General features: G+C 37.5%; 9 protein-coding genes and 3 long non-coding RNA genes across 15 annotated transcripts in view; 8 read left to right on the top strand and 4 right to left on the bottom strand.

Annotated features, from left to right (window-relative positions):
* The window catches only part of LOC145218869 (uncharacterized), a 16906-nt gene extending 12944 nt beyond the window's left edge, over positions 1–3962 (top strand). The window contains exons 16-17 of the mRNA XM_080086267.1: positions 2663–2718; positions 3601–3962. Of these exons, the coding sequence (XP_079942393.1) occupies positions 2663–2718; positions 3601–3739 (195 nt within the window). The 3' untranslated portion in view covers positions 3740–3962. The remainder of the gene's footprint in view (positions 1–2662; positions 2719–3600) is intronic.
* An 8686-nt stretch (positions 3963–12648) lies between these two features.
* LOC145217966 (uncharacterized) lies at positions 12649–27647 on the top strand. Its single transcript, XM_080085354.1, has 20 exons — positions 12649–12876; positions 15478–15574; positions 16349–16570; positions 18367–18565; positions 19529–19697; positions 20147–20231; positions 20611–20718; positions 21862–22005; positions 22124–22155; positions 22285–22452; positions 22705–22884; positions 23618–23826; positions 24080–24220; positions 24440–24551; positions 24745–24911; positions 25289–25425; positions 25618–25772; positions 26013–26141; positions 26419–26570; positions 26859–27647. The coding sequence occupies exons 1-20, from the start codon at positions 12669–12671 to the stop codon at positions 27036–27038; spliced, it is 2994 nt and encodes a 997-aa protein (XP_079941480.1). The 5' UTR covers positions 12649–12668; the 3' UTR covers positions 27039–27647.
* Positions 27648–31851: 4204 nt separating this feature from the next.
* On the top strand, positions 31852–45309 carry LOC145217967 (uncharacterized). Of its 3 annotated transcripts, none has more exons than XM_080085356.1 (19): positions 31852–31997; positions 32062–33171; positions 33379–33643; positions 33981–34072; positions 36921–37032; positions 38073–38148; positions 38219–38311; positions 38704–38856; positions 39255–39313; positions 39706–39879; positions 40450–40676; positions 41011–41151; positions 41595–41709; positions 42286–42440; positions 42699–42838; positions 43279–43421; positions 43825–43953; positions 44283–44455; positions 44700–45309. In XM_080085356.1, exons 3-19 carry the CDS (start codon positions 33502–33504, stop codon positions 44880–44882), a joined length of 2307 nt encoding a protein of 768 aa, XP_079941482.1. In that variant the 5' UTR covers positions 31852–31997; positions 32062–33171; positions 33379–33501; the 3' UTR covers positions 44883–45309. The 3 variants fall into 3 exon arrangements, with proteins under 3 accessions (XP_079941482.1, XP_079941481.1, XP_079941483.1); XM_080085355.1 differs by having other exon boundaries at positions 43279–43436; XM_080085357.1 differs by lacking the exon at positions 39706–39879 and having other exon boundaries at positions 43279–43436.
* A 3098-nt stretch (positions 45310–48407) lies between these two features.
* Positions 48408–50773, top strand: LOC145220190 (uncharacterized). Its single transcript, XM_080087470.1, has 5 exons — positions 48408–48493; positions 48735–48795; positions 49093–49184; positions 50006–50143; positions 50517–50773. Exons 2-5 carry the CDS (start codon positions 48738–48740, stop codon positions 50634–50636), a joined length of 408 nt encoding a protein of 135 aa, XP_079943596.1. The 5' UTR covers positions 48408–48493; positions 48735–48737; the 3' UTR covers positions 50637–50773.
* A 15159-nt stretch (positions 50774–65932) lies between these two features.
* LOC145219068 (adhesion G-protein coupled receptor G2-like) lies at positions 65933–69191 on the top strand. The gene is made up of 12 exons (XM_080086442.1): positions 65933–66117; positions 66177–66259; positions 66521–66638; positions 66699–66950; positions 67111–67230; positions 67290–67430; positions 67508–67617; positions 67679–67886; positions 67950–68079; positions 68217–68377; positions 68763–68933; positions 68994–69191. The coding sequence occupies exons 2-12, from the start codon at positions 66207–66209 to the stop codon at positions 69189–69191; spliced, it is 1662 nt and encodes a 553-aa protein (XP_079942568.1). The 5' UTR covers positions 65933–66117; positions 66177–66206.
* Positions 66312–69710, bottom strand: LOC145219069 (uncharacterized). The gene is made up of 3 exons (XR_013857845.1): positions 69634–69710; positions 68243–69258; positions 66312–68060 (listed from the first exon to the last, which is right to left on the bottom strand). It is a non-coding gene; the product is annotated as an uncharacterized LOC145219069 (long non-coding RNA).
* A 16375-nt stretch (positions 69711–86085) lies between these two features.
* LOC145218623 (uncharacterized) lies at positions 86086–87446 on the bottom strand. Its single transcript, XR_013857674.1, has 2 exons — positions 86516–87446; positions 86086–86391 (listed from the first exon to the last, which is right to left on the bottom strand). It is a non-coding gene; the product is annotated as an uncharacterized LOC145218623 (long non-coding RNA).
* A 2814-nt stretch (positions 87447–90260) lies between these two features.
* Positions 90261–91918, top strand: LOC145218622 (adhesion G-protein coupled receptor G2-like). The gene is made up of 6 exons (XM_080086029.1): positions 90261–90525; positions 90584–90833; positions 90998–91117; positions 91192–91332; positions 91406–91515; positions 91584–91918. The coding sequence occupies exons 2-6, from the start codon at positions 90660–90662 to the stop codon at positions 91666–91668; spliced, it is 630 nt and encodes a 209-aa protein (XP_079942155.1). The 5' UTR covers positions 90261–90525; positions 90584–90659; the 3' UTR covers positions 91669–91918.
* Positions 91919–94126: 2208 nt separating this feature from the next.
* On the top strand, positions 94127–97691 carry LOC145218298 (uncharacterized). Its single transcript, XM_080085711.1, has 4 exons — positions 94127–94442; positions 94653–95590; positions 95843–96068; positions 96273–97691. Exons 1-4 carry the CDS (start codon positions 94339–94341, stop codon positions 96922–96924), a joined length of 1920 nt encoding a protein of 639 aa, XP_079941837.1. The 5' UTR covers positions 94127–94338; the 3' UTR covers positions 96925–97691.
* Positions 97692–99119: 1428 nt separating this feature from the next.
* LOC145218304 (uncharacterized) lies at positions 99120–103121 on the bottom strand. Its single transcript, XR_013857564.1, has 3 exons — positions 103055–103121; positions 101531–101842; positions 99120–101420 (listed from the first exon to the last, which is right to left on the bottom strand). It is a non-coding gene; the product is annotated as an uncharacterized LOC145218304 (long non-coding RNA).
* Positions 103122–104852: 1731 nt separating this feature from the next.
* On the top strand, positions 104853–108623 carry LOC145218299 (uncharacterized). The gene is made up of 4 exons (XM_080085712.1): positions 104853–105383; positions 105589–106325; positions 107163–107388; positions 107599–108623. The coding sequence occupies exons 1-4, from the start codon at positions 105280–105282 to the stop codon at positions 108227–108229; spliced, it is 1698 nt and encodes a 565-aa protein (XP_079941838.1). The 5' UTR covers positions 104853–105279; the 3' UTR covers positions 108230–108623.
* Positions 108619–133754, bottom strand: part of LOC145218297 (uncharacterized) — a 43239-nt gene continuing 18103 nt past the window's right edge. For both annotated transcript variants that reach the window (XM_080085709.1, XM_080085710.1), the window contains 14 exons: positions 124098–124178; positions 123781–123989; positions 120459–120540; positions 117734–117911; positions 115826–115947; positions 115463–115569; positions 115247–115386; positions 114455–114555; positions 114118–114242; positions 111457–111533; positions 110438–110726; positions 109678–109793; positions 109509–109603; positions 108619–109378 (listed from right to left, as the gene is read on the bottom strand). In XM_080085709.1, coding sequence (XP_079941835.1) covers positions 109220–109378; positions 109509–109603; positions 109678–109793; positions 110438–110726; positions 111457–111533; positions 114118–114242; positions 114455–114555; positions 115247–115386; positions 115463–115569; positions 115826–115947; positions 117734–117911; positions 120459–120540; positions 123781–123989; positions 124098–124178 — 1881 coding nt within the window. In that variant the 3' untranslated portion in view covers positions 108619–109219. The remainder of the gene's footprint in view (positions 109379–109508; positions 109604–109677; positions 109794–110437; positions 110727–111456; positions 111534–114117; positions 114243–114454; positions 114556–115246; positions 115387–115462; positions 115570–115825; positions 115948–117733; positions 117912–120458; positions 120541–123780; positions 123990–124097; positions 124179–133754) is intronic.

Below are 133754 nucleotides of genomic sequence, written 5' to 3'. Positions count from 1 at the left end.
ACTTTCACAAAACAGTGTGGTGCAATTAGAGAAACCTGCGAATGTTACGCAAAAGAACTCTACACTGAAGCTGAGATATCAGAAGAAATACTCCTGTGTGCTGTTGGTGTGAAGGTTATTGGGCACAACTACCATAGAGTTTCGGGTGCTCGCGCGAAATACTTTGACAACCGAAACCTAGCTTATGCTTATCCACTTCTAAAAACGCACAAGCTAACACAAAGCGAGCTTAAAACTGTTTTAGCCCGCGACATTCCAGTACGACTGGTGCAAGCGGCTGGTCATACAATGACGTCGCGAGTTACAGCGATGATCCAATACATCCTGCAACCCATTGCAGTGAGATACTGTCAATCGGGAATAAACGAATACAGTCAGGACAGCACGCAATACGTGGATGCCGTGAAAAAGTGGAAAGAAGCAAACCTAAAAAGAGCTGAACAAATAGGACGTCGCATTATCATAACGGCTGCAGACGTCGTTGCACTGTACCCAAGCCTTCCGAGGTCACTGATCAAAGATGCAGTTTCCGAAGGCTTCAGAACAGGCTAAATTCAGCAGTAAGTGACAGACTCAACTACTGCACCTAACACTGTTTACCATCGACAATGTCGTAACGAAGTATGATGGAAAATATTACAAGCAAACCGAGGGAATAATAACCGGAGACAATCATTCGGTTGCCATAGCTAACATAGCCCTTCACTATATCATAAAGAGCTTAAAAGGCACTTTGCAGCAAGCACTAATTTTTAAAAGGTTTATTGACGACATCATTTGGGTTGCAAGCGGGCCTGCTTCAAACCGACAAATACAAGCGGCGCTCACTATGGGACTAGAAAAATACAATCTTGAGCTAACGTTTCGCAGCCTGTGCACTGCAAAGAAAGATGAGCAGGTAGAATTTCTGGACGTAATGCATAACTGTTTTTCCCAAAATCCTTTCGGATTTATTTTGACTGATTTTGTGAAGCCAACTGCAATCAATCGGCTTTTTTTACACGGAACGTCCCATCATCCGCTTAACATATTTAAGTCCATTGTTGTTGGGGAGGCGAGGAGATTGCGAAGACTGAACGAAAATGACGGGCTCTATAATACCAGCTTGGAAAGACTGCAGCAGAAATGTATTCGGTCGCACTTTCCGAAAAATCTTGTAACAAACAACCTCAAAATTGCCAAAACCTGGACTTGGGACATGACAAAGGCAACAAAGTCACAAACAAACAAGACCATAAGACTTGTATGGCCAACTGTTTTCCCTAAGTCCCTAAAGGTGTCTGGAAAGGAAAGAAACCTACAACCAAATGCTTGCGTGGTTTACAAACGGCCAGCTACACTTGGACGAATATTAACCAACTACAGGCGCATTGCTTTGGAAGAGAGAGACTCGAAGACAGCAGGGAGGTCCCATCCATGCAAACACTTCGGCCTTTGTGGGCATTGTGGGCATTACAGCAAGTTCAAATCAATGGTGCCCGATACCATGCACCACAATCAACACACCCGCTGGTGAAGTCCGTCTCATACAAAACCTCAGTTGTCGCGACTACGGTATTTATGTAGCTAATTGCAATGAATGCAATGCTTGCTACGTTGGCCAGACCAAGAACCCGTTTTCTGTACGATGGCGCGGACACAGAGCGACTTGGAAAACTTTTAATTACACAGAAAAGAATAACAAAGCAGCATTACTGCGACATTATGCAAGCAAACACATTCATATTTTAAAAAGGAAACCGGACATCGCCACTTGTTTCTGCATTACCTTTGTGGAAAGCCCTAAAAAAGAAAATTTAGACATGTGCGAGGCCAAATGGCAAAGGATATTAGACGCCAAAATAAATATTCAGGAAATGGTCCTGCCTCGAGTACGATAAAAACTCCATCGGCACTCACCGCTGTTGTTATCTCCCTGCACGCGCGTACCTGTTCTACGTTTTGCTTCTTATCTTTATTTATTTTTCTCTCTCGCTTGATTCGGTGCCCAGCGCTAGTTTTGTTTTGAGGTTGGTTCAGTGAGTTTGGTAATTAGTAACAGCATCCCCTGTGTGTCTTTGTTATACTGTTTTACTGCTTTTAGTTTAATTTATTCATTTTAGCGTGTTTGTTTTAGCACTCATTTTCGTATCGATTACAGGAACTGATGATGCCACATATAGGCGAAATATATATTCCTTTATTAAACCGACTGATTCTGTTTTACCAAGTATTTTATCGTCCATTGGTTTTACTGTATTTCGGTAACAGCATGTTACACAATTTAAACTACAACTGAAATTTATCGTAGAATTTCAGGTACGTTATTGGGTCTAGAGGTTTAGTGCACTGCTTTATTTCAAATTTTATTCTAATGTAAAAAACCTGCGCCAGTTAATTATAAAAGTAATGACTAACAATAAAGCATGTCTACCAAAGAATAAAGTTGGCAAGATTTTAAAATTATCATAAGACTAGGGTCATCTTAATGTCAAAAGCAAAAGTCAAACCTGCACAAAAATTGATCGATCTTTAAGTTATCTGTTTTGCACTATTTGCAACGGAGGAATGTGTTTTCACTGAATCCGGACAAAATGTTTTAAAAACCCTATCGCAACTTCATTCTTTCATTGAGCGTTTAAGCTTATCATCCGGTCGAAATAACATTGGCTGTTTTTTCTAGTCTGACGCCCACAAGCGTTTACACGAAGATCTGCCAGAGACTGCACCGGATTATAGGTGAGTTTTTTAACCTTAAAAAAATAGCGTAAACCGAATACCTGGCCAATATTTGTGGCCTATCACAACAGAAGCTTTGAATCGCTGCACGGCGCAATCGGCACAAACACGGCACGATGGGTATTCGTGGGTTTATATTCATAACAGCTGTCAGGGGTCAAAGTCAAGTCACAAAATTCTTAAAATCTACTATTATGGGTCTTTTCAAGCACATTTTCACACAATTATTTAAATTGCAATTTGTATCAGTAAACAATAGTCAATCGATGGTATAGTGCAAAACGTGCAACTAAGCTTGGTTTGATACAAAGTTGCAAGTTTCAGATACACACTTAGAGGTTTGGCGCGCATATAGCATTAAATTACCGAAATAAACTGAAACCATCAAAAAAATAAATAGAACGAAAGGCCAGGCGCACTTGCTTTATCTCGATTATATAAACCTAAGAACTTGTGGGTGAGTTGCGTTTTCTTTGTTTTCAAATTGATCTTATCCTTTGACCTTTGGAAGTATACCATACTCCAGTTCAGCGGTCTCAAAGCCACAATTTGCAAATTTTTTATGTTTGTTTTGAAATATTTGTAACCTTCAATCGCTGTACAAATTTGATACACCAATGTTTTCTCAAGCTTCAGTGTAAATCCGGGTTAGAGTTGTAAACGGGTCCATATTTCGACACCGAACCCGAAAGGACAAACCCGTAACCCGTAACCCGGACCGAACTCGTGTTTATCAACATAAGCCCAAATCAGGCCCTAAAGTGAAACTAAACAACGAAAAATTACTACACATATCTGAAGTCAACCCCGTTTTTTAAACCTAAAACCAAACCGACGCAAAAAGCCCGGTTTAAATTATAACCCTTGATTCCGCTTTTACAGGGACAACACAAGACATTATGAGTTTGCTGACAAGTCCGCTGATCTCAGATTTCACCACTCAATCAAGCACAAAGAAAAGAGGCATCAGTTCTACGGCTTTAACAGCTATCACTTCTACAACGGAAACCCAATACTTTGAAATGAAGTGCCCAAATGTGTATTTATATTGGCTTTACTTGTCTTGGTTCGTTACGTTTCGTTTCTTTTCGCATATGTTTATTGTGTATTTCTGTGCTTTTGGATGAGGTAACATGGTTAAGTTAGAGATTCTTCAAACGCTGCCTGTTTTTTTGCAACATATAAAATTGGTTGTGTAGTTTTTGTTTATTGTACGTAAAGTAAGAATAAACGTTTATAAATTACGTTCATATTGCATTCAATGATTTACGCCCATTTTACCCATAATATTTCCCATAAAAGTTTAATAATATTACTTAATTACAGTCAGTCGCATTTTCAAAGTTAAACATTTCCTACGTTCTTACTAGATTACATTTCCTACGCGAATAAGGATTATGTTCGCATATTTACGACTCGTCCGTATAAAAAATATCAGTTTCACGCAGTGCCAACGTAAAAAGGAAACAAGCAACAGAACATGGAAAACACTTGCCAAATTCGTCAACAGTCGCCTTAACCGTGGAAATGTGCATTGAATGGTCGATTACATCAACGGGACCCACCCACAATGAGCATCCAGTTCGTGCAATGTGGTCGTGCAGTCATCATCAACAAGTTCTTTGTTCACACGCTATTCGCAAATTGGACTTTCCCATTCAGACGTCTTTGACATGTCAATTATGCCAAGTCATAGAAAATGACTCTTATGACGTCCGGTAAACATCCGATTGACCTACTTCTCGTGACAAGAATACAGTTGTTTTTAAGCTTGCAAAACACGTATAATAAACATGCGAAATTTTCCAAGATAGTTAAATGGATTTCATATACACCAGGAAGATTTTAAATCCTTTAAATTTAGAAACTGGTATTTATCCATGATGATATTCTGCATTTTAATCATAAACATTACTGTGTACACGATGTATTCTATATACACCACTACCTTGGCAGTAATGTTTATGATTAAACTACTTTTCAAGTCCGTGCATAGTGTTCCTAAATATTCTGCATTCTTCCTGAATATTGCAGCTGTGTCAAATGTTTGTGAAGCTTTTTGTTATTTTCGGTTTTGTTTAAAGATGTCGTGTTTTCTACGCCACAACAGGTGTACCATTTATATGTAGGTAAAGAAAGGCGAGTTCTGTTTTCCTAACGATATTCAAACTCTTCCTCCCAAACAAGGAACAGTTCTAAAACATAAAAGGAAACCCACACTTGAATACATTATCAAATAACAACACGGTTTTGACATATTTTGATTTGTTTCAATGCAAGAAGCTGTTTTCTTGCTTATTTAAAAAATTCGTATTTAAAAAAAGTAACAATCACTGATATAACTGGAAACAAAAACGTATTTGAGCTTTTCCCGCACATCTAAAACTAATTAACTTCAAACAATATCGTAAACTGCAAAATAAAGCTTTAAATGTCAACGCAAACAGATGCCTCCGTTCTATCACAGTACACACTAATTGTCAACGCTATTATCGCAGAAGTGCATTAGACCAATTATCATTAAATTAAAGATTTTTCCTACACGCGTGACCTTTCCAAAAACACAGTATTAACACTAATAAGCGCGTGTTTATCAGCTTTAAGTGTTGACTTATGGCGGATATTGCAAAGAGCTGTGACGCACTTTTAATGTCGTCGGTTACAACCTCTAAGAAGGTGGCAATTACAACGAAACAAACCACTTTAAATCACGCAGATCTCACTTATTGATGGCAGCTAAAAGGGTCGAGTAGCTATGAAACCACGCTGTCTATATGTGGACCGTTTTGAATCAAAGGGGTAAACATAACATCATTAAAAAGTCCCGTAGTGTTTGTACTTGAGCCAGAAAAGCATATTAAACGATGATTGCTGTCACCACTCTTGACATCAATCAACAGTTCTGCCACCAAAAGGAATCAAGCACAATTAACGGCGCAATTATGTGAAACATATTTGGGTAAAATTCTTAATTTTCTGTGGCACCCTACATTGTCTGCATCGACGAATTAGGGTGATCTGCAGAAATCTCGTTTGAGCAATGTGATTTCTGGGTACTTTTTAACAATTAAAAGAGTAGTTTTTCAAAGAAACGTTTGAAAATGTGAACAATTTGGCCAGGAACTCATGGCCAGAATAATAATATGAAATTTTTAATGTCACGCCAAGGCAATGACTTGGCATGCACCGAAAATTTTCTTGAAACGTGTTATTTTGATTCCATTAAAACTAGCAATAAAAGATTCTAATCTGTCTGTGCTTTAAACCAATTAAAAAAAGTCTTATTTGTAATTTCCCGCAAATAAAGGACAATATTTTTTATATGTTTATATAATATATTTATTTGTCAGAGAATTTACGATCAAAGTGATGAGACTAAATTTAAAAATAGGTTTAAATCATGTAACTAAACACTAAACAAGTTTTGCGGCTTATATTTTTTGGTGATTCACCAGATCAAAAAATGACGGCAGCTTTCATGTACAGACGTCGGGTATTGATTAATGGCAATTTGTCGTTTTGCACCTTTAGCACGGTCGGTGTCACAAATGTTCTAGACCGCCTTCCGATAGTCAGTCCCAATCTTTTGCGTACCCGTGAAAACGGGAACGTGACAGTCGGGTAATGTTAAAGTCACGTTCCCCGTTTGTCACGTCTGGTCGACGTTTGATGTGCTTGAGATTTTGTCATTAAATGAATATTACAACTTACGAAGTGCTGGTTTTTCACTGATGTTTGTACAAGCATAATAAGTTTGGGTTATCAGGATCGCTCGTGTCATGCATTTTTGCTGAGATTGCATAAACCCATCATCAAAATCCATCAAAAAATACACATCCCTTTCTTTAATCTTATCTTCTCGCGCGGTGAAACCAGTGGAGAACGGCCATGGTTTACTTCGGGGCTTGGCTGTAAACATGGCGAGGTGGATTTAATCTGCTGTCCGGAATAACTGTAAACGTTAAACCGAAAAGAGTACCTAGACATACAGATGTCTAAATGCCGGTTATGAGTTGCTTGGCATCAAAAGACAGCAGTTGAGTTGATACCGAAGTTTTTTGTCGTCTGATGCAAAGACAAGTCGTGTCCACTATTTCCGCGGTCAAGCGCCACGCCACTGAGCCATGGTTCTTACTTTGTCCGTATTTCAACTTTTCCGTGAAGAGGCGTAGACCTAACGTCGTGAAAGGCATGTTTTCGAACGCTCGCAATAGCGTGACTTTGTGTCAGGGGGCGTGAACACGAGGGGAATTCAGAAATGTAGGGCAAAGTCAGATTCAGCTCGAGAGTACAGGCCAAGTAACGAGTACGTAGGGGATAGAGTTTAAGAATACAGTTGTATCAGATACCTTGCAAACTGTTTAGTTTATTTGCATAAAACTGAGTTTATTTGTGGGGGACAAAATGAGCTCGACAAAAAGCCAGGCATAATCAGGATTTTCCGGTTTGGGCAATCATCCTGTCGCTGAATGTTTGTTGCGAGGCAACTGTGGCAGACACAGGAACAGTATGGTTGAAAGTACACTATTTTTTTTGCATCTGCGGGTATGGCGAAACTAGTCTTAAATACAATAATCTACTTTTCAAAAGGAGCGAATGTAACGTTTAGAAAATATCGAGTGAAACCTGGAAATGTAGGTTTCCTGTAGTTGGCGAAAAAAATAAAATAAATAATACCTATTTCATCTTTAAATATTACTTAGTCAGAATAATTGCCAATGCGCATGTACAGTAAAACATTTGTTGAAAACTTTTGTTGTTGGCACTATGTTCTCCCTGAACAATTAAGTTGATATATCGAAAGCGCTGGGAAAACCTAATGAGATCATGTTGCATCATGTTTCAAAAACGTGACACCTACGTTACCGCAATACACGATGAGCACGTGTGAAAATTTTCAAATCTGATTTAAACACTTCGACATCACGAGTTTACGTTACGTTGGTCGATATCTCTTCTTAGAAGCAACGTCAATGGCAAATAAACTACAAAACGACCAACCAAACATGGACCGTGTTCGAAAACGAAGTTTGAAAGATCCTGGTTTGAAAACACAAGTTGCGTGCCGCTAAAGTTCGTGGAACTTTAATGGTCAATGTCGCATTCGTGTTAAATTAAGTGGTGGCAAATGTTCGAATTCGGGATTTTTTGTTTTGTTCTTTCGTGGCCGGCACGAGATGGCATAAGGCTGACCTTAATAGTGTGAAAATGGGTTTCAAAGAGCAATACAAAGCGTTGTAATTGGCAGATGCCTTTCCAGAGAGTTTGTTGCCGGAATGCGAAGATTATTTCAACGGTACAAGGCACTTGTTGTCGAAACCAAATGCATGTTTTGTCAGTTTACAAAATTACTGAGGCAAAAAGTTCCGCAAATCAACGAAACCTGCAATCACTTCAAATATCAGTGATTGGTATTTCGGTATTTTAGTGAAAAAATGCGATAAGACTTGCCCTGCGACGTTGCAGCAATGCACAGCTCGGTACGACCGAAAACAGCACAGCGAAAAACAAAGAACAAAACATTAAACGTGAATTTTGCTAAACTTTTTTAAGTTCACCACGCGTCAAAAAGAAAAATCACACATTCCGAACTGTATTTCTCTTGGCCTTCGTTGAATTTTGTTGCAAGAAATGTTGCATTTAAGAATGAACAGGTAAAAAGGTATTTTGGTAAAAGAGGAAATGTTTTGTTTGTTTAAATAACAAACCAACTACGGTGCTCTGATCTAAAGGTGTTTAATTTTTAGGTTTATATACGAGGCATTTGGAAATGAAAGTGATATAAAAAACAATATTGTTTTTCTTTTCAAGTTTCTTCAATTAGTATTTGACGAAAGCAAAACCTCTTTTGTTCATGATTTTAGGTGGTTAGCGGAAGTTTATTTCGCGATTAGATCAAAGGCATTGTTCACAGTCTCGATGGAATATTTAACGTGCAAATTGGCTGTGAAAAATAGTAACCAAAGGTCAATACACAGTTCACACGAGCTAGCATCAGCGATTAAGTTTGCAATCAACGTGTAATTAACATTGGGTAAACGTCATTAGTTGACATGATTCACTGTAAATTTAAATACAACACTGTAAATTTATAGGTGGTAATTACCACCAAAAACGGTGGTCCCTAAAAAGTGGAACTGACCACCCTAAAACATAGCGTGGAAAAAACCACCCTATAGCATTCCACCCCTAGAGTGAGGTGGATTTCCCTGAGGTGGATTATTACAACCTCTAAATTTTACAGTGTTGAAAACATCGTGAAGCACCAGTGTGGCCATCGTGTATTTATTGAACAAAATTGATTGTTGGGCTTTCATGTGTAATGAACAATAAGGCAATGTTAGACAAACAACCTTGCCTAGTTGCAGATTTTGGGCAAATTTGCGTCGTCACGTTTTCACCGGCTTCCCCGTAACAAAACAGTTTCTGCACTTAATCGAAGCATGTTAATGACGCTGCAACATGATTTAAGGGCTGAAACTAGACATTACATGAGGCTAGACGTCTTTCCATTATGGGTTGGACAAATAAGATGCATGGTGATCTCATGTGATTTAATTTGAACGAGTACATACACTCTTTGTACCACACAGAAGAAATTACAATTTAATTTGGATAACCACATTTCGACTTTGTACAACACAGAAGTTGCAATTATGTGTTTTTCGCAAAGGTTGCCTTGTGCAATAACACAGAAGATATAGGGCCTGTAAAATGTAGATTTAAAATTGCGTTCGCGAAAAAAAGGGGAGGCATTGAACTTTAGGTTTGTGGGGCCCGGCTTGTAATACTAACAAAGAACACAAAACCGCTATGCAGAAAACTTGCTAACAACGTGATTATAACACTGCTTAACATTGCGAAAACAAACATCCTCCGTCGAGTTAAGTAAAACACTTTTGCGGCGAACAATTAGATGACTCGCAAAGCAGGCACGCGAATACTGGAGCTGGCACGCGCCGAACCCACCCTATTAATTTTCCTAGAAAACCTGCAATAAAATCATCTTTACCTGTTTCGCGCCTGACACAACCGTTCGCGGTGCATTGAGAAAGCAGTAGCGGTTGCTGCAGTGTTAAATCTCCGCGGTTTGATCGGTTATCTTAAGCCACTTGGCTGCGCCACCTACTCTAATGACTTCATGATTTGATAGACCGCCAAGAGAGGAACGCTAATTAATGCCTTAATGCTAAGTTTTAAGAAACATTCGGAAACGTGAGGTGTAGATTTCGTTGGTATTAGATCGGAAGTTTTCGCCGAAGTGCGGGCATACGATTGTTGTGTTGCCAACTGCGGTTCTAAATTCCAGACTGTTTGACCGCAATGTAAACCTTCTCCAAACCCTCTCACTTAAATAATAGTGGGGCTTTATTTGCTTTAAATGTTAAATACATCGGATAAATAATATACATGTATCTGTCCATCACACATTTTGGAAATGTAATGGCCCAACTGGATGTTAAAAGCTAAAGCCTTTTGCATCGATCTAATTGGCCGGTGCATTTCTTATGACAAATAAAAAAGAAATATAAATCCGGTAAAATCCCTGTTTTTAATATCTTTTGGTGCGTATCTAAATCTCAAATTTTCATCATGCTACACTAGGCTCATTGAAGACGTTATACCGAATCAAGCCGATCTCCCAAGCATATTAGAATTAGTTTAAACATATCTGATACTTCAGGAAAACCTATAGTGACGCAAAGGGACAAACTTGTAATCAAAAGTTTTCTCTAAAGCGGTGTTTTCTAAACGTTTTTTTGGGTTGTCCCCTTCCTACCAAACCAAATTTAAAAAAAATTCTCTAAGCCAAAATTCTCTAACGATTCTTAATATTGTTATTTAGACCAACGTGTGGGTAACGGTAAAAAAAGCTCTGTTTTATAAATGCTTTTACAAAAATATTATTGTTTTGGTAACAACTCGTCGTTCACATATGAGATGATTACTTGTCGTACACGAAAAGTTCGCCATTACAAAATGAGGTTGAGTTGACGAATCACGAAATTCTGCTATCGCTTTGCAAACATGGAAATATTGGGATACTTGTTGCATGAATGCAAATACCACATCCAGGATAATCTTCTCAATATAGCTCAATATATTGTTGACACTAACGTTTTTCAGAACTTTCTGGAGAAACATGGTGTGCAGTAAGGCCACGCTGGAAAACAAGGAGTCATGCTGTTGCGTATGCTAATTCTTGCACGCCTATGCCCTCAGCGACGTAATTTATAGGCACTGCATGCAAATTACCAGCTAAAATCACTAAAGCTAAAAACAGATAAAACCTGTCGAGTTTTGACATGAGTTAATTGCAAAATATGCATATTTCGCGAGATAAGGAACACTACCCCTACATGATACGTCCATATTCATTAGGCTGCGTTGAACAAGTGACGTAAATGACGTTAAAATCGGACAAAATTGAAGGAAACGTGAAACGTTTTTTCGGTAGCAACTATTTGGTTTCTGCATTGTCCAAATTTGTCTTCGGTAATCGATAAATTAGATTGCGCATATATTGGATGACATTTTTACACCGTATATATGCATTCAAAGACGACTTTTTTAGTCCGTCTAACAACGTAATATCCTAATTCATTAGCAACATCCAAAGTATTTTGGGCTATATCCTTTCACGGTTTGTCTAAAAACAGAATCAATTCCATTCGTGTATAAACTTAATCTATGTATGGCTATTCATAAAAGCCAAAACTAAAAACACATAATAAAATATTAGTATAATATCATGACACAAAGTTTAACACGTGAATTTTGTCAACTGAACAGCCTTCGTGAAATATATATTTCAGTTCGCGCTAAACATAAATCGAAGCAATACTTGGTATGTTTTATAAGAGCAAGGTATATTATCTTCAGCAACAAATGACCTTATATACGTTTATCTCGATAAGAGGAAAATGCCAATAAAAAGGTCGTACAAAACATTTGGAAGAGTTGTGTTCAATACAAAAATAGTCCCTTGCAGAACTGGTTTCGTGCCAAAAATATCACGACCAGACACTAAACAATTTTAACACGAAATGTGATTTGCGTTGTTTCGAAATAATTTAGATTAAAGCCCTAAGTTAACAGAATTCGTGATCTCTTCAATAGAATTTAAAATAAATCGAACACCGCTGATTTATTGGTGTCAACAATCTAACAAAGTAATGTTATTTTAAATAACAGAAACTAAACAAAATTTTAGGCCTTTCTGACAGCAAACACAACATTGTGTAGTATAAATTCTTCATCGCTGTAATTTTCGCTATAAATTTAAATTATAGTGCAGGATATCGAAATGCAAAAAAATCAACATTCAATGTTGAAGTGATTTGTTGTTGGCCCAAAAATTCCTGATGACCGATGTCATACTTTGGTTTCATTAAAGTTTTCGTTTTAAGAGGCAACCGCGTGGTTTGAAGAGAGAAGTGTTAAATCGCAATATCGCGTCATTCAGAAAAATTTTGTCCCGAGAAAAACATTGCGACGCTAATAAAACGTGCGCGAGGCAGACGCGAACAGAAAACTGTGCAGATGCGACTCGAGAGATAAGACGAGTAGCTGTTATAGGAACTGCCGGGAAAGGAATACACACAATGCTCTGTGTTGTACATGGTCTGACATTAAGTAATGTTTATGCGGTAAAAGTCCAACAGAGAATTTTAGTGAGAAAACTGTTAGTTGTTGTTGTTTATCCTAGATTTTTTGTTTTTGTACGAAGTCTGTAATCAGTCTTAAGAGTCATGTTAACTAAAGCGTATTGGCATGCAGAGTGGCAAGTTTGCGTTCTTTATTGACACCTTTATCTAGAATGTATTTGTTTATTGGATAATATACTTAATCACACAAACTGAAGCTGGTCCAACAGGTTTGCACCTTTGTATTAAGTCTAACCCTGTCTATTTTTGCGTTTTAGGATTCCGATAGCAATTCAACAAAATATGAATCCTTTTGTCGGGTTTACCTTGTGTTTATTTATCTGTGCGTCAGCAACTCCTTCGCCGCATCAAACAGATATTCAATCCTTTGGCGCTGATCTGATGGAATCCACATATTCGAGGGAGAAGAACATCGCTACCGCCACAAATTTGCATTCCGGTGAATTTCGGATTTGGCTTAAAGAATACGGGATGGAAAGTCAAAAGAAAGGTTCGTAATAATGTTTAGCAAGTTTTATATGTTACGGAGAAAGATTTTTTTCGGAAAACAGATTTTTGTCTTTGGGTAGTTTTGGCAGTTTGACAATTAAAAAAATGAACACACAAATAATTGAAAATTAAAAATAATATGGTAAGTTTTTAATGGTGTTTAGCATCTAACCTCTTTGAAACTCAAAAGTTTAAATTTATTCTAGATGATAGAGAAAAAGTCTTTAAAATCTTGAGGATCAATGAAACGAGCTAAACGTTATAGGCAACACATTTTTGACCGCAAACAGGAATGTACAGCGCATCGCCGTTTTACCGCCGGGACCTCCCGATTGAATTCTTTCATGCTTTTTAATGTGCAACGCCCAAAACTTCCACATATATTTACCGCGAAACAAGGAGTAACTGGACAGGTTTCGGCGGTGACACGTTTTAATACTCGTGTCATTATTCCTGGAAATGACCAACACTTGAAACTTTTCAAGTCGGATTATCTAATGACGTGGGTTTAGGTCAAAAACCAGCGTTTGACGGGTTTCGTAAGCAAGCGATTAAAAACCACAAGCCATATTATAAACAGGCCGCGAACAGAAATTTTACCTATGACCTGTGTAGCCGTGTTACTGGTGTTGTAAAGTCAAGTATTTCACCAAGGTTTATCAATGTTAATAACTTTAAACGAGTTAATGTTTCTGCTCGACGCATACCTTCCACCTGACCCTTGGTCAATCTGTACAATAAAGGTCACGCCGGACCGGGTAATTAAACCACCGAGGTGTTTATCTACGTTTTAAGTCCCGATCAAAATCGTCGGAAGGTGGTCATCAACCGCTTTCGACAGCAAATTACTTCGCGCCGATGGTGAATGATTTGGCGCCAGTAAATGCTAATCAATAGCATTTGCCACTCGCAAGTATAAATCACCACACCTCGACCTAAAAGAAGCAAGCAAAAATTGCCAACTTGTTTCCGCTGGCCGTGGGAAAAATTCCGCGACTCTAATCCCAATAATAACACGTCCCTAATGGATTGCCAAACAAGATCAGACTGTCGGCGTTCATTTGTGATCATTTTGCTCTCGCTCTAAGGCATTTTTAAAGCTTGTTAACGCAATGTTAAATTGATCAAGACAAGATAAACTCCTATCCGTGCCCCTAATCTGTGTCAGTCATGACAAAAAAGGCTTTTTACGAATCGAAAGTCTCTTAACACAAAGCCACAACAATAATTTGAAGAAAAAAACATTTTAAAAAGAAAAACGAAATATTGGTGCAGTGAAAATTTTTATCAAACATCGAGGACTTAACAAAAATAGACCGATATCTTCGCAATAAAAAACAACATGTATATAATTGTGTATAAGTTCAAAAACAAAATCTTTTGTTCTACGCACGTTTTACGCAAGTAAATACAAAGTGCAGTTCGGTACGATAGCGTTGAAAGTTGATAAACAGATCAATTTTCTTTTCCGGTGACTGTCCACGACAAAAGCGTCGTGAATAAGTATTTGTGTTGCATACAAGCGATGTTCAATATCACTGATATACAATGTCTCCAAGACTTTGCTTGGTTTCAAGCCTAATAAAACGCCCGTTTGATCAGTAAGACATCCATATTTATTACCATATCACTAAGTGACAATGCAAATATTCAATAACTTGCAAATTTATGCATATCTCGAATAAAAATACAATTTTGCCTGTACAGCGAGTTTCGTAAAACGTTACAAATTCAGAATTGGCAAAAGTCATTATGGCAGTTTGACAAGCACCACCAACCCGCTGATTTTGGGACCGCAAATGAACGCTCTGAAAAGATAGAAGCAGTATGTATTCTTATAGCGCCATTGAAAAGCATTATTCAATTTCCCAATCTAAGTTCAGCCTAATGATCATCACACTGCCGTGTTCATGAACGACACCGATCGTCCGTGCGTCATATGACCAGCTTTTTGAAGGTGTGGCAAAAATTACCTTCAAAACACACCGCAACAAATAAAAGTGAACCATAGCACCGCTGTTTCCAGGAAAAGATTTTGGCCGAATTCCGGAAAACGAATATTTTTTCACAGCTACTTGTGCGGGGTTGGCCGGTTAAATGACATGGTTAACGGATCTCAATGTTCGCTTACCAACAATTACACAGTGGGTGCAGTTCCACGATCCTCCCAAAATACACGTGTTTCGCTAAAGCGGCCTTGTAAAATCAAGCGGTCCAACGCCAAAAATCGGACAAAGTATGCGAAATGCATTGCAATTATTCCGTGAACGGCCGAATAACAACTTGGTACCTACAGACGAGTATATGTAGATTAGGTAAACTGGGTCAACGCTATCGGCGTAATGAACATTTTCAATTCCTTGCAAAAATGCATCAACCATAAACATTCTGATGCATGAGCTCGTTACGTAAATAGTTATACTCCTAAAAGTTAAAAAATATTGATCAATACAAATAGCCAAGTGCCGTTGCTATTACGATATATGAGCTAGTTATGTGGCATGTTACACCCCTAAAATTAAAAAAGTTATCAATACAAAAACTGGCCAAGTACCGTGGGTCAACTGTTCCATCTGTCATTTTTTCTGTTTTTTTTTCACAGAACGACGAAAAAGAGCTTTAAGATTTTTTGGAATGCCCAGAAGAAGACCGTTTGGAGTTCCTATCATCAGTTGCAGAACACCACCTTGTGCGAAATGGTAACATATCTTATGCGTACATCCTTTTCATTTCATCGAGGCCCACCATTTTTATTGGAAAGTTGTTTTCGAGATTAGCACCGCGCTTTTAGATTTCGCCATTTCATTTTCGTATTCCAGAATATTGCGCATTTTTAAGTGGGAACAATGTGGCATTGGTTCAGATTTTCCTCCAAAACTTTTAGCATGACAAGATAACTTTTGTGTTTTTTTGATACGTGGACGGAAAAAGTTTATTTGGCATCTAAGTAGCACAACAGCACCGTTGGTAACCGGTAAATGTTGTTTAACTGATAACGAATTAACCTGGCACGTGGATTGGTGGGTAAACAAGGTACCGACTTTAACAGAGGGCAATGATGATCTTTGAGTAAATAGTAATTGTTACTACGCGTGGATGCTAATAAGCCTTGGTTTTCAGTGGGCTGTGAAGTTCAAATACATTCTATTGTTTGTATTGCGGAGACACAAGACGGCTTGAGAGATATCTAAGAAATTTGCAAAATATTGCAACAAGCGCGCTCCGGCAGAATTGCTAAAACTTTTACCAACCAATCCCCTTTACGCTCAAACCATTGGTAATAAAATGTTCACGACACTGTTATATTGTAGCATACACAAGTAGTTCTTAATTTTTAACGCCGACCAGATTTAGAAAAAGGGTTAAATAATCTATAAGACGCAAAAACTTCCGTCATACATAATATCTTCAAACATTCAATGTTGACAGAAATACTCTTTAATTTCATCTAATCACCACCTAACGTTACACAGGACGAAATGGTTTGATGGAAATGGAACCTGTAGTGCAACATGTGGCATGGGTGGACGTGTGCTAAGACGCTATTGTCAACACCAAAGCCGAACATCAAGGTGCTACGGAAAGTCTGTCAAGTGGGAAATTTGCAACGTTCAACCATGCCCGCAATGGTCGTCGTGGATTTTGGCATCTAATTGTTCAAGGACGTGTGGCGATGACAGACAACGACGTACAAGGTACAAAATTATTTGTTTAAAGAACCGGACCACTTTAAAATTTAAAATCTCGATTGGTAAAAGGAGGTGCATTTAACACGAGATAACCACAACCAATGCTATTTACTGTTAAAACAAAGCATCCAAATATTTGCATAGCCAAGATGCAGCAAAATCACATTGCAATTCACAATATAAAGTTTTGGAAACAAACATGATAATCCTACGGTTCTGCGTAAGTGTCAAAAAATTCGTTGAGATATTCAAAAGAAAAATAAATTTCCATGTAAGGAACCAGATAGGTTAAAACTAGGAAAAGTCAATTCACGTAACTGCGAACACGTTTGGTTAAAACGAACAGTTAAAAGCACTTAAATTTACATACAAACGTGGTTGGATGATGGAATACAGGAAAAACGCGCTGATGTTGAAATGACTTTTCTCAGAAAATCGCCTGACAACGCCCTCAAAGCTATTCACCTCTGTTTGCTTACAAATTCATAGACAGTGACTCGGCGAATTTGCCTTTGGGACCAATGCTTTCGGTTACATCCGAAAGGGCGTAATTAAAACATTTCGGCGGCAGTTGTTGTTCTTAATGGCCGTGCCCATGTTCGGTTGCTGTTACCATTGCACACTGTCGGCCAATAATGGCCAGGTTTCCCTGTTTTCGCGAAACAAGACGATTAAAGCTAACGAAATATTGATTAAACACGCGCTAACACTCACGACGTCGGCTTATAAGTTCCGCAACCCAAGCACCGTGTTACGCATCGTGATGGAAATGCGAGAGCCGGCTTGCCCAACGTAAACATCTGCACAGTGGTTAAGTTAAGTGCGCATCACATCTCAGGCGAAAACGTGTTTACATATCTCGAGGTAGATTAATATTACCGCATAGGCGTCAGCGATTTTTGTCTTGTATGCATATTTAATTAAATCCTTCCCATCAAGCCAAAGCTACCGACAGAACTTATTGGATCATATCATGTGCACAGGACACGAATCTGAACCCAAGCTTAGTTGGCTCATGCCATTTTGCTCAATTAACTTTATTGGAGTGGACTTTATGAGGCCTGTTGGGAGCAAGCACGTTTCATCACCATATACTGGGTGAACTATTGATGACACCGCATTTGCACAACGAAAGTATGACTGTGCGTCAGGATAAATTTGCAAATTAGAACCATTTCTGATCTAGAAGAGGAACGTGTAGGCAAAACCGGATATAAATTTACGATGCCAGAAGCGATGACAAACAACAAAAATGGCCGCGCCTGAACTGGTTTCAACCTAATAGTTTAATTCCGGTCCCACTCGCCACAACATGTTAAATGGTGGTAAAATTACAGTCAATGCGCAAAATGTGAAGTGTAGTGCAAAGCCGGGTCAGACACCAACCTTGGCAAAGCATATTTCGACCGCATTTGCACCAATTAAGATTAAATACCACAGCCCACGGTCTCAGACATCGCTACCTAGGAGGTCCAGATAAAACAAATAGACAAGTGTTCAATTTTGCTTGCGCCATCCTACGCTGAATATACGCTATTGCTTTCAGATTAAACAGGTGTGTTGAATACTCACTGAGAGCGTTGTATTTATACCCCTAGTTTCCTATCACTCTAGTACCACAAACTATGCAATTTCAAAAAAAAAACAATACACAAGACATGATAGGCGATAGCTCGTTGACTCGCGCACATGAACTACCAAAACCGCAAATAGCAAAACGGATAAACAGTTTACGTCAATACTACTTTGGGCAATACATGGAATATATACAAATCCCTTGGTAACAATACTGCTCTCGAAAGGTTCTGTATGCTCGGGGAAGAGAAGCGAAAACACGGGGAATGCTCCGGTGGACACAACGATGCGAAACCGTGCCCAGGTCGTGCCCACTGCGACGCGGGTTGGGGAGAATGGTCGGAATATTCGAAATGCACACGAACCTGCGGCGAGGAAGGAACTCAACTGAGAACAAGATTCTGCCAAATGCCTGCCGCATCGCAGGTGAAACTTTGGGGCGACTTTAAACAAAATCTGGCGCCCGGGCTGTGGTTTCCATCACGTAAACGTCTGGAAGTTTTCAGCACGCTAACCGGTTTAGTGTGCTGGCAAATACCAAATAAGATCCCTGCTTAACATTGACCACAGTTTTGAGCTATATGGAGCTAATTCCAACAGGATTTTTGTCATCAAATAAGGAAAGGTTAGGAATAATTATTAATTCGGGGAAATTTGTTCTTGCAGGTTGTTGCTTTAAACTTGCAGCAATTGTTTGTTTTTTTTTAAATCGAAGAGTGTTTTTTTTGCCAAAAGCTTGAGTAAAACAGTTCTATTTTCGTAAAACAAATATCAGGAAAATAGCACTTAAGGGTATGCGTGGTTTTGTATACGATGTGGGCGAACTTTCAGTTTACTGTTTAAATGCAAAACTGATAAAGATCTTCGAAAATAAACTTCAGCTACCGCCACCAGCGTCAGTAAAACGATACATGTTAGTTTGTCTAGCTTGCAACGCTAATGCAAATTGAGTCATAACAGCCGCGTGTAATTAAGATTTTAAGGTTCGTCGGCCCATGAGCAAATTTGCAAATAGCGATTGTATTTGCAATTTATGACATAAAATGTATTTACCTATTTGCACAAACCATTTTGCAGCAAAACATTTCTGTGTGATAAAAAAAGGACGCAACCGACACCTGTAATCTATGAAAATATGACACTATAACTCCCACATCAAGACAAGTTTCTCTGAAATCAAACACCTAACAATTATTTTGCCAACTAGGGTGTATATTTTAATGCAATTATCGGGCCATCATAAGATCAAACACCAGGACATTGCGACACTTTTCCGAACTCCTACCGCACAGAGGTGGCACACAACTGTCATAACAAATTCAAATAAGTTTCAATCAAGCTCCCCAATTACATCTTGTAGTAAAAACCGGTTTGTAATTTTTGCTACAGCTTGGAACGTGTGAGGGGCGTGCGGTTGAATTCCAACGATGTAAAACAGATACTCCGTGTCCTACAAAACACAGCGAATGGTCTGCTTGGCCCCAATGCGATTTGCGATGCGGAAAATGGACTGAGTTGACTAGGCGGCGCAGATGTCTCGTAGGAGCTTGCAAACAAGGTGAACTAAATGTATTTGTACTTTAACACAACTCTGTTGGTGATTGGATAAGTAAATAAGTCATTTACATGCCCTAAATACACAAGTTATTTGTGTTTTGTTTCGTACTTTTAACAAGTTGATAAAACGTTGCAAATCTATTTCCGGATTGGTGATTGTTTTAGTGCAATTGTGTCGCTATGTGTTATTCACCAAGCCAAATCAACTCAACTCATAAGAATCCAAAAGTACAATTCCACAAAAAGGCATTAAGCCGTAACGTTTCCGTTTTCGTTGACAATAATTTATATGAGTCACTTTTGATTGTAACTGGCCGAAGTGTAAAACATACGCTTTAACCACAAAATAAAACGCGAGAATACACAAAATGGACTCGGTAACAACCAATTAAGAATACCTGTGGTTAAATGCACCGCTTTTGACTGGCATTTTTACACGTTTTCAAACAGATGCTCCGGTCGAAAAGCGTCTGTGCAAGGCTACGAGATGCGCCAACGTCACCGAACGAATCAGGATTGACCGTCAAAATCACAGGTACGATCAGACACATGCAAGTAGAAACGCTAGACTTTATTACATCCGATTTCAAATGCATGGGTGGTATGTGCACCATGATAAGGAAAATGTTGATTTGAAAATAAGCTGTATCACGACGCCAACGCAAATTTAAATTATTTTGCCTTAAACTAGGATTCGGTGTTTAATTTTCGCACGGCATTTGTGAGAGTTTTGCAAATTGCAGAGTTTTTATAGTCTTTGACCTAAACTGTTTATAGCAAAATCTTCAAAGATTTTATTTTCATTTTCGATGACTTTATTGAGGTATAACATTGGTATACTTATATAATGTAAGAACCCACTTTCATCATAATATCATCGGCATCGGTTTGTTCAACCAAATTTGTTTTTGCAGCGATATTATATTGTCAACGTGGACGTCATGGGGCGCCTGTTCCGAAACCTGTGGTGAAGGAGTTCAAATCCGAGGTCGGAAATGCTTTCGACTTTCTTCACATAAAACGTTAGTATTCAATTTGCTACCGAGATTGAATAGCCTTGTGTGTCATGTGGTTGTAACAATTGAGGTCGTTTGGCAAATCAACTGCCCCATTATACAATTTGAACATGCGCAATATACTGATGAGTGGATAAAACGTGGTAAGGCATGTCAAAGATAAGATCAAGCAAAAAAATAACAACATTTCGGTCGACTTTAAGACGCCACGCTCAGTCGGTAAAAGTTTTAGGTGTAAGTCACTTAACGTTTGACAAGTGTTTTCTAAATAAAGAAAAGAGGAAGAGGTTTTTTCCTACGAGAAACAGGGGAATAATTTAGCTTTTCGGATCGATATTAAGTTCTACATCAACAATTACAATTGCAATGATTTTGTCGGATGGATCAATCCACAATTCCCACACATACACTGCGATTACATTCATCAAATTTGCGAATAACGTCAGGCGATACGAACTATATAAACATTACATAAAACTGCGTGACGCGGCAGTAGCTATGACAAAATGTTTCCAAATATATGCTTGTGGAAATTTTACGCCGCACAAATTAGCGTAAAATCGCCCACGGGGTACAAATAAACAATTCTGCTTTTAAAAATACCACTAAAGCAGACAAAATCCGACGAAGCTAGTTTAAATATGGCGGCACAGTTAGCCACGGACCCAGACACCTAAATTGCATGTAAAAACGGAGTAGGATACCGGGTAGTGCCACCGGCGGATGCTTTAATCACGTTGCAACTAACCGGAGATGTACAATAGCTGCCAATGGGTATTTCGTGATCTGTTCTTGGGTTTGTATCAACTTACCCACATATTTTAATGTTACGGCTTGTCAATTGACCCTTGTGCGGGGTTATAATCGTAGCACGTTTCAAAAGCGTATGCATGTATGTACAATATCAAGGTGTTTTGGGCCTCAGTTTTATATTAGAGCCACCAAGTTTTTTAAGTCTAAGAGCAACAAATCAAGTATTTTCGTATCATTTTATTTTAAAACAAATATCACGAAAGGGTTACTCGCGTCTGTACACGGCTAAACACATAAAAGAAATTACTCTGGACATTATACCAAGAAAGAAAAACTGAAACATTTCTAATTTCACTTGGGATTCAAAATTTCATAAAGTATTGAATCTATTTGTAGAGTCTGTGATGACCGTTTTACTGAAACTCGCGCATGCACACATTCAAATTTGTGCCCGACATGGGCGCCATGGTCTGGATGTGATGCTTCTTGTGACAAAAAGAAAGGAATCTGTATGAGATCTCGACATTGCATCGTTACAAGGTAAGCTTAGTAATTTAGCGTGCGCAAGGTTTACAGTCTGAAATACAACATAAACTCTGCGTTATGTACCACTTATCTTTTTTCAAAAGAAACTAAACAACCATTTTGTATTTTTCAGAAGAGAACGGGAAGGCACCAAATCTACACCCGGTGAGTTGTTATTTGGTTCCTAATTCACCAAAAAGTTGAAGTTAAACGTCCAGTCACAACCACAAACCTTCATTTATATTATTATGTTAATGCATTTTTGTTAAAAAATATTGTTTAAAAATATTTAAGAAAACTCAACGACAAAGCCAATGACAGCGGTAAAGCCTTTACCAAGGGGAATAACTGCAACACTAGATGAGTTTTGGACAACTCTACGATCCGGGTTCACACCGCACGCCGGAGTTGCTTACAAAAAGATTGCAATGACCACTGCACCAGCAACTGACCACATACAGGGTGGGTAACAATGTTTGTTTTGTTTTTTTATCTGGGTCGGGTTGATATTGCAATGCTAACAATATTACGAGTTTGATTTAACTGAAAGCAAAAACGCCATGTATATTTTCTCTAAATGCCATGTATATTTTCTCAAATACGAGTATTTTTTGTCTGGTTTAGCTATTTTGTACAAATGAGGTCATTTTTACCTTCATTTTAAGTACGGTTCATTAAAAAATCGCAAGGTATTTAATATATATCTGCCAATAGAAATCGTCAGCCATGATGATTGCGAAGGGGGGCTATCCGCATCGCGTGAGATAAGGAAATGTGCCTCAAGTGCTTGTGCACCGGAATGGAGCAGCTGGTTTTCGTGGTCTGGTTGCTCGTCAACCTGCGGCTCTGGTGTCAGGAAAGCATCGCGATTATGCAACAGGACATTAAACAATGGTAAGGCAAATACTTCTGATCGCAAACGTTTTTGTGATTAAAAACAATAAAGTGTAAAATGTTTATTTCTGTTTTTTTTTGTCATACCCTCATGAGATACAGAAAATTCAATGCGCAAAATTGGCAAATAGTTTGTAAGGAACAAATACCCAATAAAGACTAGACTTTTATGTTGGTATTTACCGATAACCTTTAATAAAACTAATTAAATAATATTACCCATAGAAACGTTTCGTAACTCTTGCGGACTGGGCCGAACAACTTTCCAACCAAAATTCACTCGCAGTGTAACATTAATTTAAAAAGGTTTGAGGTAAATGGGTTGACGATGGCAGTTTTATGAACGCCGAAGCCAAATATTTAATGGGTCTACAATGTGTGAGGCGCAGATTCAAGGTCAAGTGCTGTCACATACAGAAGAACAAATGCCGCAAAATTCAATATTTTTACTAGATAAGTTCATCTTGGTTTTGCCTGGCTCTGCGGCGAGCAAAAAAATACCTCAAAATCCACGCCTCCTACGCAACAGCCAAAACTGACAAAAAATCATGTATCATGGCTTTACTAATCTTGCAAACTACAATAAAACAGGTGAAAAATGGGAAACACCTTTTTTCTTTCGAGGCAAAAATACCTTTTTATTGCCAAACCTGTACATACGCATCAAGCTCAACCCAGTCAAATACATATTTGGAAGTAATAGCAGACGTTGCATGCAGATATTTGTTTTCAGCTGAATGTACTGGGTCGTCCAGAAAGTACGAGGTGTGCCATGCTCCACCCTGTTGGAGCCAGTGGTCAGGCTACAGCCCTTGTACGACCTCTTGCGGTAGCTCCGGTAGGAAAACAAGGTGGAGAGAATGTAGAGGCACGACAGAAGATATAGAAGAATACACAAAATGCAACGGAAATGACTTGGACATTGCAAATTGCAACTTGACAGTAAGAAACCATGTCAAAAGCAGCAAGTTATAAATCTACACATGACTAGAGTAAAAATTGTACGTGGCTTGAGTCCTTTTTTAACTTTATGTTTAACGGCGGCCTATTTCGCTCCAAATCCCCCCGTTTTGAAGCGTCTGCACTCGATAAAAAAGGAATATATCATACAACTAAATTCATCTCTTTTTAGAATGAGTATTATTTGTAAAGCACTTTGTATGCTAAATCACGCAACAGATTTATTCTTGAACAGGATTGTCCGTTGTGGAGTGCTTGGACCCCGTTTAAGCCTTGTTCATTAACTTGTGGGGGAGGACAAAAATCTAGAACGAGAAAATGTATACAAGGAGATTGCAAGGGAAAAGCTGAAGATACGCGAGGTTGCAACGATTTTGTAAGTACCGAACCGATACTAGATGATTTCATACAATATCTTTTTGTACATGTTTGAACTTTAAACCCACAAAGTTTAAAAGTTTTTCGATGAAACGTTTTAGTACAAGACCATTTTAGTTTGGTTAAGTTATATAATATATGTAATTTGGTTATGTAGGACAACAGTTTTTAAGCTAAAGCATTTGGCACTAAAAGTTGAAATCAACATGTATTTTAGAGATGTCCATTCTGGGGAGAATGGACGGGATTTTCATGCTGCAGCGTCACATGTGGTTTGGGACACAAGACCAGAAAACGAAAATGTATTCTTGGCGGCACTGATGGCGAAGGTATGTGGCGTAACTAGGCGATACTAGCTGTTCATTTCTCAAAAAATTCACCTGCGAATATTTTATGAACCGAATAAGTACGAACCAAAGATGCAACCAAAAGAAATACGTATTTTATCGCTTTGTGTGTCGGATGCAAAATAACAGTTTAGTTTTTGTGTGACAAGAATGAAAGACTTTTTTTTTATATTAGGTTGTGAAGGTTCAAGCACGGAGCTGGAAGAGTGTGATGTGGGGGTCTGTTTGAACGTTACACCCACCTCACCCACCCTAAACGCTGAATGCGGTATCAGGGCTATTAAAGGAGGTTTACGCAAGATAGCAAGAAAACCGAACATAACAAGAATTGCTCATGGAAGGGTACGGACTGTTTATAGCAGTGGTTCCTAACGTTTATCGACAAATTCCCTCCCTTAACGACTCAAAACAATAATATTCCTTTACAATAAATTACATAGTAGATGCTACGCAATAAAAAAATCATTTAAGATTGGACCTTTTATCCACTTCTCTAGTTATAAATTTCCAAAGCTGAAGTGTCTGTTTATACACCACAATAACAAATTAAAGTGAATTTCTGCCCTAAAGTTTCAAAAATTCATCCTTTGGGAGACATTTTTCGCCGGCTGGAAACTAATAGTTTTTTAGTGTCACTGAAACATGAGTGGAAAAACGACCTGTGGGATTATGACTAGTATATAACTTTCTTCCGTTATTTACTTTCTGCTTTTTTGTAGATAGCAAAAGATGCGTGGCCATGGCAAGTCAGTCTTCAGCAATACTATGACTCTACTAATCAATGGGTACACTTTTGCGGAGGAACGCTCTTGAGCGCCACCTGGGTGCTATCGGCAGCACATTGCACTTTGACCAAGTACGTGTTTGGTATATGTGCACTTATGTAACAGCAAACTTTAAGATAAAGAACTTCTCACTTGACTAGCAAGGCGGTTATTGGGTACAAGGCATTGCCTCAATGTCTAACTTTACAAGATGAAAGTTATTGCGTAGGGCAAGCGTCGTTTAAAAGTTTAGATTGTTTTTTTAAAAATGTATAATGTTTTAGGCGAAACCTCCAGCATGATAACGTAGACTCGAGATGGTCCGTACTAATGGGAACAAACAAGCTGATAGACGATAATACAACAAGTCAAAGAATTGGAATCCAGCGCATTTTTGTACATGATGAATTTTTCTACAACCGATACTCTGGCATGAAAAGTGAGTTGTTGCTTTGTTTATTTAAATGATGTAAAATGGTGTTTTGAATGTTTTCAGTTAACAACACAAAACTACCAGATGACATGCGTCTAGTGAATACATTGTTTTAAAAATTCTTTGGCCTTCGCTGTTTACATTTTCATTTGTAGTACTATTTTACTGTTAACAATGCTTTTTGTCCAACTACCAATTTAACCCTGATGATTTTCCCCGGCTAAATATTTGTTTTGTGTGTTCTAGATGACATCGAACTGATTATGCTTCGCGAGGATGCTAAAATTACAAGAAATGTGGCACCAGCATGTTTGCCAAACGCTGAAATTCCTTCTCCAAACCACACCTGCTTCGTAACGGGATGGGGTCACACAGGTAGAGATTATTAAGTACACAAAAGTATAACTTTTTTCTGCCCGTAAAATGACCAGAATGATACCAAAAAAAGCTCAATGAGCACTATGCAATAAAAAAAAAGCAATCAATACCCCAGCAAAAGTGTACGTTAAATCGACACGTCGTATAACGGAAAGAGTTTCGTTTATATGTAAACACACACAAAATACAAACGCGAAATTGGCCTGTACTAAACACCGAGCTTCAAGCTTCTTTTCACTACTTTATCTTTAAACATTAACTGCTTTTTATATAGAGAATAACACAGAATTAACTGAAAATATGATGGAGGCCAAAGTACCGATCATAGACTTCGAAGACTGCCAGAATGAACAAAAGGGGAACAAAATCCATTCAACGTGGCATATGTGTGCAGGGGGGAATGGTACCTTTATGGATACTTGTGAGGTAAGAAACACAAAATATATTCACCAAGATTTTGTATGGCTCATGTCCAAATAAGTCCCTGACGTTCATTTTGATTCAAACCACACCAAACCACGAGTTTCAAGATGGAAAAACATTCTAAATAATTAACAATAGTGCTACGCCTGGAGTTTCCGAAAATAAAACATAATTTAGTCTTTTCTAACCCTAATCCTGAATACAAGCCTGGAAAAAACTCTTATCCAATTTTACTTGAACTCTCAGTATAAAAAGGACGTTAGGAAATTAAACGCGTACGTGTTATTTCAGGGAGATTCCGGAGGGCCGCTGGTGTGTATAGGCAGCACAAGTCAATGGTTCATCGGCGGTATTACATCGTATGCTTTCACCGATTGTGGGCTTGGCGTTCCCGGTATATATGTACCCGTAACGAATTATGAGGTTTGGATTCGCGACACCATGGCTAACAAAGTGCGTGCGGCCTGCTGAAACAAACTGAATACTTTATGTATCAACCCAAAGCAGCGTGTTCGCAATAAGGACAAGGCGGGCGGCATTCCGTTGGTGATGAACTGATGCGACCATTGGCTGAAGCAAGATGTGTTTTTACCTTACATGCCTAGTGAAAACCGCCAGTTAATGAAAATCAAACTAGGAGAAGAGCGAAATCCTAACAAGATAACAAACTCGGATTTTGGCTTTAGATGTTGTAAGTTTATTTACATGATAATATTTGAACGTTTTCCGACGCCCATACCCTACAGTGACCTTACCACCAAAGATGTGTAAATGTGGTCCTCGTTTTACGCAAACCGTCTTTTTCTTGTATTTATTGCTTTTTAACACCAAAGTCCTACAAATCATCACATCACGTAGCTATATAAAAACTTTGGTGCTATAACCTCGTTTATATTGCTAGGTTCGTGCGTTTGTGTTTTTGCGTTGACTCAATTATTTGTCCTGTTTTTAACTACTTTTCGATATCCCGACTCTTCACAACTTTTTTGTCGTAATTTATGAATTTTGTTAGAGTTTTTTCAATGCGTTTTTTTGTACGTTTGAATGATGTAATGTCGATTAAAACGTTTTGTTACAGTAGTGAATTATTGTATCGAAGGCATTTTATGTTAGATAGATCAAGACGAATTGTCATCCGTCAGCATTCAAAGTTACAATCAAAGGGTATGAAACTTGCTCAAAAGACGTAGGTGTATTGCAAATAGGCGATAATTAACAGTGAATCACACAATTTCCGGAAACTTTAAAGAGGCCATCCACTTGTTGTATAACAAATCATATCATTTTTACCGTAATTGCTAGTTTCTACAAAACAATGACGTGCTTCGGAGAAACAGGCTTTGTTCAATTACGTCTTTGAGGTTAACAGACCCACTAGATTAACTAACGATCCGGAAACTAATAAAGTGAACGGAAAGGTTGTCGGGAAATTTCAAATGGATTCTTTATATCCGATTTCCAATTACAATTTGTGGTCGCTTTGCCTATGATATTCTTCAAGCTATGAACGTTCTACCTTCAGTGGTTTGCGCTTCTCCATATAAGCTATGCTAATGATATTTTATAAGCACATGGGCCTATCCCAGTCACTTTTGATCTTTTGAGTTCAAGGTGATTTTTTATTAGCATTTAGAAGTTTTATTGTACACACACATGTTTATTAGCAGTCTTCTTATCGCTCAGATCAGGTCGGGATATTTTGATGGTCAAATACTAAAGATTTTGGTCAAATACTACAGATTTTGGCCAAAAAACGCAATGTACGGTTTAATTGCCTTCACATTCAAGTAGACAAAACGGATGCCATGCGCAAAAACATGTAAATTAAGAGATTAAACATCCAAACACTTTTAGTGATTCCAGGTAGATCAAACGTTCCACAGTTCAAACGTTCCGCATATTACTGATATTACGCATTAAATGGACGGTCGATGTTTATTGCATGCAGACACTTGATCGACAAAAATTACTAGCCTAAAGGCGAACACTAAATCATAACCGGGAATTTCCGTGGAAAACAAATGCAAAGATTTCTGATGAAAGCGGAAAATGGTTACTTTACCAATACGATAAAACAACCGTCGAAGATATGTAAAGTGTTTTGCGGCTTATAAGAAAAACTAAACGAGGTTTTGAGGAATCTAGCACATAAATCCTAACCAGATTTTTTTAATGCCATAAAAGAATGTAATTTTTGTAAATAGAACCGATATAAGATGTACCAGACATGTAAACGAAATTCAAGCAGACGAGCGTTAAACGAATAGCACAAATTCTAATCATTGAATTGGTGCTTTGTTAAAATTTACAAACCTCTTTCTCCCAACTTTCACGAAGCCTAAATGTAGTACACATATCTTCTTTTTCTTTATAGGTGCAAGTATAAAAGTTGGAAACTAAGGTTTTTAATTTAATGGTTTTTACCAACAGCGGTCGGTAAGTGTCCCCGTGACTTAATGCGGGCAATTTTCGGCGAACTGCGAGAAAAGGTGACTTCGGGCAATAACGCACGTTCATTTCGCGAGCTATCGCGAAGGGGAACGGGTGAGCATTCGGTTAGCAGAATTCAAGTTGTCGTCAGATATAGCAGTGTATAATTATTATTATTCAGACAACGACCCTCTTAAGGAAAGCCTTAATATGGCAAAGTGGTGTCAGAAAAGTGACAGAAGATTGAGCAAAAAAGTCCCACGTGCAGACCTTTCAGCAGTGGTCATGGTGGTGTTGGTAGATTTGCATACAAACTGATTATAACCCTAAAGAGCTCATGACACATAGTGGTAAAGCGTTAAGTCCATTAGGCGGCAAACGTATTCCATAACATTTAAGGTCATGTGGAAGCGGTTTCCAAGCCGACGAAAAGAAAAAATGTCATTGTTTCGTCTTTAACCAGATAGTGTTGCCATTACCAGAAAGTCCTCTGTAAACAAAAATTTCGATTCAGTACAATCTAATTCAAAAACTTTAGTTCTTGATTGACGCGAAGCTCTAAATGAAATGAGTAGGGTAGCCGTTTCATCTTGGTTAAACGATCAATGACATTTCAAGAACATTCACCCCAAAACGGTCCTGCCTTTAGTCATAGACAAAGTGCTTCCATTTATCATGCTGGTGATTGCAAAAATATTGCCTGTTCAGGTGCTTCTCACGACAAGATTACAGATCTATCAGATAAAGTCTGAGTCGTAAGGCGGGAAATATCGTTGTGAAGTTCAAACACTACAAAGGTGCTCAAATTGATTCTATTTGAATAAGGAACTGCAGATACCAGTTATGCGAAATATATTTTCCATGTAAATTCATTGACTGATTCTGTTACTTCTCTGCACTAGAAAATATTTTCCATTCTCTGTGCCCAAACATGTTTTGGAAAAGTATTAGCCATTTTTTCCGTCAAAATTTACTTTAGTCAGGAAAAGTGTGAATTGATATTACGTTGTGTCTTAAAAAGTACAATTTTATACGAACATCATTTTCAGCGGCATCGGGATATTTCAACAGAATAACTACCCGCAAAACTGTGAACTTACACGTGTCTTTAATCGGCGGAATCGTTCAAGCTTTTCAAAAACGTTTTTCACAAAAGCAATAAAACCAAAATGTCGGTTCCCAGGAAAAAAGGTAATTGGGCATATAGTATGGCGAAAACATAATCGGCAACGCAAATTTTGCGAGACGAGTACACAGTGCGGACAAAACTTAAATTTTGTTAAAATTGGTCACATATATTATTTGTTCCTTTTTTTATTTTTGATGTCTTGAGCTATGATCGCTACTAATAGCTACTAGACATCTATGCTATTAGAGATCTCTATTAAAAATAGTGAAAATTGTGGTTTCTGTGGAGAAATTTAGGATGTTAGTACCATTGCTCACAGGTACACAAATCTTGTTTTCTGAGTTGTCGTGGAAGGAATAGTATTCATCCCACACGTGTCAGTTTAATCGGTTGCGTGCGAGATTTCAAGAAAATGGCATTTTGAGGCAGCGATTGCACGGAAGCTAACGCGACGTGCAAGTCAAAACCAAAACAAAAGCGAAGGGATTACAACATACCTCCCGGCTTTGCATTAGGCGTGTACGTGCTGCTCCGCCCTACACAAATAACCAGTGGTGAAAGCAGATGACAAAGGAACACTGTAGTCGCGTGGGCGAGACAAAGGTGAAAACCATTGCAACCCGCCATTAGGTCATAGACCGTAAGATAGCCTGTGGCATTGAAAGTTAAAGGGGTCAAACAATTCTACCCACCAAGAAGCTTACCACGGGCATGTCCAGAATTATGTAACAGTCGTAGGGCAAAGACGTTTTTGGGAAGGCGCGCTTGTGCAAGAAATATATGCAGTTTGAACAAGATATCGCACAGATAAAGTAATTATAGATCAAATTAATTGTGCGTTGCAAATTGATTTTAGCTGTGTACGATTAGAAACAAGTTTTTTTTACTGGAAACATGGGCAAGGCGCTTCTATTTCACATTCGAAAATTTTATGTTTGGGCATCATTGGCATGTTTACAAACAGATTATTTTATGACAAACTTGCAGTGTAATTGTGCAAAGCAGCATCAAAACCGTTCTTTCATATGCTTAAATCAAATTGATAGTGGCAAAAGTGAACAAAGAGGCATTAGCTTCAATTATATGCGACGTATGCTTGACAATTTTTCGGTATGTGTTGTCCTATTTCTGCATTTTTTACAAGTATTTATTTTTATTAAGAACACGGTTTAAGAAACTCGCGGTGATTGGCAATTGTTTAGCTCTTGGCACGCAAGTCATACCCACAGTGACAGGTATGGATTAACGAAAAAGGGTGCGTTCATTTATCACAGGAATCTTCAGGAAATTCCAGGAATCGGTCCGAAAATATACCATCTTTACTTTAATTAGCATGTTAAGTCATGGAAAAAATAAAATATAAAGTCACAGAGCTTAGTTTTTAGCCAAAAGTTTGTTTGATTTGTGCAGTATGACCTATCGAGTCATGTTACCTTATTAGAATTGGCAAAAGTGAAGCGCCGAAGCGTACGATAAACCGAAGGCATGTCGCTTTGGATGCAATTTGGGCCAGTCTAGTCATCATAAGGTTATTGAACGGACCCGTATATAGTGTTTCCAGGTGTAATTCTTCCTGGATTATAAAATTTATAGTGCGGTCGTTTGACTTGCGTAGACGATTATCTTGAAATGTCAAGTTTTATGTAAATTGCATAAAACCGAAAGCGGATTGATCGAACCAATAGCAAGCGGGAATTTTTCTTGAGCTATTCGCAATTCTAAAGCAGATTTTCTGGTTCAAGCTCTTAGAATTTTGTTTACTGGAAGGACATTAACATCTGCCCATAACGACATTGAACATAAAACGTGACACCCTGTGCTGAATTTCGCAGCGACTGATCTGGTGTAAATCCTAACATTTTTTAGGCGGCGTAAGTAATTCTTAACATTCCCCTTTTAAATCGCTAATTCTCACAGCTTTTCTATATTTCGCAGAATCAATCAATCAATGGTTTATTTGTCACGATTTCATGTAACAGTAACAAAGAAAATTGCACAACAAGTAGCTACGTGACAGGTCAACAAAAGGCCAATCATTGGCCGCCAAGTCGTTGACCCATTATCGTCTATGTAGAATAACGTTAAAAAAAACGAAGAAGGTAGGCCTTAAATCAGCGGTCGGTAATCGCCGGACCGAGGCCCAGTGCCGGTCCGGGAGGAGTTTGTTACCGGGCCGCATAATTTTTCAGGTTAAAAACTTTGAAACATTTTGCCCAAATATCCGGGGATGATAATCTAATTTGTACGTTTTTATTGCAAAATATTTGTAGTTTTTTTAAGGCCAGTCCGCTGTCAAATTTCAGGTTCAGAAGCAGTGCAAAAAAGGATTCCGACCCCTGCCTTAAGTTATCGTTGCCAAATTATAATAATAATGATTTAGTTTCATTATACCCAATAGAAGCGGTTCCTGCACCCCTGGGTAAGACCTTGCTCTCAATCCTTTTCGATTGCCGCAAATTATAACCTAGCTAAGGATACTGAAAGGCCTATAGCATCATTGCCTAACTGTGTTGATTCGGTTTCATTTTACACAATAGAAACGGTTCTTGCACGCCTGGAGACGACTACTATAGAAACCTAGTTATAGATACCAAAAGAATAATAAATCCGCAGTATTGAACAATAACAAACGAAGCAGTTGTTACTTTGTGCTGACATTTGGTGCGAAAGTTGACGCATTTAGATTTCGCACTAGACAATATTTTGTTGGGTGACGCCCTTTCGTGGAAGGCAGGCGCTTATGACGCACCGCGTACGTGGAACTTCTCACAACTCGTCTATACATTATTTGATAAGTACTATAACCAGGGTTGCCATACCGTCCTTATTTTGAAGGGTAATGTCTTAAAAAAATAATGTCCTTATTGCTAGGAAATGTCCTTGTTTTTGACTTGTGTCCTTATTTTGTCTTATTTTCAACAATTGCATGTCACATCTCTGCTACAAGAAAAAGTAAACCTAGACCTGAGCTGTGGTGAGATGAACAATGATGTTCTACGAACAAGAAGTTGCTGAAACGGATTGTTTCTGGCAATAAAATAGCAAGTAATATGTCATGACTAGTATAAATGCAAAGATTTGTTTAAAAATGTTTGTTTCGACATGCCAAAAATGCAGTATTTCGATTGTCCTTATTTTGGGATCCATATCGATGGTAACTATGCCTATAACATTGATCGGCAAAGTAGGAGACACCAGATGCACGGTTTTGCAAGTGCAAATAACCTTGACTCATATTATTTTCGTGTTTAGGGAAAAAGGGCTTTAAGAAAGGTTGTTATTGAATTTGTTGGGTCTGTACCAGCGAAGTGGCAATAGACATCAAGTACTGCAAATCAACAAAAACAATCAAAAACTCCACTGCTTTGGATTATCATGATGTTTGTTTATATTATCACACTTGCATTGGTCAGCGTAACGCAATCACACACTGTCGAAACAACTTTTTTGGAAACAACGAAGGCGCAACGGGAGTTTAACGATGTGCGTTCTATGGAAAAAGGAAATACACCGCCAGGTAAGTTTACATAACATCGGCTGAAATTTTACCGTTCAACCAAACAACCAAACATAAGCAAATAAACACGTGTACCGAAGTCAAAGTAATCACAGAACGGTTCACAGGGTCATGATTGTATTTTGATGCCTCATTATTGTATTTTGATGCAATACATTACGTGGGTAATTTTATGACCTAAGATAAAGTGCAATAAACCTCAACCATCTGATATTGAACAAAAAATTTTATTTCGCTAATAGGTTATATAATTTAAACTGGTTGCACAGATATTGTATGTATCCAGTATCCAAATGTTATCTATCAAATCGCAAGACGCCGACTAATATCTTTTCAGGTATGGCTGTGATCTCTGAAGCAGTGATCGGAAATACGAACAAAGTCCAACAGAGGTTTCGGCGGGAGATAGAGGTCATAACAATATCAAACGTAAGCCACTAAAGGTTATGTTCAGTATTTACAAAATTGACCGCGTTATTACATCAGTCACGCTTTTTTTCAATTTGATGTGAAGATTAGATTTGTTTAGTTCATTGAGTCGTCGGTAAACGTTAAACTTCTGCAATGTGTTTTCTCATTAGGCATGACCTTTTTACGGTTCCGGTGAATCATTTTTATTTCAATGTTTTAAAGTCTATGTTTGGTTAAACGTGATTTAAGAAAGGACGTCAAACATTATTCCTCCAAATAAAAAATAAGCAAAAGAAGATGGTTTAAAAGCTGGGCAAAGCAAGCACGAGAAGTATACAGTAAAACACTAGGCCTTCCGGGCTGTTTGGCTATACCAAAAACTTGGTACCGGATTTTAGAAAGAAATTGGAAGCGCATATTTTGACGTTCAAAAATCTAACAGTTTTTGACCCGAATCGACTAGCCGAACGTGTTAATATAATATTGACAAAAGGCATTTTGTGTTTGTTTCACCACAAACAAAGTACTTTAAGGTGGAAGACTCGTTTCAAAAGCCGAAACCGCCAGACGTCTGATGAAAATTTCAGACGGCTTTAGCATCACATTTCGTGGAATTAGGCATAGAATTGGTAACGTCTGTAAACTAACCCAAACTTTAAGCTGCATCATTAATATGAACATGAAAAAATACGAAATAATAAAGAACATATGTCAACTTTCCAGTTATCTTAAGGATTGAGAACCACTGGTCAAGCGTTGACATTTACTTTACAAATGTTGCACACCTTGTATAAAATTGAATAAAATCATTGAACTAATCATGAAGCTTTTATCACCAGAAACCCGATGCAGTGATGCACCCGCATTTCCAACGATAACAAATTACATTAGTACTTAATCGTAAACGCGCAACAATGGTGCAAGGCAGATAACGTGGATTGAAATGTGCCAAAGGCAATCATTCTACGCAAAGTTTAGCTAGACTGTCTACCCTACGTACGAGATACACCACTGTGACGAAGCGGAACCAAACATAATAACAACATCGGCCGCAAGTGATTAAAGCAGTGGTTCCCAACCTTTTTTGTTACATTCCTCCCTTTGCCCATTTTCGAACTATTTATTCCTCCCCATAAGACGAAAAACAAATATAACAAATTATAATGGACATCCCTAATGAAAAAAAAAACATATTCTGCAACATTTCCAATGTAATTTTTTTGCAGTTTTATGAAATTCCTCCCCTGAACTAATAAAATTCCTCCCTAGGGAGGAATTCCTCCCTGGTTGGGAACCACTGGATTAAAGTGAATGTGATAATGTTTAACTGGAGATGATTATATCACTTTCCTGGCAAGATAATGCAAGCGCGGTATTGTACCCCTGCACAGTAAATGTTGCGTCAGTTGTGTACCATGTTTACTCACGTTGAATCATGCCTATTAACGAAGGCATTGTCGAACGGCATTCTAGGAAGACGGCACCCTAAACGCTGATTGTAATCACAACACTCGCGCCTGATAACATTTATTAATCCCCTGTGCGGGCAAAGTGACGCTACATCACCCTAAACAAACCAAGTATGTATCACACACTGATATGACAGTAATGCCACAACATACAGAATAGTAATGCCACACTGTAGAGAATTTACCACCCATACTGTTACAAGAAGAGCAACATACTGCAATATATCATGTTCACACACAGTCTACAGCAGGGGTTCCCAACCGGTGGTACGCGTACCACTAGTGGTACGCGAAGGGTTTTCAGGTGGTACGCGAGTGGCTTTTGTTTTGTTCACAAAAACCTCAATTTGCAACTTTATATTTTGTTTGTCTGGTTTTGTTTACAAAAAAAACAGTCCCCAGGCCTATTGTCATTGTTACGTAACTATTCCTGTTGTTTCGTATCATTACGATCTTCAAAATACAGGTCATGTCAATTCTCAACAAAAAGCATAGTTGCTTCTTGCTATGAAAAGCCGAACAACGCTGCGGCACAGTGGGCGTTAATTATGTCTAATGATTGCTCTTGATAGATATATCTACTGTTTTGGTGCTTAAGATAGCGTTGAATGAAATATGATTCAAACAAATTAGTTGTTCTGCAAGAAGTGGTACCATAGAGCAGGGGTCCGCAAATACTTTTTGGCGCGACCCTAAAAAAATTGCTCTAAATTCTCGCGACCCAAGTATTATGCAAAATTGCTCTAAATTCTCGCGACCCAAGCATTTTCGCATGTACGGTTGTGGAAAATACTAATCAACTAAATATCAATATTAAGACTGCTATTATGCTATTGTCAGTTGCTATTTTCACATAAAACAGCAGGTAAACGAACGTATTTATTCTAACAAATGAGAACTGTGGGCTCTGTGTTGAGAATACAGCTAATCAGAAAACGCATGCTTGCATATAGGTGCGCTTAACTTTTTGCATTATTACATGTACTTTATGTCATAGTTACGTAGTCATACGTAACAATGCAATAATAATGAAAAAGTTAAAAAAGCCGAAATTCATTAATACTGTAGGTGCGATGCTTATATTCATGGGAAATTTAATATATTTCGCGACCCAGACTGGAAGGTCTCACTATTTGCGGACCCCTGCCATAGAGCACTGTAGAGCACATTAGTGCTCTATGGTGGTACGCGTGGCAGTGCAGAGCGTCCAGGTGGTACGGGATCGTAAAAAGGTTGGGAACCCCTGGTCTACAGGAACAATTAGATGGTTTAAAGTGTAAATTTAGGTCATGGAAGAGGCTAATTTTACATTAGGCTGTAAAAAACCAAAGGGGTGTAAAGTAGAGTCTAAATTCCTAGAAGCAAATTTCTAACTCATATCTGTTTGATGTTTCAAGGAGATTAAAAACATTACATGGCAAGATTGGAGTCCATGCTCTACTACAGTCTGTGGAATTACTGGACAACAACAAAGATCATCAATATGTTCAGATCGACCTTGCCAAAATGGTAAATATTATGAACTTGCCATAAACTTACCAAACAAACACCAAAACCTCATTAAACAACAAGCGCATGTTATACCCTTTAAGTAAAGTAGTAAACTCTAGGTTTACTTGGCCATGCAAAAACAATCATCATGCATGGATACAAAATTAACAACTGACCTAGTAATGTAAACAAATTGGATTCTAAAAACACTGCATGATTGTCAAGTGTCAAGTCTTGTTTAAACTTGTATAATCTTTTAAATATAAGGTAACAGTTAACATAGTTCACAAAATTAAACTTGACAGCTGTTTAGTGTATAGTACTGATGCAATCTTAGTTATAATGCATAAATGTTACACCAAAGGAAATGCACAGCACTCAAGTTCTTATCATTTACAAAACCTGTCATATTGCATACATATTTGTATTTTATCACTGGTAGCAACAGTAGGTAGTATCTTTCTATCCAAGGTTAAAAAATGCTAACCTGTGATTGGATATAGTGGTTTCTGCTTTAATTCCATCAGTGTTCTATTCTCTGGAGCTGAATGTGGTGTTTGTTTAGGTATGTTTGTATAATGTGTACAAAATCTATGAATAATCAAAATAAATAGAGTTTGTTTTTACTAGTTAACATGTCCAGTGTTTTTTTAAGGTGTTTTGGGGGACCGTCAAATTTCTCCAGCGGTTTCCCAAAATTTGCCAGTAGCCTAATAAATAATTCGTTTAAGCAAATATGGCTATTTTTTGGTATTTAAATGAAACACTTGCGGTCTCTTAAAACTACTTAGCGGTCACCCAAACCAAACCTTAAAAAAACCTGAACATGTCACAAACAAACTGAACAAATTTCTTAACATACTTTTGTTAAATGTTGATTGTTGGTTGTTCTTCAATGGCCCAAAATGTCTTGCCAATTTCTGGTTTGTAGCACTACCATAAAACACAAACAAGAAATTACTTACTGATCCCCTATACACAATGAGACTAATTAGGTCATTTCGATTTTTGGTTTACAAGTTATGTTGTTATGGTAACAAGTTTTTTATTTGCTTTAGTTGTAGTTCAAGTGCGAAAATGTGGGAAACCTTGCATTGAAATAAGTGGAAGTGGATTTTTCCCCAGCAATGCCAGGTAAGTACAACTGAAAGAAGATTTCATTGCTAGGTTTTCTATTATTAATTTTTCACCAAATTTATAATAGCTGGACAACATGGGATGCTTGGTCTTCCTGTAATGTTTCCTGTGGCAAAGGAACACGCACACGCCGTCGTCGGTGCATTAGTGAAGAAGCACAGTAAGTGATTGTTGACCTACTGTGACTATATTGTACTAAAATTTTACATTGCATTCAGGTCGCTTCGGCTATGACATTTAAGTAAAGCAAGTATATATAACGCACTGAAAATAGCACAAACAAATATATTCTCTGAAAGATTTATCTGCCAGTACCTCCCTTTACACCTGTAATCTTAATGTTTTGCAAGTTTTGACTTAACTGCGTTCGACAATGTAGCCTATGCAACCACCACATTCTCCCGCCAAAAGTTGGCGCTAGACCAAAAAATAAATATTTAGTCAGGCAAAACCTGTTAATCAGGTAAATTAACGAAATGCAAATATCCTCAGAAAAACTACTGTCAATTCTTTACTTTTTAAGTAGGTCAGGTAATCGTTTTTTTTTTGCAGAACGTGCAATGGGCATCATGAAGAACAAAGAACATGCGTGGCTGCAAGAACGTGTCCCAACTGGTCTTCGTGGTCTCATTGGTCGCAGTGCTCACATTCCTGCGGAAAAGATGGGATTCGAAGCCGAACACGGAATTGTTCGAGAATAAACACGTTAGTATAAATTGCGGAAGAACGTTTCTATAATGGGGATTTTATAACTTAGTGATTTTACGAAATCCAAAACTAGTACATTACGCAACCTTCCTCCACACACCACAGAATAATAGAAGAAAATCGTTGCATTAGATTTGGAAATGATTCCCAGAATCAATTTACTGGGATTTACAACCTTAGAAAGTACACAGGGATTTTGGTACAGAATGTCTTCTGCTTTATCATCATATTTTGACAATGATTCAGCCGACACAAAATTGTCCTAAAACGATTCATATGACACCCTTATTAACAGTATCGGTCTCTTATTTAAATAGACTATTTGCTTGTTTGTGTTTTTTGGGGGAAAGGGGTTGTTTTTTCCGATTTATAATAAGTAATTCCTTTTAATGCAGATATTCGCCAGGACAAGAAGTCGCAAATTTCACATCAGATAACAACAACACCAAAGAAGGTGGGATGTGTTGTACATCATAAGACAAGTTTAGCGCAAATCTAGAGCATTTAAGCAATAACAACTCTGAAGTGACCTGACCGTTTAAAGTGCAAAAGTCACTTGAGTTGTGGCTAAACAAGCCGTTCGACAATGTGTGTTTTCCCCAACAACAAGTTGCAAAAAAGACGAAATGCAAACCACACAGTTTGTTTTTACATGCGAAGATTATGAAGATATTTGTAACTTTCAGCTAATCATATCCACAGTTTGCGGGTTTTTCATTCGACTTTTGAAATATCGATACTTTTTTGCTTGTGCTATTGAAGTATACACTTTTGCGTAAATCTCATCTAAATTTATTGATGAAAGATTTTTTCTCAGCTGTAACAACACCGTTTGTCCAATTCCAGTTGTAAATTCTTCAAGTTGTCACGGTGGAATTGCTGTGGCGACACATATAGCAAACTGCACCACGCCTTTTCCGTGTAACGCAAGTACGTGGTCGGATTGGTCCTCCTGGAGTGCATGTACAGCTTCATGTGGAAAAGGCACCACAGCGTCATTACGATTCTGTGTTGGCTCGGGTAAAGTGCAAAATGAAATGTATAAAAAATTTACAATCGGACAAGTAGCAGCTTTCCCTAACGAACTGTTTCAACTAAACACCCGCATTGCTTAAAGTTACAATTTGTGTATTATGGTATTTTACAGGCAACAAGGTCTAAAGTTCGGATTAATTGCCTCTTATGGTAGAAATCAAAGTAAATCTCCCCTCGTCCACATAAACACACCATGAAAACTGAAAGCCTTGTAAACCCAAACAGAACAGTTTTTGCTTAAATCGTCAAATCACATTACTGCTGCAATTGTTATTAGCATTTCCGTCTCATAGTAGTGACCAGCATTAAAAGTTTTTTCACAAGACTTGCGCTCAAAATAGACTTAAAGCACAGATCATAGCGCCAAAAATATGGACGTTTAACTGATGTTATCTATAGCGGTGCACGCAGGTGAAAAGCAAACTTGCTTCACCTTAATGTGCATACACTGATGTCGATCGCATCTTTAATGACAGTTTTTACTGGGACCATTGCCAGGAACATCTTTATCTACAAACAAAGCTCCAATAAATCAACCGCCAATTTTACGTTTAGATTCCGCGAAACCGTGCGTGGGAAAGGCTATGAGAAGACGAACGTGTTACGGCGCCCCCTGCTGGTCGCGTTGGAGCTCTTGGGGAAGTTGCTCAAAGACATGCGGGACTGAGCAAGGCTTTAGGTCCAGAGTTCGGGCTTGTCGATACTTGGTGTATTCTCAGGTTTCGCAACAGCGCTGTAAAGGCAGAAGAGTGGAACGAGAAAGCTGCCAAAGTCCCTCCCAGGTATAAAAACCTTTCCTTTGAACATTTTAAGGCAACAGAATTAAATGCAAGAGCAAAAATTAACCACGATTGCAATAGGACGAGTACTGACACCGAGACGCATTAAAATGAAACAGACAATTCTTTAGAATTAAACTATGAAAAATATTTTAACTTAAATCTGTTTATTGGTCTTATTTAAATAGGACAATTGTCCTGTCATGTTTTTCAAAATGCATACTATTTTGCACCTTTTTTGTATATCTGCATATCGTTTTGGCATGAACCCTTTTCAAAGGCTATGGAATTTGTTATTTGTTACGTTGTGCTCAAAACAATTCTGTACTCTTGTTAGATTTGTCACGAATGGGGACCGTGGGGCGAATATACTACGTGTACCCGTTCCTGTGATGGGGGTTTTCAAATCCGCTACCGAACATGCCCAACCGGTCTATGTCCTGGAAGCAACGTTGATCACACTACATGCAATTACGAGGTAGGTGTTTTTAACGTGGTGAGCTGGTTTAGGTAGGGCGTCAGCAACTTAGCAAAATAGGTGGTCTAAAATCATATGAAACATAAAGAAACACGACAGTATATATAAAGCTTTGTTGTTATAAATATTCAGGATAGAGCTGAAAACGATTGGCAAGGTATTGCACACTCGTGCATCTTAAAGTCACTCACAGCCTCATCGTTGTGCCCCTATAAGGACTAACCTGCAAATAGGTTTTGCCAGCGAGGCTGAATCTGCACCTTACTCGGAATTTTTAAATGTCAGCGGACAATTTTACTAAAGATATCCCCAGGCAAAGCAATAATATTTGTTGTCTGAATTCTAGCTTTTAAACATTATAACGAGTATGGTAGCAAGAAGTGATTAGTCAACCAGGTTTTATGACCAAAATCTTATGTTCTCCCAAACTTTTCTTTATTAAGCCATGTCCCTATTGGACCACATGGACGTCTTACTCCTGTTGCAGCGCCTCTTGTGGTGAAGGAGGGCGTAGAGAGCGAACGAGGATGTGTAGGCATGGTGTACAAGGAGAACCAGGTAAGAGTGTATAAGAAAAAAGGGTGGTAAAGTCGCAACATCAAATTTAGCCTCGAACGTAATATCTTGGTTAAGACAGACCCAAGGATTTTTCTCGTTTCAGTCAAACTAAAACTTGATACTTGAAAAAATAATAAAAATACATACGCTTTAAACATGTTTCAAGAATATTCATTTAGGGTATCCTTTGGGTACTTAAAGGGTGTTTTTCACATTTGTTTATTCCGTGGGCTAAATATTGAGTCGAATAGGTTTGTGGCTGATCACATGCGGCCAAGTATGCCGGGAAATATTACAATTGTACTATTCGAAGCGATTACGGTAGCTTATTTTGTCATATTATTCTACAAGTTTAAACAGCTCTGTGGCCCACTGAAAAACAGTCAGGTCAACAGTTTGGTCACCACTGACTTAGGATAATAATATATTCCGGTTCCTACATTCCCAATGTAGGCAAACGGATGAATGGAAACAAACAGGGCTGTGACACGGTTTAAGCTTGAATATACCAAAAAAGTTTTTTCATCACAATGGTCTCAATAAAGCGCAATCCAATGTCTTTTTTATTGAAACAAGGTTGCGAAGGAGATCCCATAGAAGAAATACCATGTTACCTTCGCGCCTGCAACGCAACTCTTATATCCGTATTTAAAACGTTCGAATGCGGAACGACGACAGCGTTGGCCAAAGTTCAGCAACGATTTCCTATCTTACGTATTTTTGGAGGCAGGGTATGACCGTAGAATATTGTTTCATGAAATATTGCTGATTCAAAGTTTGTCTTAACGTACAAGTGTAAACGATTTAATGTTTTCTGTATTTCAAATTTTGTCACCCGCAAATTGTTTATCCGCAAGACAATTCCAGTGGTTTCAACATTGTCGAAAGGTTTTAAGTTTAGTGTAGTTTCGCGAAATTGTTATGTAATAGACTTGCGTCGTGTCAAAATTCTTTTACTTTGAAAGTGTATGTTATGTTATGTGTTTTAGGATGCTACAATAACAAGTTGGCCATGGCAGGCGAGTTGGCAGGTACGAGGCTGCTCGTCTTGTAATTGGCGTCATTTTTGTGGTGCAACCCTCATCGCGCCGCAATGGGTTGTCACTGCTGGACACTGCACCGAGGAAGCGTAAGTGACTATTTGTTGTTTTCGTCGTGTGAAGCAGTGGTTCTCATACTTTTTAAGCATCTGGTACAAATCAATAAATTTGCTTTTCGCTGCACACTTTACAGAACAACAATAAAAATTTGGAAAGAGAGTTATATGCAAATGTTCTATTTTACAAAATATTGCACGATAGTGGCACACCATTTATCTAATAGGTTCATGAAACTGCAAGCGTTATAGTTGGACGTTATGAAGCCTAGTTTGAAATAAAATCAACTCTACAGTAGCAGTTTCCGGTGATTACTGTTCTCTATATAAATATAATACCATTAAAGTCCAGTGTATAAAACCGTTGGAGAATCAACCGTTGTACATAGTATGTCACAGGATATATATTTCACCATCCTCGGTTCCTTATTCAAACAAAATCGATATAATGAGCATATTACTGTTATTTGTAGAGTTTATCGAGTAAACCCTGACGACCCAGGCGAATTTTGGAGCGTCATGCTTGGAATGCAGCGACTTAACCGCGACGGAACACGTCACTTCGTTCGACGAGTTTTCGTACATGATGATTACCTTTACACCGATGTCACTGTCGGTAAGATGGCTTTCGGTAAGATCATCTTACTGAGTTTAGTGTTCCAGTGATCTAAATCTAAAATTCTAAATGATCTAAAATTCCTGTGAACTAAATTTGCTCCTTCCAAAGTTTCAAATTTATTAGCTGTCTTCTTCATAATGCTGTTATAATTTGCAAAAGCTGTACAAAGATGTGTGTGCATTGTCAGCAGCTTGTACAAATAAGTTTTGGCAAGGTAGTATGTGGTTGAAATTCTTACCACTGTAGTAAATAGTAAAATGAGTTATTTTGACATTAAATAAATGGAAAATTATAGCTAAAAAGTGTGAACTCCTTATTGATCAACTAGGACACAGTTTTTTTAAAAAATCAAAAATTAACTTCTAGATTACTGAAAATATTTCTAATCGTTTGTTTTTAGCTGACCTGTCACTATTGAAGCTCCGCAAAGCAGTCACCCTAACTGACAAAATACGACCAGCTTGTTTACCACAAACTATCTCGCCAAATCCTGGTGAAAAATGCAGCATTACTGGATGGGGTTATATGGGTAAGTTAATAATCTTTGCTGCTTTAAATACGATGACATTGTTAGATTGACAAACCAATATCCAATGAAGGTATTTGCACAATCGTTCGTTTGCGTGCATGAAACGTTTTGGGCCTATTTGTTTGGATTGTCATCAGAAGAACTTGTAATTTAATGTTATACCCCGGACAGCCAGTTGAGCACCGTAAAAGAAAATTCTTACAAAGTACCGAAATTTTTGAATGTTTTGAATCAAACTATAGGCCTTTGATCAAAATAACGACTTGAGAGTTAATTGTTGTTAATCAAGTAATTTTTATCGCTTATTTTTTTTGGACTAAAATTGTCAGGTTCTGAAAACGAGGAAGATGCACGACAGCCTGTTGAGTTGCAGCAAGCTTACGTTCCGGTGATGGACTTTAATCAGTGTCTGCAGTTGGAAGATCGATATAGAGATAACTTGAAAGCAGAAAAACACATGTGCGCGGGAAATTCAACAACAGCTGCATCAGATTCGTGTACAGTAAGTACAACTCTTTGGCGACCACAATAAGGCTTTCAATTAAAGTTGTATGAATTGAATAGTAATTTATCAGATATTTTCGAAAAAAGTTTATGTTATTAAAAAATATAAACACAATTTCGCCGTTTGATAATAGTTTGTACGAAGCAGGCAACGTTGCTACAAAAACGCAAAACAATAGTTGTGAAAAACGCCTAAAAGTGTTTTAAAAAATTTTCTTGAAAAACTGTTGTAAATGATGTAGGGAGATTCGGGTGGCCCGTTGTCATGCCGACGTCCCAATGGCAGATGGTACGTAGCCGGGGTGACGTCATTCGGTTTTGAGGACTGCGGAACGCCTAATCACGTGGGTATCTACGTCCCCGTCGCCAACTTCGAGCAGTGGCTTCGCAACAAAATCGAGAAGAACTCATTGGATGATTGCTGATTCGTGTCGAACCAGGAAATAAAAAAGATACTCTTGCGCGTGAGCACCACCAGCCGGCGATGGAATTTAACTGTGAATTGCGAAAATGTGCGTAAAAGAAGGCCATTACTAAGCGACGTTTGTTCTTTATGACACAATGTAAATTTAAACTAACATTGAAAGGAACATTTTGAGCTTGCTTGTTGCCTGTTTTGTCACCACCGCTTGCTCTTGTGTATTTAAGTGTCTATATACGTAAATTCTTGTAATTTTGCATTTGCACATAGCCAGATTGAGTTAAATGACATGTAACCTATAATATATACTTGTTGAAGGAATATCTTGCCTAGCTTCCGTTTTTATTTGCTGATCACTGATGTAAATACTTTTACTCGTATTTGCAAAAAAATGATTGTGATATCTGAAATAAAGTTCCTGAAAGCTTTTATTGTCTTTTACGGTGGCTAATTTTTACTTTGAATCGATATCAATAGTTAGGCGTGTTTTTCAGATCAAGAACAAGACTTGTAGTCATTTGCAGTGTTTCAAGTCAAACAAGATAAATCATCCCTGTTTTGTGTCACTTGATTTTCTGCGTATAATATATGTTGGATTTGAATGGAATTAACACCAACAAAAAAAACACATGTCGAAACAGCTGAGAAATAGTCGTTTTGTGTTTGCAAACCCGTGACATCTGTAGTGAGATCATGTCGTTTGACGAGACTTTAATTGCCAGTATGGACTAGTCATTAGTGTTACAAACTAATGTCAAAGTTACGGTAAATTGTCTTAAGCCAAACTCAATACAAAAATGATGAGCAAGAGACCTAAGGGATTTGAACCTAAATTACCCCAATTGCGCCAAGTACACTTGTTTTGCATGCCATGGTAACCTTTTATTGATAAACGTTTTGTTGTGTAGAAAAAGTGACAGGAAGATTGAAAGCACGAACTGATTTAAAACATTTAGACAAATTGGTCGTTAAACTTTATTGCATATGCCACAAAGTTTGTTATTGCCCCAACTCGTTTTTGATATCTGTTGCAAAACCAAATAAATTCTCAACAACAATCTAGTCCTCGTCTTATGTGCATAATAAATAAACATAAAATGTTGAAAAAAATTTATGGAAGATAAAAGTAGGACTCATTTTTGTTATATATTTTTATAAAGGTAGATATGCATTACTTCGCAATGATTTCTGATGACATTTTTATGAGTTTTTATATTCTATGTCGAACGGGCAAAACATCAACCCAATAACAACCTGAAACCAAGCAACACCAGAAAATAGGATAATTAAATTATTTGTTTTATCATCATTCACTGTCATTTATCGCCTTAAAAAATCATCGGTATATCGGAGAATTCAATAAGCGGTATCTTAGTAACAATCAAAAGCAGGTGATACATTGGTAGAGTTTAATTTTATGATAAGTACTAACGTCACTTTCAGTGAATCGAACTCAAACGTATGTGAAAGGTACTTAAAGGACTTCTTAGTACGCCCTATTTAACAGGGCGCGGGAAAGCCACAATGAAAGAGGCTTTTGTAGCACGTAATATTGCGTCATCACCTCGACAATACCTTTCACCGTGGAAATGATTGGAAGGAAATGAATCACAGGCGATTACTGGCAAGTTAAGTTTAGCCATCTGGACTTCAGTGAAGCGGTGGATTTAAAACTGGGAGAGGCCGACAGATTGTGGTTTTAAATTGTACGTTACCGCCGGCAGTCACGGCCTTGTAATTTCCAGAAGCAAAAGTTCTATCATACACTTTTATGGTATCCCCCGTTGAAACGTTTCTCTAAATAAAAGGGTTTTCAAAGTTCACGAATGGCCTAAATTTTAGGACAGAAAAAGTAGTGCAAATGAAGTCATGCTAATATGCTGTTTTTAGTGTAGTTAACTAATTGTTTAGGACATCGCTTATAACCTTTTTACATTTTCTATTCAATTAATACTTATAATCATGCGGATGCGACGGATTTAAACACAGTGTATGCCAATCGTTTTATCTATTGTAACGCAATTTAAACACTATTGTTTTGTATTTGTTAACCAATTTAAGGTCTTTGCCCTTTACGGAAACAGAATCTACCGAAATCGGTTATTTTCTTTAACCGGACAGCTTATTTTTGCAAACAAAAATTTCAACTAAAAGTTTTTTTGTAGTTGTTGTATTCAGATTTTTTTTGTTTTAATCTGGAAATGCTGAACATAACAGCCACGTTGTCACACTTAACCAACCGTGCACAGCAAATGTAAACAAGTTGATAATGAAACGTCAACGCCCGAATGACGCTACAACTTATCAATAAGTCAACTGTATAAATAAGTTTATAAGGGACACGTTGCCGTTTTGTTTCTCACGTTATTGGCCACGCCAGTCATTGGTCCTTACAACTTAAAACGACAAACATAAATATACAAACCTTATCTAGGTAAACAATAAAAAAGTTTATTTTTTATGAAGCAAACAGAACGTTCTGTTGGTGATTAGTTTAACAAAGCGTTTAGCCCCAACGATCAATTTGATGGCGTTGTAAAATAGTTGTTTCAGACAGAAACAAATAAGGTTTCGAAAAAAACGCAAAAGATAAGTTTTACCTACAGCAGTTAAAACCATGCATAATCATTGATACAAACTATGAAATGTGAATTTTGAAAAAACAATTTTTGGCTTGATTGGAAAACAACGCAATTATTTTATTTTTTGCATACCATACACTGTTATTGAACTGAAACAACCTTAGTTTATAGAGTTTTTTAAACATGATGCTGTCAGTCAACACTGCGATTAATCTTAATTAAGACTGAAAGTGTTTTTGTCATTAGATGCCCTAACGGCCTAATGTCAAGTCTCATAATTCACAAATCCTATTTTACACAGACGAAAATTACCAGATTGCACCAACACGATGGTAATCGCCACAAACAAGTTGTCAATCGAATCGATTGAACAAATCAAATAATGAAACCGACTTTAATCAGGTTTGGGGTAAACAAGCATGTAAAATGACTGAAAGGTTTGAGATTTCCCTGCAGAGTTTTATAAGCGGTTTAAAGCTATAATAATACCAGAACGGAACACACAAGAACAAATCAGAACAAAAAAACTTAAAATTGTGCAAACCACCCTATACCATATTGACCAATAGTGGATGTAACGGTTGGCCAGAAATATTGTGACTGTGCATTTCAATATCTGTAAATAAGACATTTTAAATTTATGTGTAAAAATTGGGAGCATTTGTGTAAACGCTTTTACACTGCTATGGCGAGTCCCATTGCCATGGCATACATCTCTGGTGGTCCTTTGTCAAAAAGCGCCGTCGCCGACGAAACATAAATAAACCGACAAGACAGATACAAGGTGGGAAGAGAAGGAAATAATTAAACAAAACGTGTCTGACTTCCCCGCCCGAGCAAAGGTCATGGCCGTAGCTCTGACCTGACACGTGCGTTCGGCGCATCGATCACGTGATCAAGACCTGATCGTCTGGTCAGGCTACATTGGCTGCGAGGATATAAAAAGGATTGGACGTTGGATTAAACCCGTATTCGTAGCAGCGATCGAAAACGAACAGCTCCAGTTTCGACAAACCGAAGACTACTAGTCAAGGTAAAAATACTCACTAACGGTAAAGTCGTTAGCTAACTGTGCTTTGATATATCTACAACGTGAATTTTTGTTGTGTATTTAGATGGAAAGGCCAAACCAAATTTATTATTTAGTTACAGTACCGTTTCGAATAATGTGGGTAAAAAAATCTCTAAAACTAATAACCGGTTTTAAAATACATTATTCGGCGTTAAATGTTAATTTATTTAAGCCTAGTAAAATAATTTATTGACTTTTGCAGACGATGAATTCTTTATGTGTTCTCGGGCTTCTTATGCTTGTTTCCGTTGCAAGATCGCAAGGTAAGCAATGCAATAACTAATTTGACCCTAACCCCTTTTCAGCATTTACCTGATTAACAACAACACGCAGGTAGGGTAAATAACGCAGTGATGGAATTACTACGTCGAGCACAGATTTTATTTTTTTTAAATATAAGGTATCTGTAATAAAATCCAAATGCTAACAGTTCCACAAGAAAATAATTCCTTTGTCTCCTTTTACGAATTTTTTTAATCCCATATCTGGGTATAGGCACACATAATAGAACAGAGTTTTTTGGTTTTTTGACGTGCATTAATAACAATCAGTGATTTTAGATGCCGCCGCAGCAGAGGAAATGTCATGCATCACCGGTATAAGCGTGAACGGCAGAGGGAATTTTTCAACAGAAGTTTGCACTATGATGGAGGTAAAAACAACATCCATGTCAAGCTATCTTGTATTTTCTATCTTAATTAAGCAGCGATTATGCCATGGAATCCAGGTGTAGGCCAACTCAAAGACCGCAAGCACTAAAAAGGGCCATAAGACCGACTTTTTTGGCGTCAGTTGTCAATTCAAATGTACTCTCAAAAAACGTCGGTCGTCAAAATACTACTTTTAACGCAGTTTTTTAGTTAGAAAAACGATCTTTCCATCATAAGTTTTATACACTCAAAATTGATTACCGATAAGATACGTGTCATTTTGCTTTGAAACGCATGGTTCGAAATTAACATACATTGAAACTTTACTTACAATTTTTAGCAAAATTGGAAAGTGGCTGTACGTTGATAACGATAAAAGCCACTTTTCCACCCTAAAATTTCCGCTGTAAATCGTACGTAAAACAAGGTTGTTGGATGTAAATTAAACTTTCCCACGTCCGTGTGACTTCAACATCAAACCTTCCCACAGGTGGATTGGCTATTATTTTTCACCCGGCGATACGGTGATTTGTTAACTAAACCATGTAATTAAAACCTATTCTTAAGCGATGACCTTTACAGTGTGTAATTAGAGCAATAGGCAGTAATTGACGTACCAGTTGTTTCCTTTTTCGCGCCCTACCCGGTTAGATTAGGGTTGATATTTTCAGTAAGTAAAAGTTGAGAAATTATGTCATTTCTCACAAATGATTGGAAAGACCGCTTCGAAAAATTGACGAAAACTGACAATTTACAAACAACAGCCATCTTTTGCCAAAATTGTACAGCCAAATGTTATAAAACATTATGTTCTCTGTTATAGAAATCTTGTCAAACAAAGATTGTGCGAAACGGGCCAGTGTTGGTGCTCGTCAAACGATGCAAGGAAATGGAAGTGTGCAAAAACAATGCGAAAAACAACGACCAAATCTGCTACGGATCGACAGCCTATGCAAACGATGTGAGTCGAGTTTTGGTTGCTTTTCGTCATAATATAAATGATTCATCAGTTTGACTTTGGTGCTGTTTGTACGTCTATTGAAATTTATAAAAAAAAAACACGTTTTAATGGCATCTGCAAATGAAAAAGCTACGTAGTCTAATTGTTTCGCAACATTTTCAAATAATTCTGTTACGCCCGGATAATTACAAATGCTATAAAAGTTAGCATATTTTCTGTATGTAGCTATCGTGTTTGCAAACTGTAAATTTTGTACTGCTAGACTGTATTGACTAATTCATGATATGGTTATTAGAAGTCATGCAAATTGTTAACAAAGAAATCAAGAGAAATTGATCCAATGTAATTTGAACATTCTTGTCATTCTGTTTAGGTCCACATTTGTCATTTCTGTTGCGACAGTCCAAACTGCAACACATTGGACGATATTCCAAATTTGGAAACAGAAGCCGTTGCAGAGGCGGGACCCACTGAAATAGAAGGATCCGCATAAATGTTTTCATTTCTATAGTTTATGTTGAAGGCCGATTGATAAGGGTACTTTTTACAAAAATGTTGTTCGCAATTTTTATTTCGTCCAAGTCTACAATTTCGTAATATGTCTAATAAAATATTTTATGGTGCCAAAAATATTTGCTCATACAAAATTGTATTCACTTTACATAGTAGAAATAGCAACTCATATGAGTATAAAATATTTTATTTGATACGAATTCAAAACACTTTAGGAACAAAGTATTACCGAAACTCCCAAATGAGTTTCAATTTGGTGCTTTAGTTCACTGCATTCAAATATCCGCTTCGCCAGGACTTGATATAGTAACGAAACGTTTTACTAAAAAGATTAACCAAATAGGAAAACAAAAGAATATTTTTGTTATGCACCCACTGTTACGGAAGTTTCTTTTTCTGTGCAACACGACCTAATGTAACCGGACAAGAAAGCCAGTGTAACGTTGAACATCTCATGTCTACCACAAGAGGATCTGCCAGAAGTTTCAAAATACACAGTATCGTTTAGGATGTAAACCGACACCACATGTGAATGATCTGAGTCAGTGTCCTCTGATGTAGAAAAAGTGTCACTGATTTTGTGAAAACTACACTACATTAATAACACTACACCATCACAAAACATTGCTTTGGTATGACTCAGTGCATGAAGAGGATATGCGTGAGGTTTCACATGAAAGTGTGTTTCTAACGGCCTGAGCCACGTACTGTTCTGAATAGTTCGCAACTAAATTTTGCTTTTAGACTGTTATTAGTTTTGAGTTTTCACCGAAACAATGGCTTTCAATACACAAAACAATATATTTGTCACAAACATATTAGGCATTTATTTGGTATAGAGCAGTGGTTCTCAAACTTGTTTGTGCGCGACCCAAATCTGAGCTTTATGAACATGTTGCGACCCAAGCCTCAAACATCAAAATGTGTATTTTTTATTTCTTGTAACTTACGAATACGTACTTGTCGTTGAATGCTAACTGTTACATTCCAAGTTTAGTTTCGCATGATTTATAACCTCCTATCATTCCCCGTGCTAACACGTTACAATCGCCGAGTGCGTAACAGAATATTGGAAGCCTATGGTCTGTATGTTGTAATGATTGATTGGCTCATTTTGCCGAACGACGTGGTCGAGTGAGGCCGTATTTCGCTATGGTAGTACTGTAGCTGGGTGCCATCTAAACTCAGAAAACCACTTACTTATGATGCAATACTCCAAGGTTACGATGATAAAGCCACATAAAATGCCTATGGTACAATAATTCAGTCATGAATAGGAACTGAAAATACTTGAAAAATGAAATGAAAAAAGTTCATTTAGGCAGAATTGAATCACCATAGCGCGACCCATTTTTTTACCCTGCGCGACCCATGTTTGGGTCGCGACCCATACTTTGGGAACCACTGGTATAGAGTATGGATTTTTGATATTTTAAGACCTTTGTGGCTAATTTACAATCTGTATTCTTATGAAACATATTGTTTCGTTTAATTACATATTTGTGCGCGTGGGTATCATTTTTTTATTTACTGCCCTGAAAATGGACGCTTTTATTTACAAGTTTGCTAAAATAGTTAATCTATTTGATTTCTGAAATGAAAACGGTTTATCTGTGAGATGAAAAAAATTAAACCACAACAAGATCACGTCGGCAAGCATCGCTTGTGTATTTTATGGCAACAAAATCATGAGTCATGTCACATAGAAATGGTTACTTCGCATCACGTTGAAACAAACGTGAAATTAACACTGACGGACGTCCTGTTTCCTACCGATCTTAGAATGTTTCTATCGAAACAAAAAGACTTAGATCGATTTAAAGGATAAGTTTAAAGTTGTCAATGTTGAATAGATGTGATGTCTGTAGGCTGCGAGTGATACTGTTATTGCCATGTTTTAAGCGCAAGCGTGATTACTTGATAGGGAGTTATATTATTAGTTTGAGCTGGGCAAGAAAAAAAATATGGCTCGTGGCTTGTTATAGTCAACAAGTCGAATTTAAAGATGTTTATGGACAAATAAAAGTTTTGTTTTAAAAAAAATAAATAAACGCAGAGCAATTTTTACGAAGGCGTTTGGTTGGAGATGTAGTACAAGGCATTAATTAATACATAACAGTGTGAAGTTTTCATAATCTTAGAAAAAGGCTGAAATCAATATAGATGCTTCAACAGTTTCTGAAGAATGTAAAACATTAAAAAATACAATTCACACACATGTTAGCTTGCATGTTTTTGCTAAAATTAGAACTATCGTTCGAGTAACATTTAAGAGGCAGTGTCATGGATGGCGTTCCTCAATAAATTTACCCTGTATTTTAGAAAACAAAAGTTGATTGATAGCAAAGCTTCGCTATGTTCGAAACCCTGATGCTCGTGACGTCAATCCTGCTGGTCGCAGTGTTTTTTCCAACGCAAGCACAATGTAAGAAAAGTAGAAATTTTCCCTGTGGTGTAGCGCATGTTGCCACCATAGGCAAATATATAACAGCTTTTTTAAAGTGAACAAATATAGAGAATCCTCCATTGGCGTATTACCGAAATTTGCAAATACAATGATAAAAGTATAGTTTAATTACTGAACCTGTTTGCATAAAACAAGTCCGCATTAACATTCGAACCTACAATCTTGTAACCTATAGCAGCATATGATCCTTAAGCTTTTACTATCATTTAAGTGTAACATGGGTGTTGTTATTTAGCCTGCGACATCGTGCTCAATGCAACATCAAGTCTACAGGAATATTCGACGTCGGGCATGAAAACTGCTTGCACTTGGCGCGTAATTGCTTCGTCTCCTTCCAAGAGCGTTTTTCTTCATTTTGTTCAATTTGAGGGGGGTACCAGTTCATCAATCTTAAAGGTAGTTTGAGCTGCTTTTGGCCTGTGACATTAGGTTTTGTATTGAACCCGTCCCTTACATTGAAATATTTATGCGCAATTTAAGTCACTGCACATTTAGTGTTATTCTCCTGACATAGTAGTATAACAAGATTAAAACCAAACTCGGCTGGTACATTTGCCTACGAAATTGGTCACAGGTTACAAACTTGAGAGCCTTAAATATATGGTGTTGGATCAAATAAGTCTTCACTTTAGGTTTTAGAAGGTTCGCAGCTTATCGGCCATCTTTCTGGGACACTATTTGACTGGAGGTTTGTCGTAAACAATCAAACTGCCTTCCTTTCCTTCCAGGAAAACAGATTTAACTATCCAATATCGTTTCGTCTTCGTTACATGGAAGGTAAGTTTCAGCGCATACAGTTGGAGCGCAAAAATCTAAACACGCCTAAATATCAAACAAAGCCAAAGTATTTTCTAAATAAGTGTCCGATTTCAAAGAAGTACCAATTTTACCACACGCTTTTTTGTCTTTACGACAGATAGCCACATAATAACAAAAACAGGATTGAGAAATGAAAGCTTATTGTAAAAAACTATAACCTTGCATCAATATAATTAATTCACTTTAGGGTATGAGAAACTTTAAAAAAAAGTAACAGACCAACTTAAAGTACCAGATCAGCAATATTTTCTTCAGTAAAGCCGTGTGGAAGGGACATTTACGTCTCCTGACTTTCCTTTGCATGCACTCATTATTACAAGATGTGGTTGGAACTTGATCGTTGATAGAAAACAAAGATGGCCACTTAGCAATAAACTCAAACAAAGGACACCTAACTCTGATCGTAAAAAGCATTTCGTGCGCTTAAGAGTCTTAAATATATGGTGTTGGATCAAATAAGTCTTCACTTTAGGTTTTAGAAGGTTCGCAGCTTATCGGCCATCTTTCTGGGACGGTGTTTGACTGGAGGTTTTGTCGCCACCTAACTCCGATTGCAAAAAGCCTTTCGTGCGCTAAAAACCAATTTGTTTTCCATTATCATACGAAACCAAAAACGACAACAATGTCATTTTGCAAGAATTCGCAACAAATCGAGTTTGCAATATTTTCTTCAGAAAAACCGTGTGGATTTACACAAAGCAACTTTGGGACATTTACGTCTCCTGGCTTTCCTTTGCATGCACCCATCAACACACGATGTGGTTGGAACTTGGTTGCCGATAAAATACAAGAAATGCATGTGTTTGATTTATTCTTGGAAAACGTAAATCTTACAAAAGGAGTCGACACTCTGCAGGTTAGTTCACAGCACTCAAGCCTCAGTTTGAAGTTGTTTTGCAGGGTTGATTTTATCTTTAAAAAAAAACAATAAATGTTTAAAATGAAGTCCAAATTGGACCGGAAAGTTGGTAACATGAAAAAAAAATAGTAAAAGGAGAAAATCTGAAATAACAAACCGCCATTTAAACTAACCGCTGCCACAAGATCCGAAACAACTAAAGTTCCACGAGCGCAAAATCGTTTTGGTAACAAATTTAACTAGAGCTAATTTATACACAGGTCTACGAACAAAAACGGTTCATCGGAAACGTAAGCAGCAACAGTAGCTATTACAGTCCAACATTCCTTCGAGTTTACTTTGAAACTGGAAAGAACCCAATTTCTGCTGCCCGTTTTAAAGCCGATTTCGTTTACAATAGTAAGTTATTCAACCGTTAAGAGGACAAAGTCTACATAAAAATTCCATTATCAGAAGTTGATCAATGTTATCACTTTTAAACAAAATTGTTGCAAGAAATCGGAAAAAAGTTTTTTTCTACAGTTTGCAACCGGACCCTCATCGCAAAGAGATACGAACAAGAACTTTCACCATACCCATTATACGCGGCAGAATACAAGTGTCAATGGATCATTAGGCCATCGGTTACCACCAATTCCTTGTGCATAAAACTTTTAGAGTTGGACACGCACCATGGTGGCACAATGCAGGTAAAAAAACACATTTATATGAGTTTAAATTAATTGGTATCCAGTGACGGCTCGTGCCTAAAATTTATGGGGTGCTGCTCCAAATTTTAGCCTTCATTAAACAAATATTGGCAATACATAGAAAAGCCACATTTCTAGTTTTCTAGCCATTGTTTTGTGTAGAAAAACAAGTAATACAAATGTTAATTAGCAACTCCATTGTGACGTAATTTTTGTTACGCAATAATGTACACGAGTGTAAACAGCAGACGGCATCATCAGGTAATTTTGTTTACTTGCACAGTGACGGACCAAACTCAATAACATGCAGTAATAATGTGGCACAAAAACACACGTGACACAGACTCGAAACGAAGCGGGTGTAAATAGGGTAAAACACAACAACAATACAAAGAAACAAGTTAGTAATAAATGAGTCGAAAAAGGTCGAAGTATTTCAGTTGGACAACATTTAAGGAAAAACTGGTTGTAACAATGATCACTAACTAACACACTTGCTATTCAGTCCTTAATATGGCCATGTTTCATTTTAGTAACTTATTGTCACAGTCAGCGTTTTTAACATATTCTAAGACACTTCACAGATTATTGCCACACAAAAAAACGAGCCATAAAGCTTTTTATTGGTATCATAACTGGCAAATTTAACAACCACATTACATTTGTGTCAGAACTTGTTTATTTAAACACCTTTTCTTAATTTTTGTGTACATGCCATTAATTGTGTTTAACTTTCTTAATTGCTATACTTGTTCCATTACTTGGTGGTAAATAGCTAATAATTCCTTTTTTTGAAGTGCAAAACTCTGCAAGCTTTGAAATTTACAACACTCTCACTTAAATTTGAAACAATATTATTAAACATTGTGCTTCCTTTTTAGAGCCAAAATGAATCATAAAGTTATAGTTTGGGCAAAATAATTGATAGCTTCTTTCTTGATTTCTAAATGACAATTAAGAAACTTTTTTCTATTTAGTGCTAGCACTGCAAGTGCAAGTCTTTTTGGAAATTATGGTGTTCCCTAGAAAAGTTTGCATCCTTTTCAGTGTTGAAAAGAATCGTTTTGCGTTTGAGGGACTCTTTTCCTTGTGAAGCAATTTAGCAGCTACTAGACAAACAGTTCATGTCCATTATATCAGTACACAAGATTGCACTTGGTTGCAAATGCTGTCCACATGGTGTTTTAAGAAACCAAAACTTGAAATTGTCATCACTAAGGTGTTTCAAAATTCCTGTTGCTTCTGCAATTGATTGTTCTGCATTTAATATTGCCTGAATTTCAGTGAGGCATTTAACTCCACAGTCACAAAGCTGTTTTATCTTTGTTAGCATTCAAATCTAAAACTGAGTATTTCTTGTTGTTGCTTATTTCTGCATAACACATTTGGAATAGCAGATGTTTTTTTTCCTATTTTTTCTTAAGCTGTTTATTCAAGTTTTTATTATAACGGTTAATCGTGACTTTTCAAGGTGTTAGATGACCTTTTTTTTCTTTTTCAAGGTGTGAGATACACTTTTTAAGTCAATGATAACTGCAAAAACTGAAGCCCACTTACAGTCATCTTAAAAAGTCACGACTAACCGTCAAAAACAATCATGTAACTGTACTCACTGTCGAACTCAAAAATGCAGTACACGGGTTTGGCTTTGGAGCACAGTAAACCCGGAACAGACAACAAAACTACAGGCCGGTTCACACGCTACGTGATTGGTGGAGCTGCGCGAGCCGCAGCACCCTGTCGCCTATTTCGGCCAGTATGTAGCTTTTCCAAGTGCGCATGCGCACAAGTGCAAAACGTCACGATTTGTCATGAAACTGGAGCTGCAGTTCCACCATAGATAACATATTAATGGCATTTTTTTTTATTATTGTGGTAGGACCATTAAGTAAAAATATCTAGGGGGTGCTGCAGCTCCGCAGCACCCTAGCACGAGCCGCCCCTGTTGGTATCAAACTGGTATCAGTTATGTACCAATAAGCTTGGTTTTTGGACTAAATCAACAAATGCCTATTTTTCGTTTTGGGGATTTTTTGGAAGGGAATTTTGAGATTCCCTTTTAAACGTTTTGGGATTCCTTTTTAAACGTGCGTTCGTTATCGGTTGATACGTGCATTATTATCGGTATATATATGTGATACGATCGGCATGCATATTTAGCGAGACAAAAAGTTTTTTTTGTATTTATTTTAAACGCATAAATGTAAACTCCCATCTAACTTTATACGGTTGAAAAGCTGAAAAAACCAGTTGTTGGAAATAAATGCAGAAGTAAATTGGGGTAGGCCTAAATACCCGAAATTTGAAAAATTTAACTTGCCAAGATTGCAAAAGTAGAGTTTTGCAAGAGTTTTTCGGATCTGGCTTGTTCAGAAAATAATGAATTTCGATATTTGCAAATGAGATAACGAGACAAAAAAGGTTACGAATAAAAGATTTAATTGTTTAATTTTATTTTGTTTACAGCACACAGAATAAACGTAACAGTAATTCACAATAAACAGAACAAGAAAGAGCGTTGCAACAAAAAAGATCAGCTTGAACCACACGTGGTTATAACCAGTAGCTGACGCAGACTATTTAAAATAATAATTCCTATGCAGGTCGATGAACAAAATAAACAACTACTGCAATACATCAAAACACTAATTTTTCGCAGATATTCCATTGGAGAAACTCATACCACGTGATGTTCAGTGCCGAAAAGTGGAAATCTTATCGTGACCAAAATTTCGTCCTGCATGGTTCCTGGGTCAAAGTTGCAGCTATTGGGCCAATTAAAGGGTTTCGTCTAATTTATACAGAAGGTTGGTTATAAACACCTCCACCTAACGATAACAAATACTAAAACAAATCATTTAAATAACCGTAATCTAGTCAAGAAATTTGAACCAGCGATCCAGTTTGTGTCACCAGGGTCGGTATTCCATTCATTTCATCACTCCATTCATTCATTTATTCATTCATTTGTACTTTCAACTTAAAGGCGTTCCAAAAAGAGAAATGAATCTACAAAAGTACACACTAGTTATGTATGGATGGATTAAGAATATTTTTTTATTTTAGTGCCTGGGTGCGGATTCGACACAACACGCAGTTCAAATTTTGCTCCTACGATTCGACCCAACATGAAATGCGGTTACAGTTTTAACAGAACTACACCCGGTCAAACAAAAGTGTTACGTATTACGTTTTTCAACGTAACACTCCACGAGAATTCCATTCTTCAGGTTATATAATATTTGTCTTTACCTGATTTTGATTTGCCTTTTTTAACTAGAATGGTTAGGAAATCCTTATGTAGAAATATTTTTTCTGATCTTCAAAACGTATTGTTTTCTTTTTTCGTATATTTTTGTGCCGTTTTTACCAGCCCTATTTTCTGTGCCGTTTTTACCAGCCCCACATGCATTAACATTCCGGATAAGTGCAGTTATTTCATGATTTTTAATAAATGTTTGGACCGAAAGACTTTATAAAGTAGATTTTAGAAGAGTTGAATTCATTTTTATACAAACAGGTTAAACCGAACCTTAGAAAATATAGTCCCGCCAGGAAGTCCGTAATTATATGGCGTTTCAATGTATGTGTTTGTCAGGAAAGTTGACGAGTTTTAAATTTTGTACCGCATTTGTTCATGGCATTTAAGAAAATCGTTGTTACTGTTACAGCGTTTAAACAACCTAAAATCCAAATGTTTATTTTATTGTAGGTTTACAATCTCAAAGGCCTCATAGCAGATCTTAGGAACGTGTCGTATCGCGACTTTGCCGACGACAACCAACTGCGAATTTTTTATTCATCACCACCGGTGCAAACTGACTCTTTTCGTGTGGTCAGCAGCCAAGGAGGTAAGTAGTAAAGTAAGGTTTTTAAACTAATAGACTACGGATCACTTTGTGTAAAAACGTCAGCCCCAAAATCTATGTCTGTATTACTAAATGTTATACTTTTGTTAACGTATGCATGAGACAATTGGAAAAATAAATGTACACTTAGTAAAATACGACCTGTGAGTAATGTTAAGGGTTGTTTTTTAAACATTTTCAGAATGCTCGGGAACAAGATACGCTACAAACATCTCTCAAACTCTTGCAACGCCTGGGTTTCCATATTATCAACCCAATAACCTTAGTTGCGGCTGGACTATAAAACCCACGACAATCCGTATGAGCGTTTACTTAAAAATAAAAAGTGACGGTCTGAATTGGTGGGGCAAGTCCATTAAAGTAAGACGCCAAAATATCTTTTTGATTTAAGTCTTTTTTTAAATTAAGTCTACATAATTAAAATGTCTATGGCACCTATCCTTACCAAAAATGTCCAGGAAATCCTGTACGATTTTCTTTTTAGGAACCTGTTTTACATTCATTTTGTGCAGATCATGGGAGCAAGGAAGACAATTGGAGAATACAAAACTTATTTTGAGAAAGAAATAAGATTGGTGATGCATAATTTTCCTGTTGATATTGAGTATCAATCAACCGGCCTTGCGGGTGGATATTCAATTGAATATAAACAAGGTAAAACACAATAACCTTAAAAAAGCGCAATAACCTTAAAAAAGTTTCCCCGTTTACATTTTTCGAGTTGCCATTCCTTTAGTTTTTTGGAAAAACAAATTTTTTGTTACAAAAAGACCCAGAAAATTTTACAATAGTGTTGACCATGACCAAGAAACAACTACCGTTGTTTTATTTTTTACGTGGATTGCCACTTTAGTTCCAGTTTGTGGATTTTCAACTACGACACCTGGTGGCAGCATAGAGTGGCCATTTTTTCCTCAACCACCGAATACTCATCTGCACTGCGGCTGGGATTTGCATAGGGGAGCCGTCTTTAAAAAATTCGTATTTTTTACGACCGGAAAACTCCAAATTCATGACAACGACACATTCCAAGTAATGATTTTTTTCAAAATAATACTGTAATTATTAGTTCTCCGTATAATGCAACGAGGCAACACCAGCTGCAATTACTGAGCTTGCTTGGTAAGTAGGATTGGTGAACCTAAGACATTCCTTGTGTTATTAATACTTTTATTTGGTTTCGTTTACTTGCGTAAAAAAATAATCTAGTTTCATGAAAAAAAGAAAACTTTCCCACAAGTTTTAACCTAAATCCAATGCCTCAGGTTTACAATGAGAATGTTGTCATACCACCTGGAAATAACAGAACTATCGGCCAAGTCTTTCATGACCGGGGGTTTTTGCGAATTTATTTTGAGACGATGGATCCAAGACATTTACAAAGCCGTTTTTCCGGAAGATACTCACATACAAGTATAAAATTAATGATGAGTTAGCGTAACAACGTTTATAGCAGCAATTTTTAACCGTTTATGAATAACCGACCACAAAGAAAAATATTCAGGAATAGGGAGATACGATTTTTAGGTTTCATAGTTTATAGAAGTATAGTTATGGTCTACACGGACTCGAACGTAATTTTTTCTTGCGCAGACTGTGCAGGTACTTTTCAAGCAAACTCGACGACTCAACTAATAGCTCCTTTTGGAATTCATCCCGTCCAAATCACCAGATACATTAAGTGTCATTGGACCATTTATGCTTTTAACTCGTCTTCTAGTGTACACTTCCGAGTTCTGCGAGCTGGAAATAATGAGGGAAATTATGATCAACTTGAGGTAAATTAGCGACGCTCGGTCTGCAATAAGATAATACCAAGCAAATCATCGTTTTCCACTTCGCAAGAGAAACCCTCCGTACAACCTGTGTTACGAGGTCTTTAAAAAATAATTTGTTGATACAGGTGCAGTTATCTGAAGGAACAGGTTCAGTTATCAGGAGTGAACTAGTTTGAAGATTAGCTTATAAGTTTGCCCATTATATTTGTATAATGCAGTTAATGATGCGTAGTGTTTGACGGAGGCACAACTTAGGAACGTTGATTCCAAAACGTCCAAACAAATACGTATTTTGCATTACATCTTTTCGACTAAAACCGTTACCTGTTTTGTGATTTTTAACAATGATTTACCTTGGCTGATCGTTTTTCGCAAGTTTTCAAAGTACATATGTTTATAGATCGGAAAAATAGCTACACTTCGCTCGCAAACATACACAAATTCAACTTTTATTGAGCATACTTTTCCCACCATGATTCAGTACTTAGCCTATAGTGGATACGGATTCATGCTGCAATTTAAAAATGGTAAGATTGTCTCACAAATGACAGCTTCTTGAAATATTTACTTTTAGTTTTCAAGTAACCTATTTCAAGTAAAGCTCAAACCGCCGATTTGTATATTCTAATGTTATTACGAGACAATATCGTCACACTTTTTATTCTTGTAAATATTAATTGCCTAATTGGGATTTATGTTTTGTCACAAAGTTCCGAAGTGTGGCAGAACACTAACTAGTACTGAGACTACGTTCTCTTCAAACGACTTGCCCGCGGTGAAGATGCCTCACATGTTATGCGCCTGGAACTTTGGAAGATCTGGTGTGCAATCAATACTTCGATTAAAAGTCTTTGCCAACTCCACAAAACAAGTGACCCTCAGGGTGAGAATTAATTGTTCTTTAGTTCATGCATAAAACTGTAACAGCGCAAATCACAGAGCAACATGTTTAATCTGAAAGCAAAAAAACTTAAACAATCTTGTAACGTTGAGGCCCTAAAAACGTAGTAATGCACGCTGTTCCAAAATGTTACCACAACCCAATGTACTTTGTTTCTTCGTGGTTTAGCACCAATTTTCAAAGTAGAATCAAATTTGAGATTGTGGAAGCCTTTATCTGCTGAACGTTAGATTTAGAATCAGGCTGAGGGGGAAGCCGTTAAATCCAGTAGCAACAGTATTTTAACACACGAGAACTTTGTGTTTCAGATGTACCGTAAAGGTAAACTTTGGGTCGATGTCACTGCTGGTCAGGCTTTTACGTTTTACGAACAGGGTTCCCTCAGTTTGTATTTTGAGCTGAACGACACAACCAGCGTTCAATTTAGTGCCTTTACCAAAGTATATTTCGGTAAGAAAAAACGCCCTTTTAGCAGTATGTAGCCTAAAGAAACTTGCGGTACTATTTAAATATTATAAATATAATTTATATAATTCAGTAATTCATCTAATCTCAACAACTAAATATAATCTAATAATTTATCCACACAGCCTACAAAGAGCATTGTTTTTCAGGGTGTTCAGCAAATTATCTAAACGTGAGCGAAACTTCCCGCTTAATTTCAGAGTTTAGTTCACAGTTAACTTACAGCGGTGCCATCAGCTGCAACTGGCGTCTCCTCAACGCAAGTAATAGCGTGTACTTAAAGCTGGTTAACTTGCCCGACGGAGCAGATATGCAGGTGACTAAGTTTAAAGAAAAGTTAGGCCGCCGAATTTTTAAAATTACAAAACAAAAAGTCAACAATAAACACTCGTTTTGCAACAAACACAAATGTAAGCGTTTAAGAAAAACCCCATATTTAGTAAAGTCCTAACGTCAACATATTCTGTTCAGGTTTACGCAAACGGAAATGTGATCGGAAACTACAAAGGAGTGCAACGAAACGTAAACATGATAATCCACTCCGAAATATCGATATACTATATTTCTAAAGAACTGAAAGGTGTAAAACCGATTCAACTTACAATGGAGGAAGGTAAAAACATTTTCTACGACTTCAACGCATAAGACAGAAATTCACAAACTCACGATTTTACCTCTTTAACCAAATTTGACTAATTAAAAAAGATTGTTACAAATGTTTAAAAAGACCTGTAAATTAACCTGTTCTACTTGCGTAGGCTACTAACCTTCTATGCTTTTAACAGTAAGTGACAGAGCAAATATATAATTTTGAGTTTGATTTCTGCTTAACTCGGGCATAAGTAAAGACGTTAAACAGCCAACGCAAAGATTACACACGTTAAGTAAGAATTTCAATCATCTTGTCGCATGCGTTGCCATATTTGCACGCAAATAAACCAGTTTATGATGCATTTGTAAGTCACACAAAAGAGCACCGTATTCACCTATGTGTTGCCTATTATTGTCAATTTATTTATCACGGAAAAAATGAACAATTCTGTTTGACAGTATTACCATGTGGAAATCAAAGTTTAATCTCTACTGGGGCCATAATAAACTCTCCAAAGTTTCCCGACACTGCACCGAGAAAAATGAAGTGTGGTTGGAACCTGTGGACCAAATATAACAAGTTGTTGAATATGCAGTTGACGCAGCTTAACGTTTCCAGTGAAGATATGTTTGAGGTTGGTTGCAAAAAGTTACATCACTATTCCTTAGGTCATGTGTGATATAAAAAAATCCAGTCACGTTTGTAAGCAAAAAAATATCGTTCAAAAAACGGGTAAATATAGAAGCAAAGTCTCCTCCAAATGGTGTTTCAAGTTTTATAAACCAAAAATTAAGGTCGAAACTTATAATATAAATAATACCCTGGGAAGTGCATGTATATATTTACCCTTGGTAGGGTCAAACCTATATTCTATCTGCAAGGTTTACGGAATGTACAAACGGTACACTGACGTGGAAAAACTTGTTGGAAATACGCTTCCACTGAACAAAGCTATACGCATTTATTTGGAGACGAGCAGGCAACCTGGCGAAAGTGTATTTTCTGCGAACATTAGCGCTACAGGTAACTGCAAGACTTAAATCCTTAACGTAAGCCTAAGTTTGGCGCCAAGAAAAGATAGCAGAACTGTACCGTGGTCTGATAGTGGAAATGATTTGAAATGCACGATCATTTCAAGGTTTGTTTTCATTAGCCGTGGATATTGCAGCTTTGAAATTCATTGATGCACTTAAAACCGTTTATATTTTAATTATAACGCTATTGCATTAAACAGAGGTCGACAACCGTTTAAATGCAGTGTGTCGATTTCTCTTAGTTTCAAACCTTTAAAAAATCTGGTTCAGCCCGCTTACAGCTGACAAACAACAAAAATTAGCTCAGCACAAACATTGATTCAGGCAGTAATCTTAATAACCGGCTAGGGGCCTTTAGTGTCTTTATTGTTTTATGTAGTTACATTTTGAAGGTATGCTAGATATTATTGACATTTTGTTAAATGTTTTGGGGATTGGCGAGCATGCCATTCGTAACACCGTCGATAAACAGTTAATCCCAATTTCACTATTAATATCGTTTAATATGATTGCAGTAGTGCCAAAAAATGTTGTAAGATCACATATTTGCTGCAGAGCGAAAAATCTGTGCAAGATACCTGACTGCCAAACCACATTGGCAAGAGATTGAATCCGATGGTTATCCTTACCACTACGCTGCTTTTACGAGTTGTACATGGAACATTAATACAACCACTAAAGGAAAATCAATATACACAGAGATCGTAGATCTTTCAATAGGAAAAAGAGACTACGTGCAGGTATTTGCCTAAAACATACGCATAAATTTGAACACGTTCGTCGTAATGCCTGATATCTGATTAAAGCAAAATCATTGTTTAGATAAGATCAAATGGCAGTGTTGTGAGATACTTCAACAGCAGCATTCAAAACGAAATGGCGCTCCTCAGACCATCGTCTATCGTTGTCAGTTTCTCAACAGGCTCAATTCCAGAAGGCAAAGGTGTTGTTTTTCGATTTCGAGAAGGTCAGATATTGTTTATACCGCTATTGACTAGTGATTCACCTAAGCTTCAGTTAGCCGAATATGCCGATTTAGCAATGTTTTAACCCCAACCCGAATATGTTTATCACAGGCCAGAAGAAAAGTTTATTGCATAAATGAAATGTCTTCAGTTTTTGCAAGTATCTTTGGTGTACCAATAATAATTTTGTCATACCTGTCAACCATTTTTTTATTGCGATTTATTGCTGCTTGACAGTAAACACCGATGCATGCTTGAACGCTAACTGTCACAAAACGTTGGCCTCCTGTGTTCCTTTTTTCAATGGGACAGACTACTCGTGCAAATGTAAAGAAAACTGCGAAGGCGACGGAGTATCTTGCAATCGTAAGTAAATAGAAAACATATAAAACAAAAAACGGGGATAAAATTGCATTAGCTCATCTAATTCACAGCTTACTGCGATGAATCCACTTTACATCAAAACTCAATGGGATACACATTTCAGCGGTCCAGTCTAGGGCAATCACCGTCTTCCATCGAGAAATGTCGAGACGGTAAAGTGTATTTATTGTGTAACTATTTTGATCACAACAAAGCAGACAAACAACACAATGTTCATTTAAAACCACAGGGAGGGCAATGGCATCTGCAGTTTGTGTGAAAGGCTTGAAAGACCCAAATTCAGCCACATTTTCAAATCTACATGTTTTGCCTTGTTCTGCAACCCTCACTTCGGAAATAGAAAACGCTTTAAAGGCAAGTAAATGACACTTGGTGTTGTCTTACCGCAACTTCTATTCGATACTAATGTAGCAAATACGAAAAATAATGATGTCATCACCCAGTTCGACAAAACGTGGCGTCTGACGGTATCTTATTTCGTTTTGAAAGGTAAACGCAACCACAGCAGCAGTTTCGAGGTCAATTGGCAACCTAAGACTTGCAACATCGTCAGGCAACAAAAGCTTGTCTCAATTCGAATCAAAAGCTGTTGTTAGTACACTTTTGCAGCTTACTAAGAAAAAACCGACACAAGTGGAGGTATAAAATTGGTTGTTGTCTTTATCTAACTTTGATACAAAACGGCATTTTTTCCACAGGTTACACCAGCGACTGTCTTGGATACGCTAATGATTGTGGACAGTGTATCTACATCTCTCAAAAGAAATAAACAGGACCAAAAGTAAGAAACATTATGTATAGGCTATAGTGGCCAAATTCTCGTTAAACCGTAATGGAATAATCAGTTGTATATTTTCGAAAATGTAGAAATGAGTAATAAATAAACGCACAAACAAAAAGCATGACATTTAAAACTGCATTCGGTCAACATCATGCAGTTAACATGTGCATTATTGCCAAATAAGTCAAACTTATGCACTTTTCTTTCAAATTTCTTTTTTAATAATAGCGGCAATTTAACTTCATTTTACCGGTTTCTAAGGGAGGCCTTTAAACAGAAAACGACGTTGTTACAAGTGCTCGATGACTTTTCCGATCGAGTTGTTCTGCCACAGAACCAAACCTCACTTACCTTGGAAACAAGTGGCACAACGCTACAAGTGGGATCAAGCATTAGTAGCAAAATATTACATGGTTCAACGCAATTCGTGTTTTCGCAGGTTCAAGAAAAAATGCCAGATGGTTTAACATTTTCTAAAGTAAGGTTTAGCCCAGTACATGCATCTGGAATCGCATATGTGCCGCCTATCAACTTCACTATTCCAGCAGAAATCACAGAATTGGCTTCAAAAGCCGGACAAGACGACCGCACACGAAGAAACATTGCCCAACAAGCAAAGCCAGTGCGTGTAACGTTTTTGTTGCACAAATCAAACGCTCTATACCCACAAGTGGAAGACGAAATCACCGAGGTAGTTGTTCCCTGTTTGTATGTGTGAAATCTATAACTTTACTGTAGCTGTTTACAATGTGACTATGCACTGTTTGAAGAGCATGTTCGGTTGACCATCAAGGCACCATGTATAGCAACAAGTCAATGATATTCTGTACAAAAACTGTGTTATGTTAAAGGTTCTTACGGCTCGTATCCGAAACTTCAGCATACCAAACAAGTCTCCTGCTGTGACAATTAGTTTCAATGCTCATGCAAATCGACATGGAAGTGTCAAATTGAAATCAAATCCATTGAAGGTGTGAATTGCCATTATTTCCATTGGTTCAGATTATTGTAAGATCGTTTTCTTTCACAGGAAAATGTCACAAGAACACAATGCGTTAGTTTGGACAAGGAAAAATTCCGCTGGATGCCAAATACTTGTAGATTAGTCAGTCAACCAGATTCCCCTCCAAAGTTTCATTGTCATCAATTGGGACATTTTGCCATGATAATTGTAAGATTAAATGTAACTGAATTAACAACAAAATATTATATATTTGTGGCATTCAATATTACAACTTACATTTACAGAAATCAGTTGTGCTGCCATCTGCTCATGCACTGCATATTGCAACCTATATTGGATGTGGTTTATCAATGGCTGGCCTTTTGCTTACATTCATCATATACTGCAGCATTGAGTAGGATAAAAAATGAAAAAGTTCATGCTTTTCAAATTAACATGCAACTTACATTCTTTAGGTCACTAAGAACCAAAAAGCCAACTATGTTTCTTCTCAACATTTGTATATGTTTACTTATTGTGAACATACTCTTCCTTAGTACTGCAGGAAATACACAAAACAGAATCCCATGTTATGTAACCACTGCTTTGCTACATTACTTTTTATTGGCCACTTGGTTTTGGATGAGTGCAAATGCATACAACCTTTACAATGATTTAGTTAAGGTAAGAAATCAGGAAAAAGTAGCTTCTGCAAAACATGAATATTTACCAACCAAGAATATTTAGGTTATCAGCAGTTCATTCGAAAAAATTCGAGTTGTGTCTTTGGTAATCTCGTATTTTGTTCCATTAGTAATTGTTGTTGTAAATGCTTGTGTTGCAATCATCTATGACGACCTTCCAAGATACCAATATGGTAAGTAGTATTTAAAAACAATGGTAAATCACAAAAAAACACAGCATAAATGACTGGCATTGCTATTATCAATGTACCGTAAAATTGTAAACATGTCAATGAGACTAAATGAACAATCACATTATATTTATTATCAGATGACAACTTGTTTGTCTCATCTTACCAAGCTCGCCACATGTGCTGGTTGCATCTTTACTCTCTCAACTTTGGATTCCTTTTGCCTGTTGGAATCTTAGCAGTTTTTAATTTCATTTTGTTTGTTATTGTCTTCAGTAGTTTAACCTGCAAAAAACAACAGGTACCTACAAACGGGCAGATTTTTTATGATTTTAATGATGCCAAATGTGTTTTTGCAAGCTAATTTAAAATTGCATAGAAGTATAAATCTTAAACATATTGACTTGTTAGATCAAGTTTTGAAACTATAAATTCTCAGGTATAGCTACAAGTATCAATTTGTAATAAACACATGGAAAAAATTCACAAGAAAAAAAATCATATTCAACATGGCAAACAATAAAAAAACGAATAACCTGTTGGAGCCAGGTACATGATATAGCTAAGTATTGCTCCTTAAACAGTTTTTATCAAAAATATTCAACATTTCGATGTCCTATACAAGCCGCTTTCATCTGGTTAATGGCGTAATAAAAGAAAACGTTATGTATACTTCAATAAAACAGGTAAGATCTTCTGCACAAAAACGTACAAGTACGCAGGATTTTATTTTGGCAATCACTCTGATCCTAATGATGGGAATGACCTGGATCTTTGGGTTTCTTATGCTAATAGCTGAAGATGTAAAATATCAAGAGATAATGGCATGGCTGTTTACAATTGTGAATTCACTTCAGGTAAGTAAATTGTAAAGTTCGAAAACTCAAGCAATTTGTCAACAAAACCATACATTTCAGGGATTTCTCATTTTTGTCGTTAACTGTGTGCGAAACCAAAATGTGAGGAGTCTATGGCTGAATCCAATATTAAAAGCATGTGGTTGTGGAAGATGCATCAAAACTTCCTCAAGTACTACCAGTACCAGCAATAGAAGTGGTACAGGCCAAACAAATACAAGAGGAAGAAGATCGGAAACAAACTCCACTGCAATGTAACATCATACATGAAAGTTTTGAACACCAATTGTGTATGTTGTACAGGAGTTGAATCAGACTGTTTACTCTGTTGTGAAATAACACACAAATTTCAATGAAATAAAAAATTGACTCTTTTATGAGTGTGCAATTGAAATACGGGATTTTAAAAGTGAGGTTTTCAAAGGTATTTGCTGACAAAAATCACTCCAAAGAAGCTGTTAAGTTAAACCTTTTTTGCATTTAAGTATTAATGTTTTTGAGGTGTCCCATAGCAACCAACTTAAAAGTTTTTAAATCACTAATTTTTAAAAAGTGGAGTATTTGTGCTGAAATTATGTAAGATTTGTATAACAACTGAAACTTGTTTTCTGGAAGTAATGTCTTTACATGTTAAGTCCCAAAACAGAAATTGATAAACATTACAAAGCGTTTCTTTAAAAAAAAGATCTAAAAACTTGACCTGTTGTGCTGGATCTACTTCTGTTCTATCTCTTCTCAATATTTGTTTTTATAATTTCCACACGCCGCGTTGCAGTGAAGCGTAACATCCAATAAAAAATAAATTAAATGTGACGTAATGTGCATGCAAGATTTTTGTTTTTTGGATTTGTTTCAGTGATTCTTAAACTAAAAGCGGAGAGATACTTCTAATTTTGGTAGTGTGCATCTTTTTTGAAGTTTTGTTTAGAATTTGCTTGTGCATTCGCATGACCAAGCTATGAGCTATTTTATATATGTATTTATCAAATAAGCCTACGCAAACGTTAAACTTATTGAGTTTTTTAGAATATTTTAGCTAGTTCAACCAATGATACTATTTGTATAGAACTAATTTTGGTGGTTGAGTGTGCGGAGGAAAAAGATTTAGTTTGAAAACCGCGGGCAAAAACAGCTAAAGAACTAAGCTACTTCAAATCATACTTTGATTTTGGAACTATGGGTTTAACCCGCCCTGTAGGATGACATACAGCTTTATGTAAACAAGTTCGGCTCTTATTCGTTGATCGATCGTTTTAGCTTAAACAAAACTTCTGTTGCTGACGCATTTAACTTAAACAAGAAACAAATCTTTCATAATGTAAAGTGTGATGCTTTCATATCATTCGCTTTGTGATTTTGACAACAAAATGATGATCATCATTGACTCGAGTCACGTCACGTGAAATGGTGACTTCGCATCACGCTGGAATAAAACGTGAAATTAGTGCTGACGGATATCCTGTTGCCTTTCGATCTTAGAACAGTTCTATCGAAACATGAAGACTTGACAAGATTAGATAGAAAAAGTTTGTGCTCAACGTTGTTCATGTTAATTAGGTATTGTCGAAAGGGTACGAGTGATGTTGACAACGGAAGCTACTCTATACGGAGTTGCAAGTTTTTTTACAGTAAATTATAACTTAATTATTACGTTTTATACAGCGAAAGTATGATTTATCAGTCAAAGACCTAGAACGAGAAGACAAGAGCGTGTAGAATTATTTTGAGCTAGGCGAAGGAAAGTGGCTGCTGCAAGTAGAAGCGTGGCTTGGTATAGTCATCACTTCAAGTCGAAGCATGGTGACGTACAGCATAAAAATAAGTTGTTGGAAACAAACGTACAACAAGTTGTCCGAAGACGTCGGACAATTAGTTGGAAATTTCATAGAAGGCAATATTCTTGTAATAAAAAGCAGAAGGCTGAAGGCAATACAGGCTGAAAGCGTTCGTCAAAACATCAAGAAGACTTATTGTTAAACTTTAAAATACAGTTTTCACACACGTGCTAGCTTGTGATTCAAAAAACATTTAAATGCCAGTGATGGGTGGCGTAATTTTCAAGTAACTTTCACTACATTTCAGAAAACAAAACTTGATAGAATAGCTTCGCTATGTTTGATACTTTGATATTGGCGACGTCAATCCTGATTGCCGCTGTAGTTCTGCCAAGTCAAGCTCAACCACAATGTAAGAATAGTATATGATTACAACCCTTTTGTAGCACATTTTGCTAGCATGAGCAAATAAAGCAAAGCTTTTTTAAAATAAAAAATATGTAGGATGCTGGTGTTTTACCAAAATTTGCAAAAACATGAGCAAAGTATAGCTGATAATAATAAATTATAAACTCGTTTGGATAAAAAAAGTCCGCATTGAGATTAAAAAAAACAATCTTGTAATTTAGAGCTTTCACAAATGTATTGTTATTTAGCCTGCGACATTGTGCTCAATGCAACCTCAAGCCTACAGGAGTACTCGTCGCCTGGCTCGTTATTGACAGATTCCTGCCACTGGCGCATAGTTGCTTCTTCTATATCCAAGAGTGTTTATCTTCAAATTGTCAATTTCAAAGGGAGTTCCAGTTCCTCAGTCTTGCAGGTTGGTTTAAATGCTTTTGATCAGCGGCAGTGGTTTGTGTATCAACACGATTTGAGCGTACGCTAAATGCAGAATTTATCATATTCAGCTGATGAATGGTATGTTTTAAACCAAATACTGTTGATATATAGGTCTATGCATGGCAAAATTGGTCACATGCTTTGAATTATAGAAGGCCTCAAACAACTGAATTTTGATCAGTTAAACCTTTTTCAGATTTCAGAAGGTTCGCAAATCATCGGACAACTGACAGGGACACTGTTTGACTGGCGGTTTGTCGTAAACAATCAAACTGCCTTTCTTTCGTATAACGCACACAGGTTTGCATATGGAATATCGTTTCGTCTTCGTTACATGGAAAGTAAGTTTCATCACACACAGTGCTACAAATGTATATTAAACAAGTTTAAAGCTTAAAAGTCCGGCTTGGAACAATTACCGATATTAGCACACACTTTCTAACTCTTAGGTTCCCATATTTGATGTACACTTAACAATAATTGAACACTTGAAAAGGGACACTTATAAGTCTGATCGTAAAAAAACTATCATGCACTGATAAACATTTATTTCACATTATTGTGCGAAACCAAAAACGACAACAATCTTAACTAACAAGAATTCGCAAAAAATCAAACTTGCAATATCGTCCATAGTCAAGCCTTGCGGATTTACACAAAGCAACTTTGGAAACTTCACGTCTCCTGGCTTTCCCTTGCATGCACCCATCAACACAAGATGTGGTTGGAACTTGGTCGTTGATAGAAAACAACGAATGTATGTGTTTGATTTATTTCTGAAGAACGTAAATCTTGCAAAAAGAGTCGACACGTTACAGGTTAGTTTATAAAGCAGTCATGTCTCATTTTTGGCTGTTTTCGAAGCTTTTGAAGGCACAAGCCTGCAATCATTCCTAAATCCTTTTTAAAACAAATTTCGACCTGGGCAGAGAAGAAAAAAAAACTTTCAACTCAGTTTCAGAGACCATACGGTAAAAAATGCTAAAAATTTTAAGGAAAGAGTAGCAAGGCGATCAAATCCCGATTAAATCATGCAGGTACAACAACATCCGAACCACATAAAGTTGTGATTAAATGCAAAATTCTTTTGGTAACAAATATAACAAAAGCGAATTTATACACAGGTTTACGACCAAAAACGATTTATTAGAAATGTAAGCAGCAACAGCAGTTATTACAGTCCAACATTTCTTCGAATTTACTTTGAAACTGGAAAGAACCCGATTTCTGCTGCCCGTTTTAAGGTCGATTTCGTTTACAATAGTAAGTTACGAATGGTACATGTGAAAAAATCCGTTGTGTGAAGTTGATTCAGCTTTGCAGTTAAAAAAAAAACAGTTGAAACGGGTTTCTCTTTGTAACAGTTTGCAACCGAACACTCATTGCAAAGAGATACGAACAAGATCTTTCCCCACCCGGTTATCCATACTCATTTTACGAGGCAGATTTCAAGTGTCAGTGGATCATTAGGCCATCGGTTACATCTAGTTCCTTGTACATAAAACTTTTGGAGTTGGACACCATCAATGGTGGTACAATGCTGGTAGGAAGCCATCTTTAAATGAGTTTAAATTAATCGGTTGAAAACTGGTACTATTGCCATGTACCGAATATATATGATTCTGGGCGTTTTTACGTATAACAAATACCGGTTGTTCTTAGAATTTGAGATTATTTAGAGTTGAGACGTTCGTTGCATTATAACGTAATGAGACACATGATATACCAAGACTCGACGTTCATTTTTTTTTTGTATAAACTCGCCGTTAAATCTAAACTTCAAAAAATAAAAAAAGTGGTTTTGTTCGAGAAAACAAAAAGTAAACTGTCAAGTGAGAAAATGGAAGAAAAATACCTCCTTTAAAGGGTAAATTTACAAGTCATGTAATATCAAGAAGTGTCAAAAAAACAACAGTCTATTTTTGTTTTGACTTCTTAAAGAAAAACTCGTATTTGATTTTCTAACTTGCGAAAACGTCAAATAAGACAAAACGAGGTTAGAAATGTTCAAAGTATCCTATACACAGGTCAAAGAACTAAAAGTAAACGACTTCTTGCTAAACACCAAATGTTTCACAGATTTCCCGTTGGAGAAACTCATACCACGTGATGTTTAGTGCCGAAAGGTATAAGTCTTATCGTGACCAAAATTTCGTCCTGCACGGTTCCTGGGGAAAAGTTGAAGCTATGGGTTCAATTACAGGGTTTCGTTTAAATTATACAGAAGGTATAAACGCCTTGCCATAGTTATGCAAAAAAGCTAATCAACTCACACCATTAGAAATTTTTGATATGTGACATTTAATTTGTGTCACCAGGGTTAGTATCATGTCGACACTTCTAATCATTTAGTCTTTCCATTTAAAAGCATTCTTCATCAGAAATAGAAAAGACATCCGACGTACAACAATTGTTTACAGATGGATTAAAGATATTCTATTTTATTATAGTGACTGGGTGCGGATTCGACGACGTAACAGGCTATTCGACTTTATCTCCCACAGTTCGACCCAACATGAAATGCGGTTACGGTTTTAACAAAACTGCACCCAGTCAAACAAACGTGTTTCGTATAACGTTTACAAACGTATCACTCTACGAGAATTCTGTTCTTCAGGTAAATATTTTTCTTCACCATATTGTGATTTGCCTTTTATAACGATACATGCAACGATAAAGCAAGTTCTAAAAGTATTTTTTATGATTTCTACGTATTGGTATTTTTTCCTATAGTTTTTCTTTCACTGTGCGCTTTTTTACCAGCGCTACACGGTTTAACATTCCGGATAAGTCCGGATAAACTATTCAATTAGGTTTATACAAACCGAAACGTTATAAAGTAGATATAAAATAATGTTGAATTATTTTGTAGAAACAGGTCCCACCTTAAAGTCGTTACTAATTTGATGTTTTAGGGTTTATGTATGTCAGGACAGATATCTGCACAGATTAAAGCAACATAGCTAGTTCTAAAATTGGTACCGCTTTTGTTCATGTTATTTAAGAAAATCATGGTTACTGTCGGTTAAACGAAGCAAAAATCCAAATTTGTATTGTAGGTTTACAATCTCGATGGGCTTATCGCGGACCTTAAAAATGTGTCGTATCGAGACTTTGCCGATGACAACCAATTGCGAATTTTTTATTCATCACCACCGGTTCAAAGTATACCTTTTCGTGTGATCAGCAGCCAAGGAAGTAAGTAGTAAAGTAAGGTTTTTTAAACTAAAAGACTGTGGGTCACTTTATTTAATAACATCAGCCCGAAAATCAATGTTTGCATTGTAAAACATTTGATTCTTGTTACAGTATAAATGTAACATGTTTACTGTATGTATATGAGAATTGGAAACATAAATGTTCACAGTAACATTTACGACCTGTTGGTAATGCTGGCGTTTCATGCTTTGTTTTCAACATTTTAGAATGCTCTGGAACAAGATACGCTACAAATATATCTCAAACACTTGCAACTCCAGGGTTTCCATATTATAAACCCTATAACCTCAGTTGCGGCTGGACTATAAATCCCACGACAAGGGGTATGAGCGTTTACCTGAAAATACAAAGTGACAATCTCAATTGGTGCTGCAAGTCACTTAAAGTAAGTTGTCAAGTTAATCACTATAAACTATATGATTTAATGTCTGTGCCATTTTGCACTTAGAATACTAAAAAACAACTGAAATTTGGTTCACTTTTCTGGGTACTCGACAAACAAATAAATGGCCACCAATAGTATAATAGTACAAACACATATGAGGGTGTTAAAATATTCCATCAAGAAAATTACTAACCAGGGGTTTTGATACTTTGTCCCTTAATTAAAAGATTATCGTGACATTAACTTCAACTCAATTGCTTTTGTAAAACTTTTCAGCTTTGATTGCTTCAAATTTGTTTTTCGCAGATTATGGGAGCGAAAAAGTTAATTGGAGAATATACGTTTCAAGGAGAAGGTTTCATTCCCAAAGATATAAGATTGGTGGTGCATAATTTTCCTGTTGATATTGTTTATCAGTCAACCGGTCCTGGAGGTGGATACTCGATTGAATACAAACAAGGTAAAATGCTACAGACCATAAAATGTTTGGCGTATACTTTTTACTAATTGCCCAAATAAGTCTTATTGTCTCCAAAATGCATTAGCAAGTTTCAGCAAGAGTACTGACCATGGTTCGGAAATGACGTTTTTTATTTAATGGATTGAAACTTTAGTTCCAGTGTGCGGATTTTCAACTACGACACCTGGTGGCAGCATAGATTGGCCTTTTTTACCTCAACCACCAAACACTCATATGCATTGTGGCTGGGACTTGCATAAGGGCTCAATCTTTACAAAATTCACGATGTTTAGGACCGGAAAACTGCAAATCCAAAACAGTGATATATTCCAAGTAAACATTTGTTTCAGAAAGTAATGTTGTAATTTGTACAGTGGTAAACTTAATTAAGGTCATCGTTGTGTTGCACAAACTCGTAACACGTCAATTTATTTGGAAGGCAAAAAACTTACGTATAGTTTTGGTAATCCATCCAATACCACAGGTCTACAACGAGAAAGTTCCGATTTTACCTGGAAACAACAAAACTATCGGCCAAGTCTTCCACGACCGAAAGTTATTGCGGATTTACTTTGAGACGAGAGATCCAGTACATTCAAAAAGCCGTTTTTCCGGAACGTACTCACAAACAAGTAAGGCCTTTATTATGAGTTAATTAATCCGTTAAAAAACAACCGACAAGAACAACGATTTCGGAGCAACATGACACGATCCAGTACAACAACAAAATGTTATGTTTCATGATTTTGGAGTGGTGTTATTTCAGAAATCATAGAACACCAGCATGGGCTCTCATGTTTCACTTTACTGTACAGATTGTGGAGGAAATTTTCAAGCAAACTCAACAACTCAACTCATAACCCCGTTTGGAGTTCATCCCGTCCAAATCAATGGCAATATCAACTGTCAATGGACCATATATGCTTTTAACTCTTCTTCTAGCGTACTTTTTGACGTTTTGCGAGTTGGAAATAATGAGGGGAATTATGAAAAACTTGAGGTGACAGCGAAAACGTCTATTTGCTAAATAACATTCCTTATTCTGTTAAGGTTTATGTCTCATCTCGACGTCTTCTAAAACCGATTTCAACATGGTTTTTGAAAACAAAATGATAACTACATTTCAAAAATGTAACCAGTTTCGGACAGCTAACTAAAGTGAACTGAAAAAACGCTACACTCACAATCAAATTCTGGCAGCTCTGAAAAGTACACATGTTTGTAGATCGGAAAGATCGCTATACTTCAATATCCAGCATATCAAAATTCAACTTTTATCGAGCATACATTTCCCACTACGATCAAGTACGCTACCAACGGTGGATACGGATTCATGCTGCAATTTAAATATGGTAGGATTTTCCTACCATTGTCAGCTGTGTGAAATATACATCTCTCCTTATAAATAATTTAAGTACTGCACAAAATTTCTACATCTTTTCGGTGACTACGATGTAATTCGGTGTAATAGAAATCTATTTTAAAAACCAATATGTTAACTTTACTCCGTTTATTGCATGGCAATATTGCCACATTAGCCATAATAGTTTTCCTTCTAACAATGTTTGAAAGCAAGGACATCAGCTTATTTTTTATTCACCTAGTTCCAAAGTGTGGAGGAACTATAACTAGTACTGCAGGTACTTTCTCTTCGAACGACTTGCCCGCGTTAAAGGCGCCTAATATGTTATGTGCCTGGAACTTTGGAAGTGCTAGTACCTCAACAATTTTACGATTACAAGTATTTGCCAACTCTTCCAAACAAGTGCCATTTAAGGTAAAATGTTCTATAGTTCATCTTATAAGTGCCTCTAGAAACGTTAGTATTGATTTCTTAGCTTGTGGTTAGTTAGTGCCGATTTCAGATCTTGCAAAGAAATAGCTACATGTTCTCATTGACATGCAACAAACTCGTTCCAAAATAATCATTCAGCTTTAGTGATACAAACAACAATGATTAGAAAACAAATATGCAGCCTATTTTTAGCACCAACTTTAGGTCTGGATGATGTTAGTTTTTGGTTTAAATAAGGCTAAGTCGACACCTGTCAAACTCAGAAGCTGCAATATTTTAACAAACAAAAACCTGTTATTTTAGATGTTTCACAAAGGTCAACCCTGGGTTGATGTCACTCCTGGACAGGCTTTTACGTTTTACGAACTTGGTTTTCTTAGTCTGTATTTTGAGTTAAACGACAACAACAGCATTGCATTTTATGCCTCTTTTAAACCAAATTACGGTAAGAACAAAACACTGTTTTGGCAAATTTAGGCGCTACTTAAGGAACGAGAAGCATGGATAATCGCAAAACGTTTGGATTATGGCAATATTTGACTGATAGGACCTTTGTTTTACAGGCTGTCCTTCAAATCGCCTAAACGTGAGCGAAGCTTCGCGTCGATTTTCCGAGTTTAGTTCACAGTTGATCTATACCAGTTCTATGTACTGTAACTGGCGTGTCCTGGACACAAGTAAAAGCGTGTTCATAAAGATTGTTAATTTGCCTGAAGGAGTAGGCATGCAGGTGACTAAATTTGACAACTAAAGCATGACCACCGAGCTCTTTAAAATTGTACAACAAACGCTCACAAATGTTCTGCCGAAATAACTTATAGAGCTTAATAGGTACAAAACTTACTAAAGCTTTCCGTGGGTTTCAACACTATCTGATTAACAATTGAGAAGGATTATAAAGGTAAAAGTAAAATCAAAATACACAGTATGGGGATCAAAAACGATTTGGCAGTTTTGCTTTCTTAACAAACGTAACATTTTGACTACATATTGGCATGTTACTTTAAATAAAACGATGCAATCATGAACCAGAAGCGATTATTAAAAGTTTTAACAGTCGTGTAGCACACAAATAAAACAAAACTATAAGCTTTTATCATTTTCAGCGAAAACGGGAATAACGATGTTTGATAAAACTTTGAAAAGTAAATCTTTTGTTGTGTAGGTTCGCAATAACAACAGGTTGGTTGGAAATTACAAAGGAGCTAAACGAAACATTAACATGGTATTACATTCCGAAATAAGGATACACTATACTTCTGGGGTATTGAAGGGTGTAAAACCGTTTCAACTAACATTAGAGGAAGGTAAAGACGACTCCAAAGTTAAGATATGAATTACTAAACCCAAGGTTTTGCCTGAAAATCTAACCAACTTGTATTTAACATGGCCTACTAAGATTTTATGTGTTTAATAGAATTAGATCAGCTAAACATATAATTCTTCCAACAAGAACTTAAGTATAAAGTTCGAATGGCTTTACTACACATCAATAAAACAAGCAAAACAATCATGTTTACGCATGATGCGTTGCTTTTGTTTTCACACGAAGTGTACCTGTTTGTGAAAAAACGTGTTAGTGAATCGTACACATAAGATACTCGAATGACTGATGCCATTCGTTTATGCGTACTTTAACTTGCCATAAATAAAGTGCAATTTTTTCGTTTGGCAGTATCACCATGTGGAAATCAAAGTTTAATATCTTCTGGAGCCATAATAAAGTCTCCAAGGTTTCCCGAATCCGCACCGAGAAAAATGAAGTGTGGTTGGAACCTGTGGCCCGAATATAACAAGCTGTTGAACATGCAGTTGACGCAGCTCAACGTTTCTAGCGCGGATACGTTCGAGGTTGATTGTAAAAGACCGATATTAGTCGTTCAATACGACCTGTTATATTCGAAAGCCAAAACTTTAATGTTTAAAAGAAGCGTCGAAGTATAAATAGCTGAGAAATATAATATTGAACTAAAAACCAAGTCCCTAAACAAAGTCGAAGACTTGCAAATATTAGGTTTAAAATATTTTTCCACCTACAACGAAGGTTTACGGCATGAACAAACGTTATAATGACGTGAAAAAACTTGTTGGAAAGACGTTGCCAGTGAACGAAGCAATACGCATTTATTTGGAGACAAGCAATCAAATAGGAGAGAGTCGATTTTCCGCGAACATTAACGCAACAGGTAAGGTGTAATATTCATTTGGTAACAAAATGTTTTGGGTGCTGTAAACACACTAAAAATAGGATCATACATCAGGTGGGCACAAGTTTTTCCCTTTTTACGACAGCGATGCATTTTTTTTCACCAAGCTGCAAGTGTGTCTGTGCAGGCTACTTATAAATAACAGTTGATAAAAATATCATTCAATAAGCTTATACCTTAGGCCTATCCATTAATAACAAAACTACCTAAATCACTTAATTGTTGTTACGCATAGTTTTCATAGTTTATTTGGCACTGTTGAAACACCATGAACCTACAAACAAATAGAACATGTTTTATTCGACCCTTGCTGTCCCACAAAACTCTTTTAGGTTGCCTGTAAGTAATGTAGGCCTACGACAATGTGTCCTTATCTAGAGACATAGGGCCACATTGATGCGGTGTCCGTAGCCGCGAGTTATGCACCATTGCCTTGATGGTTAGGCATATAATCTATTTTTTATGTAACAATTTTTCTGCAAAGGGTGTTTTACAAAGCTTCACAATTTTCATGACTAATGCTTGTAACTAAAATTGGTGTAATTGTGCCGTAAAATGAAATATGTAGCTTTTATGTTACAGTGCGTAAAAACTGTCGTGGCAACCTAACAGCGAAATCCAACTGGCAGGAAATAAAATCCGATGGTTATCCTTACAATTACGTTACTAACACGTTTTGTAGGTGGACCATTAATGCAACCAAATCAATTTACATTGAGATTGTGGAAATTTCGATTGGAAAACCGGGCTATCTACAGGTAAACCTAAAGCATAGTGTACGGGAAATTTTGGTAGGTGCTGGACGTAATAATAAAGCTTAAATTACAACCAAATCGCAAAGAACCGTGGAAGGATAAAACTGTCTTTCAGGTGAGGTTTGCAAACTACACCGTTTTGAGACACTTCAACAGCTTCGAAAAAAAATCTACGTTGGTCGGACCGTCGTCTATAATAGTTCAATATTCAACAAGCTCATTTGTGGAAGGCAAAGGTCTTTTCTTGCGATATCGAGAAGGTTAGTGTTTGTCAAGGCTGGCCTTAAGAAGTTTTGGTTCGTATACTATATACCTAATATACCGTATTAGTGATGCTTCAAATACGACCGACACACTTTCATAACCTGAAGAAACCGAACAATAGGCCTATTGTTGTATAAAATGTCAATGATTCATCGTGGTGTCGAGCATTAACTAGATTCGTATAAAACAATTAATTGGACGAGTCCTATATTGGGGGTAAGAGCTATTAACGCCATACCTTACGACAGACCAACATATAGCTAATTTTCGATAGGTGGCGCAAAATTCTGAATGATTAAATATTTACATTAGCAACGAAGTTTTTATAGAATAAAAAAACTTCGTTGCTATATTTTGGGCAGGAACTTGGCCGAATGGTCTGGCGCGCCTGACCCGCATACAGACATAAAAACCTTGATCGGGATTCGTCCCCGGAAGTGTCCTGGGTTCGAACCTCGTGAAAAAAATAAAAAAAAGCAACGAAGTTTTTTGTTTAATTTTAAATGCTAATACCATATCTCAATCCTAAAAGCCCTAACCGTAACCATTTTGAGAGGTATGCCGTTTCAAATGGAAAAATGCTCTTTGCGCTACATATCGAAAGGCAGTTAAAAGTGGGTCTGTCGTGATGTATGGTGTTAATAGCTCTACTCCAAATATTGGGTGTCAGATAGTTTGTTGAATATTGGGCTACATTCCGACTTTGATATCATTTTTTTAAATTTCGCTATAGAACGTGTAGTTTAGCCTACTGAGTAATTGGTTACAAATCTCACAGTTAACATTTACAAAAGTCATCTTAAACTTGTCATTATGCCATTGTTTTTCATTGCTTATAAACAGTAAACACCATTGTCTGTTCAAATGCAAACTGTCACAACACTTTGGCCTCCTGTGTTCCTTCTTTCAATGGGACAGGCTACTCGTGCAAATGTAAAAACAATTACGAAGGCGACGGAGTATCTTGCAACCGTAAGTAAGGAAACAGAGACACACTATCGGAGAATATAATGCATTGCTTTTTTTCAATTACAGCTTACTGCAATGAATCTACTTTAAATCAAAACTCAACGGGATACACATTTCCGCGGTCCAGTCTAGGAGAATCACCGTCTTCCATCGAAAAATGTCAAGACGGTAATGTGAACTATTTTGGTTACAAAGAAATAGACAAACAACACTATAGGTCTATTTTAAACCACAGGGAGAGCGATGGCATCTGCGGTTTGTACAAGAAGCTTGAAAGACTCAGGTTCAGCAACATTTTCAAATCTACATGTTTTGCCCTGTTCTGCAACCCTTACTTCAGAAATAGAAAACGCCTTAAAGGCAAGTAAAGGCCTATTGGCGTTGTCTTACCGCAATTTCTAATAGTAAATACAAAACAAATATGGTATTACCTAGGTAGTTCGACAGAATCTTATTTCGTTTTAAAAGGTAAACGCAACCACCGAAGCAGTTTCGAAGTCAATTGTCAACCTGAGACTTGCAACATCGTCAGGCAACAAAAGCCTGTCTGCATATGAATCCAACGCTGTTGTTAGTACACTTCTACAGCTTACCAAGAAAAAACCGACACAAGTGGAGGTAAATTGCTTGTTGTCCAATTCCAACTTTGCTGTAAAACGACATTGTTTCCACAGATTACAACAAAAACCGTCTTGGATACGTTAATAATTGCGGACAGTGTATCAACATCTCTTGAAAGAAACAAACCAGACCAAATGTAAGAAACATTGTGTATAGTGGCCGAACCTAGTTAAACCGATAACCAGGGGTACCACCCGCATATTCTCGGACATGTTAGGAATGAAACACAAATTAACGTAAAAAACAAGAGGATGTCATTTGAATCTGCAGTCAGTCGATGCGCTTAACTGTAAACCAATTTGGGTAAAATAATCGAGGTTTTTTAAATGAAATGTCCTGCTGCCATCGAATTTTACTCAAATAAATATAGCCAAACTTATTTATAACCGAAACCGTTCGTGAAAAAAAACGGCATTGACACTCTGTTTAATTTAATAATAGTACGGCGATTTTACTTTATTTTTCGCTTTGGCAAGGGCGGCAGTCAAACAGAAAAAGACGTTGTTACAAGTGCTCGATAACTTTGCCGATCGAGTGGTTCTGCCACAGAACCAAACCTCACTTACCTTGGAGACAAGTGGCACAACACTACAGGTGAAATAAAACCCTAACAGCAAATTAAATATCACATGATCCACGCAATTTGTGTTTTCGCAGGTTCAAGAACAAACACCAGATGGTTTAACATTTTCTCAAGTAACGTTTAGCCCAGTACATGCTTCTGGAATCGCATATGTACCGCCTATCAACTTCACTATTCCAGCAGAAATTATAGAGTTGGCTTCAAAATTCGGACAAGACGCTCGAGCACGAAGAAACATTGCCCAGCAAAAAAAGCCAGTGCGAGTAACATTTTTGTTGCACAAATCAAATGCTTTATATCCACAAGTTGAAGATGAAATCACCGAGGTAGTTGTTGCATGTTAGCGTGATTTAAATCTAAAACTTCAAACACAACAATAGCTATTCACTTACTTTTTGACTATGAATGTGACAATGCTTGACCACGACAGTAGCATGTATATCAACAAATCACTGATATTCTGCACAAAAATTAAATGGTGTTATTGTAAAGGTTCTTACTGCTCGCATTCGAAACTTCAGCATACCAAACAAGTCTTCTGCTGTGACAATTAGTTTCAATGCTCATGCAAATCGACATGGAAGTGTCAAATTGAAATCAAATCCATTGAAGGTGGGAATTGCCATTATTTCAATTGGTTCATATTATTGTAAGATCATTTTCTTTCACAGGAAAATGTCACAAGAACACAATGCGTTAGTTTGGACAAGGAAAAATTCCGCTGGATGCCAAATACATGCAGATTAGTCAGTCAACCAGATTCCCCTCCAAAGTTTCATTGTCATCAACTGGGACATTTTGCCATGATAATTGTAAGAGTCATTGTAACTGTAACAAAAAATATTTGTGGCATTTAAAACTATGGCTTACATTCACAGAAATCAGTTGTGCTGCCATCTGCGCATGCACTCCATATTGCAACTTACATTGGATGTGGTTTATCAATGGCTGGCCTTTTGCTTACATTCATCATATACTGCAGCATTGAGTAGGATAAAAAATGAAAATGTACATGCTTTTCAAATTAACATGCAATTTGCATTTTTTAGGTCACTAAGAACCAAAAAGCCAACTATGTTTCTTCTCAACATTTGTATATGTTTACTTATTGTGAACATACTCTTCCTTAGTACTGCAGGAAATACACAAAACAGAAATACATGTTATGTCACCACTGCTCTGCTTCACTACTTTTTATTGGCCACTTGGTTTTGGATGAGTGCAAATGCATACAACCTTTACAATGCTTTAGTTAAGGTAAGAAATCAGGTACAAGTAGCTTTAGCAAAACAGGAATATTGACCAACCAATGATATTTAGGTTATCAGCAGTACATCCGACAAAATTCGAGTGGTATCTTTGGTTGTCTCATATTTTGTTCCATTAGTAATTGTTGTTGTAAATGCTTGTGTTGCAATCATCTATGACGACCTTCCAAGATACCAATATGGTAAGTAGTATTTAAAAAACAATAGTAAATCACAAAAAACAGCATATATGATTGGCATTGCTAATCAATGTAAAACTGTAAATATGTCAATGAGACTAATTGAACAATTACATTTGTTTATTATCAGATGACAACTTGTTTGTCTCATCTTACCAAGCTCGCCACATGTGCTGGTTACATCTTTATTCTCTCAACTTTGGATTCCTTTTGCCAGTTGGAATCTTAGCAGTTTTAAATTTCATTTTGTTTATTATTGTCTTCAGTAGTTTGACCTGCAAAAAGCAACAGGTACCTAAAAAGCGCAGATTTTTAGCATAGTTTGAGTTCTGACTGATTTGCTTACTAGGATATCATATTTTTTTGCATTTTTTAGGATTTTAATGACACGCAGATTTTTTGTAAGCTAATTTCAAAGTGTGCAAGTCAATTATCTGCAGGTGCAGCTGTACAACATTATAACCAGTTAAACTAATTATTGAAACAATACATGCTCAGATACTACTACAAGTATAAATAATAAACACCTGTAGAAAATGCATTTGAAAATAACTTTTAAAAAAAGGTGTATGCTAGCAAAAAAAGTGAACTTATATTCTAACAAAACAGGTAAGATCATCTGCACAAAAACGTACAAGTACTCAGGATTTTATTTTGGCAATCACTCTGATCCTAATGATGGGAATGACCTGGATCTTTGGGTTTCTTATGCTAATAGCTGAAGATGTAAAATATCAAGAGATAATGGCATGGCTGTTTACAATTGTGAATTCACTTCAGGTAAATAAGTTGGAACTTCAAAGTCCAGTCACATAAAAATAAACCATAAATTACAGGGATTCCTCATTTTTCTCGTTAACTGTGTGCGAAACCAAAACGTGAGGAGTCTGTGGCTGAATCCCATATTACAAGCATGTGGCTGTGGAAAATGCACCAAAACTACATCCAGTACTACCAGTACCAGCAATAGAAGTGGCACAGGCCAAACAAATACTAGAGCAAAAAGATCGGAAACAAATTCCACTGCAATGTAAACATCATACATGATAGTTTTAAACACAAATTTTTGTTTGTGTTTGTTTGTACATGAGTTGAATCAGATTGTTTACTCTGTTGTAACACAACGTACAAGTTTCAATGAAATAATAAACGGACCCTTTTGTACGTGTGCAAATAATATACGCGATTTTGAAAGTGAGGTTTTTCAAGTTTTTGTTGATAAAAATGGATCTACTTTGAATTCTGTCTCTTCTCCTATTTCGTCTCCAAAAAAAATTCCACATTACTGCCGCGTTGCAGTGCGTAACATCATAGTATACTAACATGGTAGTCCAGCTATTGTTACCGTCAAGCTTGATTAACTCTGCACGCTTGTCGGATGCTTGCATTGAGTTGGGGGCCTTAAGAGCAGGAAAATGACAAAACTGTGCGTGTGTGGTCGGTTGTATGCATCTACCATGTGTAATATTACTACGTTTGGTTGGAATTATGTTGTTGGAGGGAATTTACTGAGTTTTTTTGCCTTTTAGTCCTTCTTTAACCGCGTTGAAGTGATTTTAGCGTGGTTTTACCTAACATATTCAAGGGTGCATAAAGCTTGTTACGGATCAAACTAAAGTCTGGTGAAAATGGAACTTTTCCAAACTGACTGCATTTTTAATAAACTGATATTTAACGACTTTGACCCCGACCAGGAACTCGATCCGGACAGACGGAAAGTCAAGCTTAAACGAAGACCATATTTTTTCCAAAGTTACTCATTTTAAACTGTCAACAAGAGGTAGATTTTTCCTAAAAGAACTGATTAGATGAGAAACCATGCAAAAGAGTGATGTGAAGCAAAAAGTTTATTTGAAAAAAAATCAAGGTACAAAAACAATTTCTAGACATCATAAACAAGTAATAAAGTGGTGCAGAAAAACAGTCAAATGCTGTGATAAGTAACATGGAGTTTAAAGTATTTGGAAGGTGATGTTTTGTTCAAGGCAAAAAACAATTTTGCAAAAGTAAGTAAAATTGTTAGCAAGTTGTCCACCATGCAATCACAGGGCCAGCCGGTTTCTTTTATGGAGCAAGGGCCTGGAAGTCTCACTTATCCTTCATTAGAGTTACTTCAACTTTCTCAAAGTGTGTACCTGAAATGCTTGAAAGCTAGACTTTTTTTGTGTATTGCAAAAGTTTTCTATGATCCTCATTATGAAAGTTTCCAAAATAGGACATGTGATATTCTGAAAGTTGATGTGGATAAAGAGAAAGTACCCAATAGGTTTTAATATTCGTGGATTTATTTATTCATGTCTTGTCGTTCACGTTTGCCAAAAAGCTCTTTTCTAAAATGTTCCAAAGGTCTACCAAGCAAACCAAAAAAGAGGAGCTCTAAAAAATAAATCAAAATGACTGTCAAAAGTGCCTGTACTTTCTGCACAAATGTGCTTCTTTTTTCAAATTACAAAATATGAAACTACTTCATTTTAGCTTTTTAATAATAATGTTATAGCTAACAGTAGGCTACTATGAAAATCGTATCCGAGTGTAGTATAAAGCCAAGTGATTTACTAATTAGGATTTTGAAAACAGAAGCTGTAGAAGTAAACAGTGCACACTGTTTCGACCTATAAGGTCTCATCAGTGCAGCTGATGAAAAGATATGTGCCATATTGGTTGGTGTAGCCATCTGATGGCCCTCCAGTTTGTTGGAAGTAACAGGCAGAACATTAATTCCTCACCAAATCTGTTCAATACCACAAATGGGTATAAACCACAGAAAAAAAACTGATTTTTAATGCCTAAGCAACTGCTGGGGAACCAAAGTGATGACAATATGATTAATAAGCCAATAGATAGATGATAAGTAAGCTGCAAATACTGCTCACTGTTTTGACCTGTAAGGTCTCATCAGCGCACATGATGATAAGACATAGGACATGTTGGCTAGTGTAGTAACATGCTGAAAAACCTTGCCTCGCCAATTCGGTTCATTGCCGCAATTTTAAAGCAATTCTTACAAAAAAGATGCCTGTCTATAAGTTTTTAAAAATATACTTTAAAGAGTTCATACAATTAAAAGCTAAAAACGTTTTAATAGCTCTACATACATTAAACAATAAACCCAATAACTAAAAAACTTCAAAACAGACAAAGATTTGTCGCCAGCGGCTTTTAAAAACTAGCTGTTTACCATGTACCTCATACAAAACTTCAGACGACGTGCAGTGTTATTCATGCGTAACCGAAATGCGCAGGATAATAAAAGAAACGAGAGGAAAAGAGGAGCTGGACTACCATGTTAGTATACTATGGTAACATCATTGTTAAATGTGACGTATAGGCATGTAAGATTTTTGTTTTTCGAATTTGTTGCAGTGATTCTCAAACTTTAAGCCAGTGCTTGCCAACCTTTTTAGAAACGGCACACCCTTTTAACGTTTACGCAAAATTTGTACACCCCAGTGAAAAATTTATTCAATCCTCTAACACACTGAATCAGTGGTCCTAACCCAGGGGTGGGCAAACTACGGCCCACGGTCCGCTATACTATGTTAATATTTTGAATATACTATGTTAATATTTTGGGCTAAATCAGGGGTGCACAACCTGCAGCCGTACGGCAACATGCGGCCGCGGAGACGAGTTTGTGCGGCCGTGACCATGTTTATTAAAATACATGCACTAGAGGCCGTGACGTAACTAAAACTATTTTGCCAAATATTTTAAATTTTACACTGCTAAAACGGATTTCAAGTGACTGGAAAAAAGATTACCAGCCTATTAACTATATGCGGTGCCTGTTTATTCGTTTATTGTGTGCGAAGAATCCGAAAAAACAGGCACAGCATTCGTCACAATACAGATTATGAAGTCATAAACAATTAGCTTCGTTTAGCTAAACTTATGCACCAAGTTAGAATCTATTAATCTGAGCATTTTAGGTGACTTTAAATGGTATATATATATGATATGAACCTAATTCTTTATACCGGTTATTTTAAAACAAAAACAAGCAAGCAATTGGCGGCCGTTGATGAAATACTATGCCGCTATGCGGCCCGATAAGATTTAGAACTTTTGAATGCGGCCCTTGCACTGAAAAGTTTGCCCAACCCTGGTTTATGACATCATAATCTGTATTGTGACGATTACTGTGCCTGTTTTTTCGGATTCTTTGCACACAATGAGCGGATAAACAGGCACCGCATATAGTTAATAGGCTGGTAATCTTTTTTCCAGTCACACGAAATCTGTTTTTAGCAGTTTAAAATAGTTGGCAAAATAGTTTTAGTTACGTCACGGCCTCCAGTGCATGTATTTTAATAAACATGGTCACAGCCGCACAAACCCGTCTCCGCGGCCGCATGTGGTCGTACACGCCTGATTTAGCCCAAAATATTAACATAGCATATTTTCAGCTATAAACATAAATTTGTTGTCACTTGATTGGACAAACATTGGTTGAAACGCTACAATTGTAATTGTTTCAAAATAAACAAGCACGTTGTTTTGTTAATAAATTCCTTGCGCCAACATTAAACAATGCGAGCCGCATTTAGTATCCATCTTTAGGTGTTGTGCGGGTCTGTGTTAACGATTCCGAAGCTATTTTTTGTCTGTTTCAAGTACTGCAAAGACGTAAACTTGATCCAAAGTGACCAAAGTTTTCGCGTCAACAGTGCAAAGTGGGCTGTATTTAAAAACGTGAATCGCTTTCACTTTTATCGAACGAAGAAATTATGTGAAGTGACGATTTGTATAAGAACGTGGCAGAAACAACAGGCTAAAGCACGAAAAAAGTATCTGTGTTTAGTTCCAAAGTATGGTACGGTTACAGATACTGCACATGGTATAGGTATCGGCAAGTCGCACCCGCGGTATTTATTTTTATTTTTTAAAACTGTACGCCTGTGCTTATAATAACTTACTATTCACCATTGCTCGGTAACTATCTTTTTAAAATTTACTAACATTTGGCGGGCCGCATGAACTCCTTTGCCGGGCCGTAGTTTGCCCACCCCTGTGTTAAACCTTCACACATTGATTTACTACACTTTTTATAATCTAAAAGGTGCAAAACCGTTTCAACTAACAATGGAAGAAGGTAAAGACATTTTCAGAAGTCAATTAAGATTCCATAAATCCAAGACTATGCCTAACCTGTTTCACAAAATTCAGAAAATCTAACGTAGCCTAAACCTACTTGGTTGATTTTGTGAAATTTCGTAGAAGGTAATTTATTCTACAAATTGCCCAGCATGCGCTTTAAATTACATACTAACATGTTATCAGACGGAAGTGGCTAAATGTAACTCTAAACTTGATTTTAGCTTAACTGGAACCAAACCATATCGCTAAACAGTCGTAGTATATTAGTAAAGCAAGCATTTCATTCAGCTTGTCGCAAGTTGCTATAACCATGTATTGCTCACCCAGCCGTTTTATTGGATTGCAATAGTTTATTTATTATGCCTGGCAGCCATAGCCTATTTCATGCATTGCTATGTTTATGCACGAGACAAGCAGTCAAAACGGAGATAGTCGATTTTCTGCAAATTTTACCGCCACAGGTAGACTAACTACACACAATAGGCCTATAGTTACGTAGCCTATTTAGGTTTTAGGTACGTTAAACCCGCACCAAGTTTCGTGTCATAGCCCATGTGATTATTATAGGCCTATATTACTTGCGATTGTTGCACACCGACAAGACTGCCTAGGCAGCCTGACAGCAAATCCTTTTTGGCAAGAAATGAAAACCGATGGTTATCCCTACCACTACGTAGCTTACACAAGTTTTACATGGAACATTAATACAACCACGGAAGGAAAGTCAATCTATGTAGAGATTGTGGAACTTTCAGTTGGAAAAAGCGATTCTCTACAGGTATTGAAATTTAAACATACGACCAAATTTTGCATGTGTTCGGCGTATGACATTATATGCATCGTTTATATTAAAATATCGCAATGATCTTTGCAAGCATGAGCAAACTGTTTCGTAGATAAGGTCGACGTCTTGCTGCTTGACGGTTTTAAAAGTTTTAAAAACATATTATATGAACAAAAAATATAAAAACAAACTTATTTTTACCCAAAACCGTTCGGGTAAAACGGTTAAAAACAGTATGGCGATTTTACTTTATTTCACCGGATTTTTAAGGGAGACAGTCAAACAGAAAGATACTTTGTTACAAGTGCTCGATGACTTTTCCGATCGAGTTGTTCTACCACAGAACCAAACTTCACTTAACTTGGAGACAAGTGGAACAACACTACAGGTGGGATCAAGTCAACAACAAAATATAACACAGTTTGGTGCAATTTGTGTTTTCGCAGGTTCAAGAACGAATACCAGATGGTCTGACATTTTCTCAAGTAACGTTTAGCCCAGTACACGCATCTGGAATCGCATATGTACCGCCTATCAACTTCACAATTCCAGCAGAAATCAGAGCTGGCTTCAAAATCCGGTCATGACGCCCGAGCACGAAGAAACATTGCCCAACAAGCAAAGCCAGTGCACGTATCATTTGTGTTGCACAAATCAAACGCTTTATACCCACAAGTTGAAGACGAAATCACTGAGGTAAGTGTTGCTCAAAAACAACTAGCTATTTACTTACTTTTTTTACAATGTGATCATGAACTATGAAGACCATTTTCTTTACAAGTTCAGTTGACGATGATATTACCATGTTATCAAAATAGGAATGGTATTCTGCACAAAAACTAAACAGTGTTATGTTAAAGGTTCTAACTGCTCGTATCCGAAACTTCAGCATACCAAACAAGTCTCCTGCTGTGACAATTAGTTTCAATGCTCATGCAAATCGGCATGGAAGTGTCAAATTGAAATCAAATCCATTGAGGGTGAAATTTGTCATTGCTTGAAATGGTTCGCCGTTTTAGTCACACAATCAATGTAAGATTATTTTCTTTCACAGGAAAATGTCACAAGAACGCAATGCGTTAGTTTGGACAAGAAAAAAATCCGCTGGATGCCAAATACTTGTAGATTAGTCAGTCAACCAGATTCCCCTCCCAAGTTTCATTGTCATCAATTGGGACATTTTGCTATGATAATTGTAAGAGTCAATGTAACTGTAACAAAAGAAGCCATACATATGTGGCATTTAAAATTACGGTTTACATTTATAGAAATCAGTTGTGTTGCCATCTGCCCATGCACTCCATATTGCAACTTACATTGGATGTGGTTTATCAATGGCTGGCCTTTTTCTTACACTCATCATATACTGCAGCATTGAGTAGGATAAAAAGTGAAAATGTACATGCTTTTTAAACTAACATACAATTTCGGTTCTGTATACTTCAGGTCACTAAGAACCGAAAAGCCAACTATGTTCCTTCTCAACATTTGTATATGTTTAGTAATTGTGAACATATATACTCTTCCTTAGTACTGCAGGAAATACACAAAACAGAATGCCATGTTATGTCACCACTGCTTTGCTTCACTACTTTTTATTGACAACCTGGTTTTGGATGAGTGCAAATGCATATAGCCTGTACATTGCTTTAGTTAAGGTAAAAAATCAGGTAAAAGTAGAACACATGAATATTTACTAACCAAACATATTTAGGTTATCAGCAGTTCATTCGAAAAAACTCGAGTTGTGTCTTTGGTAATTTCATATTTTGTTCCATTAGTAATTGTTGTTGTAAATGCTTGTGTTGCAATCATCTATGACGACCTTCCAAGATACCAATATGGTAAGTGAAATTAACCCAATTGGCATTGCGGTTAAAAGTAATTGAATGTAAAACAGTAAACACTTTAATGAATCAGAATGAATCTAAATAAACATTCACTTTTCATTAATATATCAGATGACAACTTGTTTGTCTCATCTTACCAAGCTCGCCACATGTGCTGGTTACATCTTTACTCTCTCAACTTTGGATTCCTTTTGCCAGTTGGGATCCTAGCTCTTTTCAATTTCATTTTGTTTATTGTTGTCTTCAGTAGTTTGACCTGCAAAAAAGAACAGGTACCTTGGATGTGTACATCTTAAAAATCTTGACTTGTTAGATCAATTAATGAAACTATAAACACTCTTTTAGAACTACCACTATAAATAATAAAACATACAGAAAAAATGCACATGGAAATAAACTTTTTTTGCAAACAATAACATGGTATAGAAACACGGCAAACAATAAAAGAAAACGAATCAGCTATTGCTGCCAGGTATAAAGTAAAACCAAGTATATGTATTTTTCTCAAACATTTTTCATCATAAATATTTAACACTTTGATGTCCCATACAAGACCTTTATCTGGTTAATGGCATAATAAAAGAAAGCCTTATACTTTAACAAAACAGGTGAGATCTTCTGCACAAAAGCGCACAAGTATGCAGGATTTTATTTTGGCAATCACTCTGATCATAATGATGGGAATGACCTGGATCTTTGGGTTTCTTATGCTAATAGCTGAAGATGTAAAATATCAAGAGATAATGGCGTGGCTGTTTACAATTGTTAATTCACTTCAGGTAAGTAAGGTGGAACTTCAAAGTCCAGTCATATGAAAAGAAAACCATGAATTCTAGGAATTTCTCATTTTTCTTGCTAACTGTGTGCGAAACCAAAATGTGAGGAGTCTGTGGCTGTATCCAATATTACAAGCATGTGGCTGTGGAAAATGCATCAAAACCACATTAAGTACCACTAGTACCATTAATAGAAGTGGTGAAGGCAAAAAAACACTAAAGCAAAAAGATCAGAAAAAAATTCCACAGCAATGTAAACGTCATAGATAATTTGGTAATAACCAATCGTCTTTGTGTACAGGAGTTGAATCAGACTATTTATTCAGTTGTAATATAACATGCACATTTCAACCAAATAAAAAAATTGACTCTTTTACGATTGTTGTACAAGGTATTTCTTAAACATCTCTATGAAATTGCTCTGAAAAAGCTGTTAGGGTTGAACATTTTTTGCATCTGACTGATTAATGTTTTTGAGGTGCCCCATATTAATATTGGCCACCAAAAAAAAGTTTTAATGTCACTCATTTTCAAATGAGTATATTTTAAAACCAAATAGAAAGCAAGGGATTTAAAGGTTTATGTCACATCACAATGTTCTATATTTTTCACTGATGATGACATTTGTTTTTGTCGAAACGTCTGTTTAATATATAGGTATGTTTTACTCTACATCCTTGGCAATTTGGTTTTTATTAAAGCTACTATTTAAGTCTGTGTCTTGTGTAACTATGTACTTACTTTGACAAATACTTATGTATGTAACTACAAAGTCTTGTGCAAGGTAATGACTATATATGCACTAAAAATTTAAATATTAGGAGCCTACCTGCAAAACCGTGTAAGAATTTAGCCTGCCTACTGCCTCATAGGCTACGAATGCTTATTGATCTAGTTTACGCTGTACATGACCGGTTGGCCTTCTCCATTTCTGGTTTTAATTTTCACATCACTGGCGCGTTGCAATGAAGCGTAACATTCAAAACAGTCAATAATTGTGACGTATTATTGTCCTGTTACAACATTTTTTAAGCTTAATTTCATAGGGCTTAATGGCGAAATGTTTGTGTTTGCATGACGAAGCTACAAGAATTTTTTGTTTAGTTTTGCAGCCTAAAATGTCTGAATCTACCGGTACACGTCACCGCGCAACACACATTCCGACAACCCATTGAGTCTTTGAACAGCATTTTATGTTTTAGCTAGTTAAGTGTGCCGAGTAAAATGATTAAGTTGTTAGTATATCGCAAAATCTAACAGTTCTGAGGTATTAAATTTAAACTTAATGAGTTTGGTGTTGTGGCTTTATTCCGACATAACGGACAACACACAACACTTCGGTATCAAAAGAACAATCCTGCAATCAGCATTTAATTTAAACAGGAAACAAATGATTCATTGTTTAAGCACGACGGCACATAATTGCATTATGTCAAAGGGGCCAATTAATGACTGCCGAGCAATATGCAGGTTTTACCTCGTGTGAAATGAGTCGTTACCTGACTGACAAATTTTGATAAGAACACAGGTAATTTTAAAGCGGTCCTCATGATACACAAATGAATTTCGCAAGGAATGGTGTATGTGGTGCGGAAATTGCGCAAAGGCGCTTTGTTGCTGGTCTACTGCTGCTTTCTTATATTTACAGCTGTATGGAAACATAACAGTTTGTGGCCAAGGTAAGAAAAATTGACAAGCTTATACAAAGGTTACATCGCATAAAATAGCCCAAAGTTCTGGACTTAATGGAAGAGAATTTTGTGTAGCCTAAGCTTAAATACAAATATAAATGTATCTTCAATAAACAGATACTGCGGCTTATAATGCTAGTTGCAGAGTGGTAGTGTCATACTGTTAACAGCAAGTGGTAACAAAGATTTTGTTTACAGCGATACGGTGAACCAAATCAACGCAGAAATAAAGGCAAATTACAAAAAACGTGCGTTTAGCGTTTTTCGACCTGTCATTGTCAAAATAAAAGAAGAGGTAAAGGTTAAACCTTTCAGACCTCCCATACGCAGCTCGCATTTGGAACTGCCTTCAAACAATTTCTTTATAGTGGAAGGGGTTTCAGGAGCAGGCAACAATGTTAAACTAAAAAACGCTCACGCAGGACTTGAGGAAAGCGATCAACCCTCTGCCTTCGAAAAACCACGAATATCTGATGAATCGTATTTACGTAATGAAAACTTGAATGATGATCATATTACTGAAAAACACTTTACGAAAAATATCAATGGCAAATATAGCAATACAGTAAAACGTGGTTACATGGTTGATCCCAAAGAAACCAAACAAATCGATGTTTCTGATAAACATGCAATGTCTGAAGATATTGAAGAAGACATTAAAGCACCTACAAACCATCAAAAACTTGATGCAAAGATACAATTTGGTAATGATGTCTCTGACACGAATGAAGAACAAACGTTGCTTGAAAATACTGAAGAAGAAGCTAAGGAATCGTTTATTGATGGTGCTTCTGACACAAATATAGACCCTGCTTTATCCGAAACCATGTCACACAATATAGAACATGATAACAATGAGGATAGAATTCAAAACCTCGACAAAAACTCAGAAGATAGCAACGATATATACGAAAAGAACAAAAATGTGGTAAATGCATGGTACGATATGGTGACCAACAGAAACAAAAAGAAGAAGAAGAGGAAGAAGGAAGAAGTCAGAAGAGAACCTTTTCAGTTAATCGACCCGCGATTTTCTATTGACAAGTTGCCACCGAGGGCTGGATTTAGGTTTATTAGGAAGCCCAATAGAATATTAGACGAGCCGCAATGCAAAATCTCCTGCTTCAAAAACGAAGGTACGTTATAAATATTTTCATAGAACCTGATGGGCAATTATAGTTATTATAATATCTGACTAAAATTTATAATATCTGACTAAAAATTTTGGAGTTGGTGTTTAATCATGCCAGTTCATCGGGTTTTGTTAACAGTTCGCGAAAGTAGTAATTTAGGCTTAATGATACCCAACAACTTTTACCAGCAAGGTATAGGACTTCTATTGGTTTTCAATCGTGCTACAGTATACGTTTATAATTTTAATTCGGCAGATGTTAAATGGACTTTTATTGCAATGATTGAGTCTAGCCCGACAAACACAGACAGGCGAAAGTTACTGCGAAAAACGCAGAACAAGCTGACGTACGCAAATGGAACCAGGTTTATCAACGTATTTGTATTGGGCCGGTCCCTTGACGAATCTGAAAATTCCGCGGTGGGTGAAGAAGCCGAAAGGCACGGTGATATACTGCAGTATGATGACATCGACAGTTATGAGTAAGTGATCTGTATGAGCAAACTAACCTACATGTTATGATTTCGCTTAATAGATTAGTTAAAACGCCCCAAAAATTATTCAATTTGCAAGGACAAGCAAAAATATTTCGTTTTTGCATTAGGTCTAACGAAGACGAACAATCAAAAATGGCAGATATAAATTTTGTATAAACGTGTTTGCAACCGAATTTATAATTTCTTTAGGAACCTGTCGCTAAAAACACTCGCAATCCTCCAATGGTCCTCAGAGAACTTACCACCCGATTTCCTTGTGGCGAAAATGGACGACGATGTGGCAATAAACCCACCTAGAATACTTAAAGTAATCAACAACTTAATTGAAAAAGCAAACGATAAAACGGAGTCTGGTGGGGACAACGTTCTTGATAACTTGCCCATCATATGTGGCAGCACAACATTCGATCGAGCGGTACCGTTGCGCCGTATCGCAAGCAAGTACTACATGAACAAGCAGGTGTACTCTCTTAATGTTTGGCCTCTTTCTTGTGCTGGACAGATGTACGTGATGTCTGTCAAGTTGACTGGGGAGTTATACGAAATTTCTAGATCCACTGAGTTGCTGGCTTTGGAGGATGTCTGGGTTACAGGTGTACTAAGACACAAGCTCGGCTATGATAACTCTATGGTTGTGGCATCAGGATATAATCTTGAAAAGATGCTCGGCGTTCATGCAAGCTCCACAGTGACCAAGTTAACCAACGCAAAGATCGTGTCAGCCTATCTTAAGCAGAAAAGCTATTTTAAAGTACAAAACGTGTGTGCTTGCTACAGGGAATCGAAAGACTCTGATGACCAGTTGGACCCTTCGGAAGCCAAAAATATACATACACTTTAGAGCAGGGTTCTTCAACGGGGGCGATTTCATCTACCGAGGGGGCGATAATGACAATTTTTATAGTTGGAGGCGATTTTACTTCGAAAGGGGGGCGATTTGAACATTACTGATTGTATAGATATGTACAAGAACTTTGAGGCTCAGCTAACTTTAACTTACAAGCACATATCATTCCTCTTGCAAACAAACACCAGGGACAAGGGATCAGCTTAAACATGCTGCTGTTTGAATACATTGTGTTTACTGGCGATTGTTTGTACTTTTTGTGATCTCAAGAGCAAGGTTGGCATTTCATTTGCCACAGGGACACTTTTGATAAGGCTATGTATGGTGACGGGCCATACTTTTTAAATACAGCGGTAACGAGCTTTAACATATTTCGCTTTCACACTTCCTATAGGACAACAAGCGCTTTCCAAACTGCAAAATATTTGTATCTTTAGGATTCTCCTCTACCGAGTGATGCCCCATTGTTTTCAACAAAAGAAGGCGATTGTTTGCGCATAATCGTAATATTGTTTTGTCTATGATGTAACAAATTTTTCTCAGATGCCTTAGAACAGTGGTTCTCAACTGGTGGTCCATGATGACTTTTTGGGTGGTCCACAGGACATTAAATATATTTTTTTTTAAATTGGAAATAAGCTGGTTGTATATAATTTATTCAATATTCAGTACGAAAAAAGCTTATCCAATTGGCCATTTGTTGTTATCTGTTATCTCTCTTCAATTTTTTTTGTATTGAAAGAATATATTTCAAGCCAATATGTTTGTTGTGGATGCTTTCTTTATTCTTAATTAACAATGGACTGGTCCCCGATATTTATTTTATTGGACTGGTGGTCCATGGGCCGAAACGAGTTGAGAGGCACCGCCACGTGGTTTCGTACCAGGTGTTCATACTCCGCGCGTTCACACTGAGCAAAAAACGTCGTTCACACTAGACGGTTTTCACGACGAGGCATCGCGTTTTTTGCTGGTGTGGACGGCAGGTTTTGACGTCTGAACACAGGTTTCGCGATGAGAGAAAAGTGTGGTTTCAAACCTGATTTTGTTGAAAAAAGTCACTACTATCGCCAGTTTTATTTGATTTTCGGCAATGGCAGATTAGAGTTTAACTGAACTATGCAGGTCATGTTTGAAAAAGTTACTTTTTCAGTTTGTAGACTTTTTTGCATGCATTTCAGTTTCATAAAAAAGAATAAACAGGGATTTAAGCGGAAGGCTTTCAAGTGTAAATCTATTTTGGACTCTTGCTAAACGAAAATGCAGACGTGTACAGCTCAATCAAGATTTCCCTTTTAACTCATTGAGTTACACACATGTAGACCCAATGCAATTTTTTGAAACACGGTTTTTGCCGTTAAAATCATGAGCTGAACCTCCTTCGCAATACAAAGTTCATTCAATTTTGTGACTTTTTATTTAGACCATACTATTCCTCGTTCACTCATTTTAGTCACGCAAACGTACATTTCAGTTAACAAAAATAGACAGCACTTATTATAAACCAACGCACAAACCACTGCATTCGGTTTCGCGCCTTGCTTCGTTCAGACACGGTTTTCGAACCTTGCGTCGTTCAGACACGGGTTTCACGACCACGTTTAGGCGCGAAACCACCTCTTTTCGTACCAGGTTTCGGTAGGTGACGTTTCGTTCACACTACCAAAAAGTTTCATTCCTAGTAGCGAAAACCTAGCGCGGTGCCCGAGTGTGAACTCACTTGCGTGTTGTAGTAGCAGTCTACGTGCTAGATAGCAATTAAATTAGGTTTTAACTGTTAACTGAAGCTTTCGTGTTGCTAGTTAAATCTAACCGCCCACATCTGCTCAAAAGGCAGAACTTTTGTACAAAAAAACAATCTCATAGGGGGCGATTTTGAGTCAGTGCCTTGGAAAGGGGGCGATTGAGCCAAAATGGTTGAAGACCCCTGCTTTCGAGCATTAGTTCCAAAACCTTTTTGTACTAACGGACTTTTTTAATACATTCAGCAAGTTTGTGGACCCGCACGTTTAGCGTTTACCTCCATCGCGTCTATATTTACTCCAAACGCTACAAGAAATGTTATTGCCTCGTTTATTTATGGATCCTCATCCTGTATGCTTTAACTTGTCGAACGCTGCCTTCTTGACTCGAACTGCAGCAACATTACTTTGAGACATTCTTATATTTAAAACAGCTGAAACATGATGCAAAGTTGTCTCTTCACAATTTTATTCTGAGTATTTACACAACATTTATCGTTTCACACAATTCCAAAACCCCTCTGATTTCAAAGCGGAAAACAGCGCTTTTTATACTCCCACAATGCATCAGTAAACTTCTTCTCTTGCACATAATTACGTTTGTTAATGTTACTTTTAACTGGGCAAAGTCCACATTAGCCTTTTTAGTTGCCAGAATATTCTCGAAAACATGCACGTTGACGGCAGTGGGAACGAGCATGTATAACTGCGAATTACAAGGCAAAATGTCTAAAAATAGAATATGACCTCACCGATACAAGCAAAACATGAACCTGAAAACCGTGTGAAATGTGCGTTTGTTCTTTATAATGGCTGCAAACGCTGCTCTAATGCAGCGTGCAAACGTATAACGTGCAATTCGAGTGAAATATATAGTATTTATCTACTTGGTCTGCTACACACGTACAATTACCACCTTTCAGGATTGAAAAAAATATTTAAATCTTCTGCTTTCATGGACCCCTTGGAACCATCTCCAGACTCCTCTGGAATCCGCGAACGTTAATAACCGCTGCTTTAGTCAAATCATTCTAAATGACTTTTGGTGCTTGCCTTTCCTGTGTTTAGGTTAATTATGAGCATTTTTTGGTGTGCAATCATTTTTCTAACTAGTTAACATAAAACAACGAACAGCACGTTTGCTTGCAAAGTAGCCTGACAGAAAATCTAGTGGCGACGGAGTATCTTGCAGCCGTAAGTAAAGAAACAAATATTAAGACACACTAACGGAGAAAATAATGTATTGCTTTTTTTCAATTACAGCTTACTGCAATGAATCTACTTTACATCAAAACTCAAGAGGACACAATTATGCGGTCCAGTCTAGGGGATCTATGTGACACAAATTCAGAAACATTTTCAAATATACGTATTTTGTCCTGTTCTGCAACCCTTACATCAGACATAGAAAACGCTTTAAAGGCAAGCCGAGGCAACTTAGTTAATTTTTGCAGAGACCGTATACATCTTCTGATCGATGCTAATGTGGTGAAAACGAAAAAAAATGTCATCACCTAGCTCGATAGAACTTTGCGTCTGACGGTGTATTTCTTTTTGAGAGGTAAACGCAACCACCGCAGCAGTTGTGAAATCAATTGTCTACCTAAGACTTGCAACATCGTTAGGCAACAAAACCTTGTCTCAATTTGAATCAAAAGCTGTTGTCTATACACTTCTACAGCTTACCACGAAGAACCGACACAAGTGGAGGTAAATAGCTTGTTGTCCTTATCTAACTTTGTTGTAAAACGACATTTTTTCGCAGGTTACACCAGCGACTGTTTTGGATACGCTAATAATTGCAGACAGTGTATCTGCATCTCTTAAAAGAAACAAACCAGACCAAAAGTAAGAAACATTATGTAGGCTATAGTGGCCTAATTTTCGTTTTTCGTAAAAATAACAAATAAACACACAAACAAAAGCATGGTATTTAAAACTGCTATCGGTCGATGCCATGCACTGTAAACCAATTTGGGCAAAATAACTGAGGTCTTATGGGTGAAATGATTTGCTGCCCAACGGTTTTTACTCAAAAATATGCAGCCAAATTTATTTTTACCCGAAACCGTTCGGGTAAAACGGCATTGACACTGGGTGCATCTAAAATATACAGGATCGCTTGGTGCACCGTTATAACAATTGGCGCACCTTAATGTCGTTTGGTACACATTTATATCATTTGGTGGACCTTAATATCGTTCTGTGCACCTTTATGCCACTTGGCGCACCCTTATATCGCTTGGTGCACATTTATATCGCTTGGTGCACCTTAATATCGCTTGGCGCACCTTAATATCGGTTGGTGCAAATTTATATCGCTTGGGGCACCTTAATATCGCTAGGTAAAGGTGCATCTAGCATTATACAGGTGCACCAAGCTATCCTGTATATTTTAGATGCACCGTATTGGCACTCCGTCTTATTTAATAATAATACAAGTGGCACATCACTGCAGGTGGGATCAAACCTTAACAACAACACATAACGCAGTTTGGCGCAATTTGTGTTTTCGCAGGTTCAACAACAAACACCAGATGGTTTAACATATTCTCAAGTAACGTTTAGCCCAGCAGAGGCATCTGGAATCGCATATGTACCGCCTATCAACTTTACTATTCCAGCAGAAATCATAGAACTGGCTTCAAAATCCGGTCATGACGCCCGAGCACGTACCATTTGTGTTGCACAAATCAAACGCTTTATACCCACGTTGAAGACGAAATTACTGAGGTAAGTGTTGCTTCACTGTAAAATATGGAATATTAAACTATTATCAAAAGAGTGGTATTCCGCACAAAAACTAAACAGTTTTATGTTACAGGTTCTAACTGCTCATATCCGACAATTCAACATACCAAACAAGTCTCCTGCTGTGAAAATTAGTTTCAATGCTCATTCAAATCGGCATGGAAGTGTCAAATTGAAACCAAATCCATTGAAGGTGAAATTTGTCGTTGATCGAATTGGTTTGCGACTTTAGTAACACAATCGATGTAAGATTTTTTTACAGGAAAATGTCACAAGAATGCAATGCGTTAGTTTGGACAAGGAAAAATTCCTCTTGATGGAAAATGCATGTAAATTAGTCAGTCAACCAGATTCCCCTCCCAAGTTTCATTGTCATGAATTGGGGCATTTTGCTATGATAATTGTAAGATTCAATGTATCTGTAACAAAAAAATATGGCATTTCATATTACGACTTGCATTTATAGAAATCAGTTGTGCTGCTTCAGCTCATGTACTGCATATTGCAACTTACATTGGATGTGGTTTATCAATGGCTGGCCTTTTACTTACATTCATCATATACTGCAGCATTGAGTAGGATAAAAAATGAAAATGTACATGCTTTTTAAATTAACATACAATATGCATACTGTATACTTCAGGTCACTAAGAACCAAAAAGCCAACAATATTTCTTCTCAACATTTGTCTATGTTTTTTTTATTGTGAACTTACTCTTCCTTAGTACTGCAGGAAATACACAAAACAGAATCCCATGTTATGTTACCACTGCTTTGCTTCACTACTTGGCAACCTGGTTTTGGATGAGTGCAAATGCATATATCTGTACAATGCTTTAGTTAAGGTAAGAAATCAGGTAAACACAGCTTCAACAAAACATGAATATTAGGTTATCAGCAGTTCATGCGACAAAATTAGAGTTATATATATCTTTGGTTGTCTCATATTTGGTTCCATTAGCAATTGTTGTTGTAAATGCTTGTGTTGCAATCATCTACTACGCCGTAGACCGTAGATTCTACGGTGACCTTCCAAGATACCAATATGGTAAGTAGTATTTAAAAGCAATGGTAAATCATAAGAAACAGCTTAACTTATTGGCATTGCAGTTAAAAGTAATTGAATGTAAATCTGTAAACATTTCAATGCACCTAAATCAGGGGTGTGCAACAGGCGGTCCACAGAACAAAACCTGACCCGCCAAGCCATTCAGTGTGGCCCTCAAAAATGACAATTTTGGGGGAAATCAGAAAAAAATTTCTGCTAGTTTCTGGTAACTCTCCAAAGTTGCTATACATAACAAATATAAGCTAAACCAGCATTTTCTACACCACACCAGCAGTTTGCAAGTACTCACCGAATGTGGCATAATAATAACCTTTGCCTAGCCCTAGTATGTAAACAATTATTTTGTTGTGAAAGCCATTGTTGCAGGAAATGTGCTTAAAATTTATGTATGTAAGTGTTTTAAATGAATGTTTTGCTGTTTTGAAAGAACTTTCAAATTGATGATGCACATGAAAAAAATTGTGTGGCCCTTGCTTGATGTCCGAAATTGGTTATATGGCCCACCGACAAAAAATGTTGCTCTTATTTATTATCACATGACAACTTGTTTATCTCATCTTACCAAGCTCGCCACATGTGCTGGTTGCATCTTTACTCTCTCAACTTTGGATTTCTTTTGCCTGTTGGTATCCTGGCACTTTTTAATTTCATTTTGTTGATTATGTCTTCATTAATTTGACCTGCAAATAACAACATGTACCTAAAAAACCGCAGGACATCATATTTTTTCTGCATTTATGATTTTCATGATATGTTGATGTTTTTTTGCAAGCTAATTTGAAAGAGAGCAAGTCCATCATCTGCAGGTGCAACTGTACAACATATTAACCATTTAGACCAATTATTGAAACAATACATGCTCAGATTCTACTACAAGTATAAATAACAAACACATGGAGAAAATGCACCTGAAAATAAACTTTTTTCAAAATGGTTTACGACTTTAAGCAATAAACAAGAAGATTATATTTTCACAAAACAGGTTAGACCTTCGGCACAAAAGCACACAAGTACTCAGAATTTTATTTTGGCAATCACTCTGATCCTAATGATGAGAATGACCCTGGATCTTTGGGTTTTTCGTTCTATCCTAATAGGTGAAGATGTAAAATATCAAGAGATAATGGCATGGCTTTTTACAATTGTGAATTTACTACAGGTAAGTATATAAGCTATTGCTGCCAGGCAAAGTACCAAGTTTAAAGAGCTCTTCTGGCAAATGTAATTTACATTTGCCAGAAGAGCTCTTACAGGTAAGTATGTTGTAAAGTTAGAAAAGTCAATCGATTTGTCAACAAAACCATACATTCTAAGGATTCTTCATTTTTCTCGTTAACTGTGTGCGAAACCAAAATGTGAGGAGTCTATGGCTGAATCCAATATTACAAGCATGTGGCTGTGGAAGATGTATCAAAACTACATCAAGTACTACCAGCACCAGTAATAGAAGTGGTACAGGCCATTTAAATTCCACTGCAATGTAAATGTCATACATGGTTTTTTAAATACCAATTGTGTTTGTGTACAGGAGTTGAATCAAACTATTTGTTCAGTTGTAATAGACATGCAAATTTTAATCAACATGACTCTTTTGCGATTGTCATACTAGGTATTTCCTAAACTTCTCAATGAAATTGCTCCAAAAAAGCTGTTAGGGTTGAACCGTTTTTGCTTCTGATCCAGTCTGCATAACATGGCAGTTCCCAACAAGATCTCGGGCATGCATGTCCCACATGCACAACCTGTAAGTTCGCGTGCATGATCAATGTCAGCAGGCGCGAAGCAAGTAAAAGCAGTCAAGGCAGGGCAATTAAATACGGTTGGTGCAAAATTTCCGCATGCAACCCACCAAAAATGGCGTGCAATTTTTTTTCAAAACTAAATCATGCATGAAGCTACCACACTCTCCAGACTGGCATCTGATTAATGTTTTTGAGGTGTGCCATATTTAGAATGGCAACCAAAAAAAGTTTTCACCTCACTAATTTCCAAATGGGTATAATTTTAAAACCAAATAAAAAGCAAGGTTTAGGTCACATTACAATGTACTTACTTTGACAAATACTTATGTATGTAACTACAAAGTCTTGTACAAGGTAATAAAATAACCATATATGCACTAAAAATTGAAATATTAGGAGCCTATCTGCGGAACCGTGCAGTTAGCCTGCCTACGCAATGCTAATTGATCGAGTCCAGTCCATGCTACAGTTGACAGGTTAGCATTGTAAAAAAATTGCACAACAAAACTGGTGCACAATTCTGAAACAGTCGCGGCACGCTTAGACTTGAAAGTGGAGTATTTTGTTGAAGTTCTATTAAATCTCCATTTTAATTTTCACGTCACTGGCGCGTTGCAGTGAAGCGTAACATTCAAAAAATCATAAATTGTGACGTAATGTTCTGTTGTAATATTTTTTTAGATTTGTTTTAGGGGTTTGTTGTAGGGCTTCATGGCGAACTGTTTGTGTTCGAATAACGGAGCTACAAGAATTTTGTTTTAGCTTCATTCCGACATAACGGACGACACACAACACTTTACATCAAAAGAACAATCCTGCAATGGCGCATTTACTTTAAACAGGAAATAATTCATTCATTGTTTAAGCACGACTGCACATAATTGCATTATGTAATTGCATTTAGCTGTACGTACGTTTTACCTGGTGTGTAATCAGTTAAACATTACTTGATTTTGTTTAGAAAACTTGATTTTTTACTTGATTTTGTTAAGAAACAGGTAATTTTAAAGCAGTCCTCATGATACACGAATGAATTTCGCAAGGAATGCGGTTTGTGGTGCGAAAATTGCGCAAAGGCGCTTTGCTGCTGGTCTACTGCTGCTTTCTTATATTTACAGCTGTTTGGAAACATAACAGTTTGTGGCCAAGGTAAGAAAAAGTGACAAGCTTAAACAATGGTTACATCGCCTAAAATAGCCCAAAGTTGTAGACTTGATGGAGGAGAATTTTGTGTAAGCCTAAATATAACTATAATTTATCTTTCATAAACGGATACTGCGGCATTTAATGCTAGTTGCAGAGTGTTACTGTCATAATGTTAATAGTAAGTGGTAACAACAATTTTCGTTTGCAGCGATACGGTGAACCAAATCAACGCAGAAATTAAGGCAGGTCACAAAAAACGTGCCGCGTTTAACGTTTTTCGACCTGTCGTTGTCAAAATAAAAGAGGAGGTAAAGGTTAAACCTTTTAGACCTCCTATACGTAGCTTGTATTTGGAATTGCCCTCAAAGAGTTTCTTTATGGTGGAAAGGGTTTCAGGAACAGGCAACAATGTTAAATCAAAAAACGCACAAACAGGACTGGAGGAAAGCGATAAACCATCTGCAAACGAAAAAACGAAAATGTCGGATGAATCAAAACTAGATTCAAAAATATCGTTTGTTAATGATGCCTCTGACACGAGTAAAAAACAAACGTTGCTTGAAAATAGCGAAGAGGAAGCTAAGGAATCGTTTATTGATGGTGCTTCCGACACAAATATCGACACTGTTTTATCCGAAACCATGTCACACTATATACAACATGCGAACAATCACGATAGAACTCACGACATTGACAAAAACTCAGAAGATAGCAAAAATCTGTTCGAAAAAAACAAAAATACGGTAAATGCATGGTACGATCTTGTGACCAACAGAAACAAAAAGAAGAAGAAAAAAGAAAAGGTCAGAAGAGAACCTTTTCAGTTAATCGACCCGCGATTTTCTATTGACAAGTTGCCACCGAGGGCTGAATTTAGGTTTATTAGGGAGCCCAACAGGATATTGAATGAGCCGCAATGCAATATCTCTTGCTTCAAAAACGACGGTACGTTGTAAAAATTTAACAAATAACATAGCAATTAGGCAATTAGCTATTAGAATATCGTTTACAGACCAAATTTACTAAACTACTTGTGCAAATTTCCTCAATTAAAAATACTTTAAGCTGCAGACAGTGCACACTGTTTCGACCTATATGGTCTCATCAGTGCAGCTGGTGACGAGAGATCGGCCGCATTGGCTAGTGTAGCCATCAAACGGCACTCCAGTTTGTGGTGAGCAACAGGGTACAACCCCATACATCACCCAGTCTGTGCGATGCCACAACTGGGCATACAGCACAAATGAAACTGGCTCACAGTGGCCAAGCAACTGCTTGGGAACCACAGTGAAGTCGGCTCAGTGTCACAGTATCAATGTTATAGGTCGAAACAGTGTGCACTGTCTGCAGCTTATCATTTATTGGCTCATATGCTTTTACAAAAATACTTTAGGTATTGAAGTGACAGCGTTAGCAATATGACGGAATTAGTTTAGCACTGGTCTTACGATCCAAATTCCTCCTAATCGTAACATTGGTAAATTGACTCTGGGAATTATCGCTATTATATGTTACCATTGTTGTAACGATTTCCACCTTTCATATTATATATCACAAGTTTCAGCCTTGAAACTGTTGTAACGATTTCCAAACTTACGTTAATACTCGTACGTTAATACTGACTATCCTTTTCTAGTTTTGGAGTTAGTATCTATAATCAAGTTCATTGGGTCTTTTAAAATTTCGCAGAGGTTGTAATTTAGGCTCGATGATAACCAGCAATTTTTACCTGAAAGGCGAATGACTTCTATAGAAATTTTGCCTCAAACTTTAATTTGACAGGTGTTAAATGGTCTTTTATTGCAATGATTGAGTCTAGTCCTACAAACAAAGACAGGCGAAAGTTGCTGCGAAAAACTCAGAACAAGCTGACCTACGCAAAAGGAACCAGGTTTTTCAACGTGTTTGTGTTGGGTCGGTCCCTTGACGAATCTGAAAACTCAGCGGTCGCCGAGGAAGCCAAAAAATATGGAGATATACTGCAGTATGATGACATCGACAGTTATGAGTAAGTGATTTGTATGAGTAAACTAACCTACATGCATGATTTCGCTTCATTGATTAGTCAAAACACCCAAAAAGTTATTCTATTTGCAAGGAAATGTACGAGAGTAAAAAAATTGTTTCTGCATTAGATCTAACAAAGACGAAAAATCAAAAATGACGGTTACAAATTTTCTATAAACGTGTTTATGGAACCGAATTAAAATTTCTTTAGGAACCTGTCGCTAAAAACACTCGCAATCCTCCAATGGTCCTCAGAGAACTTACCATCCGATTACCTTGTGGCGAAAATGGACGACGATGTGGCAATAAACCCACCTCGAATTCTCCAAGTAATCAACGATTTAATTGAAAAAACAAACGATAAACAAGACTTGTCTGGTGGGGACAATGTTCTTGAGAACTTGCCCATCATATGCGGCAGTACCAGGTTCGATCGAGCGGGACCGTTGCGCCGTATCGCAAGCAAGTACTACACGAACAAGCAGGTGTACTCTCCAAATGTTTGGCCGCTTTTCTGTGCTGGACAGATGTACGTGATGCCTGTCAAGTTGTCTAGGGAGTTATACGATATTTCTAGAACCACGGAGTTGCTGGCTTTGGAGGATGTCTGGGTTACAGGTGTTCTGAGACACAAGCTCGGTTATGATAACTCTATGGTTGTGGCATCAGGATATAAGCTTGAAAAGATGCTCGGCGTTCATGTAAGCTCTACAGTGACCAAGGTAATCGACGCAAAGATTGTGTCAGCCCATTTGAAGCAGAATAGCTATTTTAAAGTACAAAACGTGTGTGCTTGCTACCGGGAATCGAAAGACACTGATGACCAGTTGGACTCTTCGTAAGCCAGAATTGTACATAAACTTTAGAGCATTAGTTCCAAAACTTTTTTGTACTAACGGTCTTTTGTAATACATTCAGCAAGTTTGTGGACCCGCACGTACAATTACCACTTTTCAGGATTGAAAAAATATTTAAATCTTCTACTTTCATGGACCCCTTGGAACCATCTCACAGACTCCTTTGAAATCCGCCAAAGAACCGCTGCTTTGGTTAAATCATTGTAAATGACTTTGGTGCTTGCCTTTCCTGTGTTTAGGTTAATTATGAGTATTTTGTCGGTGTGCAATTATTTTTCTAACTAGTTAACATAAAACAAGAAACAAACAACCTGTTTGCTTACAAAGTAGTCTGACAGAAAATCGTGTTTTTTTTACCAAAATACACTCTAGAACTTGCTATGGACAGTCGTGTTGCTACACGCGAAAACATCAACTTAAAAATCACACCTGTACAAAAAGGCATAGAAGGTAAAAAAAGAAGCTTGGAGGCGAACATAACAAAGCAGCGATGAAGGCAGAAGCGAAAGAGTCATTTAAAAAGGACAAATTTGAAACACAAAAAGCAGCCTTGTACAAAATCTAGCGGGGTTTCTGTATAGTTCGTAAGAGATGGAGCAGCCGTGAAAATACGATTGATTGACTTGAGTGGAACTCAACAGGCAAGGGTTTGAGGACTTAAAATTTCAAACTTTGAAGTTTGAATTAGGTACTAAAAATGTCGTAGCACCTCACATAATAAGCGAATGGAGAATTTTCAGCGCGCTTGTAGGAACTATTAGGGTTTTGTTTTTATGAACCATAAATGATGGAGGGCTTTTTGAAAGGTACTAAAAGTACATTTAGATGCAATGTTTTTTGCTCACCAAACACCAAGAAATACTTGTCAGTAACTACTATTTTCGGTTTAAATAAATAAAGGGACTAAGTTGTTTATACAGGCCCCCGAAAAACGAACGAAAATCAATGTATAGAAACCTTAGAGTCAACATGCAGTCAAAGAAACTCTAAGGTTGGCGTGTCAATGGTATTATTCTGTTGAACCATTTCCTGGCATTCGTCGCCTCTTTCAGTTTTTATGTTGCCTGGCAACCAAGACGAGTCGTCGTTTGTTGTAACAAAGTTACACAGCTGGTCAGAAGTGGAACAAGTTTCCTGAAAACACAAAGAGTCGAATCACGATAAAACAAATATTCAGCATACATAAAGGGAAAACACAGAAAACTAAATTTACCACACAAAGTCCTTATCTATTACAACTGCTTTTACTTATAGTTTAGCGCACCTTGTTTTCTTCCTTCCAAAGTTTTGCAAACTCCGCGTCACGGTTCAGCGATATTGTCTGACGTAACATAACTCTAGTGACGTGGCGACCTGGGCCTGAAAATATTTTGGGGTTAGAATAAAATAACACAAAGTCGCAGTAATAAACAAAATTTGGTATTCATTCGTACCGGGTTTTATTGAACTTGTGGTGGAAGTGGTAGACAGGCCACTGGCTTCCCTGACTAGTGAAGACGGAATTCCATTCAAAAGATTCATAAATCGTTGGCTATCAGTGGTGTTTTGTCTGTTAAATAAAAAATATTGAAACTTTATCCACCAAACCCACAATACAAGATAAGAATATAAGAAAGTGAAGTCATTCATCCTTATGAATTTAATATTGAAAGTATTTGAACTGAGCTGTATCTGACCCTTTAACAGGCAGCTCACCGTTCACCGTTTATTTAATTCAATAACTAAGAATGGAATGTATTTTCACAAACTGTGTTTTGTTTTTAGTTCAGTGTTTTCGTCTCACTTTGTTTTGTTGTGCTTTTACTTTGATTCCTTTTATTGATGTTTTATTTTGAGGTTTTTATAGGAACTAAAAATGCTTTTAGGCGAAATATATATATTCCAAGATTATTATCGGCAGATTTGGTTGCTTGGAAAATACTTTCCATTCTTGGTTATGAATTTAATATGTAAACAAATATACATCGTCTATGCGGCATCATCGGTATCTATAGGCAAGCACAATGAAATCATTTGGTGAAACAGTACATAAAATATTGGGCATACAACTGTTCTGCCAACAAAGTCACAAACAAATGTTTCAACACGAGTAAAACACTTAAAAATAATTTACATTTCTGCTACTGCTTTAGCATTTTCGTACAAGATTAAACGCTGACCAAGGGTTGCTTTTCTAAAAGGTAAAAAATTTACCTTTCCAACGCCGGTTGTGGTTTGTTCTCTTGTCCATCCGGCACATCGAATCCCGTGCTGCCATCTTGCGGCCAAAAGCTTTGAGACGAAAACACAGGCTGCTGCTGGCTTGCATAAGAAAAACATGTCGCCGACGGGTCACACGGGGACTCTCCCGTTGGGGTCACGGTAAGTGGGTGACTCGAGTGGGAGGGGGTCATCGAAAAAGGTTCGTTGTCAATGGTTGTGGCTGTGACAGGGGGCAGCGGGTCAGTAACGGTGAAAACGCTTGACACGGCAGGAGCAGGATCTGTTACATATCAGAAGAATATTCAGCTGGTGATAATTAAGTTTTACGCTTTTCCTGTAAACCAATTTAGTAATACCTTCTGCAAGATACATTTAACTGAATATGATGAAACTTAAAAAATGTATTTACCGTGGCAGGGATGCTAAACATCACAGGTTTGGTGTTACATGAGTGCTGACGAGGTCGGAGAACTTTATTAGTAGTGTTTGACTTTGAAATAATTTTACAAATTTTAGGTTAGCAGTAAGCAATCTGCAGACAGAAGCATACATTGTTTTGACTTGAAAGGTCCCATAAGTGCAGTTGGTGACAAAATAACCTGACAACACTAGCCTGCACGGCCAATGTCTCGTCACCAACTGTGCACCGGATGCATACTGTTTTAACCCATAAGATTTGGTTTAAGGCAGTGGTCGGCAACCGCCGGTCCGCGGCCCGCGAGGAGTTTGCTTCCGGGCCGTATAATTTTTCATGATAAATGCTATAAACATTTTGCCCATGTATCCCGGGGATGATAAACTAATTTAAGCGTTTTTATTGCTAAATATTTGTAGTTTTTTTGAAGACCGGTCCGCGATAAAATTTTAGTTTCAAAAACGGTCCACAGTGGTTGCCGACCCCTGGTTTAAGGAATATATTATTTAGTTTTTATTTTGTTTTTAGGGGGTTTGTGGCAACATATTTTGTTGAGTATAGTTGGTTAAAAAACGGTGTTTGTTTATGTACTTACCGTTGGTATTTACTTGCTGTGGTGCCTGAGCAGAATTTCCAGTATGATCCTGCGTTGTCACAACATGACAATCATCTCTGGAAAAAAACGTTAGTGTCAACTCGTTAGGGCTAAAAGGGAAAGTTCCAAATGAGCTATGTTGTACTGAAAGTGCTGAATCAAATCACTTCATTGCAGAGAAGATACTATTCTGAAATGACCGTTTTGAAAATTTTATTTTTTCGCCATGCGTGTACTGGAACACATACAACTGCTCTTTATACAAAAAAGGGGCGGAACAAAAAAGGGAACAGTGACGAGGGTGTTACGTCATAAATAGGGCGCACGTAACAGTGAACATTTGTGCTGTTGCGATTGATTTTTACACACGTATAGATTTGTATAGAACTCTGTCACACAAACTTAAAAGAATCTTTTTAAACATGCATGATTAGTGTAATAATCCTAGATCAACAGAACAAATATTTCATCAATACATTTTAAACGCAGTGTTTGAAGGACATCTGGTCATCAAACACTGGGGAAAAAGTTTGACGCGTTTATGGAAAAATTTGCATACAATGGTTATTGTGCAAATTTTAACACCAATGAGCATCGTATTTGGCAAAGGTTTAGTTATGTCTATGCTTTGGCCAGTGGTAAAGAAACATCACGCACCAAAACAATAGCACCAAAAGGTTGATTGTATACTGGTTTGCTAGTAAAGCACGTAGACATATGTTTGTGGTTTGGTAAAGGGACGGATAATATCATTCGCCAAAAATTCATACATCGAAAACAATTTGTACCAGAAAACATTTTAGGCTAACGGAAAAAGAAAGACTTGTTCATGAACAAAATAATACAGCTTTATACTTTGATCAGAAACAACACACTTAAACAAGCACTACTGGTAACAGCAATACGACATAAACATAAGAAAACTATTTAAATACTTTATTTCAACTTGAAAATACGAGTATTTCTAAAAGGTGTTTCCAAAAAATTCCGTGTGGTTGAAAAAGGTGTTTTTGCCCCGGGAAGCACTGTTTTGGAGCAAACACAGTGGGCACAGGAATTGGTTTAACTACATGAAACAGTACGTTCAACACCGCCAAAATGTAAATCTGAAGGTTAACAAACAAGGCTGTAAGCTAATATATAATGCGGGTGGGTGTGTTAGCGTTAGGCAACTTTTTATATCAATGTTGTATGATTGGGCGCGCAACGATAGTTTCGCCGCGTGCGAAAGAGGTGTAGCAGCGGCACATATCTTATCGAGCTAAATGCGAGGCCGTAAAAACGTGACAATTTCTGCGGGGTATGATTTACCAGAAGCCGGCATCGGCTGAGACAGCAAGTTGGGGTGTTTTTTTGGCAGTTCGATCCACATGAGAGCCGCAACTTTAACGAAGCGCAAAGTATGTACAATTTGCTAATGCGCCGACCAATTAACGTAACGTGGTTTCGGAACCGCACTCTTTACAACGCGACCGTAGACACTGAACAAGAGACGAGTAGGTATGGCAGGAACACGCTTTAATCGCATATACTTGTTGATATGTATTGGTGAGAGGTTAGCAGCGAGTTTTAGTGGGGCTTAGCTATCAGTCAGCATTATAGTGGTTGGCAGTAGCTCAGGCTTAGGCGCGGTCCTATCGCAAATGTTGCTCGCTTTGTGACCTTGTATTCGCAATATACAAGTAAGTGTTTTGTTTTCAAAATCCACCCTAAAAATATCGGAATCTGTTCCACCTGATGGAATATTACATTAAGGCAACTTTGGTTGAAATTATCTGTAGCGGGAGTGAGCAAAAAAAGGCACGCGAATAGTGGGCAAGAAACAGAGAAAAATGCGATAAAGCTACACAGTTACATCCCATTTGCTCAAAAACAGTAAACGGGAATGTAACGTATTTGGAACTAATCACATACATTTTGTGGAACGCAAGTAAATCGCTTGAGTTACAGCCGACGGATGAAGTCCAGCAGTAATAAAAGTTGGAACATTTGCGCTTTGAGATGCAGGAATGGAAATCGCCATGACAACCGCTTGAAACTTGTGGAACTTTCTGCGACTGATGATTGGCTGCGTCTGTTACACCAGTGCATTGTGGGAATCAAAACGAAGATGAATTTGCCGGCTTGCGGGGAAATCCCTTCATCGGCAACTGGGGCTCCAACTTGAATCTTTGGGGTCAAGTTTTGGGTGAAAGGGGGGTCGAATAGGTAAAAGTGGGGGTGATAAGAATGAAGTATGGCGTAGAAAAAAGGTGAATAGGAAAAAACAAAAAGAAAACAAAAACATGATTAGTTTTGATGACCATTTGAAATTGCACGTCGTCCGATTATGGACCGCAACAATTGATGGGTTTATTACGTCAATATTTGATGACGTCAGAATCGGTTGGAGTGCTGAACGAACAAGCATAATTTCAAAGAGCCACCAAAACTTAGTGGAAACGCCAAATAAAACAAAATAATATTTGCAAAACGAAAACCAAAATTCATATAGAAAACAAATTCATTCGAACAAAAACCAATCACCACGCAATGCAAGTTGGTTCAGCACTTTCAGTATTACAATATATATAAAAAAAATATCCGCTTGGTGTCGCTATGGCACTATGCGGGTCAGAAATACAATGCTACCATAGTGTTTTAACCACATTGTTAACGTACTGTTTAGCTTGGTCCTCGTCTTCTTTCCGTCTGTAGGCGGCGATCTGTTCGTTGCTCAAATGGTCCATTAAGTCCAAAGCTTCTTTTACTTTCCGTATAATCTCGTATTTTTCGCGCCCGCGTATCTACATTACAAATAAGGCATAGTTACGCAAGGTCTAATAGTAGATTTACAAGTAGAAATAATTTGCAACATTGTATTATGGAGGGTTTTAATTGAATAAAAACCACCATTATTTCCTGGTTTTAAGATATAGGATAAATGCGACCCAAAGTTAAACCAGTTTCAAGAATATTGGTTTATTGTATGTAAGCTTTGGTAACAGCTTTGTGGTACCTTTAGTACAAATTCTTCTTGTTCACCGTTGCTAGGCGACACTTTTCGTTTTTTGGTCACATTCTGTATAATCTCCATAGTGCTCTGAAAGTTCTTGAAAGCTGAAACGGCAGAGTCAAATGTTAGTGAAAGAAATCGAAAACATAGTTTTTCCATGACTTGAGATGTAAGATCACGCGCTGGTCACACGAAAAGTTCGTGCAAGTGTCAAATCACACATCTGGTTGCCAACTTTTAAAAGTTACATCCGTGGTCAAATCAAAACAGTCGCTATGACAACCGCCAGGCTTGACCGGTTTCGGTGTCGAGTTCGAATTGCGCCCTTTCAGTGCAGCAGACAATAGCTCCGAAAATAGAAGTGCACATTCGGTTGTGTACGTTCTATAATCAATGTGGCCTTTGTTGTAGTTCCATAAATGCGATGTATGCAAGACAATACAGTTCACTTTTGAACAAAAGCAAACCCATAGGAGCTAATATAAGCAAAAGGGCATAAAAATGCTTTGTCATGTTGGAGAACAAACATAATTGAAACATTGCAGCCCTTGTCCACTGGTTTCACACAGTTCAGTTTTGAAACAGAAAGAAACCCGCAATTAGGTAACCAAACAACAACGTTTTCAATACCACAATGTGTTTTCTTTTTTTTTGTTTTCTTCTATCACTTGTTTAACACTATTTCAATCTCAAACATATAATTATTTGCTGTTTTGAACTTGTTTTATAGTCTTGGAGGTTCCTTAGTCTTTGAACAGGAAAAAATCTCTTTTTTTATGCTTCTCTTAAACTTACGTCGTTTAGGGCAGTTTTCTTGTCCCCCTGCGTTGGACGCTGAAGCATGACTTCGTTGTTTTCTCTCTTCTTGGGATCTGTCTCTTCCCGGGCATGAGCAAATTCGAACCTCAACAACACGTCGACCGAGAACTTGCCCACTGTAAGAACCCATAAGCGTTAAAAATACTAACGACACATTTACTTGTAACATAATAAAACTGTCATCTGACTTACTCTAACTCAAGGGTAAACACTGTAAGTAGAGGTCTTCTGTTGATGCCACCAACACAGCTTGATAGGCACATGAATTTGTATAGGACTGTCGTATATTCAGCGCCGACCTGAAGAATGAATAGTAATGTCAGTAAAGTGTAATCGAAAAGCCAATAGTTATTAGCATTACGCTAAGCACAAACGTGTTGTTATAGATATCAAGAACAATATATTAAATTCTGTGCTTGCAAAGAAAAAAAATCCTGACACAGTTTGTTTTTAAATCAACACCAAATTTTTCATTATAAAGCTAAACTTGGAATTGTATCTTTAATACACTCTTCATAGCATGCACATCGATTTAGACATTAGGTATTTAGCAACCTGTGGGCGCTCGTAGAACACAGTGACACTTTCTCTTCCGTCTTGCTGCCCGACTTCGTAGTGGACTTGTGAATCATTGGGCATTTCAGCACGAATCAAATGCCTTGATTGGATGTAACTCGCTGTAACGAAGAGTAAATAAATGTGAGTTCAAATAGTTCAAGTGTCTATTAACAACAAACTGACAAACATAAAATAATATTCTTTTATGCATGGTAATATTTATGTTGTGAAAAAGGTCCAAAATAGTTTTGTCAACATATATGCGTATTTCGGTTTCGCCAACTCCAGTTAATTTATGGTAAAAAGAACCATGTTGTGTGAAGATTATTACAAGCGATATCCGTTGGAAAACCGGACGCACTTTCCTACAACAATCGTCTACGACGTTCAAAAGATCTTTGCAACGCACTTTCCAACTTCAGCAAAAGTCACAATACAAAACAAACAACCTTCCGAAATTTCACATCGACTGAGGCGAAGCAACCTGCAGCGCAGCACAAGGTCGTATGAGTCTGTGTGAAGAAAGCCAACTGACGGCAGTGTTGTTTTCTTTTTGAGCAAATGCGGGGCCCGGACGCTGCGACACTATATTATTTCAAGCCTTTATGACGCGACAAGGCGCCATTGATGAGGTCACAATGCTTTCCAAGGACTCGTGGGTCCGACTCGATGACAAAACTCTGGAATCCTGCGCTTACAAATCGCGCAGCAATATAGCGAAAATGCTCCCCTGCTGAATAGCTTGCGTTATTTTTACCCCGTGTGAAAATATACACGGTCATTGTGTAGCTTAGTACTTTTCTCCATCTTTCTGGTTTTTGGAATATGGGCAAATTGCAGGTCACAGTTTTATAACTGCTAATTGTACTGCTCATTTGTAAACCACCTACAAGTAGCAATTTGTTCGTGTTATTTGCAGTAAACAATGGGACAACCCGTGTGAATTTTCGAAGTTTAAAAAAGGTTTGCAACATAAAAACTGCAGTAGGTCAAAATTTGAATCGAAAGGGAATGAAGCAATGTTGAAATTATTTAAAGCTTTGGTGATTATTTAAAAGATACGCACATTCAAGCTCTTAGACTTATTGACTAACACTCCGCTGTGCTAACATCAGCCCGATTGCCAATGCGAACCCAACACCTCACATGCGATCAAATCAGCTTGAACAAACGCGCAGCCACTTCGCGAGTTATGAAATCGGCTGTCGAGAAATATTTTCCCAGGCACTTGAGGCCAGCGAAAGGTAACATGTACCCAACACTGAAACAACACGTTTCATCTCCAAGTCGCGTCACGAGCGAAGGCAAATATTAATCAACGATTCTCGGGCGAGGCCGTGTACCTCGGTCTTGTTGGCCGTGATATCGGAACAAGACTGTAACGGTTCCTGAGAGCGTCTAGTTGTTTTAGGACTTCGGCGAATTCTCGGGCAGTCCCCGGCTTCTTGAATGGTTTACCCGTGTGAAAGTAATTGCGGGCTTGTTGGTGATTGTGACAAGAAGTTACTGGTTCTCACAGCGCCGTGTTCCCAAGGTTTTTGTACGGGCTAAGTAGAACGTTGCCGACCACATTATATGATATGTATGTAAATGTGTTGCTGTACGCTTTGATGTTGTTGAGTACAGTTGCCGACTTATCAACGTACGTAACGTCAACTGCTGGCTTTATTGTTTGAAGCCTTAAGCATAGTGATATTACAACAAAGTTTATTGAAGTCAAAACATAATGGTATCACATACTAAACTTGGTTGATAAAAAACATTTTCCTATGTGATTTTTTGAATGAAAATATGTGAAACAAGCGTAAGTTATAAACTGATAAAGCCAAACAACAGCATGTCAAGTGTCACACAATACCAAAACGTTTACACCAATATTGATTTTTAGGCATAATCATTTCTCACCTTCATCGGGAATCCTGTGGTTAGGACACCTCGTGACGACGTCAGTCACGTGTTCAGGTCGTTTGAAAACCGCTACTGCCCGAATGACGCTGTTCATTGGCGGGGGCCGCGAACACTTAAAGCGTACTGGACAGGTCACGTTCATTTTTACGAAGAGCTTGTTCAGTTGATGTGAATACTGAAAAAAGGCATACAGTATTTGTCTATTGGAAAATGTAATGTAAAAAAGTAAAAAATAAATAAACTCCAGTTGAGTATTTTGTGATGACGCACTGCGCCCTTGCAAAAACTTACACGAAATTACAGACAAGAAACATCTCGGTTAACGGCACGACATTGCAGCGAGTGAAAATTTTTGTATAAAAATGATATATGCGTATATTTATGTACATCAATGGCGTCTATGGTGTATGGGAGACATGTATATGGGTAGTTCATTACGAGACATAGCCAACCGTCATACTCCATTTCCGACCGCTAACAAGGCTTCAAAACGTCCAAAACGACACGACAGGCACGGGTTTAAGAAACCGCATGGCACGTAATAAATAAATTCCTTTATCCGGGGGCCTTGGCGGGGAACGCTCGTATATGCACAGCCGCGTCCAGGCGAAACCAACGCAGAGAGGTGCCACTCAACACAATGGGACTAATACGCTGGGGCCTAGGGACCAACACGGATCCAATAAAACCTCAATTGAGTGGTAAGGGCCGTCGAACTGGCGTGGTCAAATAAAGGCTGCCCGTTTCTTGTACTTAGCCAGCTGCCAAGGGGTTTTGCTTGAAGTCTGGGGGTGGGTGTTTGATAACTGCCGTGTCCATATGGCACTGCGCTTTATTTGTATGTTTGGTTGTTTTTTTACGGGTTGAGGTATTTACAAAGCAAGCGTGGGTGTTCGTTTGATCTTGAAAGGCACAGTAGTAAACAATGAAGCTACACAATGAAACAAGGTAGAAAACAAACGTGTGCCCTTGGAAAAGCTTTGAACCTCATGTCGATACGCAGTGTTACATCTATTCTATCTAAATACGATGTTTCAATTCAAGTACTGATTTATAAAGCGGGTGCACATACTTTGCAAACCAAGGAAAGCTTTTACAGTGAAAAACGCTACAATGTTCGCCTCACGACCTCGGCGTTCAATTAACGGGGATTACGGGTTAAATTGGACGTAAAATTGGGACAAGCGCAACTGTTAAGGCGCCGTACACCTAGCAAGCCACAGAAAGGCTTTACGGGTGGCCGGCACTAGACACATAGACAAGGTAGTGGATTAAGACCAGACACGCTGCGTGCATAGACATCGGCTAACGGGTGGCAGTCTAATGGCAGCAGAGCACATAGACTATATCGCCTAAATCCAACTGATTTCGAAGAGCACCGATACTTGACAACCACCAAGCAGTCGCCTGCACAGCGTCTATGACGAAACAATGGCTAGATTAGGCAGTCACGTGGTGTGGTGTGACGTAAAAGGGGCACTTCCCGTCGTGGTCAAGGTTTACCCGAAAAACAGGTTATGTCTTGTCAAGTAACTTAGAATGCTTTTTACTTTTCATTCCATGCAAACGCAGTGTCGTATGTTTTGACTACTTAAACACTCAAAAGCACGATTTAGTTTCAAAATTTGTAAACAGAAAGATATTCACAAATTCTTTAGGGGATTTAACTTTAATGAAGGAACAAAATGCTTTGCAGAGCGTAAGAAGTCAAACAAATATCAAAGGAATAACATATATTCATAAGGAATCAATGCCTTTGAAGGCGCCGCGCCTATGTTGTTACAAATCCACGCGGCAAGTGCTAATAATCCCAACTGGCCACACGAATTTTGAGGACGGTCGAGTGGTGATTTGGAGGACTTGGCGGCGCCGTGGCCCTTGATTGGAATAAGGTATGGAATATGTTTTTTAACTTTAAAAAGTAATGTTAAGCATAGTCTTAAGGTACCAGACTTTTCGGTTTGTTGTAAACCCTACATAATTTCTTGGGTTATTTCCACACTAAAACATTTAGGCCACATTACCGACTTGAATCGTTTTTGGCCATGGAATATTTTATTTTTGAAACAAACAATGTGTACTAAAAAAATTAAAGGGAGAAGTGTTTGAAAGCGTTTGTCTGACAGAGTGATTCAAACTAATATACAATAATCCCACTATAATCGGTCCAATTCATAAAAAAGCACCGGCGAAAAGTCAACACTTATGGCGACAGAAGGTGCCGCTAGTAGTCATCAAGAACGTGAAGGACAACGAATTATGAATGAAATGGCCAGAATGGAGAAAAATACTCAAGTGTATGAAAGACGACACCAACAACGGTATCTATTGGCAACGTCCACCTTCAAACTGTGGTTGGCACACACGCTAGACATGTTTGATTCATGCGCATGTGTGTTAAATTGTAAATAAAACTGAGTGAAGTATGAATTGTGGATAAAACAATTTTGTAAGGGGTGCGATATATGGAAATTTTACTTGAGAAATTGTATTAAAGATTTACAAAACTGTAACACCTTGCAAATTTACTTTCCATATATAAGACAGTAAGCAATCAAACCGGCCTAATATGCTTCGTAATTTACCAAAAGCGAAATTTATCACAAGATTGTGAATCAATGGAAGATGGAAATTTACAGCTTTTGACTTGTTTCAAAAATAATTGGCTGCTTGGTAACGTATCTGAGCGCTGATTTGCAGAATGTTGCTATTGGTAACTTACAGTGTATTGCGCACTCTTGGGAGCAGATTCCGTCGCTTCACCGAAGTTAATGTGGAAATCAAATTCGCCCGCATAATCAGTGCTGGAAAAACATAAAAGGAAAGTTTAAGTTTACAATAGTAACTGTTTGTGTCATTTTGCTACGCAGGTAACAATACATTTTTATGCAAGAAAAATGTATTTTTACAAGTTTAGTACCAAACACGTAATATATATGTATCAGATGAATTTGTCTCGTAAGCAAAGATAACAAAAATTGGTAAACATGAAAAAATTAAACATCAAACATACACCTACGTGCAAAAAAGTCACACACACTTCAAGTTTAAATTCCAGCGTTTTAAAGCACACGTGGAATTAAACCCAGTAGCATAAAATGCGATGTATGCGCAGCTTTACCACATGACAAAGCAAGCCGACATTCTATTTAAAATGTGTCAAACTTCAAAGGCAAATGGGCGTTACGGAACATTGGTCTCACGTCCGATATTGAACAAAATAGAAATCATATCGCAGAGGGAACACAATTTATCGAAAACTAGAAAAGCCTAACCGTTCCCAAAGTTGTACAGTGTTATTACAACGCCGCCATACAGTCAGATATAAGCCGGGCCATTATTATACAAAATAAACAGAGCAGTATAATGGCTTTTGTAACAGTAAGAGCAATAGGGTTGACTACAATGGACTTTCAACAATGATCGGGCGATTCTATATTTCCGTGTATTTGTCGAGTAACGCCAAATGAAGGAGTTTCTCCCGTTTTGCGAAGAAAGTTATTCAGCGAAGGATAAACGTTAGCTCAGGGTGCGAATACGAATTTGAAGTCCCAAGCATCACAGTAAGGCATTCCCACCAATGCGAAACAAATGTCAAATCACATCTCATGTGAGAAGCAATACATAAAGAATCTCGCTTTGAACTGTATAGGCCAGAACATTTTCTCTCAAAACGATTTTAATAAAGTTAATTTCTTTTCGAGTGATTTGACTGATGAGTCACGAGTTCAAACGCGAGCACTTTTGTCTCGTCACGTGATCACAGCCAAGTAAAGGGAAAACAGGGCAGTTTTGCGTCATAACCCTTACTTGTGACGCATTATTGCAGAGAAGAAATTCCGAACTAGACGAATATCATACAATGCGGTTTTTAGCTACGCGATTAAACTTTAGTGGGTTTATGGGTGATACCGATATAAAGAAATTAATGTCAAACTTAAAAACTTTGTAATATCTCAACGACAATGGGTCGCAAAACCGTGTATGTTTGTGTTATTTCATGGCAGGTTATATTTTTGCAACGAAGACAAACATGCCACTTTTATCCAAAATACCAAGGAGGACCATTAAATCAAAATGGCGGAGTTAACCCCCCTAATGCTATAAGTTTAAGTCTTTATAATAACGGGCAAAACGTATCAAGCAATATGATACAAGACACAGACGTTGGAAGCACACGCATTCCAGCATTGGAAACGGCCGTTGGGCTAAGACCAGCGTCACGAAGTCATCAAAAGCCGAGCGTTTGCAATATAAACTAGTGGTATTTGTCGCACAAACGGAGCGCTGTAGAAAGGGCGAGGCTACTCTGCGCAAATAGAGAAGTTTTACTGCTCGCCAAGCTAAGGCATTGTGCCCCGGCTAATATTGTTATTTGGCGTCTATGGTAACTGTTGTTAAAGGAGCGTGCGTGCGTAATTTATGACCATTCCCGACTGCGGGCAACGCCTTGGATTGCGCCTGATAATATTTGCCGAGAGGGATTAGCTCAGCCTGTGCAAAATGATTGATCGTCGGCGGGCATTTAAGGCGATTTTTTCGGTGGCTTCCGAAAAAGTTCCCCTCGTTTTTGTCCAATCTGTGTACGCTGACCACAAACGATAAAAGCAGCCGCGAGTGAAAGTTTAAAGGGAAAAGGCAATTGGAGAATCGATTGATGGAGCCTCGCCCAACGGAAGCCCAACTGTGTGGATTTACCAACAAGAAATTGAATGGATGGATATACAAAACAAAAACAATATCACAAAAAATATATTGTTTAGGAGTAATTATAATTATATAATTTGCTTTAGAATACTCTTTTGGAGCAAAAACTCACCCCGCTTAATAGAGCCTGAATTCCATGCAATTAAACTCTTGTACGCAAAAAACCACACGTTTTTTTAACATGTTTATAATTCATTTAAATTTCAATGCTATTTTACACTCTGACAAACATTTTAGTTGAACCACAGTTCGGTTAAGATTGAGAAAAGCCCTGATTGTCTCTTTAACATTGCATTACGGTGACGAGAAACCTAACGCAAATACCATCGCTCATTCGAATTTTGATGTCTATTATCTGTTCGGGGCCGAGGCGTTGGGTGTGAGTGTGGACTTACGGTTAAATGACCGCAAGACGCAAATAGACATCTAACCCAACAGACAATTGCGACTTAAACCGGCTGATTTCAGATCTAAGGCAAATACAACGATCACGACGGTTTGAGGTTTGAGAAGGGGTGCGTTTAAAAAAGTTTAAAGTGTGAGGTACTGAAAACAATGGTGGTTGTAAACAATACGTTTTTTTCAACCGATAATCCTAAAAACCTTTTTTCCACAGGGAATTTTAACCCGCTGGTTTCATAAGAACTAAATATGCCATTTAGGCGAAATATACCTTAAAATTACTTTATTGACTGATTCTGTTTATTTTTAGGTTCAAGTTAATGAGAATTATATAAATTATTTAGTTCAAAACAAAAACAATTTTATTTTTTTTTGTGCAAAGGAAAAACCTGCAAAATTAATAAAATATTGTTCTTTCATAAGCAATAGCTCAATCTTGCGCAGAAATAGAATTTTAAAACCGGAAAGTTAACAAACCACACAAAATAACGGTTTTAATCTGAACGAAATTGTAAGAGAGGCCAAACCAACAATGTGCCACAATGGAACAATAGTTCAAGTGGGCGTCTCTCCCCCACAACGTGCATATTGATACAAGTAAGTATTAAATTTATAGTTTACCCCAACACGTTTCAATAGGGATCTTCAAATACCGGTAAAAATTGCGCTTTTTGACAGGCCGTTTACAACCAGTTTAACAAGTTGGTGTAGGTAGTTTTTATTCTTTAATGCAGTCGCAACACCAATACAGCAGACTGTGTCTTTCGAAAACGTTTTTTTAGCGTACCAAACGGTTTAGGCTAACCAGAGGAATACTTTTTATTCCATTTTTATTTGTTTTCCAAATCCGACAAAGAATTTAGTTAAAAAGGAGTTTCAACAGCGAGACTCCCTTTGTATTTCTTTGTAAATCACAACACAAAACAAAGTCTTACCTGGAGGGTATGGACGGTTTTGTTGTTGGGGGTGATGTTGGGTACTCGTACCCGGCGTTGGGGCTTGGAGTATAAGGGCTGCTATGGGTGCTGTTGGTGCCGTCAACGTTGTTGGGGCTGCTGGAGTGGTAACCCATAGGGGTAGTGTGGGTTTGCTGGTGTACCATATTTGGCTGCGTCACAACGAGGCTACTTGGAATGCTGGTCACCTGAAAAGTGACTTCGGGTTACTCAAGGTCATCCATTTAGGTGGGGGTAACCACAGGTCATTTAAACGGTTTACTAAAAGAAACATAGATCCACAAGTAGAAACTTACATTGTTGTGTTGGGAAAGGTCGGTAGAGTAGGTTCTCATCAAACCGTTGTTGCTATAAGTGGGCGCACATTGGTAGCCATTCTGAAACATAACGTACATTTTGTTAAACAGAGAAATAACATAGGATAGGATGCGCAACACGTGCACATTCCAAAAAATTTGCGGGTTGCCAAGCAGCGAACCACGTGGCCGAAGCAACCCCTAAAGATGAGCACACAGGAAGTAAACGTCTCCAGGCGCGAAACTAAGGGGCAAAACGGAAACGCCAGTCGCGTGGCTCATATCCAGGCGTCGATTGATGCCCAAGTAGCCGTAGCGGGGGCCATGTCGCAGGGCAATGGGGTCCAAAACTCACACGTACCGATGTCCGAGTACGTTTACAACGACCTGCTCACTATCAACAGATGTGAGAATAAAAAAACCTTGTGTTGTGACTATACGGGGACGTCGCCACGGAATGTTTTTACTCGGGGTGCGGCAAACGTGCTTTCCAATATGTCCGGTGCCGTAGTTAAATTGACGGCTGCGCATTTATAGAAAGCGCGCGATGACTGACACGGTGCTGTCGTTGATTCGAGTGGAGTGATTTGACGTTTCGGTGGTAGTAAAAACAGGATGCGGAGTTTGAAGATGGAAAAACGTCCGGGTCACGTTGTCGTATTGGTAACTAATTTTAAAGTTTATTTAATCTATACGTCAGAGGCAAACGGTGGGAATTTTACGGTCTTGGGTAAAAAATAAATTAAGAATTGTGTTTTGCCAATATTGACGTTTCTAACATCTAGCCATTTAAGGAACAATTATAAGCAGCACAGGGGAATTAATATCGATGTTTAACTCAAGTTTAAAACAAACCATAATGAAAAAAAAACCGATAAACTTGTAAAACGTTTGCATATGTCATGGTAAATTTGCATATAACAGAGCAATGTATAAAACAAGTCCAAACTGGTTACTTTTATTTCTTGATTTCCAAACACAGATCATGCAAATTTGCATGTAGCACAGGTGGCAGACGTTTAAACACATTAGCTTCAGATCAACGAGACAAAACAAGTCTCAGCTTGGCGGAAAGTTTTAAATCAACACAAGGGTTTTCTATTACCTCTTCAAAATCAAAAAATGGTGTCGGCGATACAGTGAGGGGCCTGTCGTCTGGCATACACAGTTTTAACATGATCACAGGGAAGCGGTGTAGTACGAATCGCAGAAGTAATATAGAAAACTAAATAATTTAATCAAGTCACATAGAAAAATAGATACGGCTGTATTAAAAGAAACAAAGAATGTTAGAAAGGATTAACTCCTTCGGCATAACAACTTGCAAAAGTAAATCCTATTAATTGCTAGAACGCAACACCAAATACTCTCCTCTGCAGCGGCCTGGCTGATTACAAAACTGGCAAATTAGTGCTTTTTTACGTTAAAATAACCGAGATTAAATGTAAAGTATTATCAGTTGGTCTAAATCAATTACGCACCATCGTAACCTCATGTTGACTGAAAAGCAAGGAGTCAACTAAACACAACATCAATTTTCTAAAACATCTGTTGCTACTCTTTGTAAACTTTAATATATTCCACGCTAACCGCAAGTTTCCGAAACTATCCTGTGCCTAAACAGCTGACGGGGCACAAGCCTTCAGTATGGGGTCACGGCCTGGGTGCGTCGATTTAAATCGCCGTGGCGCAACGAGAGAAAGCTTGGGCGAGCAACGGTAGTCGTTATTAACGAACAAACGAAAACTTTTGACAAGACAATGCTTGGTTATGATGAAAACAAATAAGCCTTTTCGTGACCCGAGCCAACGAGAGAGGGAAAGGCGAAAAAGGAAAAAAGCAAAGTATGGGGTTAGATCGAGCGTCGTGTCGTCGCGAAAACGTTTCCGAATTCGAAACAATGGGCGGTTTGAATGGAAAGGGTCCGTGAGCCGCCACGGCAAAAGGACAAAACAAATATTTTCTTTAAACGTATGCGTGATTTTAAAGTAACGTATTGCTCCGAAGTAATAAAACTGTCGCCAGGTTTGCAAAGCCTAAACTGACAGATTTGATTTAAGTCTAGAACTTGGTACATTTGCGTATTTATAGGAAAAAAATCAATATTTTGCAAAATATTAAAAAAATGTCTTTGGAATAAAATGCAAACGCTTAAACGCGATTTAAAACAATAAAAGTTCATTTTACTTTACATACTTCTTTGATAATATTGCAAACAACAACAAAAATCAATCAAATGCATTTCGAATAAAAAGGATTTATTGATTGGAAAACACCTCGCTTGCTAAATTTGAAGAACGGCATTTTAACAAGGTATCGCGTTTTTGTTTAGGAAATGCCACGCTCGTGCTAGCGTCACCTAACGGGTGTGAGTGACTCGGCATTTTATGCATACAGACAGAGGTTGGCTATTCAAGACCACAGAAATGAAGAAACCGTGTCAATGCCTCGATTTCAATTAAATCTGTTCTGGAAAAAATAATACATGTAACGTTGAGATGAAATTGTCCGACGTCCTATAACTAACCACCAAAAATATCAGCACTACCTTATAGCAGAAGTTTTCAAAGGCGGTCTTTGGACTTGAAGCGGCAAACATCAACGCCCTATTAGTGTTTGTTTGTGTGGCTCTACGACACTGGCTCTTTAATCCAACGAGGCAATAAATGCCAAGAGAGTGATCATGGTTAGATCGCGATGTGTAATCTGCGATAAGCGAGTTTTCGAGTATGTGTTTTAACAGGTGCGCATGATTACGTACGAAAGTTGGGAACGGGAGAAAAGAAACTGCATGCATATTTAATACATATACGAAAACACTAGGGTGACGTAACTGTCGCGTGCTGGAAAACGACATATGTTCGATGCAGCGCGTTTGCTGCAATTACACAACGTTATTGAAAGCCTCAATTTTCACAGCGATATTACAAACAGAATTGATTACGTCAGAAGAAAATGCGCCATTAAAGCCACAAATTACGGAACCATACAAGCTGTCCAAAACCTTTCCATTCCGTAATGCTGGGACTATTTTGGACAGTAATGAAAGCAAAACAACTTTTTTAAAGACCTTTTCAATTTCGTAAAGCTGAGACTATTATAGACAAAGCAAAACAACTTTTCATAATACAGATTTCTTTTGGACTGTTTTCGGCCCTTACATTTCGCGCAGGGGGTCGATAGGATTTAGGAGCTTCTAAACCGAGAAAGAACCGTTGATCTAACTGGATTACATTTGGATATTTAAACAGCAAACTATCGCGACAGATTTATGAGCATTCTAGCGAAGTTGAGCCAGCCGTCGCCTACGTCAGACCCTGTGTGTTTGTGACGTGAGCTCGGCGGTTTGAAGTCGAATTTGAATCTCGTTGGATGGAATTTAGCAAACAAGTCGGGGAAAGTCGATTTAAAGCCAACAGGCTTGTTGTCTCACTTCAATAGATGAGGTAACAGCGATGAACCCCAGCTAGACAACATCTTACGCCAAACTGCATTTCAAAATAATCTTCATTTAAATATAGAAAGAAATTTAAGTAAGACTATAGATTCCATAGAAACTTCAAAAAAATGTACAAAGACACTAAAAAAAGCTAAACGTGTTTTGGGAAATTCAAACATATACGGAAGTTACAATAGGCCTGATGTGCCTACATTCAGGGTAACTTATGTAACACCACAGCCATCACACGAAATTCGACCAAGTTAATTTTTATCAAAATGTGCTCAGTTGGCCTAATTACAGTAAATGCACACGGATGTTACTCCAAATTAAATTGCGGAAAAGGTAAACAAAATACTAAATCTTAACCGAGCGATGGCCGTATTTATCGTGTATAATCCTCATTCAAGCCACTTGGCAACCAAAGTTACACTTTGTTTGGGTGTTTTTTTGCCCGTAATCCCACAATACAAATAGAATTATTGCCCCGTTAGCTTCAGTTAACAACCACATCGGTCCTTTACAACTTCCGACAAATTTACTGACTTTGCGATTAGCATAGTAGCTTCGATCACAAAACGACCTATCTCTCATTATCAAACACCAGACTAATGTTTACCGACCCTAAATCCAACATTAACTACTTTTGTCTGTTTTGCAAAGTAACGGTCGGTGAGCAAAAAGTCGCGTTGCGATAACACTATAACTGCCATCAAACAATGATTTGGGTTTCCCCGTTGGGAACTTTGAACAAAAACTGTATGAAACTGCTGAAATAAAAATCTATGAAACTGCTTGCAACCGCCCGACAAATGATTTACAGTGTGTAAAATGCAAAGTCTTTGCCTAACTGAACTTATGGTAATGTGGCGTTTTTAATAACTTTAAAATCGAGAAAAGCACTAGCCGCAACAATAACCACGTATCTGCACATATACTGGCAAATACAACTAGTGCAAAACACTTTTGACTCGCAATACTACACAAAAACGCCATAGCTGTTATATAAGCGGTCAGCGATAGTACTTAATGGCGAACAGTTTGGACTTAAAAACGTAAGATTAAAAACAGTGGGACTATGAATAACGGTTTTCTTCGCCCTCAATACTAACGAATGCCAATTTTTTCTAAAGTTTTCTTTACCTCGCCATGTTTCAAGCCCAGAACACGAAACACTCCTCAACGCATAGAAACACATGCTTTCTAAACGAATGGCGAAATTGGGCATTTTGTGCACAACAGGTGTCCTTTTTCGAGCAGACCAACTACCCTTTTCAACTTTACAGCCGTTAAATTTAAATGCCCTATAAGCCATATGCATATAAAACATACTTAGGTTTGTTAAGATACCATAAATCGTCACAAGCTTAAACGGGTGTTAGGCTTCAGCGCCAGGTAGAGACTTTCCCCAGTGTTTGGGCAGCCGTAAAGTTTGCAAGTTTAAAAAGTTTATGCTGCAGTTTGTAATGCATGACAAACAATGCATGTACATGTTGCGACGTGTCCTCGATGACATATACCGCCGTAAATTTTGTTTGTTAAATACCCGGGACGCCGACTCGACTCATCGGGTACAAAGTGCGCGGGATGTTGATGCTCTTGCACCGGGAAAACATCTGGAAATTTGAAACTGTTAAGGACATGGGGTCTCGATTTCAAACATGATCAACCATTGAAAAATCGTTGTCAAACTTTTAACGGGAATTACAACTGTGATTATGTTGCTGATTTTACCGAAGCAGAATCTTAATGAAAAGCTGATTATTCGAGTTTATCCAGAAAATTGTAACACACCGTATTGATTGCGAAATCCTATTATTTATGGCTCTCCGATACCACCATTTTTCTCAGTTTGTTTTTTGCACCGGAAAAAAGCTGCGATTTGCCTTGCTGAACTTACGAGAATTGTTTTACAATAACAAGCAGAATCGTTTTTGTAATTATTTTTTTTGCTGAACATTATAACATTGGTCACTTCTATTGGCTCTTGCATCGCTTAATTTTTTGTGCCCTCGCTTGCAATTTAAAAAAATAAACTGCTAAGCTTTCCACAGGAAACCAACTTTGCAAACAGCAAATTAATACAGAACTCTAAACTAAGCCACTGTCAATGTATTCAGCCATTGTAATCACTAGCGGCAACGAAAAAAATATCATGGAGTAATAAAAAAAGCATGAGGGAAAGATGAAGAAAGAAGCCCAATCGCTACAATCTTACCCTCATGTTTCCGTTCTGCACGACAATATGGTTCATGTCCATCTGCTGCACTTTCATAAAGTCCTTCGTGTCCTTTATTCCGTAAATGGGGGTCGAGGCAATCTCCATACCTCCCAAGTGCATTGGCTTTTTCTCGGCTAATTCAGTTTCGGGAATATTCTTTCAAGCTGCTGCGCCTTATACAACCATGCACCCTGAATTTTGTTTTACTATATTCTCTGAAGATAAAACGATATAAAAACTGGTCTAAAATCACTTAAATCATCACTCTGTTCTGTTTTAATCTTTTTTAAACCTAAGGAAAATCCTAAGAATACATCGGCCACATCTACTTTTTTGGCAACAAAATGCCGCCCTATAGCATAAAATCAAGCTTCCTAAAGATGAAGTTCAGTTTTATCCAAGTTTTAAGTTGTCCTCCTCGTAGTAACCTTATATAAGCTTTTACTAGTACACTCTTTTACCTGTATTAAGTCCAGATCGCGCAAATATGCCTTTTTTGAAGCTTTACAACTGGTTTAAGCGTCATTTTGACCTCACATATTACACAACGACCTGCCTCTTTGACAAACTTTGCCGAAATGAACTACCCAAACACCGAGCTAACTTCACATATGCGAGATTTTGGCATAAAGAAACACCTCATACAGCTGCCTTAAAACTTGTTGTCCTCTTTCCTCTTGATTCTTTTCTTAATACGGCTCTGAAATAACCTTCGCTGATTGGTCGAAATTCCAGTAAAGATAAAGAAGAAACAAGAAATTCCAAAGAAACGAGAGCAAGAGAAAACGGGATAGCGTCCCTTAGTAACTGATCACAATTCGAAAGCCGGTTCCTATCTTTTATAAGCGCTACGACGCGACCGCTGCGTGGCGCTACGCGCTATACGAGCAAACAACGGTCTGGCGTGTCCCGACCTGCGTTCGGACAGGCCCACCGTTCCCACATTCTTCAAATCCAACGGTTTTTATATTCAACTTTGGCGTGATTGCTTTACCCTACCCAGTGCGTAAAGTTAGTTACCAAGTGTATTGATCAAGTCCTAAGCATAAATCTACCCGCAATATACGTAACCACAACTAGACTACATCAAAATGAACGGGTGACTAGTTGCTGACAAAATGGGTCCAGTACCATTAAGCTACACAACAACTGCACGCTTCCACACAAACTACACGCTAACACACTTCAACCATACGCATAAGCTATATACCCTTCTGTTCAGAACGAACAGATATTGCTGCCAACCACGACGCAAGGACTAACTGAAATGAACAACTATAACGTATCACTCATTTATAACCGAACATTCTAACGGTCGTTTTTAATACCTACAATACGCGAATGATATTTGATATTTTTCGGGGTGCGATTGGGGCTATATGGGTCCGATGGGGTTACATACCCCGACGATATCGGATACCACAACGGTGCACCAAAAACAAAGCTCGTGGGAACGTCACAAAGGCCCTTTATTGCGCAGAGTTGTGTCACTGGCCTGTGATTCGTCTCGTGATAGGTAACACTATACCTGTGTTCGCGCCAAATCGCCATTCATCTGGCGGGAAATACACGAGTTGTCATTGTAACAAAACCTCGTCGGGACCGATGGGGTATGAAATATACATTGACATATTAAAACAATGTTTCAACGGACTGAAATGACGGTTAGGTATCTTCCACAAATATCCATATGGGTCAGAGGGGTAAGATTAATTTTCAGGCGTTGGGATTTGAAATAGCTTGGCCTCAATGACTAAGCGTTTAGGATGTAATATGTTTATGATCAACAAACGCAACATAACAGTTACATATACTACATACACACATACCTAGACGTACATTCGACGTGATTTTTTTATTTTAATACCCAGAAAAGTAAAGTAGGTAAATTACTATAAATAGGGAAAGACTGTTGGTTATAATCGCTTGATAGCTGTTGAAAATGTGGAAACTGATAAATGTTTTGAATTACGGTAGTAAGTTAGTTTGAATACTTACACACAAAATACGGATCAGTGGCTTACAAAGCAATTATAGCTTTACACGATGAGATAAACAAATAAATAAATACCACACTACACAAAGGCAAATTATGGTTTTGAAGACTTGGGTTAAAGTTGGAAGTCTGCTTACAGTAACCTACAGAACAAGTTGTCATTTACAATTGCTAGAAAACGTGGAGTCGGTGACAAAAAGTCTGCGGAAAATCTTGTGCAAACTGTGGGCAGCGAAGGATTGGAGATTGAATGGGATGTCACAGACAATGGGAGGAACACAAGCAGTCCGTCTCCGCCTCAGTGTGGTTTTCCAACCGCCGGGCATTTTAAAATACGAGAGAAAGGCAGAGCGAAATTAGAAGAAGACAGCTGCAAGAGAGAAAAGGCGTTCCAAGAAAAAGGTTGTAAAGAGAGACTTGGATAAAGGAATGTTCAGTTCTCGCCAAACCTGATTTCTTTGAAATGTTGAGCATTTTGTGGCATATTATTATGTAAACATGTAAGATGAAGTAAAAAGTCTTTGCGATTTAAAGCCAAAAACGCGCCAAGACACAAAACAGCTCTACAGTGTGGATGAAATGAAAACAAAAATTTATACCACAAGAAAACAACAATTTAGAGAAAGTCGCTTTTAACGACAGCAACATACTAAAAAGTTGAGTCATCGGACTCAAAAAAGGCTTTCGCTGTTCCAAATGTTATTTGGGAAACCCTGAAAATTCCCAAACGTCGTTAAAGTCCGAAAACAGTCAAAGAAAACCAGAAGGAGGATGGTTGCATTCTCCAGCTTCCAGAGTCACGTAAGTTAGAAGAGGGTTCAGCAAAATACGACCGGGCATGACCAGACCTGATTGACTTTCTCGGGAAATATTTGCCCAAAGTTTGGAGAATAAACATCGCCAACCCGGCAAACGAATGGCTTAATTCGTCATGCACTGAAGTCTGATCGAAGAAGTAACTGCTGCCTAAGCGTTTTGAATTTTTATGGTCTCGTTTTCGCTGACTTAGTCTGTGATGCAATTGTTTCAAGGCCAATAAAAATGTTGGACGCTCGTAAATGGTGTTTGTTGAAAGAAACCAAAATTCCTCCGCTGTTTGTAATATGTAATACTAGTGTAATACAGGTACCCTATAATTTTGATTGTGTAGAAAAAATGTTTAAATGCACACTGAAAATATTAAGATTTGCATTACGCCACAAAGAAAAAGAAAACCATTTTTACAAATTCTTTGCATTACGAAGACCAGTAGCCTAAAAACATTTTCAACCTTCCATGAAAGTACAAAGTAAACATTACAAGTTTCTTTCACAGAACTCGGGAACAGAATTGAGTAATAGTCCCGATGAACACAAACCAACAGCGCAAGAAGCGTTTGTGTTAGCATTGTAAACCTCCTGGGTTGCTCCCCCTAAATACTTACAAAGACGTGTTTGAGGTTTTACGTTTGTGCTCATAAAGTAGAAGTTCAATTAGGGGTTAACAGTTCGGGAACCGCCATAACGAATAAATACTCTTGCGAATAGGGTACCTGGGAAAAAGTTTAACTGTTTGCTGATTTACTTGAGGAGTTTGAACTGTGTGGGTAAAATGTATGCCAGTAAAAAATGTAATGAAGAAACAGGGTCGAAAAAGGCGTAAGAGATATAAGTAATAATGACCTTACATTTGAAAATATACAAAACAGGATATACTCAATTAAATTTGTTTCAAATCAGTTCGACTGAGTATACATGACAAGTTAAATGTTTTCAAATTTAGGTTCGAAAACAATTCCAAACTTGTAATACTCCAGAGTTCCCCTTGTAAAGTTCGACCTACAAATTAGTTCTTATCATCATGAATCATCGAAAAGTTGGCGGAGTCAGTCCGAAACGACTTTATTATCATGCTTTACGGTAGTTAAAACTTTACGACCGTTGAGGTAGCCCAAGCCACCAGGGCAATAAATGTCCGATCTGGGATTAAGCTGTTGACATCAATAAAACAAGGCCAACCGAA

Source organism: Phallusia mammillata, chromosome 3 (genome assembly GCF_965637545.1).
Source record: "Phallusia mammillata chromosome 3, kaPhaMamm4.hap1.1, whole genome shotgun sequence".
In the NCBI taxonomy this organism is placed as follows: Eukaryota; Metazoa; Chordata; class Ascidiacea; order Phlebobranchia; family Ascidiidae; genus Phallusia; species Phallusia mammillata.
Note: the sequence above shows the minus strand (reverse complement) of the source record. Positions and strands in the feature narration are given on the sequence as shown.

What these genes read in the sequence shown, in the direction of transcription:
- LOC145218299 (XM_080085712.1), top strand. Translation starts at nt 105,280, where the DNA reads ATGCGGTTTGTGGTGCGAAAATTGCGCAAAGGCGCTTTGCTGCTGGTC. An exon ending in CATAACAGTTTGTGGCCAAG is followed by an intron (nt 105,384 to 105,588) that starts GTAAGAAAAAGT and finishes TTTCGTTTGCAG; the next exon opens with CGATACGGTGAACCAAATCA. An exon ending in CTCTTGCTTCAAAAACGACG is followed by an intron (nt 106,326 to 107,162) that starts GTACGTTGTAAA and finishes TTAATTTGACAG; the next exon opens with GTGTTAAATGGTCTTTTATT.
- LOC145217967 (XM_080085355.1), top strand. Translation starts at nt 33,502, where the DNA reads ATGATGTTTGTTTATATTATCACACTTGCATTGGTCAGCGTAACGCAA. An exon ending in TAACAACAACACCAAAGAAG is followed by an intron (nt 39,314 to 39,705) that starts GTGGGATGTGTT and finishes GTCCAATTCCAG; the next exon opens with TTGTAAATTCTTCAAGTTGT. An exon ending in ACACTACATGCAATTACGAG is followed by an intron (nt 41,152 to 41,594) that starts GTAGGTGTTTTT and finishes TTCTTTATTAAG; the next exon opens with CCATGTCCCTATTGGACCAC.
- LOC145219068 (XM_080086442.1), top strand. Translation starts at nt 66,207, where the DNA reads ATGATTGTGGACAGTGTATCTACATCTCTCAAAAGAAATAAACAGGAC. An exon ending in TGGAAGACGAAATCACCGAG is followed by an intron (nt 66,951 to 67,110) that starts GTAGTTGTTCCC and finishes GTTATGTTAAAG; the next exon opens with GTTCTTACGGCTCGTATCCG. An exon ending in TTTACAATGATTTAGTTAAG is followed by an intron (nt 67,887 to 67,949) that starts GTAAGAAATCAG and finishes AAGAATATTTAG; the next exon opens with GTTATCAGCAGTTCATTCGA.
- LOC145218622 (XM_080086029.1), top strand. Translation starts at nt 90,660, where the DNA reads ATGTACCGCCTATCAACTTCACAATTCCAGCAGAAATCAGAGCTGGCT. An exon ending in TGAAATCAAATCCATTGAGG is followed by an intron (nt 91,118 to 91,191) that starts GTGAAATTTGTC and finishes TTTCTTTCACAG; the next exon opens with GAAAATGTCACAAGAACGCA. An exon ending in GACATTTTGCTATGATAATT is followed by an intron (nt 91,333 to 91,405) that starts GTAAGAGTCAAT and finishes TTACATTTATAG; the next exon opens with AAATCAGTTGTGTTGCCATC.
- LOC145220190 (XM_080087470.1), top strand. Translation starts at nt 48,738, where the DNA reads ATGAATTCTTTATGTGTTCTCGGGCTTCTTATGCTTGTTTCCGTTGCA. An exon ending in TTCCGTTGCAAGATCGCAAG is followed by an intron (nt 48,796 to 49,092) that starts GTAAGCAATGCA and finishes CAGTGATTTTAG; the next exon opens with ATGCCGCCGCAGCAGAGGAA. An exon ending in AAGTTTGCACTATGATGGAG is followed by an intron (nt 49,185 to 50,005) that starts GTAAAAACAACA and finishes TCTCTGTTATAG; the next exon opens with AAATCTTGTCAAACAAAGAT.
- LOC145218298 (XM_080085711.1), top strand. Translation starts at nt 94,339, where the DNA reads ATGGTGTATGTGGTGCGGAAATTGCGCAAAGGCGCTTTGTTGCTGGTC. An exon ending in CATAACAGTTTGTGGCCAAG is followed by an intron (nt 94,443 to 94,652) that starts GTAAGAAAAATT and finishes TTTTGTTTACAG; the next exon opens with CGATACGGTGAACCAAATCA. An exon ending in CTCCTGCTTCAAAAACGAAG is followed by an intron (nt 95,591 to 95,842) that starts GTACGTTATAAA and finishes TTAATTCGGCAG; the next exon opens with ATGTTAAATGGACTTTTATT.
- LOC145217966 (XM_080085354.1), top strand. Translation starts at nt 12,669, where the DNA reads ATGAATCCTTTTGTCGGGTTTACCTTGTGTTTATTTATCTGTGCGTCA. An exon ending in CCGATACTCTGGCATGAAAA is followed by an intron (nt 25,773 to 26,012) that starts GTGAGTTGTTGC and finishes TGTGTGTTCTAG; the next exon opens with ATGACATCGAACTGATTATG. An exon ending in CCTTTATGGATACTTGTGAG is followed by an intron (nt 26,571 to 26,858) that starts GTAAGAAACACA and finishes GTGTTATTTCAG; the next exon opens with GGAGATTCCGGAGGGCCGCT.